General features: G+C 39.9%; 5 protein-coding genes across 15 annotated transcripts; 3 read left to right on the plus strand and 2 right to left on the minus strand.

The window, feature by feature from the left end:
* Positions 1 to 3,667: 3,667 nt before the first annotated feature.
* LOC129763455 (nuclear pore complex protein Nup153) lies at positions 3,668 to 58,316 on the minus strand. Of its 4 annotated transcripts, XM_055762530.1 has the most exons (9): positions 57,682 to 58,316; positions 45,885 to 46,214; positions 43,996 to 45,820; positions 24,491 to 26,272; positions 23,506 to 24,428; positions 19,598 to 19,717; positions 19,189 to 19,305; positions 18,018 to 18,088; positions 10,187 to 10,424 (listed from the first exon to the last, which is right to left on the minus strand). In XM_055762530.1, exons 1-9 carry the CDS (start codon positions 57,835 to 57,837, stop codon positions 10,337 to 10,339), a joined length of 5,412 nt encoding a protein of 1,803 aa, XP_055618505.1. In that variant the 5' UTR covers positions 57,838 to 58,316; the 3' UTR covers positions 10,187 to 10,336. The 4 variants fall into 4 exon arrangements, with proteins under 4 accessions (XP_055618502.1, XP_055618504.1, XP_055618505.1 ...); XM_055762527.1 differs by lacking the exon at positions 18,018 to 18,088 and having other exon boundaries at positions 3,668 to 10,424; XM_055762531.1 differs by lacking the exon at positions 19,189 to 19,305.
* A 17,385-nt stretch (positions 58,317 to 75,701) lies between these two features.
* Positions 75,702 to 77,630, plus strand: LOC129777765 (uncharacterized). Its single transcript, XM_055784242.1, has 2 exons — positions 75,702 to 75,790; positions 75,858 to 77,630. Exon 2 carries the CDS (start codon positions 75,867 to 75,869, stop codon positions 77,460 to 77,462), a length of 1,596 nt encoding a protein of 531 aa, XP_055640217.1. The 5' UTR covers positions 75,702 to 75,790; positions 75,858 to 75,866; the 3' UTR covers positions 77,463 to 77,630.
* Positions 77,631 to 81,830: 4,200 nt separating this feature from the next.
* On the plus strand, positions 81,831 to 85,764 carry LOC129774656 (uncharacterized). The gene is made up of 3 exons (XM_055778476.1): positions 81,831 to 81,981; positions 82,032 to 82,424; positions 85,222 to 85,764. Exons 2-3 carry the CDS (start codon positions 82,068 to 82,070, stop codon positions 85,744 to 85,746), a joined length of 882 nt encoding a protein of 293 aa, XP_055634451.1. The 5' UTR covers positions 81,831 to 81,981; positions 82,032 to 82,067; the 3' UTR covers positions 85,747 to 85,764.
* Positions 85,765 to 86,884: 1,120 nt separating this feature from the next.
* On the minus strand, positions 86,885 to 112,880 carry LOC129774634 (forkhead box protein K1-like). Of its 6 annotated transcripts, XR_008742745.1 has the most exons (6): positions 105,353 to 105,508; positions 94,899 to 96,102; positions 91,035 to 91,739; positions 90,650 to 90,972; positions 90,447 to 90,556; positions 87,664 to 87,802 (listed from the first exon to the last, which is right to left on the minus strand). XR_008742745.1 is itself a non-coding variant. In XM_055778436.1 (5 exons), the coding sequence occupies exons 2-5, from the start codon at positions 95,990 to 95,992 to the stop codon at positions 87,669 to 87,671; spliced, it is 2,256 nt and encodes a 751-aa protein (XP_055634411.1). In that variant the 5' UTR covers positions 95,993 to 96,102; positions 112,474 to 112,880; the 3' UTR covers positions 86,885 to 87,668. The 6 variants fall into 6 exon arrangements, 5 of the variants coding, with proteins under 5 accessions (XP_055634411.1, XP_055634400.1, XP_055634422.1 ...); XM_055778436.1 differs by lacking the exons at positions 90,447 to 90,556; positions 105,353 to 105,508 and adding an exon at positions 112,474 to 112,880 and having other exon boundaries at positions 86,885 to 87,802; XM_055778425.1 differs by lacking the exon at positions 90,447 to 90,556 and having other exon boundaries at positions 86,885 to 87,802; positions 105,353 to 105,509.
* A 12,067-nt stretch (positions 112,881 to 124,947) lies between these two features.
* Positions 124,948 to 134,312, plus strand: LOC129763135 (proton-coupled amino acid transporter-like protein pathetic). 3 transcript variants are annotated; one of them, XM_055761932.1, is made up of 5 exons: positions 124,948 to 125,172; positions 132,514 to 133,196; positions 133,253 to 133,704; positions 133,761 to 133,933; positions 133,994 to 134,310. In XM_055761932.1, exons 2-5 carry the CDS (start codon positions 132,576 to 132,578, stop codon positions 134,236 to 134,238), a joined length of 1,491 nt encoding a protein of 496 aa, XP_055617907.1. In that variant the 5' UTR covers positions 124,948 to 125,172; positions 132,514 to 132,575; the 3' UTR covers positions 134,239 to 134,310. The 3 variants fall into 3 exon arrangements, with proteins under 3 accessions (XP_055617907.1, XP_055617906.1, XP_055617905.1); XM_055761931.1 differs by having other exon boundaries at positions 124,951 to 125,172; positions 132,576 to 133,196; positions 133,994 to 134,309; XM_055761930.1 differs by lacking the exon at positions 124,948 to 125,172 and adding an exon at positions 125,203 to 125,910 and having other exon boundaries at positions 132,576 to 133,196; positions 133,994 to 134,312.
* The last annotated feature ends 4,990 nt before the right edge of the window (positions 134,313 to 139,302 follow it).

Genomic DNA, 139,302 nt, shown 5'->3' on the forward strand with positions numbered 1-139,302 from the left:
TTCAAAAACAATCGTTCATGTATCTATCTTCTTCATCTTTTTATCGCCGATACAAAAAATATTCAATGTGCAGATTCGGATTTTAAGCACTCGGTTGTTACTTCGGACGCCACTTTTCACCGACGCTCGGAACGTACGAAGTAACAAAGCAGTCAAAACACGAAGTCGTACTTCGGTCGTTTTGAGTTTTTGTTTCTTACAGACATTGTTAGCGATTTCAGTGCAATTCAACGAGTGATAACAACAATAACCTGTCTTTAGAACGAAATGCTGATATTTGGATTACTGTTTAATAGTTAGTTTCAGATTCTCATCGTGCAACGTAATATGTCCAATGTGCAAACACGGCAGTCAAAACGTCCAATGTAACATTTTTCGTTCCTAGGCTTCAAATTTAAGCTCAAATCACGGAACAACAGTAACGATTGGTTTTTCAGAGTTATTCTACTAGTAGTGGTGAAAGTAGTGATAGAGATCGATACCTTTCAAGACAATTCGCGGATTAATGTTCGAGTCTTCAACTTCGTTTTTCTCGAGTTGACGAAAATGTTACATTGGACCTTTTCAAAAGTTACGCGCGAATTGTCTTCGAATTCATTGTCTTGGTTTGTCTAATTTAGGGTGTTTTCACGCAACTAGTAAATTACAAATCGATTTTTCTACATGAAAATCACATGTAATCAAGACGAGTTTGGATTTGTTGGAAAGCCCTAAGTCTCTAGTTTCTAATTATACCGTAAGGCGTTGAAATTATTCGAATTTTTATGTTTTTTAACGATTTTCCCAAAGAGAAATTATGATCATGGCTTGTTCACCTCAGATCATGGTTTGTCCGAAAAATGATCATGGTTTTTCCAGTTTTAGAAATCATTATTTTTGAATGAAAAAAATCGAATTTAAAAGTAGATCATACTTTCGACTGGACAAACCAAAATCATTTACCTTACTGTGATAATGATTCGATGTATTCATATTTTGATTTTTTATTATTCGATACAAAATTACTCGATTAAAATTGCAGATATTCGATTATTTGAATTAATCGAACGATTAACCGACGTCTCTATACAGGGTGACGCAAAAGTAACGAAGGAGTGAAATGGGTGAAGTTCAGAACAGGTCTTAGCTAGTGATCTCCGATTCTTGAAAATTAATCGTTCATCAGCTAATAGAATACTTTTCAGCAGTTTGTTACTCGATACGATTAATCGCCCCAAATAATCGATTAAACGATTAATCGTTGCACTGAGAGAAATAATTAGTTAGACTAATATTTCTCATTTGCTGGAAAGCCATCTGGAATCAAAAAAGTGTTCATTCCGTCTGAAAATCAATTATAATTTTTTACGCTCCCCTAAAACTCGTAAACGAAGTTCAATGCCGTCAATGCGAATTAGGGGAGCGTAAAAAATAATAATTGATTTTCAAGCGGAATGAACACTTTTTTGATTTGGAATGAAAAATAATGATTGAATTTTAGGATAAAACTGCAGCGTCCGTACGTTTTTTTTTCTCTGGGATCGATTAATCGACGTAAATTATTCGTTCGCTTCGATTATTGGTTGCGCAGTATTCGTACGAATAATAATCGATTTCTGTAGGAAATATTCGATTGATCTATTAATCGAACGATTATCGGGGATCACTAGTCTTGGCCTTCATGAAGCGTCATAATCCGCCTTATTCTACGCGGCGAATGACGTGAGATGGCTCAAGTGACTGCATTCCCGTAGGCGAATGGCGTGACTATAGTTCGTCATTAGGTGAGATTTGAAGTCGAGTCCTCATTTGTTTTCGACTCAAGCGTCGAATTGGTTAATTGGCTAAAAAGTAAAGTGGCTTTCAGAATAAAGTAGGAAACTTTGCAATCTCACGTCGCAAGGCCAATGTCTTTCTCAAACTCGTGACTGTTTAAGCCCAAATTAAAGTTGTAGTTTTCTACTACATAAAACTGGATTCCCTGCCTTAAGCTGTGATATTCGCTACGGCTTGTGTACCATACCTTGACGCTATAATTTTTATATACTTTATTATTCTTTTTTGTCAATTGTTTTATTTTTACTAAACAAAATCTGCTCCTGTTTCATATCTTATTTTTCTTCTCATGTTCTCACACAGTAGTTGTTTTTTGTTTGCTTTATTTTTTTCTTCATTTATCCTTCTCATTTTCTGCTTAATTTATCATAAGGTCATTAAAATAACAATAAACATCTTTCTTATTATTTCTGCTCTCTCCAGGTTTAATTTCCTTCTTCTTCTTTCTTCTTTCTCGCGCCTATCCATTACCATTACTTTCGATCCAATGATTTGAATCACCACCCGCCCGTTTTTCGGGGCTTCTTCATATGTAGAAAGTAATGTCGAAAAAAAACTAGTTTACATTTGCCGTGTGCCGTGGAAATCGAACGCAGAACATTTGCAGCATCATTGTATTGTGATCGCGCGGGGAGGGAGGGAAAAGGAACGTGTGTGAAGTTGCTTCGAAAATGTTGTCCCGCAATTATGTTCGATTCCCAACGACGCTTGGCTGGGTTAAATTAGATTTTAAAAAATATTTTCTAACAAAAGTTCAATAAATATACATCTCTCTCAAGTTGTCAAGTCTTAAATCAAATTCAAGAGACCCACAACACAACTGAGTGTGATAACGAATTTGTTAACAAATACCACCAAAGCCTAGTGTGGGTGGACAAAGAAAAATGGTGGGCCTGATTACGAACGTCACTTCACGGTGAAAAGGGAATAAAATGCATACGAATTGCACACAATTCATTTCGTTTTCATCGTGAAGTGACGTTCGTGATCAGGCCCGGTGTATCAATTGTGGACAGGAGGCAGCGAACTCTCAGACCTTCAGAACAGGAGTATTGTGTTTGTTGATGATGTGTGAAGCAGCGCAAATGGTTTAGGTCTCATCGCACGATTCACGCCTTAACTGCTTTATATATTAATTACTCGACGTTAGCTTTAGCTGCGGGCTTTGATCAATGTATTGTTGTTTGTTTGTTGTTGTGTTGATGTTGTTATATTATAGATAGCATTGAGGTGTCTTTAATTCATTGTATTTCTCTCTGTCTATTATCATGAACTATAATAGAATTTCAATTTCTCAGCGCGCGATGCGTGCTCGCGTAGGCAGAAAGGAGAATTGAACTGCACTTCTCGGGGTTTCTTCGCCTGCGATAATGTTCCTTCAACCGTTTTTTTTATTCTAAATAAACTAGTACTATCTTTATACACAATAATTCCTCAATTGTACAACTTCTTTTTTGTTCTCTACAAGGGGAACCACCCATTGCTCTTCCCATCCACTACCACCCCGGTGGCTATAGGCGCCGAAAAGTGAAAATAGTTTTTTTTGGATTCGTCCAATGGTATGTGTATATGTATATGCTTGTGTGTGTTTGAGTATGTGCTGGTATGTGTTAGTACAAAAATTGCTGTGCATAAAAATTAACAATGAATGTGTGTGTGTTTGTTCGCTTCATTCGATAGCTAGGCTTAGTGTGTGCGGGATATCCCTTAAGTTCCCGTGACTGCGCACTTGGGGTGTGGTGATGGGAAGTTTCGATAACCAGTATAAGATTTAGTTCCATTACCCATTTTTCTCTTTTAAGTGTCAATTCTCCTTTCGTGGATAACCCTGTCCCGCGCACATGATTAGATATTGATTTTTTTTGTTTGCTTTGTTTACTTTTATCTTTTTACTATAAAGAGTAGTAGTTTATCTTAATAGTTAACTTCCCTAAAGAAAACGCGCGCCTAGGGGAAGGACCGGAACGGTGAGCGGTTTGTGTGCTTTTGTGGGAATATGCGCAATGATCAAAAAATTGAATGGCAACAAACACTTGTGCCCAGTGAAGTTTGCCAGGGGGAGTCACGAGATCACTAATTTAACGAGTAACTTATTAAATTTGAACAGTGGTTTTTCACACTCAATAATCTGTGGAGCTAGTTTAACAACTTAACTTCTATTGTGGTTAATTTTCTTCGTGAGCGCAGTGTTTCCACGAAGCTGGCTGTGGTTTCTAGTCCAAATTGATTTCGCGTGATGAAAACATCTCAATTCACTAAGCCAGTGGTGGCTAGGTATAGACATTGTGCGGTCCGCATTAGAATTTTCATTATAGCCACGGAACGCAATGATTTTTTCTCACTACTTTTCAGAATGAATTGTTAAATATACAGGAACTTTTTTTTATTCACTTTTTATTTTAACATAGAAAGCATCCAGTTCTGTAAAATTTATAACTCGAGAACAAAATGAGCTTGAGCTTGAGCTTGGGTAGACTGTACAATTCGTAGTTGCTCTCCGTGATTGACCTGAACCAACCAAATTGCACAAAGAACACACAGAATGACGCTTGGGACTAGCAAATCATTCTCGTTGTGCAATTTTCGGTGATTCGAGCTTTAAATGGTCAATAACGACGCCGGCCACGTCCTTACAGTCACCAGGGGAAGGGAAGGAATGTATGATATTCGCCGCCCGAAGGCCAGAAGGGTCGCCTCTATAGCGTGGTTCCCTAGCGCTTATCATGGAAGGGATAGTTGTTAGTGGGAATGGTTAAAAAAATCAGGATTCACTGCGGTAAGTGATGTGATTATCTAAGCGCAAACTCTTGATCACTCGACGAAATGGAATTCCGAAAATCATCCATTAGTTTTGAGTTATCCAACGCGTGCATTCACTATATAAATCCAATCGCGACAAAGGAGAGCTATCCTTGAGCAATCTGAGAAGGTCCGAGAGGGCTTGTCTAAAATTAATCGGAGCAACGGTATCTTATTCAACGCGTGTACCCCTTATATAACTTCAATCACGGCGAAAGAGGTCTATCTTTAGGCAACCTGAGAAGGTCACAGGGAGAACTCTTCTAAAATTGGTCGGATTTCAACGCGCGTACTCCTTATATGAATACAATTGTGACGACAGACAGTCATCTCCGGGAAATCTGAAAGTCACCGAGAACCCGTCCCAAAAAAACAGGAGCGGCGACCCATCTGCCATTCAACGCGCACTCCCCGCACACATCCAATCGTGGGGAAGATGGACCATCCCTGGGTAATCAAAGAAGGACAGACACACTAAATTTAAAAATTGAATATCCAAAGCATCGACAAATTGAAGAATGAAAGGACCCAACAACAGAAGAATCAAAAATTGAAGAACTAAGGAACCAAGAAACCAAAGCCACTCAAATCCAACTACCCTCCCAAATACAACAGACAACCAAGACAAACACGGAAACAGAACCGCACCCCCCAAAACACGACAGTGAAAGACATCACTAGACAACCAAAAGGACCAAAAGCCCCCCGATCTCCCGGAAATGCACAAGGGCACACAACAAACCAACGGACAGTCTCCGGGCCACACCCAACCCCCGCACCGCACGGACTTAACAGTTAAGTTCTTTATTTCCACAATCCGCGCAACACGAAAACCGAGTGCAATCCAAAAACCATCCGTTGGCCCACTGTACATCTGTATGCACCCCCAAAAGACCGAAAAACCACCAATCCCTCCGGCCATACAGCGACATCCCTCACAATCGTGCCCTGAAAAACACCGCTCCACCTCCATGACCATCCCAACCATCCGCTGCACTTGAGAAAATAACCGCGTGTGTATACACTAGTACTAGATCAAGCCCTCAACTAGACCTGAGCAGTGTCGGCTCTCCAACTCCCCAACTCCCACTCAACCCCCACTCTTCAACCCATTAACTCTCCAACCACTCAACCCCTAAACACCACATATCATCGGTCCCTCCCAAAACACCCAAAGACAGTCCTCCCCTCCCTCGACCAGACACATTCAAAGAGCACGCACTAAGCAACAGAAAAACCATCGCCTCTACCTATAGAAGACGAGTTCCCTCGGCGGCCCCCAGGCCCCCCAAAGACAACCACCCGTTGTCACAATTGGATTAGTTAAAGTTATTAATACATTCAAGAATTAAAGAACTAATTTATCAAAGGATTAAAGAAGGAAGCATTAAAAATTTAAATAATTAAAGAAACACGACGTACATTACAATGACACACAAAATACCTGATCATAATCGAGTGAACATTGTCTTGTTTTGTTGCAGTGTGCACAAGATAACGCGGCGCGAAGATGAAACGTAAACGACATGCTCTCTTTCTTCTTTATAACGCCCGTCACTCACTCAGAGAACTGTGCAGCAACAAGCACATACACACTGATGTATCTACGAGTGTCCCGAAACAGGAGCAAACATGAAACGCGCGGAATGGAAAAAAATTTAGCACACCTGTCTTCAATTTCAAACAACTTCAGTTGCTCCCCAGAGAGATAATATATGAGAAAGAAGAAAGAGAGAACTTAGCTTGCACTGCTTTTCACTCAGCCATGCCGACGGTCCTACTATGGTGATACACACACTACGACATAGAAACTTCGAACTCGATATGAAGAAAAAAAACACACACTCACACCCATTCACGAAACATCGATTGAATAAAAATTTCGCTTTTACACGCGAAGATAAAAATGGCTTCGCTCGATTTATGGATTTATTTCCAATTTCACAACTTATCCATATTTCAGTGGAATGTAGTTCGGTCAGAACACTGGGTAATATAACACAAGACGTTATTATCATACACACTTGCACTAGAAACACCAGATGAAAAAAAGCTCAACGCAATCGTCGCAACACAATCGACGCGGCCACGCTTTTATATTTCAAAACAAATTTTCTCAGCCAAACACTCTTTTAAACCACAATTGTGCGTAACTTATTCAAGGAAAATCCACTGTATTCATCTTTTCGAAGCTTGAAAGCATAGTTTCCAATCGATACACCAAATACACCGACAAAACTTGAAGACGAAGACAGAGCACAAACAAGCACGTCTTGTTCGCACCGTCGTTCAACCCGAACTCTCTTCATAACTCGAGAACAAAATGAGATAAAAACCCAAAACGTTTAATGGAAGGTAAGGCAAATGATTTTGGTTTGTCCAGTCGAAAATATGATCATGGTTTGTCCACTTTTTTGAATGCACTAATTCAGCGCACCTGTGTCATATTAGGTATTCCAATGTAAATCATATAAATAAAATTGTCTTTTTCATGATTTACAGTAGTTTTATAGTATATTTTTGAGCCATCAGATGCCACCACCTCATTTGAGCCACCAGATGATTATTTGACACGTATTCAGACCTTTTCTGGATTATAACACTTACAAATATTGTAAACATCATGCTTGCACACCATTTGTATCAGATTTACATAGCTAAACCATGTAAATAACGCATATCGAAAGACCTCAATTCTGATTATGAGTTGTCCGATTCACTAATGTTTGTTTTGGTTTCTATGGCAACCGCCTAGCGCGCTGCAGTTTATTTATTGTGTCCTTCGCGCATAGCAAAAACAAAGTTTCTCTGTATTGAGTGTGAACAATTTTAAAATACCCAAGAAAAGGCAACATTCTGAAGAAAGCCTGAATTTAAAATGGATCAATATGATGACAGTAAATTCAAGCAATTATAAATGAAATATCTACTTGAAAATTCGAATTTTTCATTCTTAAATTGTGATTTTTAAAACCGTACAACCATGATCAGTTTTTGGACAAACCATGATCAGAGCTGGATAAACAATAATCATAATTTCTCTTTGAGGATATCTTTCTGCTGAGAGCAGTCGCGATTTCACTGACAGAATGATGGCTGATAATGTGAATACGGTATCACGATTTAATTGGACGTTCTTTAAATCATTTTTTGTTTGTTTCAATATAGAAACTCCTTAAATACAAACATACTCCAATACCGTTTCGATTTCACTCTAATTACTTTTCCTGAGCCATTTTATCTAAATCAGCTTGAATGTGAGAGATAGCGATGCGAAGCGTGTGTTCCAGTCACTGTCAGTGATTTTGTAACTTGACTTTGATTTCACTTCTTTCATAACTGAAACAATTGCTCACAAATATTTGGGGATTCGAACAAAGAAGTAATAGAATGAGTATGTTTTATTAGTTCTGGAAATCGCGCTTCTGGAACAAATCTGGAGTAGAAATCCAAGACATCATGGTTTTTAAATTGTCACGCAAGTCTGAGCCACACTGCGTTTCAATGAGTTCTATCTGCATGTTTTCAGTGGCAAGTACATCATCGAAACCTAATGAGGTATAGAAAATTGGAGAATTCATTCATATGCTTTGAAGTACTAAAATCTGCGAGGAAAATCAACATTTATCGACTGGGGTGCATCAACATTTTTCCTAGTTGTCGACACTGTTTGAACTTGGGTTTGTTTACGAGTGAAAAAAAAGAAAAAAGAAAAGCAGAAAAAAAACTTGGAACTCACGATGATCCAATGCGTGCGAGTTGATTGATGATTTGGACGATATCCTTCAAGACATCCTCGAATCACACATTCATAAGTAAAAGTCAATCTATCTCATCTCATCTATCACCACTGAATAAAATACATAGTCGATAGCTCGTTTTTCCAAAGTTTCAAACAAACAATTTTCGCTCCTAACTCCGCCAATTTTCCATCACAGGATGTGGCAACAAACTTGTCCATTTTTGACGCATGTTTCGACTCATATTTTCATTTCAGATTAAACCTTTACAACAGCAGCAGCTTCATTACAAATCAAATAAACCATTTTCAGATTTATGCACGTAAAAAGTATATTTCAGACAATTTTCTCTGGAATATAATTCTTTCGTCAGTCACTTTTCTTTTTTCCTAGTGCAGGCTTCCAATTTGCTTTAATTTACACAATACATGGCACAGCGATAAAAAAAAATGATTGCCAATAGACACTGAAATGGTGAATTAAAACTCGACTGCCCTCCAACAGCAAGAGCACAGAAAAATCGAATGCTTTTTTCCCAAATGTTCTCTCTCTTATGAACTCACGCGTACATACATCCCGTTCTCTCCCATAAAATTCATAAAACCACTGCACTAAGCGATACGATGTCGCTTACCCACGCTGCACTGTCAAGGTTGGGTTTCCCATTAATCATTTGCTCTGGTCTTCCAAACTTATGCACTGGGAGCAAGCCACTAACCAAATCATTCTCTCAACGCACATAAGGATCATAAGTTAATTGCTTTGTTTCACCACGTTCTCTGTCCTTCCCCTTTTTTCAGCGGCATATCTGATAATGTCTATACATTGGAGGATGCCTGAACAATATCTTGGGTATCATAAACGTTACCTCTCTCGCCAGTTTTATTCGTCATCAATTCCCGTCCGTACGTCTCGGGTCTGGTGTCGCGTCCATCTTCTTCCTGAATGCGCTAGCCGGAACAAAAAATGTACACACTACGCATTTGAAAATAATGAATAGAAAAAAAATCAAACAAAACCTTTATTCCATTTCTAGCTTGCTTGGATGAAGGGAGCATCCTTCACTTTAAAAACAGTGAAAAAGAAATGAACGAAAAAAATCTCAATCCTACTATCCCACACGCGAAATGCAGCAGAATCCATCTCTCTCTCAATGTATCTCACATTGATACTGTGTTTCTGTTCGTTTTGTGTCCATGGTCCAATGTGTGTTCGTGAATGTTTTCTGATTTGTATCATTAAAGCATCCTACAATCGTAGTATTTCATTGAAGCTTACATAGAATTTTGTTTGATAATTACAGCAATCCTTCTTCCCCGCGTATTTGTTTTTTTTTTCGTTCCATCTGCTCTCGAGCTGACCGCCATCCGATTTAGGAAGCGAAGAAAAGAAGTACAATTTCCTCAATCTACTCACTGTACAAAAAATAACACCTTTACTTTCCCTTCTTTTCCAGTAGATTCAACCCATACTGTGAATCAAACAAAAAAATCCATTCTCCCTCCCCTAGATGTGTTCCCCGTCCCCGTCCGAGGGCTTCTTCTGAGAACCGAGGATAGTAGTAGTAGTAGGGAACAACTGGTTCCCGTTCCCCACCTGCTGCTGCTGATGTTTGCGCTTCAACTCCGGTGAGACGTATCGGTAGCGGGATTTGTCATAGATGGGCGGTGGCGGCAACGACGTTGATGCCGTTGATTCGGTACCTGTCAGAGTCATTGTTCCTGTCCGATGATGTCCGCTTCTATTGTGGTTGGTTGTTCGGTTGTTGTCGTTGGTGATAGCGATAGTAGTAGTAATAGTACTAGTACTGTTGTGACTATTGTTGCCTTTAATGATGCTGCGGCTGTTGCTGCTGCCATTGCTACTATTGCTACTGCTATTCTGGCCGTTCTTTGTCCATACTAGGTTAGTGTGATTGGTACGAGTAGGTGGTCTTGCTGCAGTAGCAGAAGCTGCTGCTGTACGATAGCTTCGTCGCCCTTCTACCGTGGCGTTATACGTCTTGTGGCGCGGATTTTCCTGCGTTGGGGCTGCTGCTGTTGCTGGGCCTGGCCAAACGAGCTTGTGGCGCTGTTTTTGTTCGGATGAAAGAAAAGGAAACATAGAAAATAAAATTTGCTGACAAAGTTAATCGCGACAATCATATCTTAAAAGTCAAACGTTAAATAGTTAAGGGGTTCACTGAGTGAGTAGGAAACATGAACATTTTAAAAATCTATTCATGAGATATACTATACTTTGTAACCAACATTGGAATAAGCTTTCTGGATCAGAGACCAACAGAATCCTGGCACAAATGAATTGATTCCATTTTCATGAAATACACAAAAAAAATTGGAACAGACTTTTTAATGTGACATAGAGCAATTCTATTCGAAATCAGCCGAAAAAGAGCAAACTTCGACGCGAACCTTTTCGATTTGGTTGAAACTTAGTACACATGATGGAATCTACTTAAAATCACAGTTTTCATTATCATAGGGCTCGGCATAGTCATAGTCAACCGAGGATAGTCAGCTGACTATCTGACTGACTATATTCGTATTCAGTCGGAAATGACTTTTGGCTTCTTCACGCAGTTTCTCCGTCAAAACGACTAAACATTCAGTAGGGCGTTTAGTCACTTTCCTCCTCTACGACTCGACTATCTCATTTCATTCTTCCCAGTCAAATTGTCTTCATTACATTTTGAAGTGACTTCCCCCGAAACGAATTCGTTCCTCTCTCTCATGTACCACGTATGCATGTATCGATGTTTGAGTTCATCGTGGTTTGACATATACGTAAATTACTCACACGTATAAAATAGCGTGCAGTGTGTGTGCGCTATTTTGCACGTTGTTTACTAATACTAACGCGAGGAACTTTATAGCATACTATATTGCACGTTGTTTACTAATACTAACGCGAGGAACTTTATAGCATACTTGATAAATGTCTAAGTTCGATGGTTTGAGTTCACGATGAGTAGAGTATAACCATCCATTGATTGGGGTAACCAATTTTTTGCATCAGAAGTTTTCGTTCCTCTTTATATGGACGTAAAAATAAGATTGCGTACGCGGGTAACAATTTCGTTCCTAGGTGGGGTACAAATGTTGATTGAAGTCAGTTGAATGAAGAGGGAGATTTGTATTCATTGGTCGCGTCAATTAGAATAACCACTGACTGGACTAGTTCATCAGTAATCCTCGTTAGTCAACGCTAGTCAGTTCATTTTCTAGTCAATTCATTTTTGTGTTAACGGCGACTGTCGAAGCAGTTCTAGTCGAGGCGAAACTACTGTGAGTAAAGTCGGTCTTCATTTTTCACCTTCGAAGATTTCGGGCCCTAACCATATGACCAATTTGAATTACGACTGATTTTTAAAAAGGGCGTATTCAAAATAATTAATCTTTCGTTCAAAAAATCGTAACTCAAAATCCAGATGTCTGATTAAAATATGATGTTTGACAAAGTTGGAAAATAAATGAATTATTTATTAAAAAAAATAACATTTTAAGTGTGCTGCTGAAAAATCTTACTCAAAAATTGAATCGGTCGTAGTTTGTTGGACCCTAATGATTTGCTGAGTTTCATAGAAGGCGCGACTTCCGCCTTTGAATTTCACAAAGTTATTGTTGTCAGATGTTATCAACGAGCCAAGGTTGACAAATTTCTCTACCACCTCGAGCTCGTCGTCGTCGATCACAACACTACTACCATGAAGAATTCTGTTACGTTCAGTCCCTCCTGCTAGCATGTATTTAGTCTTAGCCGCATTGACTCCAAGCCCAATCAACCTGGCTTCGTGTTTCAGTCGGGTATTCAAATCCGCTACAGTCACATGTGTTCTTCCGATTACGTCCACGTCATCGGCGAAGCAGATAAACTCTCCGCATAACACCTTCCAGCGCCACGCTGAAGATCAGGCTGGAGAGTCAATCGCCTTGACGAAATCCCTGTGAGTCTCAAAGGCTTTCGACAGATCGCCTGAGATCCGTACACTGCACCACACACTGTTCATTGTTGTCTGAATCAGTCTAGTCAGCTCCATGGCTGTCGTCGGTCGATCGTATCATGACGCATAGGGACCTGATACTCGTATACTCACGTATACTCACGAATAAATACTCATTTCATTGACATACAAGACGTCCGCGAGTTTGCTTATTTGACCAGGCAAAACTGATTTGACTGACAATGGAGAAACGCTTAATTACGATGCATTAAAGCTCTAGGTAACATTTGAATAATGTTGAATATCGGTGGCCCGTAATCATGCCATTTCATCGTTGAATGTTCTGGAATATAAAGAAAATCCGGCAATTCTACCCCGACATTTTACTACGCTCGTGGTTTGATTTTCGTGAGCAAATTTACATTCTTTTGCTCGCCTTGCTTGTGATTTGAATTTTGCAAACAACCTTGCATGCGCTACCAGGGCTCGGCATATTCATAGTCAACCTTCGAAGATTTCGGGCCCTTTGTGCTACTATGAACTAAATTTTGACGTAGGACTGTCTTTCATTTCTATACCGGGGCGCAAGTGAAAAGTTTCGAAGACGAATGCGTTACGTCGGAGGTGCAAGGTTTTGACCGTTATTACTTGTTTGTCGGCGTGGTATGATAATCACTCAACATTCGTCTGTCTCAAATCTCTAAGAGTGATTACCCAACCAGCTTAGAAGTCTTGTTGCCGCAGTTTGCCGCGGTTGTGACTATTTTCAAAATTTAGGTAAAAATATAAGCTTTCAATTAAACACTGTCCGACGCTGCGAAAAACTGCGTGAATTGTCGTTTTAGTGAGAAAAGCGATAGCAAGTTTTTTTCACTATATTTTTTAATGTTCAAATTTTATCTAGGATCTAATTAAATCGAAATCATAACGAAAATTGACGAAAATTCTCGTATCACAGTAATCTGTGGAGGATGAAATATAAATTTGGGTGGCATTACAAAATTTATCATTGAAAAGTTATAAAAAAAGTGTGTGATTGAAAAAGGAATAGAAGTAGGGTAGAGTAGAAAAATATTTATGAAATCGAATTCATGAAGTTACAGTATGTCAAAAATCACTTAATATTTCCGGCTTTGCACTCTATCCCTCTATTTTTTTGTCGAATGTAGATACCAGCTATATTTAGAAAATCAAATTCAAAATAATTTCGTTGATTTTTATTATGGAGCCTTCAACCTCAGCGGTACCACACAATTCAACGCCGTGTAAGTTGTTTGTTCATGGTTTGATACATGTATTTTAATATTCTCTTTTAACCAAACCGGAAGACAAAAAAAAATGAAACAATAAAATATTGAAAATCACAAGAGAGCTAGAGAGATTTTTCATGCTGATAAGTAAAATGAATTCCAAATTTCACTCATGAAAATAGTCGAGAAAATACTAATCATGGTATAGTCAATCATCTTTTCATCTCCACAGATCCAACACATATTTTTAACAGGAGAGAAGTAGTTGTAAAAAACTTCTAGATGAAGTAATATTTCTATTAAAGGACACGGTTGAAGAATCAGGAAAAGATGATTATAAATCTGATGACAGTTCTGAAGGAGAAGCAAAAGATTATTTTTCCCATTAACTGTATGGTATTAATTTGTAATCTACAAAAGTATTTTATATCTTTAGCAGAATTTTTTTGATTTGAGGGATCGTCCATGAGCTACGTGATCTTTTTCAATGCCCTGTGAGTTTGCTTGTGCTCGAAGATCATAAAATTATATAGAAAAGTATGAAAAAAATACTGCTTAGAAGAGGGTTCCATAAAATCCCAAAAAATTGGATAACGTGCTTTATTATGGACGGCCCCAAATAAAAATAAAAAAATAAAAAAATTAAATGTTCGATTTCGTGTTCAGAATCCCGAAATTATGTGAATACCATGTTTTTTTCGCATTTAACGACACTTTTTTGCTTAGCCAGCCTTTGTATGGAGTCGCTCCACTGTGCATTGGTTTGTGACGGAGTTCAATATGGAACAGTTAGCTTTGTAAAAGGATGCACCGAAAAGAATATTCCTGGTTCGTCCACCAACGTTACCGAACACTTCGAGTGGATCCGTGCGGGAGCTCTTATGGGTGCTGAAATTTTGAAAAGACAACTCTTTTTTGCTTGTTCCTTTGGCCCCTTTGTCCCTTTGGTAGCCAATTATTCTTCTTTGAGAAACCAACACAATGCGGTGAGATTTCATCAAGAGGTCATTTTGGACGTTAATATTAGGCTGTCAAAAAAGTCCTGCGGTATTTTTTTTGAATTTTCATTTGTTCATAAAATTAGTTACAATCATCTGTTTTAAGTCAAATATGCGCCGTTTTGTTCGATGACTTGTTCCAACGAGATGCCAACTTCATAATACCCCTGTTATAGAAGCTCGCTTCCTTATTGGCAAAAAACTCGGATAGCCAATTTTCACAGGCCTCTTTTGTGGCTAACTTCTGACTACCTACCAAAAACAGGTGGTAGTCACTTGGTGCAAGGTCCGGACTATACGGCGGATGCAAAAGAACCTCCCTTCCGAGCTCCCGGAGCTTCTGGCGCGTCACCAAAGAAGTGTGTGGCGTGGCGTTGTCCTGATGGAAGACAATGCGGCCTCTGTTTATCAAAGATGGCCTATTCTTCATGAGTGCTACCTTCAAGCGGTCCAGTTGTTGGCAGTACAGGTCCGAATTGAGCGTTTGGCCATAGGGAAGCAGCTCATAATAGATTATTCCTTGACAATCCCACCAAACACACAGCAGAACCTTCCTGGCCGTTAATGAGGGCTTGGCCACCGTCTGAGCCGCTTCAGCGGGCTTCGACCGCGACCGTTTGCGCTTCACGTTGTCGTAAGTGACCCACTTTTCATCGCCAGTCACCATCCGCTTCAGAAACGGGTCGATTTCGTTGCGATTCAGCAGCGATTCACATGCGTCGATACGGTCAAAGATGTTTTTTTGCGTCAACGTGTGTGGCACCCATACATCGAGCTTCTTTGTGAATCCAAGCTTCTTCAAATGGTTAATAACGATTTGATGACTTATCCCCAGCTCTTGGCCGATGCTACGGCTGCTACTATGCCGGTCTTTCTCGGCTAATTCAGCGATTTTGTCACAATTTTCGACGACAGGCCTTCCGGAGCTTGGCGCATCTTCGACGACCTCTACACCAGAACGAAAACGTTGAAACCATCGTTGTGCGGTGGAAATGGAAACTGTATCGGGTCCATAAACTGCACAAATTTTATTGGCAGCTTGAGATGCATTTTTGCCTTTCTCATAGTAGTACTGTAAAATATGTCGGATTTTCTTTTTATTTTGCTCCATATTTGCGACACTATAACTCACGAACGACTTAACCAAACAAAACACTGTCAAGGCGCGCAAAAATACCTTTCCAACAAGCTAGAGTATGACTCGATACAATGAATACAACTAGAACTACGCGCTTACAACGACACCTCGCGGAAATACCGCAGGACTTTTTTGACAGCCTAATATCTATTTGGTGGCTGAACGAAGTGGTATGACAAACAATTCATTCGGAAGATAAAAACTATAAAAGTAATGTTTGTCACTTATTGACCCAAGGGTTCGTTTGAACAGATAAAAATTGTTCTTTAATCTAAATAAAAATTATGTACCAAAATGAAAATTCACTCAATCATCATTGTTGGATGGGGCAATTTTGCCTGCTCTGGTCAATCCCTTTTTTATTTTGCTACCACTCCAGTTTTCCGAATGGCCTTTCTCAAGACTGAGAATTTAGTTCAATTTTCCAATTTGACCTTTCTCAAATCTAGTGGCGAATGAATTAAGAAATTTCAAAGCCTCTATAATTCAAAGCATGATTATCATTATTCTAAGAGACGAATGAACTCTCAGAGTTTAAAGTCTCTCTAATTCAATACCTTCCTTCCTTCCATTATTCAAGTGACAGTTTCGCTCCAACTAGCGGACAGCTGTTTTTCTCGATACACCGCGTCGATTTTCATGCCGTCTGGAGAGTGCTTCTGTTTTTTGCACCACATCATTATTTTTTCATCATTTAAAATTTCGAAAACGAGAGCATTACGTTTGGAGTGTAAGGATTTAAACGTTGAAGAAGAGAAAAGATACTTCCATCAGCGAAAAGGGGATTTCGAAGCCGCTCTTCTTCCGTTGCCTCCTTCATCCATAAATATTATCCGGACGAAAATGTGATCTTTTGGCCGGACCTAACTTCCGCCATTACGCAAAGAAGTCGTTGGAGGTGATGAGCCGCTTGAAGATAGACGTTGTTTCGAAGTTCGTCAACCTTCCGAACGGCCGTCAACTGCGTCTGATAAAGATTTTTTGGGCATACGTGGAGCGGAGGCTCTACTCCAACAATTTCGTGGCGAAAACGGAGGAGGAACTAATAAATTAATCTAAGAACTGGAAAACATGCCAATGTTTTCTACAGCAATGGCGAAAGTTTCGGCCAACTGCCGGAATGCTGCCTGAAACGCGCTTTATCATCTTGGCTCAGGAAACACACCTCCTTCGGTCCCAGAATTGAAGCTAGCTGCTGAAGCATATAGAGGCGCGTAAATTTATTTAAAAATAAAAATGGAATTTGGTTACGTAACGATTACGACCACCCTTCTCTCCCCTGTCACATTAAGTAACGCCACCTCGACCTCTCTCCCCCTTTCTTCCTTTCTCGCGTTACGTAATTTGTGCACGACGCCTTGTGTTTCAATATGTCCAAATTTATCCCGAATAAAGATCATTCATGGACAGCATTGAAATTTGGCGTAAGTAATGCAAGGAGCAACTAATGGAAAGCCTCACATATCGCACATGAGTTATAATGAAACAAATAAGTATCAAATATACACCATAGGAAATGATTTACAGCTTTTTTATAGTTTTGGGAATATAACCCAAACACTTCCTCCGTAAAGTACCAGGTTGTGTAGCCAGAAACAATGATTCTTCATAATCCTTTGTTTTGTATAAATATTCGAATTACTTATCAATCTTGTGATTTCTTTTGGGTTTAGATGTATCAACATTTTTGGTTGGCCAAACCTGTTTTAAGGTGCCATATGAAAAGAACATATCTGCTTTTTACGTTTCTTTCCTTCTAATAAATATCCTTTGAAGGGTACATTTATTTTAGTAATGTACACACAAGAACAAATGATATTGCTCGATAGGCCCAACGAACCATAGAGGCGAATGAACTTCAAATGTTAAAGCCTCTTAAAAACAAAGAAAGAAAGAAAGAAACGAACCATTCTCAAAGCAGAACTGACATGTCCTAACGGCAGCACGTGTGCGTTGTAGTTTTACGGTTAAGTGCGAATCGAATGGATGTATGACACTGCACACTGCGAGCAAGCTTCGGAATGTTGTAATTATAATGGTAATGAAACACTATGAACTGGTGGTAACTTTATACACCTCGGAGGAACAGTACATTCGGAAAGGAATCCTGGATGTGCAGGTGTATTTAGTGTGTCAAAGGGTGCACTGGTGTTCCTAAACTAATCTCGGTTGATCTATATACACATTCAAATGAACTCACAAACACACACAACAACACGAAAAGTGTACGATATGTTAGTTAGTTTCACTCCTATGACATGACACTGAGGGTATGTGAGAAAACAGAGAAAAACAATCATAAAATAAAATAAAATAAAAATACAAGACAATACTTACGCGAACGGATTCTGCTGTGGCATGGTGGCGGCACCGAACTGGAACGAGGGCGCGGCGGCGGGTGCGGCGGCCTGTGGTCGTAACGAAACCACCCAGAGCAATACAGACAAGCGGTAGAAGAGAAGAACGGAAAAAATACGAAATCGAATTCGCATCGTTTAGTCGAATTGATTATGAGAGTGTTCGAGAGGGGGATAGGAAAACCTTTAAACTAGGAAGGATTGCTAGTCACTAATGAGAGTGGAGTAAACTACAAGCGAATATTGATGGTTTGATGTAACCGAACCGATAATTTGGAATGAAATGAAGATGCTGCTGTTGCTTTGGCGTAACCCGATGTTATCTTGCGATCAATTGATGATGATATGAAGCCGCACAATGAAGATGATAAAAGCCAAAAACATGTTTTACAAGCGACAAACAAAGATGTGCAAAACTACTTACTCACGCGGAGGACATGAGTGGTGGCATCATATGTATGAGTTTCGTAAACGCTGCCGATTATGGGGCACCTTGCTTGTGAGTTTCCGTTCAACACGAGCAAGTCAGTCAAAAGAAAAACCTCACGTCAATTAGACGGTAATTAGAAAATATTTACATCAAAATTGTTCGTGCAAAGAAGTCGCCCAATTTTCTCTCCCAATATTTCAGCGTGTTATTCGTCAATCGAGCGCTTAACGGTCCACTTAGAATGAAATTTTTATCGGAAAAATATGGCCCCACACTATTGCGCGCGATCCCGTGATTTGATGCAATCCTTGAAACCATGCATTACCATAATTTCTCCATCCAGGCGGGTTCTTCCGAGATCCTTACGTGCACAATGTGTGCTACTTCTGAAGTACTTGCGACGGGGTTAGAATCAAGAACAAGGCTACTCTGTCAGTGAACATACACACGCAGGTTAGTATTTCAATTCCGATCCATGCAAATGAGGGCTGTTTCGTGTAGGCAAATGAGTGACCGTAGGTCACGCGTACTGCACTGTCGCATGGCGACAATGGGGTGGAATCAATTCATGAATCACTTCTACACACAAGGTTAATCGGCAACGTTCACACTTTCTTGAGAAGCAGAACCAAAACAAAAACCAAAAAAAAATCAACAACAGAAAAAATAACAAACAACGAAGGAATTACGAACATAATTCAAAAGAGTACCAGTTACGTACATCACTCATTGCTCCGAATCCGGTGACTGCTGGGGATGCTGTGCCGCCTCCAAAATTGAACACCCCACCAACGGTGGAGGCGCCGCCCTGGTTAATTCCGAACGTAAATGGAGCCGACTGAAGCGGTCGACCGATCATCGCCAGAGAGAGCGGTAAATTTTTGATCGAAAGTGCCACAATATTTGCGAGTGATGTGGGTGTGGGGCGGGATAAGATAAGAAAAAGTATATTCAGTTAACATAAGTTATCCAACCAACCGACAATTCGTTTCATTCGTTTCGAATGCTGTTATCAGAACTAATTTTAGTATGCAATATAACCTACTGAAAACTAGAGGATTCTGCGTTACACTACGGGTAAGTGTTTTTTTCCGGCTAGGATGCGCGGGAGAGAAAAAAAATATACTCACCGTTTGTCCCGCATTCGATCCAGCGGAAAAGTTGAAGTTGGGTGCCGAATGCGCAGAGAACGAAAACGGCTTTGCGTTGCTGTCATTGTTGTTGCCGCCGCCGGCGCCAAATTGGAATGGCTGAAAAATAGAAAGCAAACAAGTCTGTTATTTTATTGATGTTTTTTTGTAATAATATAGCGTGTAGTAAAAAGATAGTATATAACTACGCTGCCCATGTTTGTATAGAAGACTTAAACGGCAAAATGAACAAAATCGACGTTTTCGCTGTTTCGCATTCTACACAATGTGATACGTTTGCTCTACATGCAAACAAACAATTTTTGTTCGAAAACATTTGAGCAATTTTGAAAAAACGTTTCCGAAAAATCACTGTTTGTCCGCATAACAGGCGTAGTTCCATACAGCTTTCACACATGGTTCGAAAATCAACAATTGTCAGTACTATGTGCTATAAGCTAAATCTACATTTGAATCACATTCTTTGTAGAGTCCAAACATGTCTGTCACGATAGTGTCTTATCACTTAGTGTTTCCTAATAGATGAATATAAGAAACCAATGAAACGCTTCTCATATAATTACTATTTTCTGTACACGATGAACAAAGAGAAGCAATTGTGTTTTTTTAATGTTATAATAACCTATTTGTCTGCATTTGAAACTTCAAGTAGATAATGAAACAATCAGATCAGTAGTAAAATTAAAATAATATTGGTTCCTCGGATTCAACATTGAAATATTCCACATACTCAGCATTTACCCATACCGCATACCATCATCTTTATGCGATTGATCGTGATATCGGTAAATCATGTTGTTAAAATTACCAACATTGCAGATTGCCTTTACAAATTCAATTAATTGAAAAACACGAACCTGCTGTTCTAATCATATCCCAGAGTATTCTTCAGAAAAAAGTACTATCATAGACTCGCAACAAATCAAGAGCACCTTTTCCAGACATTTCACTAAATTTCTTCCAAACCTTTCGACGTAGAACTACGTCTTTCATTAAGGGTGCCAAATCAGAAAACAGGTCACGTTTTTATGAAATAAAGTTAACGTTAATAACTATTTTTGCCGTGAATGGATTTTGACGATTTACATACTAAACGAATAGGAAATACCGTAAGATTTGTTTGATATGTTATACATTAGAATTCCCTGGTTTGTAAATGGTTAAAATTCATGAAAACTTTAAGCGTTTCTATTTTCCCCTGCATTTGTTCTGTCCATTTGTGTGCTTTCCCGAACAGGGCTGTCAATAACGAGCAACTTATCGACGACCAACGGAGGGGAAATCGTAGGATTTGAAGTCTCCGTGAACAGAGGAAAAGTAGAAGAATGAAGGGGAATAATTGCCTAGAGTATAAACTGTGGATCTCGCTGAGGCAAACTTTCATTCGGCATCGGTCTGTTGAGCAATCCAGTTCACTTTGCTTTCGCTGCGCTTCGATCTAAGATTGGACCCCACCAGTGGTAATACAACTTGGATATCGTCGTGTGATTTTTTCTGTTCGTTTTTCGCGTTATTCGTATCGTGTGTTTTTCTTTCCGCGTCATGAATTGGACGCTTCGCGTAGTGTGTGATGAGCAAGAAGAAGAGGAAGGCAGGCTCGAGCCCTGCAAAAAACGAACGCATTGCCAGGGGCAATAAAATTTCGAGACAAGCGTCTTCTAATGATGCACGCGATGGCGATTTCGGCGCGTCGGTCGAAAATGTAAACGCAGTTACCCAGGCAGCAACCAAAATCAAGCTCCCCCCACTGGTGGCGAAGGCGGTCGCTCTTGACAAACTCATCAGCGAATTCGCATCGATGGGTGTTACATCAGAGTACAAGCTGTGTGGCATTATTCAGTCTTTTCCAAGCGGTTAACATTGTTTGTTTTCCGTAATCATAAGGGCTTCGTTGGTGCCTTTGAGAATGCATCAATGCATTAAACTGACGTTATGGCGAGGTGTTAAGGTTGTGTGTCAAAAAAAATTATTTGGGGAATACCAAGCATCTTGAATGTCTTACTGGAATGTTATAAGTTATTTGAATTCGCGTGCTAGTCGTAAAACTGCCTTCAACTAGGATTGCATTTGCGCTACTATTGATCATAATGAAGCATTGCTGCTATTTTCGAAGTTGTTATTAACGAAAAGAGTTTATTTCGCTTGTTTAGTCACCAAGAAAGTAGATGTCGTTCTGGAATTTTGTATGTGATTAGGTTTTGCTTGCCAGTAACAAAACTTCCTCCACTAAGGGTGACAGCTGCGCTTCTCTCAAGCATGAGAAAGTAATGCAACTTTTCTCAAGGCCAGTAATATTAACAGAAGCGTTTCTTTTGAGAATAGCGCAAAATGATGAGAAGTGTTTATATTTCTGGTAGTTTCAAGCAATGTATGGCTCTGTATGCATGCTATGGCGAACGCTTGTTTGGCGCTTGGTTTACGTTGTACGAACGATGCCTAGAGGTGCGATTCCTTTGAGGCAATACTAAATAACATGTAGCATCATATTTGATACTTGCAACGGTTGTCATTGTTGAAAAGTTGTTGTTGCTTCCATGCGGTGCCAAAGATATATTGATGTAGTTATAAGAGGTGGAATAATGGTGCTGGTGCAACATGTATATAATCGACTGTAGAGTCTATGTAAATTGCGAAAAAGGCCACCGAAATAGCGTTCGAGGTAAATTTCCAATGCATTGACATGAAATAAATTGCGACATACGATCAGCTAGTGTATTGTTTTGCAAGGGCAAGAATGAATCATCAATCAATTATCATCAACTGATTCTACAATGAAAAAACCGTTCCAGAGATTATTCTACTAAGCAGTTGTTTCTAAAATTTCACAGCATTATAGAATAATATCCGAAGGTAAAAATAAGCGATTTATAAAAAATAACAGTGTAGTTCTACGTCACAATGCGGTCGTATCTTGGACACAACCTCCTATAATTTTTGATTTCATCCGATAACAACTCGAATTACCGACGGAGACGTTTGACTATTATCGGAATTGTAAATACTAACGCTACAAACAGAGCTAGCTATGCGGATAAATGTTCATTGAATCGATTGATTGTACGCATAAATAGACGCAAGCGTTTTCCAAATGGAAAAAAATTGTTATAGCTTCAACTGGACAGATCATTTCATCGGAAATTTGCATGGCTATGCTTATAGGCCAAAAAACAACAACAATGCGTTTTCCCAACACTAATGGTGTTGTCGATTACGTCTCCTATGCAATCATGGGCAGTAGAACACCTGATACAGTCAACTCTCCCTTACTTAATGTTCTGTATCTCGATATTTTCCCTAACTCGATTAATTTCATGGCACCTTTGATTGATGTATCAACCATTACTCTCTCCATTACTCGATAACTCCCTAACTCGATGGTCCCTCGGATATCGGGTTGGGGAGAGTTAACTTCATTTATATAAATTGAAAGACACCATGCGCAATGAGCGCTAACCGTATTGAATTCGGAAGTGTAAGCAGAAGATAAAATAACACTGAGTAGACTGTGTAAGAAAAGAAAGATCGATCCAAGGTAAATACACTTTGGATCGATCGAACGATAAATGTCAAAAAACCAAACTGGTCTATCCCATATCCCATGGGTTTAGGCAGGGATAATAATAAACATTCTGAATTTATTTTACAAAAAATGGGTAAAAATTGGAGCACACATATAAAAAACTGGATAAAACTGGATAATTTTCAAAAAAAAAGGAAGATGTTTAACTGTTTGACCAGTTTACTGGAACACCAGTTAACTGGAACATTGGCAGCGCTGCAAATGACGCACCACAAAGCTCTGTATTCATTCGTTGATTCAATTGGAACCATAGAAATGATCCCCCAGAAATGATTCAGAATTATGCAGATAAAATAAGCCTACTTACCGATACGGTCTGACTATTTACAGAGGAGCTCGAGGTTCCAAACTCGAAGGCTTTCTTCGCCTGTGGTTCATCGCCGGAGGGGGACGCGGGGCCCCCGAAAGGATTACCCACAGCCGTAGCTGCAGGTGCAGCTCCGAAGGTAGCTGGTGCGGAACCGAAGGTACTTCCACTTGGCGCCTGCTGTGCACCGAACACTGACACCGACGATTGACCGAACATTCCCGATCCCGTATTGGTGGGTGCAGAAGAACCCGCTCCTCCAAACGTGGCACTTGCGCCGAAAGCTGGTGCATTGTTCGCACTGAAGTCGCCAAACATAGGCGTATTAGCGGCTGCGCCGCTGCCAAATATGGAGTTTGAGGCAGGGGCAGACGTAGAAGGAGTGCCAAATGAGGGGGTGGTGCTCATCGCCATCGGTGACGCATCGGTTTTTCCCGCACCACCGAAAGTAAACGCCGCCGTTGTGAACTCGGATGGCTTAGCTGGCGCAGCAGCAGCGGATGTTGCCGAGTTGCCAAATCCGAACCCAGAGCTGCCAGTAGCGTTAACCGAGGCACCAAAGAGTGAGTTTCCAGTTGGAGCAGGAGCGGCAGCGGATGCCCCAAAAGTGCCGAAAGTTGGCTTCTCAGTGGATGCGGCGGTTGATGAAGCGCCGGCACCAAAAGAGGGCACAACTTTGTTCGCCTGTTGACTGCTTTGTTGACCGAAGACGAAAGTGGGCGCCGCAGCTACAGGCGCGTTAGTAGCGGCAACAGTGGTGCTGGCATTAGCTGGAACTTCCGCTGGCTTTGCAGCAGATGCTCCGAAATTGAACGCTGGCGCTGATACAGCGGCGGGTTTGCTCGAGGAGGTCGATGAATTGTTAGCTGCTGCCCCAAAGCTGAAACTTGGGGTGACTGAAGGAACTGTCGGTTTTTGAGCCCCTGTAACAAAACACAGAATGTAAGATCATTTAGAATTCAGTGGATAACCGATTGACACTTACCTCCAAAGACGGCTACCGTTGGTGCAGCGGTAGATTCGTTTTTCTCTGATGGTGTCCCCGCTAGTGGTGTGGACACCGTAGTTTTGGGCGAACCGAACGAGAAAACACCCGTTCCGGCTGGTGGTTTACTTTCAGCGGAAACTGTGTTGCTCCCTGCTGAGCCAAAGCTCGATGATGCCGTTGACTTGGCGGCCGAAGATGCTAGCGACCCAAACGTAATGGGTGCAGCCGCTGGCTTACTGCTGTTATCCGAAGCACTAGGAGCTGCAGTAGTGGAAACGATCGACGACGATTCCGCAGGCTTTCCGAATGAAAACCCACCAACGGTGGGGCTGTCCGTTGTTGACTTAGATCCAAAGCTGAATCCACCGGTGGACGTTGCAGAAGTAACAGCTTCCGCCTTCTTCACTTCATTTGTGGTTGGCTTTGCACCGAAAGAAAATCCTCCCGAGCCAAATACTGGAGTCGGTTTGGATTCCTCCTTTTTCTCGTTAGCTTTACAGCTGTCCGTAGTGTCGCCTGACGCCGGCACAGCTGGCTTTACACCGAAACTAAAACCGCCCCCGACAGCAGCTGGCGCGGGAGACGTCGTCGCACTTGAACCGAAGGTTACGCTGGTGGAAGCTGAAGAACCTGTCGGTACCCCGAAAGTGAAGCCTGATTTAGGAGTATCTTTGCTGCTGCTACTGCTGTCAGCGCTCTGAGGTACTCCGAAGCTGAATTTCGCCGTTCCGCCGCTCGAGTTTTCAGCGGATTTGCTACCAAAAGAAAATGAGGGCACATCGACTGGGCTTGATCCGGGTTTGGCTTGCTCGCAACAAACACACTTTGACCGGGCGGCTTCGTTTCGTGTCATACACGTACTGCATTCCCACTTATTGGCGGCTTGTTGTGCGACCAATGTTTTGAATCCCTGATCGGAGGATGCCTTGGTGGCTGGCATGACCGCGATGCTGGTATTAGGCATCGAAAACATCGATTTGATAGCGGCTGGTACCTCCGCTTTCGGGGCCGGTGTCACGGCTGATCCAGGTTTGGGTTTCTCGCAACACATGCATTTCAATTTGTTCAAGTCATTCCGGGTCATACAGTCCGAGCACTCCCACTTGGACGATTGCTGGGCGATTAATGCCTTGAATCCAGCGTCGGAACCAGCCGGAACAGAATTACTTGCGCTAACCGGTGTGGGTGCTGCTGCTGCTCCAAACGAGAAGCTGCTTTTCGGTGGCACTGGAGCCGAACCCTTGACACCTGGCTTAGGCGATTCACACGCCATGCATTTCGTTTTGTCCGGATCGTTCCGTACCATACAGGCATCGCATTCCCACTTGTTAGATCCCGCCAGCTTGAAGGAATCTCCAAATCCCGGCAAACTGCTGGATGGCGCTGAAGCTGGTTTTGTTGCCGAAAGCGCCTCCAGACAGCTACCGGTTTTTAGCTCCGGGATCACCGCGGGACCCTTTAGTGCGTCCAAACAGCTACCACTTTTCAGTGGTAGCGGCGCACTCGCAGCAGGCACAATGGATGACGATGTCACTGCAACCGCTGCTTTCGGTTTCGCTGTTTCCGGGTTGAACTGGAAGCTACCCAGCTTGGGGGGATTGCTCTTGGGGGCCTCAATCGGTTCCGGGTTGCTGAATTTGAAGCTCTTTTGCGGCGGTTCCTTGTCGTCTAACGTCACCGCCAGGGATGAGTTTAGTTTTGTGGGAGCGGGGAATTTATACACGCTGTCAGTGGTAGACGCTGACAAACTACTTGGCATTGCATTGGACTTGGAGGAATCTGAAAAAAATAGAACAGTTATCGTGAGTACTACGAATAGTGCGCGTGTACCATTGGTACGGCACGAGCCATGCCATGATCGAATTTCGTACCATTTAGTACACCACAGAGTTGTACCATTGGCACAATTGGAACAATTGGTACGATTGGTACAGTTGATTGACAGATACAGGCAAACCTTTTTTTGTGCGGAGGATAGGGCCCGCATAAAAAAAAATCGAGCAAAACTTCACCAGTAACTTTGAAAAATCGTGTTCGGTACACATTTTGAAAACTACTTTTTTTGTGCGGTAGACCGCATAAAAAAAGTTTCCCCTAAGAAAATAACTCAAATCCACGCCGTTCACTGCGATGGGACAGTTTGTCTTTTCGGTTGAGCATGGCTGTTGGGCTTTTAGTTGCATGTCGCAACGTGTTGCTGTTAGAAATCATGTCATGCAAAAACTTAGAGCATTTGATGGGAGGAGGGGAATGATTTCAGAAGTGGATAATTGAGACGCAAATATGCTTTTTTCGCACTGAAATCTTTGTCAAATATGCTTCTTTTCATATACCGCACAAAAAAAATCGCACATAAAAATCGCACGAAAAAAAACTGCACAAGAACAGAAAATCGCACAAAAAAATTGGCCAAAAAAAAACAGCACAACAACAGGTTTTACTGTACACTTGGCACGGATGTTCCGTTTTGGTACACATAATCAAATCCTTGTTTTAACGTAGAATTACATCTTCCATTTCTATACTGACGTGTAAGTTCAAAGTTTCGAAAACGAGATCGTTACGCCGGAACAACAAGATTTTGAATGCTTGTTACTTATTGATCCAAGAACTTGTTGCGATAGCTTAAAAATTGCTTGAAGCTACAGCCACCTAGAAGAAACCGAAAAATGTCGTCGCTGCTGGAAAATAATCGGTCGCTGTTACCGGGGAGAAGAAAGCAACTCTACTAACTCTACTAGTGCGAAGAAGGTGAGCAACAAGAAGAAAGCTCCCGCTACTGTCGGTACATACGTAACAAAGCAAAAGCCAACTAAATCATCGAAAACCGTTGCACAGAAGCCAAAAACACCGAAGCCAAAGGAAGCTGCAGAGCGGTTCTGAAAAAAGTTACAATCGTCACACATCGCGCACAACACGAGGGATTTTGTTTTCAGAAAATCAATTCCAGTTCTTTCTAGAACAAAATATCACTTGGAAGCGAAAGTATTTACAAAATACTACGTGCGATCAAATACATACTTTTTGCAATTTCTTCGATCTAGTGCGATCAACGTAATATTACGTCTTTCCGCAACTTATTATGGGTACAACGATTCTTGAGAAAGACAATTCATTCCCGCTCAACGCTTATCGACACACGATTGTTTACTCAACAATTTCTCAAACTGGAAGTGGATGTTGTGAGGAAGGAAGAGCGAGTGCAACATTCATGTATACTGATTGGAAGCGACAGATATGTTGTTGTTTGTCAATGATATAGAAACTTCAAACAAATGATCACTGAACCAACGGTAGTCCTACGTCAACTTTGCGGTTATACCACAGATATAACCCTTCCCCAGTTTAAAAAAACAAATTTGCACAGAACAAAAACGATGTTGATTATTCGATAAAATATAAATTCAAAGTTTCTGTGTGTTATTGATTGCAGCTTACTTATAGATTCATGAATCTAAAATTTAACAGATCGTATCCGATACACACCTATATAATGCTATTTAAATATTGATGATGATTTGATGAATATTTACAGGATACCGGAGAAGGACTTAAGGTGAAGGTGGAAGCTAGCCACAATGGCGCTCATTTCTTTCATCTCCCTCCATCACCCCTCGCTCGAAAATCAATAATTTTGCGAAACAGTGTGAAGAAAATGATCGTTTTCGCACACTTCCCATCAAGTAATATCAACCAAACTCTAATTGATTACTCACAAGATATTAAATTATCATCTGCCGTCGCAATGCATAATGAAAAACGTCGGCAAACTCGAGCTAGTGCTCTGAAAGTTAAATTTTAATTTTTCAATCTTCGGCAATGGTTTTATTTGTATTGGTGAAAGCATCGTTATTTTTTCGACACTGATGCCAGACAACATCATCGAAACAGCTATCAAAACCACTCAATAAAATGTTATTCCTGAGTCATAGCGTTTCATGTCATGAAAATCAATAGAATAAAATTGTGTTGATATCAATACAATCATTATTTTTACGTTTAATGGGTCTATAATGTGAGCTTTAGCAACTTTAACATTGGGTAAGAAAATTGTATTGCAGAGCTCGGAACACTGCCACGGCTGCCTATGCATTCAAAAACAGTAAACGGAAAAGTATTACATTCAATCAAAATGTCTCGGCCAACGAAGAGAAGGGTTAAGGCTCTCCAACGTGAATATGTGAAAACAATACGACCAACGAAGGAGAATATTAAGGAATGATCAGCATCGTGTTACTATGCGGAAGAACTTGTTAATATCAAAAGAGCTCCAATTCGCATGTGTTATAAATTTGCTCATGTTACGCTCGTGTATAATCAAAATTTTACTTCATATGCAAATGCACCTTCTATATATATTTATGTTTGCAATTGTTCATCGGAACATATCGTTCATTCATTTAACTTCAGTATTGAATTGTTATTTTTTTTTTCAAATGTATGCAAAGACTCCTGTCAATGAAGCGCCACACAGTCTGATAAGTGAATTGATCTATTTACATATGCTTTGATCTTCTCTCACAAACACTATTACCCTATTTTTACACGTGGGTTTACCTATATTACTACAATGGCTAGCTTCCACCTTCACCTTAACGATAAACAGTTTGGACAAACACCGAGTTAGGTACTAAAAATTTTAGATGCGATCAGTATTCCAGTAAAGAAGATTCTCGGGAATGGTATGGCGATTCATTTTTATGAAAAGTTTCAATTGATCCTTCAGTTTCAAAGCAATTGGTTGTGTCGATTCTGGTTCCGAAATGAGAACTTGGACAGTAATCATTCTATGAATGTCATTCATTTTATACTTTGTTCAAGTACAGATTACCCTATAATTTGGAATCAAATAGAATGTAATTAAAAAAAACTTTAAAAATGTCGGGTACATCATCATTATTTCAGAATGAAGTTTTTTTGAATCGCAAACTATACTTCACCTAAGTTTGCTTCAGTCTCATTCGAAAATTTCAAAAGCGCCTCTCAGTTGTTATGAAACCCATTGCACAATGGTCCAGGAGATGCATTTAAGTGGAAATTAGCATTTAGAGCTCGACAGTTATTCTCTAGACAAAAACTGTAAGAAATCGAAAGAATTTAGCAATTTAATTTCAATATCGTAAACGATCGAAAGAAGGACAGAAGAAAAACACTATACGATAAGAGCGAACCGTGTGTAAGATCCTAAAATAACAATCCTATCGGGAGCGGGTGCAATAAAACCTGGTGCAATAAAACCTAGTAGAAAGGAAAGGAACCGAAAACAATCGCACACATTTCTTATCGCGTTAGGCTCCGTTGCTCTTAGAATGCAGTTATGGATATCGTATGTTTTGAAATACAGATAGCGATAGGTAAAGGACTTGTATGAAAAGAAGCAAGGACGTTTATAGTCTTCTCTTTCTTTCGCACGTTAGACTTAAATTTAGGGTAGATTTAGGATAAACTAAAATTGTATAAAAACCCAAGGTTCTCTGAATAAAGCAAGTAGTCTTTGGAATCGTGTCTTACGATTAAGTAGTCCGAAACCACCTCCATTGAATCGACTGACGAGAGTTCTTCAGATTCAAGTCTTCCAACGTTCGCAGCAATAGTTGTATAATTTGCGCTCGGAGTTCGTGAAGATCTTGTACTCGTTGATCCTCCCGCTTAGTTGATGTTCGATATTTTGATCAGCTCCCGTTCGTTGCTCGTTCCGTACGGAATTAGTGCGAAGGCAGTCAGTTCAATTTATTGAAAGGAATAAGTCTGATTAGCTTCCGTTCGTGGCTCGTTCCGTAGGGAATTAGTGCGAAGGCAGACAATTCAGTTTATTCCAGGAATAGGTTATTTCTCGTGACGCTTTTCTTCTACTTCAACTTTGTAAATTGCCAATCCAGACTCAGAAAGGTTGATTCCTTCGCTCAACCGAGTTTGCGTATTGGGCAACTTTTACATTTGGTGGCTCCAGAGAGGAGGAGCCTTTCATTACCAACGAACTCATAAGTGCGTGCTCATCGCCATAAGAATGAGCAAAGGGCCAGTTGGATAGAGAACCCAACAGGATTAAAAGCTTAATAGAAGCTTATGCGCGTGCTCAACGCCATAAGAGTGAGCAAGTTGGATAAACAAATCCAACAGGACTAAAAGTTTAAAAGGCCTTGTGAAAGTGCAAATCACCTTGAAGTGAATAAGTTGGATAAAGAATTCCAACAGGACTAAAAGTTTAAAAAGCTTTCTGAAAGTGTGCTAACCTGAAAGCGAGAAAATAAATCTCTCAAGCTTAAGAAAGCTTAAAAAGGCTCAACGCCTTGAAAAGTGAGCAAAGTGTAATTACAAACAACTGGAAACGGATCCTGAGAATTATACATTATTTCAACGGCTGAGTATCTTGAAAGCAACACCATGATACGTTTCGTGGAAAATCAAAACGGAAATTGCCGTTTGTGCTCGGAACCAGACCATGAACAGGATATGGTTGAATGCGACGATTGTGACCGATGGTTCCACATCGGTTGTGTTAACTTAACGGTCGCGCCGAAAGCGGAAGAAAAATGGATCTGCCCGAAATGCGTGCAGATCCAACAAAGATTAGCATCATTGGAAATATCTGCTCGGAAGAAAGATGAGCAGATAAAACAACAACTGGATGCAATGGACAAATTAATGGCGACTATGAAAGGCCAATGCTCAACGTCATCCTCGGGCCAAGTAACAAATCAGCCCACGGATCGATCATTTACCCAAACAGTGAGTATGTCTAGTGACTGGACTATATATTTAAAGAGGCAATCATTGACGACCCTACCCAGATTTTCTGGCGCATCAAAGGATTGGCCAAAATTTAAGAAAACATTCCATGATACAACGGCAGAGGGAGGTTTCTCAAATTTAGAGAACCTCAACCGCCTGGAACAAGTTCTGAAAGGGGACGCGTATAAAACCGTCCAACAATTGATGATTAACTCAGAGAATGTTCCGAAAATAATCGAAAAGCTGGAAGAATGCTTTGGAAGGAAGGATCTTGTATATAAAGAACTTCTGAACGACCTGAGACGTATCAAAAAGGACAGCCGAACCGTAGTTCCGGATATATCAGACGCACTAGATAACATGGTGGTGAATATGGAGGCGCTGGGCCAAAAGGAATATCTACGTGATCATCGTTTAATAGAGGAAATCATAGAGAAGCTGCCATACACGATACAAGTGAAATGGGTTGAAGTGATCCAAAGCAACACTTCGATCCCAACACTCAACGATTTGAATAAGTGGTTATTGCCACATTCAAGAATAGCCCGTATGATGCAAAAGTCTAATAACAGTGTGTCGACTACGGAAAGGAAACCTCGAGTTAATGTTCATCAAACTATGAAATGTGCACTTTGTTCAGCCAGTCATAGGCTATTCCAATGTAAGAATTTCAAACAAATGAAAACATTGGAACGTAGAGAGTTTTTGGCTAAAAAAGGAATTTGTTTCAAGTGCCTAAACTCCAATGACCACATTATGAGAAATTGTAGCATGAAAGGAATATGTGGAATCGATGGGTGCAACAAGGAGCACAATCGCTTACTTCATCAAAGATCGGAGTATAAAAGAAATCAGGATACGGCTGCTGACGTACGACGAGGTCCCGAAGAAACCACGAATATTCATCGACAACGCAAGGAACACCTTTACTATCAAATAGTTCCTATAACAGTCCAAAACGGCGAAAGAATGATAGACACCTACGCCTTCCTGGACACAGGATCATCAGTAACACTATTGGACGAGAGAATGGCTAACATGTTAGAGTTGGAAGGAAAAGTTGACCCGCTTACATTAAAATGGACACAGGATTGTTTAAAATCCTGCTCAAGCAAGAGGGTAAAATTCTGGATAAAGGGCATAGGAAAACCAGTGATGGCCCGGACTATGCATGATCTAAATCTTCCTATCCAAACAGTTGACATGGAACAAATTGCCAAGAATTATCCCTACTTGAAGGACATTCCGCTTCAAGATTATAAGGAAGCTCAGCCTACATTGTTAATTGGATTGGACAACAGCGAATTACTGAGTGCCATCAAAACGGTAAAAGGAAATGGTCCTATGGCAGTAAAAACGCGACTCGGATGGGTGATATACGGAAAGGAGTATAACATAAACCGTCAAGATTATACAATGGTCATCCAGGAAGAACAGGAGATGAGCAAAATGATGCAGCGATACTTCTCAATCGACGATTTTGGAGTGAAATTAGTGGAAAAACTGCCAAGATCACCAGAGGAAGAAAGAGCACAACAGATTCTCGACAACACCATCAAGCTAAAAGACAACCGTTACGAGGTCGGTCTGCTATGGAAAACCAAAGATGTACAATTTCCGGACAGCTATCATACAGCCTTACGGAGATTGGTGATTATGGAGAATAAATTGAAACAAGATGAAAAATTGAAGGATTGGGCTATCAATACCTTCGCTGATTATGTGAAAAAGGGATATGCTAGAAAACTAGCACATTCAGAGCTAATTAACGCGGTTCCGAGAACATACTATCTCCCGCATTTTATAGTTCACAACCAGAATAAAATACCTCCAAAACCAAGATTGGTATTTGATGCAGCTTCAAAAATAAATGGCGTATCGTTTAACTCTAATCTTTTGTCTGGACCTGATGCTACTACATCACTCGTTGGAGTATTGCTGCGATTCAGAGAGGGACGTATTGCAGTTTGTGGAGATATTCAAGAGATGTTCCACCAAGTCAAAATAAAACCGGAGGATCAGCATGCTCAACGATTTTTATGGCGAGATTGTGAAAACAATCGAGAACCTGATGTATACATTATGGAGGTAATGATTTTTGGATCGACATGTTCACCATCATGCGCGCAAGCAGTGAAAAATAAAAACGCTGCAGCATTTATGGAATCGAAACCGAAAGCAGCCCTGGCAATTGAAAAACAACACTATGTGGATGACTATCTGGATAGTTTTACAAACATTCGAGAGGCAACCGCTATTACCAAAGACGTCATCGATATACACCAACATGGCGGATTCTTCATTCGAAACTTTATATCGAACAGTAAGGAATTACTGAGCAATTTATCCAGCGATCGGATCCAATCTACCGACATTAAGGTAATAGAGGATAAGGATTCATGTGCTGAAAAAGTTCTTGGTGTCTATTGGAACACGAAACTGGATTTGATCGGGTATCGATTATCGTTGAAGAAGCTGAGCAATGAAGTAAGACAAACGCTACGATTACCCACGAAAAGAGAGGTGTTAGCATTTGTTATGAGTTTGTATGATCCATTAGGATTGATATCAAATTATACGATAATGGGAAAGATTTTGCTTCAAGAGCTGCACAAAGACGAGTTAGACTGGGATGATGAAGTACCCAAACATTTGAGCAAACAGTGGCAAAATTGGCTTGCGAAAATTCAACAAGCCTCTAACGTAAAAATACCCAGGTGTATAATACCGGATGGAGCAGGAAAATTGGAGCTACATACATTCGTAGATGCATCTGAACGAGCATACGCTGCAGTTATATACTTACGTTGTATTGCAAACGGCTCGGTTTATATACGATTATTGGCAGCAAAGGCAAAAGTCGGACCTATTCATCAGTTGTCTATTCCAAAAATGGAACTACAAGCAGCCTTACTAGGAACCAGATTGACAAATACCATTCAGAACGAGCAACGAATTAAAATAGATAGTATTACCTACTGGACAGACTCGGAAAATGTTTTGTCATGGTTACAACCGAAGAATAGAAGATATAAAATATTCGTCACTCATCGAGTTGCTGAGGTTTTAGATACAACCAATATACAGCAATGGCGTTATATACCGTCTGAATTAAATCCCGCCGACGAAGCTACAAAAGATTTCAAAGGGCAATCTATATGGACAAAAGGACCTCAATTCCTTAAGAAGCCAGTGATCGAATATCCTAACAGGAAGATTAAGGAGTCAACGGAAGAGTTGAGACAAGTAGTGGGATTGCACCAAACAAGTTCTATATTCATCGGAATCAAACGATACTCCAGTTGGAATGTGTTGATACACCATGTATGTGTTGTGAAAAAATATGTTGATTGGCTGCAATACAAGAAAAACCAACGATTGAATATACAATCTAATTTTAATCGCAATATAACATATGAGGATCGAAAAATTGCAGAAAGAGTTGTGTTTCGTAAAATACAAATGACACATTTCGCTAAGGAAATTCATGACATTGAATTAAACGGTTATGTTGATATTAGAAATAAACAGTTATCAGCGGTTACTCCAATACTAGATGAATATAACGTAATGAGAGTTGGAGGTCGTCTCGAAAATGCAACTAAATTGCAAATGAATACAATACATCCTGTGATTTTACCTGCTGAAGACCATGGAACACGTTTGATCGTTGCTGAATATCATCAAAAATACTTTCATCGTTCGGATAACGTAGTACTTGGAGCATTACAATTACGGTATTATATACCACACATGCGTACAGTTCTCAACAAAATAAAAACGGACTGCTCTAAATGCATTATAATGAAAGCTAAACCTTTGCCACCTCAAATGGCACCATTACCGGCAGCTAGAGTAGATTTGTATGCTCATCCATTCACGAATACTGGAGTGGACTACTTCGGTCCTTTTGAAGTATTGGTAAGACGATCAATAGAGAAAAGATGGGGCGTGCTCTTTACATGCATGACTACGAGAGCCGTGCATATTGAAATGGCTGAGAAGTTAGATACAGATCACTTCCTAATGTGTTTTAAAAACTTTCAAAACCGCCGTGGAAAGATCAAACATGTATACAGCGATAATGGCACAAATTTTGTTGGAGCTGAAAAACAACTAAACAAACTAATCCACGAAATCGACGAAAGGATGTCGAAATCTGAAGCTGTAAAACTGAAGATAGAATGGACCTTTAACCCACCAGCATCACCGCACTTTGGAGGAGTTTGGGAGCGACTCATCAGAACTATTAAAGACAATTTATATTATATGATAGGTTGTAGTCGGACACCTTATCCTGAAACGTTACGAGCAGCTCTAATACAAGTAGAGTTTATCTTAAACTGTCGCCCACTAACACACATACCGTGCAATAATGATGTGGAAGAGGCTCTAACACCGTTCCATTTCCTAATTGGACGGGCAGGTGAATACGTTCCACCTCAAAATTTGGACAGCAACAACCTCACTCGAGTTCAATGGGAACTAGTGAACCACTACAGTCAACAGTTTTGGGATCGATTCAAGAAACAATATATACCAACATTAATATCGCGACAAAAATGGACGCATAAAGTTCAGCCCATTGAAATAGACGACATAGTATTGATAACAGACAGTACTATACGTTGGGGCCTATGGTTGAGAGGACGAGTAACTGGAGTTATAAAAGGAAAAGACGGCCAAGTACGTACAGCGTTCGTTAAAACACCCAAAGGGACCTTTAAACGAGCAGCACATAAGCTAGCAGTATTGAATATACGCAAGGATGCCGCTCTGAAAGACATAACGTCTAAAGAAGTAAACAAAATGAACACCTCATTTACCGCACTCCATCAAGTTATTGAAAGAAACAGCAGTGTGAATTGTGAGAAATTTGAGCCGAAGAAAAAGAAACGACGAATCAATCCTTGTACTACAACTGTATTAACAGCGGAAACTTCAAAAGTTTTGGTACAATCGGATTACTCTCAAAAAGGCGAATCTAGAAGGAAAATAAGATGGAAATCAGATACAGTTAACCGGTTAACGCTCATGCAACTGTTGATTGCTGCAATGTTATTCGTGGGATGCAGTGTACTAGGCTCAACATCTCATGGATTGATCGCATACGACTGTGCCAATGCAGATGTAAATATGACTTCATATTCTTTGTTGGATGTGGCATCTTGCTTACCGCCAACAACTAACCTGACAACAACGGAACTTCGGATACAAATGTTACAAAGAAATTCGAAAATTCAAACAAAGGTATTTCAATGTAAAGTCATCATCAAGAGGTCGATTCGACACTGTGGTATGCACTCCCACACTTCTGATTATCAACACGGCTTTGCCTACATCGTGAAGGAGTTTTCATCCGAGGAATGTCGAAAAGCTCACTATAGTGGAGCAGTTACACTAGCCGATAACACTGTTATTCAGGAATTGAATCTCAACAGCACAAATAGAGGTCAAGTATTGGTGGTAGGATCAATAACTGGCAGTTCCTGCAGTGGAGGAGTGTACAAAACGCCGTTATACACGTGGACAAACGCCTTAGTATATTATGAATATACGATTACACTTCAAGATTATGTCGCCTCTGTAGACATTGAAAGTAGCCAGATAATGTTGAAAGGAGGTTTAACGTGTACATACACACATGGACGTTGTTTGGACGCTGAAGAAGGCTATCTAACTTGGGACATCGACATGAACCGTAGATGTGAAGAAAGCGAGTTTGAAGTTATTTTTGAAGGAGTTGTCAACAAAACAACGAATAACCAAATGAAAACCATTGGAGAGGTTGTAGTGTACAGCACAATATCGGAACGACATTTATTTTCGATAAAAACTACAGCAAGGACATATATATGTGGACACGTTGGGTTTAAAACAGACCATCCCAGAATATTAGTTTTGGAGTTATCCAACATGAGATCGCCATTTGTTAGAAAACCTACGTCAGGTTCAAATAATGATCTATTTACTTACTTCAATTCGAAAATAACATTCGTCGAAAACTACATTGGTCAGAAATTAGACGACGTATACAATTCGGTTATGACAGAGATGTGCAAACTAGATAAGGCTCTACTGGAAACTAAATTGACATTAGCAAGAATCAATCCAACGGAGTTTGTATCGAGCATAATGAAGAGGTCAGGATATACAGCAGTTGTTGCTGGGGAAGTGCTTCATGTTATTGAATGCAAACCAGTATTTGTTACGCCAAGATCCGAAGCGCGATGCTTCCAAGAAATTCCAGTTGAATTTAACAACAGGTCGATGTTTTTGGCACCTGTGACAAGAATACTCCAGAACCGCGGGATTGAAATAGATTGCACACCTTTAATACCAGCAAAATTCATGTTCGGAGGAAAATGGTATACAACTGATGGACGATTACGTGAAACAACTCCACCAGAGAAATTAGTGTCGGACATAGTTACAACATGGTCCTACACACCTCTTCCAAATCTAATGCAAAGTGGTGTCTATGATGCAGACAATCTTAAAAAGATGAGGGATATGATTTATGAACAAGGAGATCGTAGAGTGGCAACGTATGTAATACACAAGGTGCTGATTGGACAACGACCCAATGATCAAGGATTCAACTTCGGAGCCTTAGTATCTGGAGATGTAATCGACGATGCAATAACAAGGTATTGGATGCGGCTTATGTCTTGGTCTACATGGCTCGGAAACATCACATCAACGGCGATTGGTCTATATATGATGGGCAGGATGATAAAGTTTATCGTCGATACAATCATGCACGGCAGAATTCTATACGACATATATGGATTCGGCTGGCAATTGATGGCATCTTGCTGGGATTCACTCACAACGTTTCTTTCTCACCGGAATGCAGTACGACATTTACGTGAAACATCAATCAATTCAAGGAAGACTGAACCATCTGATGACATCAATATTGCTACGACTAGGGAGACGGCAATACCTATGGAAGATACGACAACACAACCCATTTGTGGACGAATTTTACCAAGAGTATAAATAATGTGAATTAGTGAATTAAAATAATTAAAAGTGAATTAGATAATAGCTAACAAAAATTTATAAAAAAAAAAACAACTGAATACTTATACAATTGCTAATTCTTTGAAGTGTAAATTCGAGCAGGTAGATTTACGGAAGGGGAAATGTAAGAAATCGAAAGAATTTAGCAATTTAATTTCAATATCGTAAACGATCGAAAGAAGGACAGAAGAAAAACACTATACGATAAGAGCGAACCGTGTGTAAGATCCTAAAATAACAATCCTATCGGGAGCGGGTGCAATAAAACCTGGTGCAATAAAACCTAGTAGAAAGGAAAGGAACCGAAAACAATCGCACACATTTCTTATCGCGTTAGGCTCCGTTGCTCTTAGAATGCAGTTATGGATATCGTATGTTTTGAAATACAGATAGCGATAGGTAAAGGACTTGTATGAAAAGAAGCAAGGACGTTTATAGTCTTCTCTTTCTTTCGCACGTTAGACTTAAATTTAGGGTAGATTTAGGATAAACTAAAATTGTATAAAAACCCAAGGTTCTCTGAATAAAGCAAGTAGTCTTTGGAATCGTGTCTTACGATTAAGTAGTCCGAAACCACCTCCATTGAATCGACTGACGAGAGTTCTTCAGATTCAAGTCTTCCAACGTTCGCAGCAATAGTTGTATAATTTGCGCTCGGAGTTCGTGAAGATCTTGTACTCGTTGATCCTCCCGCTTAGTTGATGTTCGATATTTTGATCAGCTCCCGTTCGTTGCTCGTTCCGTACGGAATTAGTGCGAAGGCAGTCAGTTCAATTTATTGAAAGGAATAAGTCTGATTAGCTTCCGTTCGTGGCTCGTTCCGTAGGGAATTAGTGCGAAGGCAGACAATTCAGTTTATTCCAGGAATAGGTTATTTCTCGTGACGCTTTTCTTCTACTTCAACTTTGTAAATTGCCAATCCAGACTCAGAAAGGTTGATTCCTTCGCTCAACCGAGTTTGCGTATTGGGCAACTTTTACAAAAACTGTCTTAGACAAAGTTGTTACTCATGATAGAGCGCTCGTTTTTATGTTGTCAAAAATAGGGTGACCAAATTTCTCGATGAAACAAAAAATCTAACTTTCTTATCTTTATAGATAGAGGTAAACATAGTTCGACAATGTTGTAGCTCCAATTTTTTGAGACATCTTTGTAGAACAAAGTTTTTTTCTATACCGATATAGCGCCTTTTTTATGAGTTACGTTAGGGTCACCATGAAAAAAACTGTTTTTTGCTCTAACTTTTATATTTTAAATTTTACATGTAAACTGTTTCCGAAAGACTTTTAGAGCTTACTAATACAAACATTTTTCGATGCAGAACTTGTCGATATCTCAACTTTACTCAATGTTATTGATATGTCTTCATGCTCTTTTAATTTGTTTGTCATTCTTTTGGGGGCAAACGTAAACAAAGTTCATTGACGACATTTGAAAGAGCATATTTCACTCTACATGATGTGTGATTTTCAAAACTATGTTATTTTTTATGTTTGAGTAAATTAAAATTGAAATCATGAGTTTTCGGGTAAAAAACCATCAATAACTTCGAGTAGGATTAAGATATAGACAAGCATCGCAAAATTTTGATATCGATAAGCTCTAAAAGACGTACGAAGATAGTTTTGATGTAGAATTTTAAGTATAAAAGTTGAAGCAGAAAAAACACCTTTTTTCATGGTCACACTAATGCAACTTAGAAAAAAGAGTTAAATCGATTAGTTTAAAAGATAGAAAAAAGCTTTGTTCTACGAAGTTGTTTAAAATAACTGGGGCTACAACATTGTTTAACCATGTTTATCTCTATCTATAAAGATAAGAAAGTTAGATTTTTCATTTCATCGACAATTTTGGTCACCCTATTTTTGATAACACAAAAACGAGCGCTCTATCATGAGTAACAACTTTGTCTAAGACAGTTTTTGTCTAGAGAATAACTGTCAAGCTCTAAATGCTAATTTCCACTTAAATGCATCTCCTGGACCATTGTGCGTTGTAAGTACATTACATTAGTACTATCTTCAAATTTTAGTTTTTTCATAATCTCGATTAAAACTGTTGGAATCATCGAACCAACCTTTCTTAAAGATAATCCTCCTCGCGGGTCGAGGGGCAATTTTGAGCGGTGCCGTGGATTCTCTACAAGGTTGGTTTGTTGCTTCGATGAGGAAAAGTTGTTTGAGATTTTTAGATCGATTTTGGATAAGTCCGGGTTTTTGTGGTGTTTAGGAAAATTTTCTGTAGTTTTGTAAGTGTTGCAGTGAGTTTTTTTAGCGTGGTGTATCTTAAAACCGTGGACGTTTCCTATTGATACGTTTGGCCATTTTTTTGAGCGATCGATCGGAGTTTTGAGTTTATCGCGAGTTGTCCCAAAGGTGCTGTGCGTGCTCCCTTAGTGAGCGATTCGGGCTATCGTTTTCACGAGTTTATGGATAGGGAGATGTGTATATGTGAGAATGTTTACGTATATGTGTAGCTATCTTCACTCCTCGAAATCCTTATGACATAAAAGCGTGTGGGCAAGGATTGCGAATCGTTCATTGCATAGCGTTTTGTACTTCTGGTGCAGTTTGCGAACGATTGCTCTTCTAATTTATTCGGGACTCGTTCGATCGGTTGGGTAAGTGGCAATATGAAACGTTCGCAGAGGTTTTGGTGATATATTGAACTATTTTTTTTCTAACATTGGAACATCGGTATTTGCAGGGTTGCGAAGAATTTTTTGGAACACTACAGAAAGTCTGAACACAACTAAAAGTTTGTTTAAAGTTTTTTTTCGCCAAGGTAGCCTTGTAGAGAGTTTGTTGGAGTTTTCAGGTCTGCTTTCGGTGCACGGTGCCTTCGTTGTTTATTGAACTATTCATAGGCTAACCAAATAATTCAGGGGACACGTAAGCAAAAACACAAAATGCAATTTTGTTGTAGAATTTCCTTAATAAGTGAATGAAACCGGAAATAAAGCCAAACAATCGAATATTCTTAGATTTGCCTATTTTATTTTCTAGGAATATTTTCATAGAAATGGTCATAAACCAGATCGAAGTTTTGTCCAACATGGAGTCGCAACTTTTTCGTTGCCCACATAATGTTCATCGTAAAAAAAATCTTTCAACTGGTCCGGCACTACCAAGTATACACAAAATATAATTAATAAGCTTCACGAATTTCTTACATTCTAGTAATTTGTTTTCCATTTCTCAAAATATTTGCACACAACTAATTACAACTAGCACAGAATTTCTGTTCCTACACCCAAAATAATTTTTAACACATGTTTTGTCCCGATTTATTACATTAAATGAGTCTAAAAAGAACAGAAAATGTCATGACTCTCAAATACTGATAAGCATTTGTATAATATATATGGTGTAGCAATATCAGATCAATATGAGCGAGCGAAACAAGAGACACACTGCAAATAAGCATTCTTTGCCACATCCATGGCCCAGACCGCGATGGACTTAAATCTTACTCTTGGAAAACACTTTCCAACTTCATTTTATAACGAGGTGTAATATTATTACGCTTTTACGCAACAGCACTAGTAGCTATGTGGATAGCGTGGTCGTGTAAAACAGCCTTGCATTGTAGTCGGTCTTGGTTCGATCCCCGTTGACATCGTTTGGACTTTTTTTGGGTGCAATCCCAAAGAAGATGAAAAAAGGAAAAAAGTGATGTCTGCTCCCATACATGCGAACACTTTAAAGCTTTTGAGATAGACGATTTTCTTTCTTTCTTTCTTTGTTTTTAAGAGGCTTTAAACTTTGCAGTTCATTCGCCTCTAAGACGATTTTTGTTTGCTCATTCTGTCGTAGATGAAACGGTACGTTTGGTCACCCTAGTTGTTCATCATCAGGGAAAAGGGATCGATTTTTTGCGTTTTCTCAATATTTTTGTCCACTGCGTCTGCACACGGCAAGATGGAACTTTGTTCGTAGAGTGTTTCGGGACATGAATTTTTTGAAGCTTTAAAATGATGAAAATAATGCCAAACGCATCTTCAAGCGTTAATTTTTGCGAGGTTGTAGCTTTTAAAAGTCATTTAGAGGTTTGGCTTCGCAATCTGTTCCTCACATTTTTTGTCGAGTGTATGTCCATTATCCAACCCATCTTAATATTTTATTCCACCAAAAAACAGAATGAGAAAAAAATACCATCAACTTTAAAACCTTCAGCGCCCAAGGGAGTATTATCTCACAATGGATGACGTTTCTGCCAATCGAACTCAGCACGTATAATATACAACTCAAAGTAATCACATGGGTATGATCGTTGCTAAATTCTACCTTCGAATTCATTATAACCACAGGCGAGTCTGTTAAATCGCCTTAACTCTATTAAATAATGGTCCTAATATCTTCTGATAAGTTCATGTTTGTTGCAACATTTATGACACCAATGTAATATCAACCACTAGCACCACGGTAATATCAATATTCAAATAACCTATATAACATTGTCTACCATCAATGAATATTGTTCTAAGACTCATACTTCTTCACTTGGAAGGAACCCCTCTTTCTATGCGGCTTTCCCTATAAAGTGCCAAACTTGTACTGATTGTGTCGGTTCTCTCTGAGATACCTTTGAATTTGAACATTACCTAAATGCATTTTTCTATTGTCTGTGGGCTTCAATATTAAAGATATTCGGATGTTCTTTCGACATGACTTTAATAGAACATTTCTCGCGTAACTTTTGAAAACGTCCTAAGTAACAAATGTAAACAAATCGAGTTAATGGATGCACACTATTAGTTATCAATCATGTAATGCATTGAGAAAACAATCGTTCAAGTATCTATCCTTTTCACCTTTTTATCGCCGATACAAAAAATGACCAATGTACAGATTCGAATTTTAAGCACTCGACTGTTACTTCGGACACCACTTTCCTCTGACGCTCGATACATCCGAAGTAACAAAGCAACCAATACAACACGAAATCGCACTTCGGTCATTTTGAGTTTTTGTTATTTTCGGGTGTTGATATCGTTTTTAGTTCAATTCAACGAGTTATAACAATAATGATCTGCTTTTAGCAAGTATTTGGATCGTTGTTTAGTAGTTATTTTCAGATTCTCATCGTGCAACGTTATTTGTCCAATGTACAAAGCGGGCAGTCAAAACGTCCAATGTAACATTTTTCGCTCGAAGGCTTTTAACTAAAATCACATGACAACAGTTACGATTGGTTTTTCAGAGTTATTATTGACTGCTAGTGGTAAAAGTAGTGATAAAGATCGATTCCTTTTGAAACAATTCGCGGAACAATATTCCGATCTTCAACTCCGTTTTTCTCGAGTTGATGTGAATGTGACATAGGACCTTTTCAAAAGTTACGCGAGATTTAATCCCTTCGCATACAACATCAAGTCTCACTCGTGGTGTACTTGCATAACATATGGCGCTAGAATGCTCAGCAAAGTAGTGAAATCACTTGATGTGTGACGAATTAAAGAATACGCTATGGGATTAATACTCGCATTTACACATGAATATCAACGATTCTCACATGCAATGACTCCCGAAAGAACACGACGCCGCCACAAAGAATTTTACATTAATGACAATTCTTTGGAGGGAAAATGTCATACAAAATTTTGTTACACGTCAAATTCCACTGTGACATGACATGCTATATTTGTGATTTTGTGCCATATTTGTTCAGCACGACCCGGCCAGTGGCAAATCGCACGCACTCTAGTTACGAAACATTAAAATACACTGAAATCAACGCACCTTTACTGCTGCTTTTCGTGCCGAGCACGGAAGTCTTCTCGCCTGTGGCCGTTGTGATTCTCCACTTGGACGACCCGTTAGGACCACCCGTGTTATTGCTGCTGGCAACTGCCGCCGGTAGCATGTCGAACTTAGGAACTGATTTCAATCCGGCCAGCTGCACCTCCGGCAGATTCAGCTGGGGCATAGGTGTGCTGTTGCTTCGATCCGAGTGCAATTCCTCCCGCACCCGGTGCAACTTGTTGCGCATCTTGCTCGTGTGTTTCACATTATTGTTGGTGTCGTCCGATTCCGTGGGTAGCTTGTATTCGCTCGGTTCGTTGAGAACCGTGCTGGCCGTACCTTGGGTAGCGACACGTCGCACCGATTCCGTGTTCGTTTGTAGGCGCTTCATGTGCAACAACTGGGACATCGAAGGGATCTGCAGTTCCGCAATCGGAGGTTTATTGACCGAGGAGGCGCTATTGCCGGTGGCACTCTGTGGCCGACTGTACGGCGTTCTAGGACTAGACATTCGTATGCTGCGACTGGTGTTGAGATCCTCCTCGTTGAACCGCTTGCGTGCCTGCACCAATCCGGGTACCTTGGGCGATGCAAGAGTGCTGTTTAGGCTGAGACTACTGCCAAGCTTACGGGCCTCATTAAGTGGACCCGAGCATTGATTCATGATTTCCAGAATGCGTTTAGCCGTGTTCGAGAGTGCCGATGTATCGGACGCGATACTCGCATTGGAAGATGAAAAATTAGACAACGAGGAAGACGGTCGGATTTGCACCGGCACTCGGAGTGCCTTTTGGCGTTTTTCGCGGCGGGCATTATACGCCGAGGCACCGCCGTACATAGTTCTCCCGTTGTAAAACGGAGAGCTAGCGAATAAACTACTATTGGTACTGCCCAGAGAGAAACTGCTACCATAAAGGGAGGCATTGAATGTGGGTTTCCCAGCTCTACCGGCATTTTTGGCCGAAAACAGACTCTTTTCCGTTTCCAGATGCGATGAAAAACACAGATCACCAGTTGAACCGCCCACGCGGTGCCGCTTACTTCGATTGTTTCCCATGAATCCGGACATTCGTCGACTTTCCGCCTGCAGCAGCTGTTGCTGCTGGTGCTGCTCCGATTGACTCAGGTTAAGGTTGGAAACGCTGCTACTCTCCGATGCAGACTCGTTCATATTACCGTTAGAGAGGGTTTTATATCGTGCGTTGTCTTCCTGGCTGCTGGGGTTTGTGGCTTCCGGTTGCTGCTGCTGCTGCTGCCGGTTTTCCTGATCCTGTTCTTCTTCAATAAGATTATCGCTACTGGAACCTTGGGACAACACGTGCGCAGAAACCGTTGCTCCGAAAATCCGTAACGGGGGCTCTGAAATCGATCGATCCACGCTACTTATCGGTTGGATGTTTAACCTCTTCCGGTTGCTAACATCCCGGATGCCCCTACGACGTCTAATTGATGCCGACACACTCTCATTAAGATCTTCTTCTTGCTCCTCCGGTTCCGGTTCTTCACCGATTGGTGTTGTCTTGATGGAGGATGCGGCGCTTGTAGTTTCCCCTCCGAAATTGAACGGGGCCGTGGTCCGATTACCGTATCCAATCAGACTGGTCCTCTGCTGTATGCTGTGAAGCGGTCTGTCACCGAGAACAACACCACCCTGCTGCGGTGATGTGGCAGGAGTTGACGCGGAGAAGGTATTCCGGATGGCTCTTCTCTGGAGGTGCATTCCCGCGGGAAGGGAACTGCGACGATCGATGGCGGAAATGTTGAGACCGCTGGGTCCTGCCTGAATACCCATATCGTCGTTAAAATCTGTCAGGGAATTGTTCTGCAAGAAAAAAAGAGATGGAGATGTATCTTTGCTAGTTATGAGTGACACCACAATAACTTACGAAACTCTCCTCAAGTCGCTTCTTTTTTCTCGTTGGCGGAGCATGTTCTTCATCCTCGTCCTCCTCGTCCTCTTCCTGCTGGTGGTATTGCCGCCTCCCACCGCTCTCCGACGGATTCTCGTCGGCATCGCTGGAAGTGGAGTGCCGGCGGTGATTCCTCGTTAGGTTTCCATTGCGTCCCGCCGGCGCTGTTTCACCACCGCCACCGCCGTAGCCAATCTGTCTGCTGTCGCTATCTCGTGGTCGCTTGACGGCGGCCGGTGAGAACCATTTGGAAAGTGCGTCCGGTAAAATGCTGGATACGCGCGAGCGCACCTTTCCGATGATGGACTGCGGATGGAGAGAATATGAATAGATTAGTACAGAGAGAAGGAACGCTTTTAATACGTTTCGGCGATGTTCAGTATTTCGGCTTCCACAGAATAAACAGGGAGATGACAAAATGATTGAGACCATTCAAAATCTGTTAATGTTCGATTAATTATGACGCCTGACTTAGCCGGGTTTTTTTCTCTGCATTGCGGGGGGCGTACGAAGCAGGATTTTATATCGCTTGTATTTTCCCTAACTTGAGATTTTATTTATGTGTTTATTATTCACAGAAACAAGAACACAACCATAGACCATTTACAGTAATCATTCGATAACTGAACCTGATTAAACTAGACTGCTTTTTAACTGGACGAACGTTAACTGGTCCTTGGACCAGAATTTTCACTCAAAGTACTCCGATTTTTATAAAAGTATGCTCACCACTTGTGCTTATGCTTGCATTCAGGTATCTGGATACAGTCCTCATGTGGGTCCCCGGACATAGTGGCATAGCCGGCAATGAAGCGGCCGACCGTTTTGCTGGAATCGGTCACCTTGGACAACTTTTGACGCGCAAAGTACCGCTAGACAACATCAGACTATGGATCGCCAACACATTCAAAACTTTTTGGGCGGAAAAATGGTCCGTTGAAGCGACGCTGTTCCTCCGGAGAATCAAAGGATCCATCACCAGATTCGAAGACGTCAAAACGATGAGAGAGCAACGAATCTTATCCAGGTTAAGAACCGGCCACTGCAACATGTCACACAAATTCAACAGAGGACCCTTTCATCCCCTCTGTGACTTGTGCGAGGTTCGCAATTCAGTCGAACACATCCTCTGTATTTGCCCAAAGTATGAGAACCTCCGGAACTCACACGGGATCAGCGGGAGCATTCGAGATGTGCTTGGCGACGACCCTTCACAAAATACTGCACTACTCTGTTTTTTGAAAGATGCCGATCTGTACTTTAAAATTTGAACAAAAAACTTGTGATTAAATCGAAGATCCTTGTTCCTTCCCCTTCGCGATAAGGGGAACAAGAACAGTCGGCATCTTCGAGTGGCGCGGATTCCTCATCTGTGGCCTCGTCAAACCAGGGAAAAAAAAGCTCAAATGTGTAGAAATTCTCGTGACGAAATCTGTTTTTGTTTTATTGTTAATTGCTTGTCCGTATGTGCATGTAAAATGGATAGTAAGCGCACTTTGCGGCATGGTTTCGGCCGTTTTTACTGAGACGAACCAGCCCAGGAGGCTGAAAGTCTCAAAAAAAAAAAGAATAAAAAAAAAGCTTGCATGCAGTGCAATTTTGCAGTGGTTTTCTTTAAATGATAGCAGAAAATCAATGCTAATCGAAGAATGTGCTTTCCACCACCAAAGTCGACATGTCCAAAGCTCTACAAAGCTATGGGACAGTGAAACTATTTTCATTTTAAATTGAAATACTTCGCTAGATGTCAAAACTAGACAATATTTATTACCTATTTTTGACAGTTAGATATAACATTGACAGTAAAAAGCATTTGTTGACAAATTCAAGTTCCATATTTATATACGCAATCTCTTCTTCCGAACGAAAAGAAGGTCTTCCAGTAACCAGTACAACCATTTTAATAAAAATTTCCAAGTCATACTGGACGTGTTGGTCCCTCGTTTTTTTCCAAAGTTTTTATAAATCTCAATTACCGTCGAAGCACTGACACAGGTCTCTTCCTTCGATCTGAGTTTTTTAGTCCTGTACATAACGAAGATTTTTGCCATTTCTCGTTGCTCGTTGAGTCAAAGTGAACCAACACCGATAATCCCTCCGCGCGAATGCGCAAACTCTTCAGTCGGATCTGTCACATACTTCTCAAATCGATCCTTATCAGAGTAAATATTCGCTTATTTATGAAAGACATAATCTCCGATTAGACAAGATTGGACAATCTTTGATAGTTGAGAATTAAGGAAAAATACTGGGTGCGTTACCGAGCAACGCCAGTATCTTACCTCCAAGGAATTTTTGGCGTACTTCATCAATCTTTTCCAAGATACACGAGTTTGATTACTGATTGGCTCCGCTCTTCGTCATACTTAGGCAACCGTTATGGTTTAGTGAAGCTAAATTCATCGCAATCACAAAATTCAGCAGTATGCCCTTGAAGGAGCATACTATTGGGTTGCCCGAAAAGTAATTGCCATTTTTTTCATTACGAATAAAAAACCATTTTTGTACAGAAAATGAGCGCGTAAAGATGGGATGTACAGAAAATGAGCACGTAAAGATGGGATGTACATAATATTAGAGCTTTTTCTTAAATGGCACTAATGTTCCTAGAGGAACTTCGCAGTCTCAAGTTAGTATTGCTTGCGTTATTTTCACTAGTACTTAGTTGAGATTTCTATGCCGGATAACACGCCTTGAATGTATTCTGAGTGACAAGCTCTAGAATACGCGTGGCCACAGTGGAAGACGGAGAAAATTTCTTTGACGAAAAATTCCCCTGTCCAGAACGGGAATCGATCCCGAACCACCGGCATGTTAGGTGTGACACTAACGACTCGGCCACAGCAGCACATCATTTTAGAGCTCAAACTCTCAAATTTTGGAATATTTTACGAACATTTTTTTTGTTTTATGTGTGTAGATTAGGATTGGGCAATCTCGGATAGATCTTTAAAGGATCGTTAATTTTTTCATTTCGGACTCCGATTTTTTGTATCGATTCTTTGTACTCGGAATAATCGCGAAAATCGATATTTTTGTTTCGATTTTTTCGACCTTAGAAAAGCTATTTGTAAATTTGTTTTTCAGTGTACATCGACTTAATGTCAACATTTGGATTGCTTCATTGCTTGAGCTTGAGCTTGAGCTTGGGTAGACTGTACAATTTGTAGTTGCTCTCAGTGATTGACCTGAACCAACCAAATTGCACAAAGAACACACAGAATGACGCTCGGGACTAGCAAATCATTCTCGTTGTGCAATTTTCGGTGATTCGAGCTTTAAATGGTCAATAACGACGCCGGCCACGTCCTTAGGGGCTGTCCACATACCACGTGGACAGAAAAAGCACGATTTTAAACTCCCCCCTCCCCCTCCGTGGACAAGCGTGGACATTTTCATACCCCTCCCCCTGTTGACCACGTGGACATTTTTCTTGATTTTATTAGAATAATTCGGGAAATAACTGAATTGCGCATGAATTAAATTTTAATTCCATTTAAGTTTATTTTGTTTCAAATTTTACTTGCTGAACCCTGCCACGTTTGCCGTGGCTCATTGGTTTTTTATGACAGAAAAATGAGTAGTAAAACAAAGCAAATATTCCATATGAGTTTAATTTTGAAATACTTGTATGTTTTTTGTTCATTGTTTTTGAAAGGCTTTAAACTTTGCAGTTCATTCGTCTCTAATTAAAATACTTGTAATACTTTGTTTTTCTATTATCTTAAAGGCAATCTGCCATCTGGTTTGTCAACACGGAAACGCACAATATCCAGTTGTGTTACTGTCACATAGAATACATATTCAGTACTAGAAAGTTAATTTACCTACACAGATTTATTTCAGAAGTGTGCTTATTTCATCTGGAAATCTTGAAGCTTCTTGAGGCGTTGGCAGTAGCAACAACAATTTTTGAAATGGCTCGTATCTTGTGTTATAATATGAGCTCCATCAGAGCTCGAGTTTTTGAAGCGCACAAAAACGAACAGAACGATTTTATATACATATACTCTTTTTCTATCATTTAAAAAGAATTTCAAAAAAAAGAAAAGATAAAGTAGGAAGCATGTACTGATATCTATAGATCCTCACTTGACAAAGGATGAGGAGTAAAAGGTCGAAATTTTTCAGAGATTTCGGAACGCCTGAATCTTCGATATAAATGATGACATTAAGATAAAAAATACAGCATTTTCAAGCTACAAATTTCTAGTGTGTGATGTGTATATGTGTTGTAGATAAAATACTTTGCAAGAAAAGATAACGCGTTTATAGTTTGTTTTCAAAGTTTCTCTAGATTTTGAGAATATATGCTTAAAAGCAATCCAATCAACATGATTATTTCGCGTCCATTTTATTCATAGAGAGTTTCAGTAGAACTATTTACTACAGAAGTATTCTCTATCGAATGAAAAATTATCCCTTGATTTCGAATTAAGAATATTTCATGAAATAATGAACGCACAGCAAATCGATGGTCAAATCTACTTATCGCAATCTTGGAAATATTTAATACATGGTCCAGTTGATGCTTTGACGAACGCATTATTTTATAACAGAGTTATAGCGTTTCAAAGATCACTCAAAACATTTTCGACATTTCGCCACAGGAAATGTCGGTTCATTCACACAATCAATTCACTTTTAGTCATCAGCGCAATAGAAACCTTTTCCGCAATAGTTTCAAAGGGTACTAATACCTTATTAAAAATATTTTCAATATCTATATATATTTTTTTATTTTTCAACTGCTTATTGACCATCCTGCATTGCGTGTCTAGATAGCTTCCAAAATGCTCGTGGGGAAAAAAAATCAAAAAACTCACGACTCAATAATTTTTTACTAATCTTGCACGATAAGTTATTTGTATTGCTCTTTAGTTTTCCTCCACTTAAATCCTTATTAAAACGTCACAGTTTACCAGAGAGCAATTCAACGCCAAATTAATCCTCCGCTGCCCCGATCCTCCCCATTTTATTGAAATTTCGTTCATTTTTTTCCAAAAATGGCCCTGAAGCCTGTTGCCCGATTGAAACTTTTTTTTTTTGAGAAATTCATTAACCTTCTATTATTTTTTTTTTATAAATGTTCAAACTATTGAGAAAACTTTCTCATAAATTGAATAAAATATCGAAAACTATTATATCTGTTTAAAATAATATTATTATATATAGGTTATTAGGTAGCTGATCCGAAAAATTTGGAGAGATAGGGGATCATAAAAAATCTTCCACGCTGATGATCAAATCTTAACTACAAAAGAATTATTGAACTTTTCCTTGAGACCGGTTTTTTGCCTTAAAATGACTGAACTGAAAAGTCAAAAAGTGCGCACGATGCTTTCATTTGAGGAAAACTTGCATAAAAATTATGTTGTGAACACATTTAAATTAGTGGAAGATAACAAGAAGGATAATAGTGTGGTGGCAAAGGAAGGAACTGTAGAGTGGTTGGAGAGCTTCAATTTGGCTGATAGAAACAATCCAGTTTATCATGCATTTTTGGAAAATTAATTAAAAACACAAAATTTGAAGTTGGTTCCTTACATTTAAAAGTTGATCCTGGGTTCTATTAATTTTACAATTGCATTCTATGCAAAATTTTCTTATCTTTCAAATGAACAGTATAATTATTCTAAGGAGCGTACTTTCTAAATTAGAGTCAGTTCAAGACATAAAATTAGACTTAACAAAAATTCAACAATGTCCTAGTTGAGAATTGACTACATGCGTAGGATTTTTTCATCAAATATGATCCTCTATCACCTCCTGAAATATTCTATAATTTATCAGAACACTGGCTCAACGACTAGTGATGCATAGACAATCTCCTGCAAATGTAAATATTTATTCCTAGAAATTAATGGAATGAAAATACTTTGGAAAAATGATTTTACACGCAATTCTGTATGAAAAACTATACAGACGTTATTATCATATATTGTTCTCGAGATATAACAAAACGTATAGAAAATTATAATTGATAAAAATCATTTACGCATATCATGGAATCTCAACCATTATGGAATCGTTTAATTTTTATAGTTTTGGCTATGAGGGCTATGCATACCCCGTAACTATAAAAGTTCGATCATAGGAAATAAAGGGTGTGTCACATCAAATTGCATCACGGAAAAAATGCTGTAGAAATTCGCCCAGTAGACCGATCCTTTTGAAAATTTTAGACAGTAAAAAAAACTATTAAACAACTTTTGGCATTTTCTTTTTATTCATACTTCGAGCCCAAGCCCGTATGCTCGCACCTTCCTCTTTACCCCGTCCATAAGGTTATGTACAACGTCAGGTTGTAGATTTTTTTGAACAGAAATCCATTTTCTCTTGAAGTCCGATTTGACAACTTTTGGGTTCTTCCGGGGGGCCTGCTTCATAATCGCCCAATATTTCTCTATTGGGCGAAGCTCCGGCGCGTTGGGCGGGTTCATTTCCTTTGGCACGAAGGTGACCCCGTTGGCTTCGTACCACTCCAACACGTTCTTTGAATAGTGGCACGAAGCGAGATCCGGCCAGAAGATGGTCGGGCCCTCGTGCTGCTTCAATAGTGGTAGTAAGCGCTTCTGTAGGCACTCCTTAAGGTAAGCCTGCCCGTTTACCGTGCCGGTCATCACGAAGGGGGCGCTCCGCTTTCCGCAAGAGCAGATCGCTTGCCACACCATGTACATTTTGGCAAACTTGGATAGTTTCTGCTTGCGAAGCTCCTCCGGAACGCTGAATTTGTCCTCTGCGGAGAAGAACAACAGGCCCGGCAGCTGACGAAAGTCCGCTTTGACGTAGGTTTCGTCGTCCATTACCAGGCAATGCGGCTTCGTCAGCATTTCGGTGTACAGCTTCCGGGCTCGCGTCTTCCCCACCATGTTTTGCCATTCGTCGCGGTTAGGAGCCTTCTGAACCTTGTATGTACGCAGGCCCTCCCGCTGCTTGGTCCGCTGGATGAATGAACTTGACAAATTCAGCTTATTGGCGACATCCCGGACCGAACTTCTCGGATCACGTCTAAACTGCTTAACTACGCGCTTGTGATCTTTTTCACTGACGGAGCATCCATTTTTGCCGTTCTTCACCTTCCGGTCGATGGTTAGGTTCTCGAAGTATCGTTTTAGTACTCTGCTGACCGTGGATTGGACGATTCCCAGCATCTTACCGATGTCCCGATGTGACAACTCCAGATTCTCGAAATGAGTGCACAGGATTAATTCACGACGCTCTTTTTCGTTCGACGACATTTTTCCAAATTTACAAAAAATTGACAGTGAAGCATGGCCAACGTGATCTATACACTCTTATCTGAATATAAGCGAAAGCTGAAGATATAATTCCTAAAAATTAAATTTCTACAGCGTTTTTTCCGTGATGCAATTTGATGTGACACACCCTTTAGTTGGTCATTCACAATTTACGTGAGATATTTTTATAATACAGATTTCACTGAAGAAGATCCATGATATGAGAGAAAATATATGAACGTTTGCCTGGGCAGCACTCTCAGGCTTCTCAATCCGTTTATTGATAAATACGGAGAGAAAATTCTTCCTGTCCACGTGGACTCAGTCTATACCCCCTCTCCCCTCTCCGTGGACAAGAGTGGACATTTTCTTACCCCCTACCCTCCCTAAAGTTGTCCACGTGGTATGTGGACAGCCCCTTACTGTCACCAGGGAAAGGGAAGGAGTGTAAGTATGATATTCGCCGCCCGAAGGCCAGAAGGGTCGCCTCTATAGCGTGGCTCCCTAGCGTTTATCATGGAAGGGATAATTGTTAGTGGGAATGGTTAAGAAGAATCAGGATTCACCGCGGTATGTGATGTGATTCTAAGACATGAACTCTCAACTATTCAGCGAAATGAGATTTGAAAAAAATTATATCGCGGATCATCGCGAGTTTTCTTTATTGAACTCCAGTTGCGATGGCGGAGAGTTATATTTGGAAAACCTGAGAAGGTAACCGAGAGAACTCCCCCAAATGATTCGTACTGGCGATATATTCCGTTAGCGACGGCGGGACGGAATTGATGAATTGAAAATTAAAGGAATGAAGAATTAAAGTATTTAAGAATGAAGAGTTGATCAGGAAGTAATAAACACATTAAAGAAAAAAAATATTTACGGGATTAAGAAATTAAATTGGAGAATTGAAGAATTAAAAGATTAAACAATTATACAACAAAAGAATTTATATAATGTATGTATACGAAAGAAATAAAACTTAGCTGACGAACATTTGGATTGCTTCATTGCTGACAAAATCAGTATGATTCTTCTACAATTTCCTCCTGTGCATTTCCAATTAATTTATTTAACTAAATGATTTCATAACGGCTCTCGAAAATGCTTTTTTCTGAACTATAGTTTTTTACGGGCTTCGTGCAGAGAAACAAAACATAATGCAACGCCGTTAAGAAAATTAATCGATTTTTATAAAGATCGCGCAATCCTAGTGTAGATGTAGTGGAAAAACAAATGAAACACAAATTTCTGCACAACTCAAAATTTGGCAAATGGAGGTTTTAGGGGACAAGATATGCTTCTATGGTGATTCGATGCACCTGTCGGCCACTCTACGGAGTGGCTGCCATACAAAAGAAACACAAATTTCTGCATAACTCGAGAACTAATCAAGCAATGGGAACCAAATTTGGCATATGGAGGTTTCAGAAGTGTTTTTTATTTATTTATTATTTTATATTATAATGAGTTTTGGTAGACGTACTAGGAAATTTATAAATTTATAGTAAAAGGAAATTGTAAAGGGGCAATTATAAGATCAATCAATGAATAGTTATGCGATCGTATTCGTGAACATTCGTTAGTAGAAAAACGTGATTTTTTTGAAAATATTGATAACAAAAAACCCATTTTGGGCGGGACGGGTTTACCGGGTCAGCTAGTAGAGAATAAAAAAGATCAATTTTGGTAAATACCTGGCCATGCTGGCACTGAAGGAAACGTGATCCAAGGAACTTTGACCCCCTTTATCATCCAATATCAGCCATGAATACATGCGGGTTGGACAAGAATTCCATAAGAGAACGTTAGGATCAGCAAACGTGTCTCACGAAACATTAAACTCCGCCAGGTAAAATGCACCACCAACCAGGGATCAACACCAAGAACTCGCTGGAAGAACAGATCCTTCTGAGTGCGAATGCTGCTGTAGCGTTCGTGTGACGGTCGACTGCAGGAAATACCAAAATGCTCGAATAAAATTCAACATTGACTCTTTATGTCTTCGAGCACTTCTCGGAACAATACTAAAGAAAAAAAACAAAATTCATTTCTTAAGGAATCCAATCTGAATAGCAAATTATAATATGTGGATAGAGATACGAATTCACAGTTTTGTTGTAAAGTGTCACTAAAAAACGCGCGAGTTAGCCCTTCCTTGAAATTCAACGAATACTATGGAATCGTCGAAGAGGATATATTTGATGCTTCTTGTTTTGAAATTTACGATATAGAAAATCATCACTTCAGAACTAAGTTACTAAACGGGAGGAATGCTACGTATGGTAATTTTTGAGTTGAGTTGAGAGGGGAATACTGCCGTTCTATGCATAGTTGTCCCCTGTTACTTTTTGATAATTTTTTCTTCATAAAACGATGTTTTTATGCTTAATCTTCTGTAAAACACGAAAAAACTTATTGTTTGTTTCCAGTATTTAAAAAAACAACATCAAGTTTAATTGTCCCATGTTGATATTCTAGGCATAACTGTCCCCCATGAGTTTTTGAGCCTGTAACCAAGATTGATCGGTTCAAGTGAGGAAATCTTCTCACATTTCAATAAACATTAGTTTACTGCTTATGAAGAAACCCACTGTTTTGCTACACTGAAATGCTTAAAGCTTCTGTTAGACAAATATGTTAGAAAACCTTGAATGCGTTTTCCCGGTTGTTGTACATGGGACAACTAAGCGCAGAGCGGCAGAATAGCGGAAGACGAAAAATGAAAACGTTGATAACCATAGATATATTTTCTAATAATAGGACTAAAAATAATGAAAAAAAAAACTTATTCCAGAGCGTTCTTTTCAGCAAGAACTTTGCCTTCTTACTTCCTGATATCGAACAATGATAGGGAATCCAGTAATGTTAACTGAACCTATATTTTCAGCAATTCGATGAATATAGACTAGACTTCAGTACATCTGAAGAGTATAAAAAAATCGGGTAGCAAGGTCTGAGTGTGTTATAATGCAGTGTTTATTGCAGCCAATTCCGCAACCACCACCGTAAATGATAAACTAAGTCTTAGGAAAGTGATGAAACTGCTATTGAATACGCCAAAGCTTGTGGATCCGTTAGGACTAACAATGATTTGGAATGTCACACACAGGACCTTTCATGAACAGGTCTGTTGGGACAGGTGTACAATTTTCGGACCCCTTTTCAGCAAACCGGTTCTAGTGGCGTAGCTTAAAAGATTTTGGTCTTCTGATAAATATTAAATATTCTGAATATAGTTTATAGTTTCTATAGTTTTGTATGACAATAACTTGCGGGAAAGGGAAACGTCAATCATAACGTGTGGCCTGTAGGAAAGTGCACTTTGTTGTGCTTTGAGAAGCGAAATGCTGGCAGTGACGTAGTGCCCCAAATAGTACAGGAGAAACAAAATTAAAGGAACGGCCTGGAAATTAGATGATGCAGAAGGAACCCATAATATAGGACCATTTATGTAGTTTGAGCGCCCGGGTCTAGCTATGTTTGCTTAAATGAGTTAAATATTTAATCGCGTATTGAAAACCGTAATGATTGCTCGAAAAAGAATTTGAAGTGCTTCATTCCAGTTCACATTTTCCACCTCTTGTAATAACATTTGTTCGAAGCACGCGATGCTCAGGCTTTTGTAGACTTTACAGTATTTTCATTACATTCCACATTGATGACTGATCAACTAAAACCAATCTGAATGCCATCATCATATAGGCACTCTCATATTCCAAAAGTAATATCTAATATATCAATGGAAATAGGAGCGATCAAATTTAATCGGGAAAATCATACACGGACCGTTACTCGGCCACATGTTAAGGAATACATTATCGGCATGTGCGATTGTTTTTTTTTTTTTAATAATCTACAAGATAGTCAATAGTACTGAATTATGGGTACAAAGTAGAATTGGATCTATAAAACGCTTCTGAGGGCCTTTTCGCGAAATTCCATTATCCTAGCTGTCAAGTACAATTATGACCTTCAGGTGCTAGGGATAAATAAAATTTCCCTACGACACAACAGTCGTTGAATTGGAAACAACATTTGAAACTTGATAAGTTTATCATTCAAAAGGATAATTTAGCATGGAATTCGCAAACGAAACCTGCAAATGATTTCCTTCAAGGAAAATATCGCAACTCCCTGGCAACTCTGCCACTCGTCTTCGATCTTACAACCGAAAAGAGTGCCGCGCATCTGTGTGAGTGTGAGCCTCTCGTAAGGCTAGCTTTATGAAAGAAGCACAAATGTGTACGGAGGAGAGTAGAACGAACGTACGGCCATTCGTCCGTGTATGAGATTGCCAACAATAAGACGACGATGACGAAGAAGAGGAAGCAAAGTGTGGAGGGAAGAAAACGCTGGTTAGCTGACCATGGAGCAGAACTGCCAGCATAAAAAAATATATGTATCTCCAAGGACTCCTCCGAACGAGCAATTCCTTTCGCCTCATTTTTTCGTGTCACTTCCCGTGGGGTTACGACGTGGATTACTACTCTTGCACGGAGCACGGAAATGTGCTTTCAAGGGGGAATACTCACACTGTTGGGGTCATCGTCTAAATTGCTGCCAGTGCTGGTATTGAGCGCAGCGCTACTCGCTGCTGCTGCTGCAGCAGCAGCCATTGGCGATGATTGGGAAGGTGACGGACTATCCTCGCTACTCCTGCTGCTGGGTCTGGATCGTGCTTGGAACATATTACACTATGCTTAGATACAGAGTGGTTATCTTGCTGCTAGTTGAACTCATAAACACAATCGTTAACACTTTTTAACTACCGACATTTTTTTTCTTCGATCCAATCGAATTTTCTGACTTCCAAAATACACACTCTCTTCTCGGACGCGGGCCACACGCGAATTCGAAACCGAAACTACTGCCTCTGCTGCTGCTCCTATTCCTCTCTGTTCAGCATTCACGGGATTTGCCCTCGGTAATGCTCCACTGTCCGGCCACTGCTGAAATCGCTCACTCAGTTACGATAACGTTCCGCAAAGTTTCTTTATTTTGCTGCAAATGTACAGTGGGTTAGGATTTTGCTCCCGAATGGTTGCTTCGAAATTTCAGAAGTTAATTTTCTTTTCCACACACGCACACGCGACGAAACTTAGAGAGGCTGTCAAAAGCGTTTGCACGACGTTTTTTTTGCTCTCGAAGCGCATACTGTAGTGGTAGCAGTAAACATGGCGGCTCACTTTTTCACGGATGCGAGAAGCGAGAGGGAGCGCGAATGATACCGTCGAGCCAGTGGGCAGAAAAGGAAAGGCTGCTTTCGAAATGGGTAATAATTTTCGAACATTACTCTGCGCTCTCTGCCTGGGGGTGCCAGATCGCGGGCGGCGGGATTTAGCGACTACCTACAGAGAAAAAATATCATACCAGCATATTTATATACCAAGGTAATGTAAAAGATGGGATCTTTATACATATACTTCCTTTCCATGCCATCCCGATATAGTGGTTTTTAGATTTTCGTTAAAATTGGTAGTTTTGATCGTTATCGCTTTTTTTTTTGTTTATTTTCATTAGAGTGCCCATTTCCATTTTAGGGTGGCCCAAAAATATTTTGTTCCCTTTTTATTCCAAAAATAATTTCTAAATTCATTATTTTCGAACACCTGAACCAATTTAGATGATCAATATATCAAGCTGAAGCCAATGAGCTAGTATTCTTTGAAAAAATATTAGGCAAATGGGTTTTGTTTTAGTAATTATTGATTGTATTTGTTTTTTTATGGTTTACATGCCTACATTCCGTTTTACGTGCCAAGATTGACTCGCATATAATGTCAACTATCAACCCCAAATAGTGCCACCTTGCAATCGTTTCATCAATCTTCTGTATGTATATGATGGACAATTTGACGCCACTTTTTGAATTTTTTTTTTGATGTGCAAAACATCGACCTACTAGCAGCGGTGCTCGATCTATAATAGCGATATTTGTAATGTTTTTTAATTGAACAGAAACTGAAAAGAAACTGAAAAGAAACACCGTTGTTCACAAACAATTCTTTTATTTGAAATTGATTAATTTATACCAAAAAAAGCAATTCGATTACCCAAATCCTAGGAGATTGAGTGTCATTACTGCTGCTGATCCTGTTCTGAGAAAAGTATTTTTTCCAGCAGCATCTATATGCGTAAATATCCATCTATATGCGCTCCTTTTTTTGGGTGGCACCTTTTTCTGGTGGCATCGACAGTCGGGATGAAACAGCTCTTGAGCTCTGATGTCATACAATTGAATAGGTTTCTGTAATGGAATGGAGAAAATTTATTCTAGATTTTATACTTATCTTATAAATGGAATTTTAAATACTCACAGAATTTTGTTCGCGATCCGTTCTCCAACTGCTGTTATGATGCGGTTTTACTAAGTACATGCAGCATTTATAGCGTTCGGTCCATGATAGGTCGATATCTCGTTCATCGATTTTGTTGTGGGTGGTTTCGGGACCATGGGTACAATATTATATTGTTCTGTTTTTCTTGAAAGCTGAGGTTTTTTTACACAACACTTCTGTTCAAGTGATAAGCGTTTCTTATTGCTTTTGAGATTTTTTCAAAGTTAAGCGATTATCCGAAAAATCATTTTCTTCTTTTTTGCAAACATGACTTTTTTCAAAAGTTTCAATCTTTCGAACTACTGGACCGATTCAGGTGATGGACACATCAAATTGAAGCCAATGAACTTAAAAATATTGCACTGTAAAAAACTAGAATCTAGTCACAACGATTTAGTCTATTCGTATAGGAATATTGAACGAAGATTGAAAACATGTTAACTTTGAAAAATCATAACGCAAAAACGAATAAAAAAACACCTCTTTCGGCTTTCTCAAAATTTCTCAATAGCTAATTGGCTTCAATTTGATATGTCGATTATTCAAATCGGGCCAGATGTTCAAAAGTTATGAACCTTTGAAAAAAGTCATTTTTGGAAAAAAAAAACTCTGATTTTGATTTTTCTGATTTTGTGAATATCTTTTGTGCAAGTTTCTATAACATGCATTTTTAGGAGTGTTTTCAACCATTTTCTGGATGCCATTTTTCTACTGGACGGTCTTCGATCGGGCTTGCTATTAGTTTTGCTGAGAATTCTGCATCGAAGGCTACGAAAGTTGAGTTCATTTTACTAGATAATGTACACTCGACAAAAAAAAAATAGAGGAACAGAGAGCGAAGTCGGAAGTTTTAAGTGATTTTCGACATGCGGTAACTTCGTGAAAAATCAACGCCTATCGATGGGAATGTGCATCGAACTCATTAAGACGAAAGTTACGAATCGTTCATTCTAAGAGTCGCGTATGATTTTATACTTCTGGTACGATTTGCGATTAAATGCTTCTCTAATTTACTCCAAACTTTGAAAAATAGGATAGAAAAAACGGCTGAACATATCAATATGAAACGTTCACGGATGTTTAGGAAATACACTAAACAAAAAAATTGCCTGCAAACATTAGAAATTACTGCGGTATTTGCAGAATTACAGTAGATTTTGTAAAGCACTATATAAATCCTGTTTTTGGCACTTTTTTGAAATCAATGCAAAAAATTTAAATATTTTTTTTCGTCAAAGTAACAAATTACCCTTGTGCAGAATTTATTGGAGTTTTCAAAAATGCCTTTCGATTTGCGGTGTGATGGTTGTTTATTGAATTATTCTTCATCAAAGACGAAGGGGTAATTTTTCATTCAAACTAAAATATCTCTGTGTGGGGAGGTCCTACAGGAACGCTCTTGGAACCAAATAAAAGCTGATTGATATGGTTATTTGGATTGGCTGTAGAGTTGGTTAGCAAAAAATTGTGTTAGTCCAAAAAATTCTTAAAAAAAACCTTCTGTATGTATATGATGGACAATTTGACGCCACTTTTTGAACTTTTTTTTGATGTGCAAAACATCGACCTACTAGCAGCGGTGCTCGATCTATAATAGCGATATTTGTAATGTTTTTTAATTGAACAGAAACTGAAAACAAACACCGTTGTTCACAAACAATTCTTTTATTTGAAATTGATTAATTTATACCAAAAAAAGCAATTCGATTACCCAAATCCTAGGAGATTGAGTGTCATTACTGCTGCTGATCCTGTTCTGAGAAAAGTATTTTTTCCAGCAGCATCTATATGCGTAAATATAGCTGGATGCGCTCCTTTTTTTGGGTGGCACCTTTTTCTGGTGGCATCGACAGTCGGGATGAAACAGCTCTTGAGCTCTGATGTCATACAATTGAATAGGTTTCTGTAATGAAATGGAGAAAATTTATTCTAGATTTTATACTTATCTTATAAATGGAATTTTAAATACTCACAGAATTTTGTTCGCGATCCGTTCTCCAACTGCTGTTATGATGCGGTTTTACTAAGTACATGCAGCATTTATAGCGTTCGGTCCATGATAGGTCGATATCTCGTTCATCGATTTTATTGTGGGTGGTTTCGGGACCATGGGTACAATATTATATTGTTCTGTTTTTCTTGAAAGCTAAGGTTTTTTTACACAACACTTCTGTTCAAGTGATAAGCGTTTCTTATTGCTTTTGTCGCAGGTCGCAGGATCGCCATGTGGACACCCAGTAGTTTCTTTCGGTTATATGAAAAGACTTTCACGTACGCGTTCATACTGAGTGCGCCCAACTGGGTCAGACTCCCTTTTATTCAATTCGTTTATTTCTTACAACTAGCTACAACCTAAATTCTATTATTATGCGTGGTCAGGCGAATTGTAGTAAAACACATAACACATGTGTCCGAAAAGATGTCAACCGGAATCGAAAGCATAAATAGGAAACGTTTGCGCATTTGCGCAAGCATGTGTTTGTCATTAAATTCACGCTAGCGAAGCTAGCGAAGAAGTGCAAAAGTAAACAAAGGAAGTTAATGGTCAGCGCGTCATATTATGCAATAAATAACCATCGGAACCTTGGCCTGAATTTACGACATGGTTCGCATGTTTATTTTGGTTGCACAGCGTGACGCACTTGCTAGAATTTTGTTGCCATAAGGGCATGTGTATCGGGTTGTAGGTGGTCCAGTGATCCTGTTACACCTTCCCTCTTTTTGAGAATGATGTAATCTAATGGAATCATTCGTGTTCAGTAAATTTCGCCTAGAATTCGTCTGACCTTACAATTATTCTGGTTTTTGTATGTATAAACATGTTTGTTTAATATTTGGAATATGTACATTTTTTTTTTGTATTCGAGTTAATTAACTAACTAATTACTAACTTGGTAAACTGTTGTAGTATACAATACAACATAGGTATTTGAATAGGTAATATTATAAACTCGTGATCGTCTGGGAATTTAATTTAGTTATGCATTCCCTTCCCCCTAATGGAGATGGGTTGCTCATCAGTTGCATTTTATTATGCGATTTTTATGTATAGTCTGTTTGTTTTTAGTTTTAATGTCTACAATTGTGACATTGGGATGCTCAATTGATATTATTTGGAATGGTCCAAGGTATATTTTATCTAGTTTTCTTCTGTTCTCATTCGTTAACAGGACTGAATCTCCTATTTTTATTTGTATTGGTTTGGCAAGTTCACTTTGTTTATCTGTACGCTTCTTTTTTATTTTATCAATTAACTCTTTAGTAGTCTTTGCTGTAACTTTTAGTTTGAACTGTAGCTCTTTGTGGTAGTCTTCGAGATTGTATATTGGTTCTATATGTGTAGGATTTTGGATATTGAAGGGTAGTATGGCGTTTCTGCCAAAAACGAGTTCGAAAGGTGTGTAGGAAAAGTCTGTGTGAGGAGTCGTGTTGTAACAGAATGTGTAGTAAGGCAGCCAGTCATCCCAATCACTTTGTGTAGGGTTGACAAATTGTCTTACGTATTCATTCAGACAACGGTGATTCCTTTCTAGTCCTCCTATGGATTGGGGGTGATAGGGTGTCGAAAAATTTTGTTTTATCTGTAATAGTCTAGATATGTTCTCGAATAATTCATTCTTGTATTCGGTTCCTTGATCTGTTTGGATAACAGAAGGAGTGCCGTAAACAAGGATGCAGTTTTCGACGAAAGCTCTTGCTATTGTAGATGCTTGTTTGTCGGAGGTTGGTTTTATTATTACATATTTGGAAAGGTTACATTGGATAGTTAGGGCGTATCTGTTTCCGGAATTTGATTTATTGAAGGGGCCAATCGTGTCCATGGATATATGGTCGAAGGGTTTTTGAGGGGTTTTGGTTTGTATATAATTTTCGTTAGATGTCGTTAAGTATTTGTTCTGTTTGCACTGTATGCAATTTCTGACGTAATCATAAATTTCTTGTTTCATTTTTGTCCACGAATAGAGTCTACTGAGTTTTTTGTATAGTCGGCTGGCACCAACGTGTCCGCCTATTGGTGTGTTGTGAAAATTTTTTAGGATACTTAGTTTTTCTTCACTGCTTTCTATCACACGCTTGGGTGTGTAGAGCACTATTTGCAAGTCTTTTAGTGAGTCGTTACAAGTCTTCTTGAAGAGTTGAACGCTGCATAATTGGAATATTGCGCTCGATAACGCTAGAGCTATCACGCTTATTCTCAGTTTCTTGGTCATATTTTCAATTTTTTGTAATAAGTTTCCTAGGGATTTTTCGTCATTGCTTGCAATTTCAGTGTATGTCGACATTTTTTTTCTATATCCTGTTTTGTTTGTTATTGCGCATTTTATTATTTCAGTTTCATTTTCACAAGTGATTTCATTACTTTCAAATGCGCGTCCGCATTGAAGTTTGGGTAGACTCTCCCATTCTCTAGGTTCGACTGCCTCGTACACTTTAAGTTGATCAGACTCGGTGTTGTCGAGTGCAGTGAAATTCGCTTTTTCGGGGTTATTTTCAATTCTTTGTGTTTTCCTAGTCATGGCTCTAGTTTGCATGGCCATCACTGTTTTCAGTGTTTCAGAGTCAATTTTTATTCTTGATAGGGCATCAGCCGTTACATTTAGTTTTCCTTGTAAGTATTCTACGTCGAAATTAAATTCCTCTAGATCCAGCCTCATTCTAGTGAGTTTTGATGAGGGGTCTTTCATAGAAAATAGGTAAACTAAAGGTCTATGATCTGTCTTCACAGTGAATTTTCTACCATAAAGATAGGGTCTAAAATACGTTATTGCCCAGTGAATTGCAGTCAATTCCTGTTCAATCGTTGATTTATTTGCCTCACCTTTCGTGAAGGCTTTGCTCGCATAGGCTATTGGAAGTTCTATTCCGTCTTGTTCTTGGGTTAATACTGCGCCACATGCCACTTGCGAGGCGTCAGTTATTAGTTTGAATTCTCGTGTAAAATCAGGAAATTGAAGTAACGTTGGTGAAATGAGTTCATTCTTTAATTTATTAAATGCTATTTGACATTCGGGGGTCCAGTCAAATTTTACGTTTTTTCTTAGCAGTTTGTTCAATGGGTGTGCTATTTCTGCGAAATTCGGTATAAACCTTCGATAATAATTACAGAAGGCTACAAAACGCCTGACTTCATCGGGAGTCGAAGGTGTGGGGTAATTTAATATTGCTGAAAATTTTGTTTGGTCGGGCTGTATGCCGACAGCTGAAATATTGTGTCCTAGGTATGTCACGTCGGGTCTAAAAAATAAGCACTTTTGGGGATTTAATTTTAGGTTATACTTTTGTAGTTGTTGAAATACATTTTCTAAATTGTTGAGGTGATGAGTTACAGAACATCCAACAACGATTATGTCGTCAATATAAAGAAATGCACATTGGGGAGGTAGTCCGCTGAGAGCTATGGACATCATTCTCTGGAAACTGTTTGGGGATATATTAAGGCCGAAAGGTAACCTAGTGAATTCGTAGTGGCCGTTAGACGTTGAAAATGCTGTGTATTTTTTTGATTTGTCGTCAAGTTCTATTTGGTGAAAACCTGACATTAAATCTAATGTGGAAAAGTATTTTGCTCTACCTAAATTATCAAGGATTTCGTCTATTCTTGGAAGTGGAAATTTATCTGGTGTAATTTTTTTGTTTAGTTGGCGGAAATCAACCACCAATCGCCATTTCTTATCTTGGTTGTTAGATTTTTTGGGAACCAGTAATATTGGTGAGTTATATGGTGAGATGGAATGTTGAATTATTTTATTATCGAGCATGTGATTAATTTGTTTATTTATTTCTGTTGTTTGGGCTTCAGGTGTTCTGTAATTTTTTATATATACTGGAGTTTTGTCTTCTAAACATATTTTTTGCTTGTAGAAATTGTTTGTTGTTAATGTATCTTTTTCCAAAGCGAAAATGTCGTTATAAGTTGTACAAAGTTTGATAAGTTTAGTTTTCGCATTGTCTGGTGTGTTTTCCAGTTTTAATTCTTTGAGTAGTTGTGTAATTCTATTCGGAGAATCCTGATTTATTGTTGTGTTAAGTTGATTAATGGAGTATTCGCTTAAAGGTATTGCTAGTGGTTTGAAATCTGTTGGTATTGTTGTTTCACTTGTATTAGTGTTTATGAGATTAATATATGATGAATTTTTAGAGATTATTGAGTTTGCGCAGAATAGGCCTGGTTTAATTTCTTGTGCTATTATGACGGTATCCTCTTCTATGTTCGGTAAGAAAAATTGTTTTATTAACTGACATCTTGGTGGGATAACGTAATTATTATCCCAATTATCTTGAATTGGTATCTCTATCTGCGTATTATCATAAAAGAATGTCATTAGCCATGTTTTCAGACATAGGTTACATTCAAATTTGGTTAGAAAGTCTCTACCTAAGATGCCATCAGCTTTTATTGGAAATTTATTGCTGACGATTTGGAATTGATGTGGAATTTCTATGTCATTGAATATAATGTTTGTGCATGTGCTTGCAATTGTTTCTATTTTTCCTTCTGTAACTCCGTTAATAATGCATTTATTGTTGGTGTCTATTATTTGCTTTCCGTTAATTGGGTCTTCTTTGATTATAGAGATGTCCGCACCTGTGTCGATTATTAATGTGCATGGTCTTTTAGTCATTTGCATTTTTAGGGTGACGAACATTGAACAAGTTACGTCACATTTGTAAATGTTTAACATCGGTTTCCTAACTGTTGGTTTCCCTCCAATGACATAACCGGCTCGGACTGGAGGTCGTCCGTCGGAATTTCTTCGTTTCCCGTCAATCGGATGTATTGTACCGGACGGTTAAAATTAGCATTGTGTTGGTTGTTGTGATATCGCTGCGTGTTATTATTTGTAAATTGACCTCGAACTTGGTTCTGTCGGCCCTGGTTGTTATTATTTCTTTGAGGAAAAGTTGAGTTGTTGAAAAATTGTGCGTTTCTGCGTTGTTGATTATTAAAGCTGTGTTGGTTTCTACCTCTGTTGGTAGAATTAAATGGATAACGCTGATAATTGCCCCTGTTAGCAGGGTGGTTGAAATTGTTATTGTATCGATTTGTGTTTCTGTTAATTTGCGAATAGGAGAGAATGTTAACGTTCGAACTTGTGGAATCTTCTTCCAGTGCTTTTGTTGTTGCATCTGAAAATGAGTTGAAAGTACCCGCTCTGATGATTAGAGAGGTTTTTTCGTTTTTCAGTCCGTTAGCTAGGCTTTTTATTCCTTCCTTTGTTGCCAATGATTTAGCAACCTGTGTTGGAACTTCAATTCCGATGTACGCATTTTCTAATTTGTTGACCAGTATTTCGAGATCTTGGCAAAAATTTTCTATATTACCATTTTGTCTCAGACCGGTCATTTTTGCTATTATTTGAGCGGGGGGTGTGGATTTAATTGTCGATTTAAGGGTTTGAATGATTTCTTCCAAAGAAGATGGTGTGTCGGGGAAGGCATTTCTAGCTCTTCCTTCGAGTTTTGTTAAAATAACTGTTATGATAGTCGTTTTATTGTCATTTGTTTCTAGTGTTTTTACTAGGTTCAGTGCGTCCAAAAATGATTTTAGTTTGTCGATTGTTCCGTCAAATTGAGGGACTATGGAGGAAGTGAGTTTAATAGTTTCTGGAAGGTTTGCCATTTTTGATTTTATTTTGTTCAATCCTACTGTAAATAAAACCGCTAGTCCAATCTCTTTTAGGCTACGTCTTTTATACTGTTTATTACTAGTTATAGTTTCTCTAATATTTTGGATAGCTTCTTTAGCTGTTGATATGTAGTGGGTGCAGTCCGATCCCTTAATAGTATTTATATTTAGTTTTAAAATTCGTTTTACTTCGGCATATAATTGCTCTGCTTCTTGTAGTTTAGCCCTCAATGTAGTTTTTCTAAGATTTTTTACTATTTCTTGTTGGATCGTCTTGTTGATTGTTTGTAGTTTTTGGACGTTTTTATGTAACTTAGCTGTAGTTTGATCCATCTGGTTTTATACTAGGTCGGACGCCGCTTGCATTTTACGTGCCGCCTCCACAGCTTGAGCTGTTACCCATGTTTTGTAGGCTTTAAAAAGTTTCATGAGCGTTGTTATGATAATTACGCCTAGAAGAATACAAAGGATTGTTCCTTGGTATTCGTGCATTTGACCATGATTTTCTAAGTGGTTCAATATTTGGACCTGAGGGTCTCCTGTATTTGCTACAGTTTTAGAGCTAAAAAGACCCATGCTGGTCTCAAAACACATTGGGCAACAACTATCTATGTATTTATTTCGTTTTTTTTTTTTTTTTTTTTTTTTTTGGCAGACTTATCTCACTTCTTAACTAGGCGAACCTAGCCAGAATTTTCACCTGCCCCCGGGCTTCTGAATGCCAAAGGGGGACTAGGCTCTGCGGAATGCACGTATCTGCATGCTCGTGCTGTTTTAGTCCTGACCGAGGAATTGTCGGACAATCGCGCAGGTGCTAAGGATGACCGACTTTTGGATGCCGGCCAATTCCTTCTCGATGTTCAACACCTTTAGCGCTTCCAGAAGTGTCTTCGGGATAATTCCAGTTCCAGAGAGAACGACTGGAACAATTCTTGGGACCTCCCTTAGCCCCCACAGTTCCTTGAGCTCCACGGCCAATGGTCGGTACTTGCAGATTTTGCGACCGTGGGTCTCCTCCAGATTCTGGTTCAGTGGAATAGCGACATCGATGATGGTGACTTTGCGGTCGCTCTTGTCGTAAACCATTATATCTGGGCGGTTGTGGTGGATCGAGAGGTCGGTCAGAACAGTGCGATCCCAGTACAGCTTGAAACGGTCATTTTCCAGGACAGGTGCAGGCAGGTACCGGTAGTTTGGTACGTTGTCTTCCAGTAGAGCACATTGGAGCGCCAGTTGTCGATGAACAATACGGGCCACGTTGTTGTGGCGCTCGGTGTAGGCTGCGTTGGCCAAAACGGGACAGCCTCCCATAATGTGCTCTATGTTTTCACCTGGTTGATGGCACATCCGGCAAATGTCATCAACGTCTTGATGCCAGACGTATCGCCTGCAGTTTCTCGTCGGCATTATCCTGTCCTGGATGGCTATCATGTCGGCTTCTACTACTGAAGAGAGTTCACCACGCGTTAGCCACAGATTAGATGCGGCCTTGTCGACGTGTGGCCGGTCCAGTTGATGGGGGTGGGCACCATGCACTGCCTTCTGCTTCCAAGCTGCAATCTTCTCCTCCACTGTCTGCAGATTGCAGTTGAGTTGGTACTCCGCTTGCGCCAAGTGCAGAGCGCTGTATCCTCTGTCGGCGGCGCAGACAGCCCGGTATAGCGCGTTTTGGTTGGCGCGTTCTGCGAAGTACTCGCGCAGTTGTCGTACCTGGGCAACACACAGTGCAGAAATGTCGACGATTCCAAGTCCCCCTTCTTTGCGTGGTAGTGAAACTCTCTCCAGTGCCGATTGAGGATGGTGCATTCCGGCCTCTTTGAATGCTTTCCTCATCCTCCTCTCAAGGTCCTCTAGGTTAGTTTTGCTCCATTTGACTACACCAAAACTGAAGGTCAGCAGGGGAACCGCGAATGTGTTGATCGCGCGTACCTTGTTCCCCGCGTTGAGGAAAGTCCTCAGGACACAGTTCACTCGACTCAAGAACTTGTCTCGCAGCTCCGTCTTGATGTCGGAGTGGCGAATCCCGGTGAGCTGTCGGAATCCAAGATATTTATAGGATTCGCCACGAACCATGTCTCTTATAAACTCGCCGTCATAGACCTCGTAGCCTCCGGATTCGGTAAGTTGTCCTTTCAGCAGGTGGACACAGCGACACTTGTCGAGGCCGAACTCCATACAGATATCCCTGCTTATGTCTTCGACAACCCGGATAGCTACACCTAGACGCTGACGTGAATCAGCGTAGACCTTGAGATCGTCCATGTAAAAGGTATGGGTCACTTCTTCGTGGGCGCCGTCGCCATACCTTATTTTATAGCCATGACCGTTTCTATTGAGCGTCCTACTGAGGGGGTTCAGTGCCAGACAAAACCAAAGCGGGCTGAAAGAGTCGCCTTGGAATATCCCCCTCTTTATCTGCAGCGTTCTAGACTGCAACACATTTTCCCCATCACTGAGGTGCAGAGACGTACTCCACTGCCTCATCGCATGCTGCAGGAACCTAACGACGACGGGATCAATTTTGTAGAGCTCCAATACCCGGACGAGAAACGAGTGAGGTATGGAGTCATAAGCCTTCCTGTAATCGATGTAGGCCATACTTAGGTTCCGCTGGTTATATACCGCCTGGCCGACTATGGCTGCGTCGATGATGGCCTGGTCTTTGCAGCCATGCGTATTTTTCCTGCATCCTTTCTGCTCTTCTGCGATGATGTGATGCTGTTCGCAGTGAGCAGAAACTTTGGCGGTAATTATGCTGCTCAGTATTTTGTACAGACTCGATAGGCACGTTATCGGTCTGTACTTTGATGGGTTCAATGTGTTGCTGTCTTTCGGGAGGAGGAAGGTGACGCCACGGGTGGCGAATTCAGGAAGGTTGTGTGGGTCACGTAGCACCTTGTTGAAGCACTCAGCTATCTTTGGATGTGCGACGGTCAGCTTCTTGTGCCAAAAGTTCTGGACACCATCGGGGCCCGGTGCTGCCCAGTTCCTCAGGTACCGCGAGGCTTCGCGGACATCGTTCTCTCCGACGATGATAGCTGGCATCTCTCCAATTTCACCACAACTCTCCTCCTCCCGTCTTAACCACATTTGCCCGTCGCGATGTTCTACTGGGGTCTCCCAAATACCAGCCCAGAAGTTCGTCACATCGCTAATATCTGGCAAACCTTCGCGGTAGTCGGGCTTCTCGTCGCTAATGTGGTCGTAGAACGCTTTTTCGTTATCTCTGAACATCCGATTTTGTTCCTGGCGCTTTGCAGAGTCAGAGTAACGTTTCAGCCGTTTAGTTAGGACGCTCAATTGCTGTACCAGTGTGTCGAGTTTTTCCGTCAGCTGGTGAGCTCCCAGCTGGCGAAGTTCAGTAGGCCGCACGATCACAGCAACTTGGCGACATAATTTCGCCGATCTGCTGCCTCTTTTGTACGCCATCAGTCTTCCAATTGCGGCGCGCTTGTTTAGGATCCGTTGCTCCAATCTCCTTCGCCATGGAGGCTCACGCCTTTCACGGAGATGTTGGAGCAGTCCGCCTCTTGGCCTAATACGGTATCCTAAACTTTTGGCGGTCGCCACAGCAGCACAGTAAACTTTCAGTTGCAGCTCCTCCATGTTCTCAGCATCAACCAAGTGCAGCGGAAGAACGTGCTCGTTCATGAGCTTTACTGCACTTGTCAGCCTGCGGGAATGCTGCAACTTCGGGATCCTGGGGCGCGACAAAGGGTCCGTGTCGCGGAACTGTGAGATCGCCTCGTCGTAATGGAAGACCAGATCGCGTAGTAGTTGTTGATCTGGCTGTGGATCTTCCGGCTCAGGGGGTTGTTGTACTGTGGCCTCCACTGGTGCTGATTCGCGTGCCCCACTCGCGAATGAATTGCTCAGCCGTACTGAACTTCGTCTCGACACATCGCTTGCTCTGCTTGTTCTGGAGCTTAGTTCTCTCTGCACCTGCTGCTTGATCTCGTCGACTTGCGTTTGGGAGAGCATATTGTTGCGTACAATCGCTCTACGCCTCGCGTTCATCGCGTTTTGGTCAAGCCTCCCGACGAACTCTGGATACGCTTCCTCGAACATTGCGAGTATTCGAGGGCGACCGCTCATGTCCGTCTCCAAAGCAGTGCAGATGTAATAGGCGCGGATCACGAATTCATTCATTTCATGTGTCCACATGATCCGTCGCCTAGTAGTACCCACAAGTGTGGACGACTGTCGTCTGACAGTCGCAACACGCCTCGTAGGCGCAGCGTTTCGTTGGTGATGTCGATGGCTGCTGTTTCCGTGTGGCGGTAGCTCTTCGGGTTGAACCCGGCTGGTGGCCCGCTCTTGCACATCGCCCTCCAGCCGCTGGCCGCTCGCTCTTACGCCCGTTCCAGGACCAGCTCCAGTTCGGGGACCCTCCTCGGGCGATCGCATTCTGAGTATTCTTCGTGAACGTAGCTCCATTTTCTGGGTGTATCTCCTTTGCCCGGGAGACAGCGGGTTGGCAAGGCCTCCATGACCCGGGAGGCCTTCCCCGGGAGAGATATAGCGCTCTGACTCGCTCGCACCCCCTCACTTAGCCACTTTCGACACCCGTTCTCGGAGCCAAGACCAGGTGTGTGTTTCCAGTTCACGCCCGATCTAAAAATGTCGTCATATGATCTTCGTGGAGGCGTGAGATAGGAACATTTGAGACCAACAGGTAGGCTCCTACCCTAGTGTTGATCCCCATTTGAGAACCTTTTTTTTTTTTTTTTTTTTTTTTTTTTATTAAGAACTGCTTATATATATAATGATTTCAGGAGCTCACCCGCCTTGCTTTTCCATCCGGCACCTCTGCATGTGATGGCTGCTTCCTGTCTGACTTAGTTGATTTCCTTCTATGTTGACGAGGGGGTAACACTTAGCGATGCTGTGGTGAAGTAACGCTACTGCTGCAGGTGGTACCAGTACGATTGCAAGTACCAACGGAATCACTGTATTGCGGGAACGCCTCTTTAAATGGGAATGCCTTGCTGACCGTTGAGGCTACCCAGTGGTGTGTTTTAGCGTCATGCCCTCGCGCACCTGTTTTGCTGCTTTCAATATCGATTCGCTGATTCTGTCATGCGTCTCATTTATCAGCACTCACAAATCACAAATCACTCTCTTTGTTTTTTCACCAGCACCAGCTAAAATAATTTTTTTGTCTTTTTGTCTCGCGCTGGGCCCCGACGGCTCGGTGGTTCTGATGTAAGGATAGGTTTGTTCAGTTAATGACTCTTTAAGGATTAGAGCACTTGCAGTTCAACGTAAACATCGATCGTGAATCAAACTTCTCAGCAGACAACGATGGCACAAACAAATGAGCTTCTCCAACCGACTCCGTGCAGGAATCATTTTCCTTCAACATGCTTTCCACTTTGCTGTATATGCTCGACAGCATGTCTTTATTGTTCAATCAATCCGGAACAAGCGATTCATTGTCGGAATTTTCTTCTTCTTTCACTACAATCTTTGACCAACGTCTATCACTCACTTTATTCTTTCGAGAGAAATAAATTTGTAGATCACTGTTTGCACCTTAATTTGCTTAATTGGTTTCTGTTCAGTCGCACAACAACACTTTCCGGCTCACCCTTAGTACCGCACAGATCACACTAGTCCTGTCACGGTCGCCATGTCGCAGGTCGCAGGATCGCCATGTGGACACCCAGTAGTTTCTTTCGGTTATATGAAAAGACTTTCACGTACGCGTTCATACTGAGTGCGCCCAACTGGGTCAGACTCCCTTTTATTCAATTCGTTTATTTCTTACAACTAGCTACAACCTAAATTCTATTATTATGCGTGGTCAGGCGAATTGTAGTAAAACACATAACACATGTGTCCGAAAAGATGTCAACCGGAATCGAAAGCATAAATAGGAAACGTTTGCGCATTTGCGCAAGCATGTGTTTGTCATTAAATTCACGCTAGCGAAGCTAGCGAAGAAGTGCAAAAGTAAACAAAGGAAGTTAATGGTCAGCGCGTCATATTATGCAATAAATAACCATCGGAACCTTGGCCTGAATTTACGACATGGTTCGCATGTTTATTTTGGTTGCACAGCGTGACGCACTTGCTAGAATTTTGTTGCCATAAGGGCATGTGTATCGGGTTGTAGGTGGTCCAGTGATCCTGTTACACTTTTGAGATTTTTTCAAAGTTAAGCGATTATCCGAAAAATCATTTTCTTCTTTTTTCCAAACATGACTTTTTTCAAAAGTTTCAATCTTTCGAACTACTGGACCGATTCAGGTGATGGACACATCAAATTGAAGCCAATGAACTTAAAAATAGTGCACTGTAAAAAACTAGAATCTAGTCACAACGATTTAGTCTATTCGTATAGGAATATTGAACAAAGATTGAAAACATGTTAACTGTGAAAAATCATAACGCGAAAACGAAGAAAAAAACACCTCTTACGGCTTTCTCAAAATTTCCCAATAGCTAATTGGCTTCAATTTGATATGTCGATTATTCAAATCGGGCCAGATGTTCAAAAGTTATGAACCTATGAAAAAAGTCATTTTTGGAAAAAAAAACTCTGATTTTGATTTCTCTGATTTTTGTGAATATCTTTTGTGCAAGTTTCTATAACATGCATTTTTAGGAGTGTTTTCAACCATTTTCTGGATGCCATTTTTGTACTGGACGGTCTTCGATCGGGCTTGCTATTAGTTTTGCTGAGAATTCTGCATCGAAGGCTACGAAAGTTGAGTTCATTTTACTAGATAATGTACACTCGACAAAAAAAAAATAGAGGAACAGAGAGCGAAGTCGGAAGTTTTAAGTGATTTTCGACATGCGGTAACTTCGTGAAAAATCAACGCCTATCGATGGGAATGTGCATCGAACTCATTAAGACGAAAGTTACGAATCGTTCATTCTAAGAGTCGCGTATGATTTTATACTTCTGGTACGATTTGCGATTAAATGCTTCTGTAATTTACTCCAAACTTTGAAAAATAGGATAGAAAAAACGGCTGAACATATCAATATGAAACGTTCACGGATGTTTAGGAAATACACTAAACAAAAAAATTGCCTGCAAACATTAGAAATTACTGCGGTATTTGCAGAATTACAGTAGATTTTGTAAAGCACTATATAAATCCTGTTTTTGGCACTTTTTTGAAATCAATGCAAAAAATTTAAATATTTTTTTTCGTCAAAGTAACAAATTACCCTTGTGCAGAATTTATTGGAGTTTTCAAAAATGCCTTTCGATTTGCGGTGTGATGGTTGTTTATTGAATTATTCTTCATCAAAGACGAAGGGGTAATTTTTCATTCAAACTAAAATATCTCTGTGTGGGGAGGTCCTACAGGAACGCACTTGGAACCAAATAAAAGCTGATTGATATGGTTATTTGGATTGGCTGTAGAGTTGGTTAGCAAAAAATTGTGTTAGTCCAAAAAATTCTTAAAAAAAACAAAGAAAAATCGATTTTTCATTTCTTCCCGATATTGTTGCCCACTACACTTACACACACCAATATAAAAATATGTACGTATAATATATGGGGTATCTGCCATAAAAATGAAACACAAATTTCTACATTACTCGAGAATTATTCAAGCAAACGGAACCAAATTTGGCATGTACAGATTTTAGGATGCAATAAATGTTTTTACGGGGGTTAGATACTCCTCCCCTTTCTCTTAGGGGGGGCTGCCATACACATGACACACAAATTTCTACATTACTCGAGAATTAATCAAGCAAATGAAACCAAAATAGGCATATGGAGATTTTAGGGTACAATAAATGTTTCTATGGTGATTAGACACTCCACCCCTTCTCTAAGGGGAGGCTGCCATACAAATGAAACACAAATTTCTACATTACTCGAGAATTGATTAAGCAAATGCAACCAAATTAGGCATATGGAGGTTTAAGGGTACAAAAAATGTTTCTATGGTGGTTAGATACTCCTCCCCCTTCTCTTAGGGGGGGCTGCCATACAAATGAAAAACAAATTTGTGCATAACTCGAAAACTAATCAAGCAAATGGAGCCAAATTTGGCATGTGAAGATTTTAGGGGGCACGAATCGTTTCTATGGGGAATGGACACTCCGTCCTCTTCTCTAAGGGAAGAAGAGGGGAGGGGTGTGTCTTTATTCTATCATATTTTCTGTATCAAACATTTATTCCATGTAACGGAGAAACATGTTATTTGCAAGTGGTTGAAAAATCTTAAACGAGAATTGTGTCTGAAAGTAATCTGATATTATAATGATGAGTTTTGGTAGAAGTACTAGGAATTTTTTTTAAGTAAAAGTTAAATTCAACAGGGTCGATTAGAGGATCAATCAAAAAACAGTTCTGCGATTGGACTCATGATCTTGCGCTTAGTTAGAAAACGTGAATGTGTGAAGGTATTGATAACGAAAAACAAATTTTGGGCGAGACGAAGTTTGCCGGGTCAGCTAGTGAAATATAGAAAAACAGATAGGTGACGGTCACTTCTCCGTTTTTTGTCCGCCTGCAATGCCACAGTGCGAGCGCGTCCCCTTTTCAAACAGGAATAAACGCTGGAGCATCGCGCAAGCAAAAACGCTATGTGGTGAAATAGCCTTCATTGCATGGGATTCAAAAGTTGAAACATTACCACCACATGCTGTGGTTTGTTATGCTTCCTACGCAAAACATATGAAGCAGCGTATTTCTAGCAGGTAAATATTTTATGTACCTAAACGAGCTATCATATTTAACCTTTTTCCTGCAATCATTTCATAAAAGTGTTCCGAGATGGACTGGAGTCAACTCACACCTGATCTGCTGTTTCTTGTGTTGAAATTGCTGAAACCGAGGGAGAGGCTGACTTGCTCGCTGGTGTGTCGCACCTGGTACGATGCGATTTCTATGTATCCGATCCTGCTGAATGACTACGTGGTGAAGATAAACCCCAGAAGCGCAAGGGAAGTGCAGCGTCTTATAGGCGCGAGTAAACGCCAATTCAGACAGCTTTACGTTGAGCTGGAAGCAAACGATTACAGTGTGGGGGAGTGTGTAACGGAAGCGGTTCACCGAGTCGACATCCAATTCCTGTGGCTGATTGGAGAACCAGAACACGTGAAGTTTTTCATGGAATCACAAACCACCATGTTCGCTTCGCTGACCGAACTGAGGCTGGAGTTCTCGGCGAATACCTCCTGGGAGGTGTACGCGTCGCTTAATGTGTTCCTGGAGAATCTGAAAGAATTTCACTACCTGCAGATTTATGGCCCCAACCCGGAGCAGGTGATATTTAATTTGATTGCCCCCAAGTTAGAGAAAGCTTACATACTGCTGGATTCGTTGGCGAACGAGGAGATCGCTTACTGGGAGGATCCCCTAATTGAGCTTCGGGAATGCACACAACTAAAATCGCTGTATGTGGATTTGAAAGGATCCATGTGGGATAACTTTTTCGACGTTGAGCGAGTTCACCTGGAACGATTGGTGCTCCGAAGAGCTATCGATGAGATTGACACTCGGGACTGGAACCGACTGTTCATTAACATGCCAAATCTTCGCTATGTTGAGTTTATTTGCTCCACCAATGCCATGCTGACCAGTTTGAGGCGCTACTGTAACAAAATACAGTCGCTACAAATAACGGGATTCAACTTTTACGACGGAAACTTTGCAAGCTGCTTGAGTATGCCCACACTCGAACAAGTTCACTTGGATGGATGGATGAACGGTGGAATTTTTACCGGGGAAACTATGCTCCAGTTGAACAACCTGAAGGAACTGACGTGGAAGTACGCGGAATTAACCGCTGCTATGGGAAGCTTTCGACTGGTAACACCGGCTCTCAAAAGCGTCACGCTTCGCGGTTGCGATTACCGGAAGTTCCTGTTGCACGTAGAGGGTAACCGCTTGGAGTCAATCGATTTGGATTGCTATGACGACCAGTGGCAAGAAATACCCAGCTTTTTCGCCTGCTTAGACAACCTCCAGCAGCTGACTCTGAACACAAACACCAAGGCACTGAGGCTGGTGCAAACGATCGGACCACTTGCACAGCTCAAACGTTTGGAGGTGTTTTGCTATACGGAACGAAACGAAAACGAATGCAACGCTCTGTTCGCGGGCTTGTGCGCCATCTGTCCCCAACTCGAGTGGTTCTCGCTGGTGAAGGAGAACCTGGGTGAGCTCATCCTGAGCTGTGAATGTTTGCTGGAATTGAAGCAAATGAGGGCGCTGAAATATCTGACGCTGCGATATATAACCATTCGTGACGCCAAACATGAGATTCGTATAGATAATTTGATCCACCTAGAGGTGTCGAGTTGTGTGCTGTCTGGTAGTGGAGAATCATTCCCCATCGTGTCGGCGAATGTAGGAAATGTTTTGTAACGGAAATTGCGGTCGGAGACGTGATTGAATGTTAATTGAACAGGCGCCGCAGTACAAAGAAAAGTTTTAGAATGCAAAATAACTTGATTTCGTTTCATATATTTTTTCATCACATAGCGTTAGTTTTTTTTATATTTATATGAAATAAATTATGTGATATTTAATAAACTGTCCAATGCGTTGTTATTGACTCTATTTCCAACAATTCCAGACACGTAATGTAATGAACCTGCAGTAAAAAATGGATATCTCAAACCCTTGAAAGCCCAAGTATCCTATACCGGAAGCTAATAGTCTTATGATGACGATGACATAGTTTCGTAGCGATTTTTTGAATATCTCAAATTCCAACAGTTCAATGAGATGCATTCTGACAAATACAGTCAGTCCCAAAATTGAATATACACATGCTACATGACGATACTCCATTTATTTGGTACAACATATTTTGAATACATTTCTTTTTTTGATGCATACTAATAACACACACTTATAACTAAGTATGTGCAAGAAAATTTCGCGAATAGTTTTTTGCTAATTGTTTTTTTTCACAAAATTGAAAACAAGCTCTATTCTAAGCATCGCAATATTGAGTGTACACCTTAAATTTCTCCAAACAAATTAACCATTTTAGTAAGAATTAAGTGCGATTCACATACGACATCAACGTCACGTACCGTAACGAAAATTATTCTCCCATGCCATTCTTGTGAAAACATTCAAATACACCGGCGTCGTCACGATCAGTCAACCAACGTTTATCGGTGACGACCAGCAACAGTCGTTGGAAAGAATAGTTGACGGTGTTGTTGAGAGACAATTTTGTGTTGATTTGGTGGCTGTCATTAGATTTCGAAGTCCGTTTTTTCGTTTTCAAACGAACATTTGCTCATGTATTTTGATTATTTCTAGTCTATCGTCTGAGTTATTTTTTTTTATGTAATTTTATGACGAGATATTAAGCGTGAGTATTTGGAACTAAATGGATAATTTTATCCCTGCATTTATCGAAAAAAACGCTGAATCCGAAACGTTTTTGCTATAACTCAACAAGTCTTGTTCAAAAACTTGAGTTGAGTTGAGTTGAGTTAAGTCGTTGCTATTTACCGGCACAATGCGTTCGTCACAGAAGAAAATTTGCCAGTTGCTAAAATGAATCCTAATATCGTGCATTCTCTCAGCAAGTATTTCCGCATTTGAAACATCTGAATACCATAAGACACGACCGCTTTGGACGTACGCAATCCTTTTTTTTTAATTTGTTGGTTTATCACTTCGGATATTTTTTGCGAATATGTCAAAATTTCGTAAATAACTCTTTAGTAAAAAGTTCCGGGGTTTAAAGGGTGTGTCACATCAAATTGCAACACGGAAAAAACGCTGTAGAAATTCGCCCAGTAGACCGATCCTTTTGAAAATTTTAGACAGTAAAATAAAAACTATTAAACAACTTTTGGCATTTTCTTTTTATTCATACTTCGAGCCCAAGCCCGTATGCTCGCACCTTCCTCTTTACCCCGTCCATAAGTTTCTGTACAACGTCTGGTTGTAGTTTTTTTTGAACAGAAATCCATTTTCTCTTGAAGTCCGCCTCCGATTTGACAACTTTTGGGTTCTTCCGGAGGGCCTGCTTCACAATCGCCCAATATTTCTCTATTGGGCGAAGCTCCGGCGCGTTGGGCGGGTTAATTTTCTTTGGCACGAAGGTAACCCCGTTGGCTTCGTACTACTCCAACACGTCCTTTGAATAGTGGCACGAAGCGAGATCCGGCCAGAAGATGGTCGGGCCCTCGTGCTGCTTCAATAGTGGTAGTAAGCGCTTCTGTAGGCACTCCTTAAGGTAAACCTGCCCGTTTACCGTGCCGGTCATCACGAAGGGGGCGCTCCGCTTTCCGCAAGAGCAGATCGCTTGCCACACCATGTACTTTTTGGCAAACTTGTACAGTTTCTGCTTGCGAATCTCCTCCGGAACGCTGAATTTGTCCTCTGCGGAGAAGAACCACAGGCCCGGCAGCTGACGAAAGTCCGCTTTGACGTAGGTTTCGTCGTCCATTACCAGGCAATGCGGCTTCGTCAGCATTTCGGTGTACAGCTTCCGGGCTCGCGTCTTCTCCACCATGTTTTGCCTTTCGTCGCGGTTAGGAGTATGTACGCAGGCCCTCCCGCTGCTTGGTCCGCTGGACGAATGATCTTGACAAATTCAGCTTATTGGCGACATCCCGGACCGAACTTCTCGGATCACGTCTAAACTGCTTAACTACGCGCTTGTGATCTTTTTCACTGACGGAGCATCCATTTTTGCCGTTCTTCTCCTTCCGGTCGATGGTTAGGTTCTCGAAGTATCGTTTTAGTACTCTGCTGACCGTGGATTGGACGATTCCCAGCATCTTACCGATGTCTCGATGTGACAACTCCGGATTCTCGAAATAAGTGCACAGGATTAATTCACGACGCTCTTTTTCGTTCGACGACATTTTTCCAAATTTACAAAAAAATTACAGTAAAGCATGGCCAACGTGATCTATACACTCTTATCTGATTATAAGCGAAAGCTGAAGATATAATTCCTAAAAATTAAATTTCTACAGCGTTTTTTCCGTGATGCAATTTGATGTGACACACCCTTTAATGGCTTGTGTGGTTTCGTAGAATCATTTCGAGAAGCAACGATTCTTTCTTGGTCATGTGTCACAATTTGTTTCTTTATATAAATGCACGCATTACACTGAGTATTTAACGAAAGGCATCTTCCGTGCATCGCCGTTCAACTAGTATCAAACACGCGTCCAGCAGATGCATTTCGCGAATCACTCTTTTCTATGTCGCTTTTTATTCGCTTCCTCGTCCAAGAGCAAAACAATAATAACTAATTGTGTCCTAGAATATTTCGGCATCTTAAAAAAAGGTTATTCCACATGTATCACTAAATAAAATTTCCTAGATTCTTCTGCTAAGTCGCCATACCTTTGGAGGAGTCTCGTAACACACCAATGATGAATGAATGATGCATTTTGATCCGTCTAATGGACGGGACTCTCAAGATAATCAGTTTGCAACGTAGGAACACTAGGAAGGTTAAATCATAGGATCATTGAACATGGTTTTGGCGTTTATGCTTACTCCCAGCTGGCAGTTTATTTAAGCGTGTTCAGTTAACAGGTAAAATAACTGTCCACCGGCAACTGCTTGGCAACGCTACGATGATTTCCTTCGGGGCTGCAACCATGCCGGAACCTCCTTGCTCACCTTCAGAAACCAGCACAAGAAAATGTGCAGCTCTGCTGATTATCGCCCGGTTCGTAGCCGAATCAAAGAATCTATACGCCTTCCGCTCTTCTGAGTAGCCCATGAAGATTAACTCTCTAGCTTTGTAGTTAAGCTTCCGCCGTTTCTCCATCCCCACTTGTCGAATGGAATTTTGTGAAACCTGCTGCAAATATGTTTTTCCCATCGGCCAGGCTTGTTGTCGGACTTACTTCCTTCAGAATCGATGTGTTGTTGGTTTTGTGTGCCATAATCGAAGACCGCCCGAAGCCGAGCGTGACTACCTTTTGATAAGATGGCGGACTATGTGCCGAATGCCTAGCCCACGCTACACATACAGCGTCGCCGTCACCGTCCCGTCAACTATTCTATTGGGCTTATTTTGCTGACGTCAAAGTTGCCGGTGATTGTGTATGTGAATGCTACCATACGATTTCCATGGGAGAATAATTGACATTTCATTCCTTTACGTTGACTTCACGGTGCCGTTGTATCTGTAGCGCGCTTATACCGTCCGCTTTTACGCCGATGAGCCCATATAACATTTTGGGAGCAATCTAATATAACCGCATAAGAAGACACTAACTTTAATGTTTTTGTTCCTCTTAAAATGTTACTTAATCCCAATTATTTCAATATTTAACATCTGTATTCAGCATCAAATTTTTTCAACTTCCGAAATGAGTCAATCTAAATAGCATATTATATGAAATAAAATCATTTCGGGACAAACAAAGCCCAAAAAAAGTCGCTTCAATTACTTTGTCATAGCTGAGATTTGACCATATGCGAAGAGATTTATTTTCATCAAACATGCTCCTCTATCATCTCCTGACAGTGTTTGGACCAGCTATTCAACACCCTGTATAGGGACGAGTAAATTGATAAAGCGGAAAAGCACCTGCAAGTGATGTAAAAGGTGGCGATTTAAAATAATATCATTCAAAAACGCTGCATTAACTTCCACACATCAAAAAAGGGGAAACTATTCAAAACAAACAACCGAGGCACTCATAAACAGGGGTAGTAATTTCTATCAGTGTATGAACAGCTGAAGCGATTTATGTCTGATGCTCGACATATATTCTCGAAGAAAAATGACAGCAAATGTAAACATCGTTTATAGAGACGTCCGACAGAAATCGTAAAAATTGATTATTCGCCTTTCTGTTATGAGAACAAAATAGAAAGGAAGTGATTTAAACCAGCGCAAATAATGATTGTGTCTCTTGAATCCTCGGAAATCTAGCTCTGGGTAAACACGGATTAGTTGAAGTATTCACAAATTTAAAATTACCTCCTCAGATATCGCAGAAGATTGGCGAGAAGTATCACATCAATATGGCCGACAGACTCGATAAAAAAGAGTGGATGAGGGCCGAAATTGAAAAACTGATACGTATGTACAAAGCCACGCCCGAACTGTGGGATTGTACAAGTAAATACTATAAGGACAGAACGAGGCGAACCAATGCCCTGAGGGAGATGGCACACGAACTCAGAACCAATGTAGATGAGGTTCAGAGGAAAATTCACAATCTGAGAAATCAATTTAACACTGAATTTAAGAAAACCGGAACCGCAAAATCCGGTCCAAATAGCGATGAACGGTATGTATCGAGATGGCCGTATTATAATTCGCTGAGGTTTCTCCAGATCAAACCCATCAGCAAACCGGCGAGAGAGAATTCATCCGTGGTAAGTGATAAAACTGGTTTATTTTTTCATATATATCTCTCCAATTCAAATTGTTTTGTGTCAATATAATTAGTCGGTAGTAGCGAGGAATATTTCCTGAAATAAATTTGCAGAGATTGCAAATTTCGTTCAAAGAATTCCCCACATTTTCATTGAGAGGCATCTGCGATGGGAAGTTATTGCTCTTAAGCTTAGAATTTACGGAATTAAATTATTTCTTCGGACATGATTTCACTTCAGTTTCAACCTTTCTATTATACTCTTCGTGTGCACTTTTGATGGCAAAATTTAATAGGAGTACCGGTATGTTTCTTCGTTTTTTTTTTTAAATTAATGCTTTAATCTGCAAAAATGGTTACAAACTAAATATTCAAAGTATTGCCCATCCAGTGGCGTTGGCTGGGGGCGGGGGGCGGACCGGCCCGGGTGCACGATTTTAGGGGGTGCAGAATGAACAGAATTTATATGAAGAAATTGGAAAAATATGATTTTTGACGGGGGGGTGGGGGCGCAAATCGATTCTTCCGCCCCGGATGCAACGCAGACTTTTCACTGGGTGCAAATGTTCCTACTTTTCTGGCGGAAGGGAGGTGCAAATCAACTCTTCCGCCCCGGCTGCAAAAGCTTCATTCGACGCCACTGTGCCCATTGCTAGTCACAGCTTTTTCCCATCTTTCTGGCAATTCACGGATCCCTTTGCGGAAATAATCGACCGGTTTGTCGGTTAACCACAAATCGATCCAATTTTTGACTTCATCAAAATTGGAGAAGTGCTGGAGTTACATTGCGCATTTCGAAGCGAGTGATTTTTGTCCGTTTCGACCACTTTGAGACTTAGCTTTGTTTACGAACCCAAAAATTTTACATTTCTCTACGAGACAAATTTTGCTCTGAACCTAGTACACTGAAAATATTAACTTGAAAAAAAATACATAATACTAAAATCAATTCGATTAGAGTTCGAATTTTCTCGAAACGAGATACTCGTTTCGAAATGCGCAATGCCACCCTTAGTCAACCAGGCCATGTTGCATCGATCAAAAAAAGGTAGTAATCGGACAGAGTAATGTCTGGAGCACACGACGGGTTAGATATGACCTCCCATTTCAGCGTTTCCAAGTATGTTTTAACCGGTTTCGCGATATGCGGCCGAGCATTGTCGTGCTGCAAAATAACTTCATCGTGTCTTGGCTCGTATTGTGGCAGTTTTTCCTTCAGTGCACGGCTCAAACGCATCAATTGTCGGTAGAGGTCCTCCGTAATGGTTTCATTCGGTTTTAGCAGCACATAGTACACCACACTCAGCTGGTCCCACTAAATAGGAAGCATAACCCTCTGGCCGTGAATATTCTGCGCGGCCGTCGATGTTGATGCATGGCCGGAGTATCCATACGTTGTCCGACGTTTAGGATTTTCGTAATGGACCCACTTTTCATCGCCAGTAACAATTCAATGCAAAAACCCCTTTTTTCCGTTGGAGCAGTTGTGCATAAAAAAACGGAGTTCGACGTTTCGTGGCTTCAATTCATATGGCACTCAATGTCCTTTATTTCGGATCATTCCCATTGCTTTTAATCGATCGGATATGGTTTGCTGAGCTACTCCAAGTGTATCTGCAAGTTCTTGTGACGGATCTTGATCGAGTGAAGCCTCCAATTCTTCATCTTCTAATTTTTTTGGCGGTCCGGAACGTTCTTCGTCTTTCAAGTCAAAATTACCACTTTTAAACCGTGCAAACCACGTCTGACACGTCCGCTCAGTTGGATCATGGTCACACTCTCGTTGGTACGAAATTCGACATATACGATGTGGCAATTTCACTTCTTGTTCTAGTCTTTCTGTTATTCGATTTGCCGCCTGAAAAAAAATATTCACACGTCTTTTTATATGCATGTTCAGGTGAGAAATACACAGAAGAAAAAAAAAGTGGATGAATTTCTTCGATATTTGCTGGGCTTTTCTCGCGATTGAAGTTTTAACAATATATCAAGATTTCAGTCGCAATCTGTTGAAAAGGTTCGCGAAGACTAATTCTACTTACTTTACTATTTTGAATTTTTTGACTGCTAATTCACTCTAATGGACGCATCAGTGCCGTTGAAGATTTTGCGAACTATACAATTTTGATGCTGCTTCCCTGTGCGTTCATATTGGACAGGAATGATCGACGTGATTTGAAGCCAAGGCATCAATGCGTGAAATTCTCAGTTCTTCTTGTACTTCCAGGAAAATTTCACGCAAACGGTTTGTGTCTGTTGGTAGACCTTCAGCTGCGAGCATTGCAGATGCGCTAGTTCTCGTGATTCCACGAAAACAAACAGCAGTTGTTTGGTCGTGAAAGAAGGAAAGACATTTCTTCACTGCGTCCTTTGTTTGAAAGTCCGGTAGACGTGCCTTCAAAAAGCGCCTGTCGCCGGCTGCAGATTACTCCGTAAGTCTTACTATAGGAGGGCGCATTGGGTCCAGGAAAGGAGAGCCTTCTTCATGTGCCGAATTCGGTTCCACAAGTGTTGGCGGAATGAAATTTGCATTTGACGTTGATTGAATACTGTTGTTACGTATCTGGTTTTCTGCTCGGTACCCAGAGGCCAACAATTGGATGTCCGGTGTTTGATGCTGGACCAGCAAACTGTACTTTTGCTGAGGCCAGCAGATCCTCATCCGATTTCCCGGCGCGTCTGTGTTGGTTTTTGTTATTCGCCTTGTTGCGAATGTGCTGTGATGTGTTACATTCAAAAATGACATTAGCTTCGTACACCTATCTGTTAAATTAACAAATTTTCACCTATTTTTGCAGGATGGCGAAATCGAGAATGACGACTCTGCACACTCAGGTACGCAACTATCGCCTGCAAAACCTAGGGCCCATATTAGTGCTTTCACAACAAGGCCTCCGAAACGGTTCAAAAAACAAAATCCACTAACAAAGCAGAATGAGCTGTTGACGCTGGGTTGCAATTTTCTGTCGAATCTGAAAAACGAAAGCAAACACGAAGACGACTATTACCTGAACATGGCGAAGGTATGGGCTAGGAAACTGAAGGAAATAGAACCTACCCAGCGGCTTTACGCTGAGAAGGCAATCAACGATATGTTGTTCGATGCCCAGATAAGGACACTGCAGGCAGGCTCGGAAAGGACGGCTCCCGATGATTCGAGTCCGGTTAGCCCGTATGATAATTTTGATCACACACAAAATGAAGACACCCACCACGGGCATGATGATGAACCGGTAAGAGAAGCAGAACTGGAGGAAGCGGAAACAGATATCAAACCTATCATGATTAATTCCGACGATGCTGATAATTCGGTAGATTTGTAGCGAACATGCTAGGATACGGGTTAGAAATGAGTTATCAAGATCGAACGAAAAATAGATCAAAATACAATTCATAAGCTTTAAAATTATGTAATACTCTGCGATGTAGCTTTAGTTTTAAGTTTTATTCTGTAGCGGGAAGTGCAAATAAAGAAATATTGTTTCAACTAGACTGAAATCTTAATTCATCATTAACATGCATCAAAATTATGCTGGTCAAATTTGATTGTTCCACCCTTTACTCACCGGAATAGACTCCTCTCGATTACTATCTGTTTTTATCGATGGAACATACTTTTGGTTTGATTTGTTTCTATAAATGAACAGTTTTTTGGTGTGGTATTCGCAAATAGCTTAAATGGGAAAAATATGACTAGCGATTCATGGCTGCAGTTATCCAATTCACGACCGCAGCGATTCTTGCCAAATCCTGCTCCACCTGGTCCAACCATCTAGCTCGCTGGACTCCTCTTCTTCTTGTTCCTACAGATTCGGTGCGAACACCATCTTTGTAGGGCTGCTGTCCTGCAATCTTGCAACATGCCCTGTCCTTCGCACTTGTCCAGCCTTGGCGACTTTCTGGATTCTAGGTTCACCGTAGAGTTGCGTCAGTTCGTGGTTCATTCTCCTTCTTCATACTTCGTTTTCCTTTCCACCGTAGATATATCTGAGCACTCGGCGTTCAAAACACCAAGTGCTTGTGAGTCCTCTTCAAGCATCGTGCTTCGCGCCCATAAAGGACAACCGGTCGAATTAGGGATTTGTACATGGTATATTTCGTACGGGGTCGGAGTTTGTTGAATCTTACGGATTTGCGGAGCCCACAGTAGGCGCGACTTCCGTTGGCTATGCGTCTTCGAATTTCACGGTTGTTGTTGTTGTCAGTTGTTATCAACGAGCCAAGGTAGACAAATTCCTCTACCACCTCGAGCTCGTCGCCGTCGAACATGTATTTTGTCTTAGATTTATTGATCACAAGCCCAATCAGCCCTGCTTCGTGTTTCAGTCGGGTGTACAAGTCGGCTACAGTCGCATGTGTTCTGGTATTTGTCGCGAATTGAACAATTTACCTTCAGTTAGAGATTCAGAATATAAACATAGGTATTTCGGCCGGCTTTCGGAACGGTCTTGCGCAAATAACTTCAAACGAAGCCCCTTTTCGGACTCTCAACATTTTAATAAACAATCAACAGTTCATCGGATGCATGTATCATTGTTTGTTTTGTGTGAGTTTTCTCTGTGTTTCTTCCTCTCCCTGCAGGCTCGCGCATCTCCCAACTGCTGCAAGCCCGTTTCACCCACTTTTTGCTTGAAAACAATTTGTTCGATAGCTTATGTTTTATTTGTGTTTGGTGGTGTGAGTTCAGAGCTTTCTGCGCGCTCACATTTCCTCGTGTTGTGTTTTATTCGATCTTTCGTTCCTAGAGATTTGGTTTTCTTGATTACAGCTAGAAATAATTTACAAATTTGGACAAATTTTACAACACCATCATCAATCACCCAATATTGGTTTGACCCTGAATTAAAAATTTCTGTCGATGTTTCCGGATCCCGTCTTGTCTTCTTCGAATTCATATGCCTGATCCTAGGTAAAAATAGATTCTCTTACTTCTTGTTTGAACTCCGCGTCTTCTATTAGTTTATTAGCGCATGCATTGTGTGTGTAAAGTTTTGTATGTTTGTTTTGTTCGATCCAAGTTTATTTGTTTACTAACAGCATCCCGTATTTGATACTGTTAGTAAACAGATACACTTGAATCGAACAAAACGAACACATGAAACAAAAAATTTTCGATTCAAATTTATTTGTTTACTAACAGTAACAGATACGTAATATTGGGGTTTGTTTGCACTATGATTATCTAGAATCTACAATAATTGCCGAACTGGACGCTGTCGCGGAATCCAACGTAGATCGGTGGTGGTTACTGAGGTGGAGATGCAATCGCTAGGTGGTGGAGCAATGGTTTGTTACCCTTGGTGCTGCTGTTCGCTTCCGAGTCAATTCGCTTGCTTGTGGTGGTGGTGGTGATGGTGGCCATCGGTTTCAAGACCAGATCTGCAATCGAGCGAGATGATTTCGAGATTGAGAACAAAATGGAACTCTAACAGATAGTCATGTGTTTTTCGTCTTTTTGACGTAGGACTACGTCTTTGATTTTCATACTATTCATATTTTTATAAGTAACTTTACGAAATTGGACATGAGTAATGTCATGAGGATCCAAACATAAAATGCAGAATCGTTTTTGCGATATATGCTATACAATATATCATTAGACGGAAATTTATCCAGAAGTTTGTGCCATGAAACCAAAAAATTAAATCTCCAATTTCACTGGAAAATCGTCACTCACAACGGAAAATCATCTGATCAGTGGAGAATGCGAGTTTTCTGTGTTTTGAGAAACCGTCAGGTTGGAAAAAACAATTCTCGCTGACTGACTGGATAATGAGTTGTGAGAAAGGCTTCACTAGCCGTGTCTCATTTACAACATGCAGGGTTTGTCCGGGAAGAAATTAGTCTTATTTTTTGTGATTACACAATACAACGAGGCGGAAAATCAGCTAGTTCATCGACCAGTTCACAAAAACGATGTAACCACTTTCTAAGAACTCGGAAGCAATTGGTAAGGGTATCGCAGGAAATCTGAAAGTATCCCTCATCCTTCCCAACTGGTTGTTGTAACTATAGCATACCTTCCGACGAACGTAAGACCATCACGCGCAAACTCTTCATGAAGTATATGGGATATTTGGAATTTTGATGTAAGCAGGTTTATTTTAGAGCATTGTCTACCAATGTCGTTCTAAAAGAAACGTCAGTTGTATTTATTTTTATTTATCCTTTAGAAGTGCGAATTGAATAAACGAGGAATCGCACTGTCACCCAAACGAGAGCATGAAGTGTCAACCAGAATAACATCGATGGATGGAATACAGCAGTATTCATGGTGTATTCATAATCAATTCTATGAATTCTACCAAATGATTTTGCGTGTAAACCGGAATAAGGTTGTACTCACTTCACATTGTTTTCACGTGTAATGTATTCGGGAATAAGGCCCACCATAATATCTAAACGGTTGTGATGGATCGAGAGAACGGTCAGAACGGTACGATCCCAATACAATTTGAAATTTGAAACCGGGGGAATTTTCGTCAGAGAAATTTCCTTCGACTTGCACTGTGGTCACGCGTATTCTAGAGTTTGCCCCTCGGAATACATTCAAGGCGTGTTATTTGGCTTAAGAAATCTCGACTAAATATTAATATTTATTTAATAATGACGCTAAATTAATGCTAGTTAATATGTTGAGACGGCAAAAGTTCCACAGGGAACGTTAACGCCATTCAAGAAGAAGAAGATTCGCCACGAACCATTTCTTTTATCAATTCGCTATCGTATATCTCCCTCGTAGCCTCCGAATTCGTTGAGTTGTCCTGTCACGCAACGACACTTGTCGAGGCCGAACTCCATGCAGATGCTCTCGCTTATGTCTTCGACAACCCGAATAGTCTTATAGAAATGACCATTTCTCTTGGCCAAAACTGACTGAAAGAATCGCCTCGGTATATCCCCCTTTTTATCTGCTGCCTTGTAGACTGCAACACATTTTCCCCATCATAAGGTGTAGAGACGTGCTCCACTGCCTCGTCGCATGTTGCAGGAACCTCACGACTAGCTCACGCCTAGTGAGCAAGAACTTTGAAGTTGCTTAGCATTCTGTACAGACTCAATAGGCACGTCGGTCTGTACTTTGATGGGTTCAATTTGTAGTTGTCTTTCGAGGGGACGAAGGTGACGCCACGGGTGGCAGATTCAGAGAGGTTAAATGGATCACGACGTAGCACCTAGTTGAAGAACTCAGCTATCTTTGAATGTACTACGGTCAGAGATGTGACTTTTGTCGTTTTTATGTTATGATTTTTAAAATATTAAATATTACGCATTTTGCAGGTGTAACCGGTCTAATATTTTGCGATGACAAACAAAAATACTGTATTTCACGGAAATCTGAGAACTACTATATCGGTTTCGCATGGAACGGCTGTATATACAGATTTGTATGATTTCAATAACCTATTCTCAAAACAATTTTTAAGCTATTGAAATAAGTTTTTGGATCAACAAGTAACAAGCATATAACGCGTAGACATTTTATCATTCGAATGAAGTGATTTTTATACCATTATTACTTAGTTGTTTAAACATAAAATCTTGTTGGTCCGGCGTAACGCTCTCGTTCTCGAAACATTGAACTTACACCCCAGTTTTAGAAATGAAAGTAGTCCTACGTCAAAAAGTAACACTAGATGAACCAATCTCGGAAGCCCGGTGGACCGCAGATTGAGTATAGGTGTTCTAGGAAAAAAAACTTTGCGATGAATATTAAGTTGCGATACATTGCGACATATGCCTAGCTCGTGTAGTGTTCACGCCTCCCCTCGCGTGGACCATGAATCAACCCGGTTTAGTGGGTTCTATAAATCCGCTCATATCATTAATCTTTTTTGAAACCACCAAAATTTTCTACTGAAGAGTAAACTTTTAAATTTTGATGTATTCTAAAATAATATTCAATGTGATAAACAAGTGTTAAGTTAAATAAAATAATTTCGTTGTCCTACGTCAACAATCAGGTCGTATCCTGGACAAAACTCCCTATAATTAATAATGAAGGAAATCAAACGAAACAAACCTCGGATCGAAGATGGATGATGTGTAAATAAATGCTATTTAGGGTCTCTAGAAACGGCGTATACAACAGAACAAAAAGGCAAACTCAAACCGTCGAATAGTCGTTGTGCTCTAAAACAAGAAAAAAAACAAAAGAAAATATTACATATTTATATAGAAATTATAAAGAAATTTTTCCAGTTTTTTTGAGATTTCCGGACCTACCTTCGTGGCCGGGATGACCGGGCACACTGGTGCCCGAACTGCTGTGCACGTAAGCATTCGCCGCCACCTGACCCGGTGAACCGGGCGCCGATTGCATCAGCATTTCATTCATCGGCGAACCGTCTCGACTTTCCGAATCCATCGGGGTGGGTGAGACCGGTGCCGATTTGGTGCCCACAAACGGTGGTCGGAAACATGGGGCACCCCGCTGCCGCCGCTTTCGGTAGCTTTGGTCTATCAACTTCAACTCGCTGTTGGGATCGATGCGCCAGAAGCTACCCTTGCCTGGTTCGTCCTGCAAGCGGGGCACCTTTATGAAGTACCTATGGGAATACAAAAAAAATCTTCTGACTAGAAATACACACTCATATGAACATCTTCGTACCGATTCAAGCTTAAATTGTGACGGATCGAATTCTGCCATCCCTTGTTGACCCCGTTCCGGTAGTACGGATAGTTCTTCGAAATAAACGAATAGATTCCTGACAGCGTGAGTTGCTTCTCCGGCGAGGCGGAAATCGATTGCACAATCAGCTGGGCATAGCTGTACGGAGGTTTCTCGTTCTCCAGCGACTGGGAGGTTGCGGGTGGTTGGAAATCATTGAAGGCAGCACTATTGCTCGATGTAAGCGCACCACTATCTGCCATTCCGTCACCGTGCGCGCCAATGCCACCATCGCCCGGACCATTGTTACCCACAGCGTATGCCTTGAAATCATGGCATCCCTGGCGCGGACTCGTTGGACAACTGTTGGCGGCGCTCATCGTTCCCGTCGGAGACGGGTACGGACTTTTGCCGTTGTTCCGACAGCGACCGCTAACGTCCATGTGTTCCATCGATGAGCTGGCCGGTTCCGGTGGGATGGAGATTTTGAGCGGAGCGAACACACCGGTGCTGTTGGTTGACCCGTTCGGCGACATATGGACAGTACTGACGCTGGCATTCACCGCCCCGTTTTCGGCACTACTGCTAGTGGCGAGGAACGGTTGCGTGGTCGTATCCAATAGATCGCGCGGAGCCTCGCCATTTCGGAGGAATAAGTTCTCGAACTGAATCTTGATATTTGTACTGGGGAAGCGTATGGTGCAACTGTAAACGAGAGACAAGCAAACAATAAAACATCGAAACGAACACGCACCCAAACAGGTCTTAACGGATTTCGCGCCAACTTGTCTATGGGATTGGCATGACCCTCTCAGAACTTAATGAAACTTTCTGGGCGTGAAGACCTTACCTAATTGAGCATCTTGGCTTACTTAGTTTTCCGAAAATTTATCTAGACCAACATATGGAAAAGGCTAAATATTTTTGATCAATTTTTTTTTTAAACTTTTTTTACTCGAAAATTGTAAGTTTTACAAAAAAGTGATCTCTGGAAGTTTTAGGAAAATAATTGAATTTTTAGAAAAAAATACTGAAAAATTTTTTTTTTAAATTCTACACTGAAAAAAATCGATTTCAAAAACTTAAAGCCGATTTTCTCAAAATGGTCATCTCAGGCTTTCATGAAATGGTAGATAAATTGTAGATAAATATGTACCCTACAACTCTTTCATACATCGCCATTTGTGCATATTTAAGGCAAAAAAGTTTTTCTAGTCAAATTTTTTTCTTGAAAATTTTCTTTTTTTTTTGTACAGCTATGAAAAAAAAATCGATAACAGGTAGAAATAGATTTATGGTGACCCTTGGGTGCTAAAGACCATTTGATGGAGCTTGTGAAACTTCAATATTTTGGTTAGTTTTATCCTCATCTATACGTCGGTTTTTCTTTGGAACACACCTATTGTTCTAAATCGTTGCCAAACAAGTTTCACAAATTCGGATTGTATCATCCGGATGGGTATATCGCGGTAAACGTATTTTCTCTATTACTGTTGATGTTAACCGACGTAGTTTATTACGGTTACACTTGGGGTTGCTAACCCTTTCCCGTACAACATCATCGAGTCTCACTCGTAGTGTACTTGCATAACATAGGGTGCTAGAACGCTCAGCAGTGTAGTGAAATTACTTGATGTGTGACGTATTAAATAATACGGGAGGGGGTTAATACCAGCACTGCATTTGTAATCCTTGCAAATCCTGGAGTCACGGTTTGACTCATGTTGCTAAAAAATGTCAATGTTCTTTGTTGAATTCTGATGATTACGCAGAAACGAAATAATAATATATCTTTTCTGCCACTTTACATTTGCTGCCGGTCACGACTGGTAATTTTCAAACAACTGCAGAGACATTTTATTCATCCGTTAGGTATCTCTACATATCCATTTATTATTATCATATCTACAGTGTTTTACAGTAACTCTTAATAATAGGAGTACTGGTAAGTTTCTACGTTTCTTTTAAAAAATAATGCTTTATTATGCAAAAATGGTTACAAATTTTAGATTCAAAGTATTGCCCATCGCTAGTCCCAACTTTTTCCCATCTTTCTGGCGATTCACGGATCCCTTTGCGAAAATAATCGGCAGGTTTGTCTGCTAACCACAAATCGATTCAATTTTACACTTCATCAAAATTGGAGAAGTGCTGGTCAACCAGGCCATGTTGCATCGATCGAAAAAGGTAGTAATCGGATGGAGCAATGTCTGGAGCGGGTGAGATAGAAACTCCCATTTCAGCATTTCCAAGTTGGCCGGTTTTGCAACATGCGGCCGAGCATTGTCGTACTGCAAAATAACTTTATCGTGTTTTTGCTCGTATTGTGGCCGTTTTTCCTTCAGTGCAAGGCTCAAACACATCAATTGCCGTCGGTAGAGGATCCCCGTAATGGTATCATTTGATTTTAGCAACTCATAGTACACCCACACCCAGCTGGTCCCACCAAATAGACAGCATAACCTTCTGGCCGTGAATATTCCGCGCGCCCGTCGATGTTGATATCGGGGTATCCATACGTTGCCCGACGTTTAGGATTGTCGTAATGGACCCACTTTTTATCGCCAGTAACGATTCGATGCGTCGGAGCAGTTATTCGCACGTGGAAAAACGACGTTCGACGTCTCGTCACTTAAATCACGGCACTCAAAGTCCTATCTTTCGGATCATTCCCGTTGCTTTTGAACAATCGGATATGGTTTGCTGAGCTACTCCAAGTGTATCTGCAAGTTCTTGTTGCGTTTGTGATGGATCTTGATCGAGTAAAGCCTCCAATTCTTCATCTTCAAACTTTTTTGGTGATCCGGAACGTTCTTCATTTTCCAAGTCAAAGTTACCACTTTAAACCCGTGCACACCACGTCACGTTCGTTCGCTCAGTTAGAGCATGGCCACCATAAACTTCCACCAAAATGCGATGACTTTCCACAGTTTTTTCTTCATATTGAAGCTAGAAGTAACACTCCCGCAAAAACACTCGTTGGTACGAAATTCGACATATTCGATGTGGCAAAAAACTATGTTGTTTACGCTTCAACTTATTGACATCTACTGAAAAAGACGCGTAATGACAGTAGCTTTCCAACCAATGTCTGGAAATTTGATTCACTGGAATAATAATCAAGTTTTGCCATCTTTTGTAAAACCGAAGAATCTTATCGGTACACCTAATAGATACCTAAATCTACAACAACTATTCGATACCTGACCGACCGATCAAGAGATTTTTGGCAGATGGCTATTGTTTGAGAGCTGTCGTTGCTCTCTGAATAGAAACATATTGTATTTGACTACAAAAACAAGCTGGAAACTGTACTTTAGCATCCAAGGATCACCATAAATCCATTTCTATCTGTTATTGATTTTTTCTATAGCTGTACAAAAAAGAAAGAAAAGAAAATTAAAAAAAAAATCTTGAAAACAGTTTTTGTTAGGAAAACTTTTTTGTCTTAAATATGCACAAGTTGCGATGTATGCAAGGGTTTTAGGGCAAATATTTAACTACGATTTCATCAAAATTTTAGATACCATGTTGAGAAAATCGAATTTAGTTTTTGAATTCGATTTTTCAGTGTAGAATTTCAAAAAATATTTTCTTAGTATTTTTTTCTGAAAATTCAATTATTTTCCTAAAACTTTTCCATGGACCACTTTTATGTAGGACTAACAATTTTCGAGCAAAACAAAATTATAAAAAATTATCAAAAATATTTAGCCTTTTCCATATGTTAGCCTAGATAAATTTTCGGAAAACTAAGTATGCGGAAATTAGGTAAGGTCTTCACACCCAGAGAGTTTCATTGAGTTCTGAGAGGATGATGCCAACATCTGGTCGAGTTGCCGCGAAATCCGTCTCTTTTCTTACACTCTGGGTAGCAGGAACGGATCTGCCCCTTTCCGATGGAACAAATTATCGATAAACACTCCGTTTTTGCTCAGACAGGAAAGATAAAACTCGCCATCGTTGTGGTCGTGGTGCAATATCAGATGTTTCCGTGACACGAAGCTGTTTCTTCCGACGTGAAAGTCCACCTGAGCCCGCGAGGAATTGCGTCCGATCTCGATCAAGTCTTCCGATATGAGCAAAATGTTATCTTTGCTGATCAATCGAGCAATAAAGTTGCTCTGGTTGATGTTGGCGAAGGTAATCCCATGTGGGATGTGTTGCTGCTGCTGTTGCGGTGGCTGGTGCTGGACGACAGAATGATGAGACTGATGGGGCGCCGCTCGAGAATTTGGCGAATCAGTCGTTCCTGACACAGTCGGTGATTGGGAGGGGGAGATCGGTCGGGATGGTGGTGTGGGCGAATGCCTCTGGTAGGTCACTTGATGATTGCTCTCATTCTGCTGGTGAGTGATCTGTTTTCGCAGCTGGTTCTGTTGTTGTTGATGGTAAAGCGCTTCGATAATACTTTGTTCTTGCTCTTCGATGGACACGTGATGGGACTTCCTCCGGAGTTCATCGCTGTCATCACCTTCACTCGGGAAATCGGAACCATTCTCCAGTCGCAATCGTTTGCCTCGTACATCATGGTGCTGTTGCTGCTCATGATGTATCCGGTTTTGCTGCGCTTGCTGACTGAGTGCCTCTATCACGCTCTGTTCCTGCTGCTCGATGGTCGGATGTGTTTCGACGATCTGCTGGTGCTCGATCACAACGTTCACCGAATCGCCCGTCGGATCGTATTCGATAATCTGAGGCGGGTGCAGTTGGTGATGATGCGCGGTGCTGTAATCTATTCCGGATGAAGTGGTATCGAGGATGGAGCCAACGGATTCGACCACTTTGAGTGGCGCATTTGACTGCATTTGACTGGAGACAACATTCGCCACCGGTGACTGATGGGAATAGTATACCTGGTACTGATGCTGCTGCTGCGAGGGCGATGACGAAGATGAATCGATCGTTTCATGTTTGATCACGTGCTGCGGGATGTGGAAGTTACCGTTGTCGGCCATTGCTACTGCTCACTCTACTGGCTGGTGGACAGAGTGCTGCTGCCGGGCATCTATAAACGCAAAGGATGTCGCTAACTGACAGTGTGCTGGTGGTAACTGTCCAGCAAACGCTGAAGATGAACAAAAAAAAAAGATTATCAGAAAAAGTAAAGTATAGTTTGCGTAAAAAAATCAATTAGATCCGTTGTAGACCATAAGCCATTCAATGAATAAAAGACAAATAGGCACAAAATGTGTAATCAAAGCTGTTTTGTTTACGGAGAAGCTGGTGGAGCTTGGTGAAATTTCGTCTGAACGCGCTGGCACTGCACATTAGCCCTGGTTTTGATCGATTATGAACTCAATTTAATGGTGATGATTCAAGCCTCAGTTTCATGCTGAGTTCTCTAGCTTTTCAACGCTTAAACCTGAATAAAAGTGAGAGCTTATTGATCTGATAAAAATGCTTAGAAAATTGTTATAGTCCTACGATCAAATTATTAAAAAAATCAAAATGGTACGCCACTACTGGTGAAAAAGTGGTTATTACCAACTCCAGCGCTTAACAACAAAACGAAGATCGTAATAGAGTATTCTTGCTGATCCCATCAAATGCATTACCTCCAGATTTTATTTGTTTTCTCATAGCTATTGAGTGTAAAAATATCCAGTACAAATTAATTGGTTTTTACATTTCGCAATATATTTTCTTCTTTTTGTTTTGAAGAGGTTTCAAACTTTGCAGTTCATTCGGTACCTCGCAATACACGTAGAATGACTCGATTCGACCCATTTTTGGCACAGTTAGTTTATGTTGCTTAGTGAAAGATTAAATCCAGAATTCTTTTGTTATTTATTCTTTGTGCAATAACATCGTTTATAAATGATACCATTGTACACTCTCGTCGAGACTCATTGGAAGGAAGAAGAAGAGTCTCCCAGAAAAACCGCTAATAAAGCATAAAAAAAGTAACAGGAAGGTTTTTTTCTGAGACAAGACGGCATAATTGACGCAGCTCCTACAGTTCCTTGAATTCCACGGCCAATGGTCTTGGTTCAGCGTAATAGCGACATCGATGATGGATACTTGTCGGTCGCTCTTGTCCTATACCATAATATCTGGGCGGTTGTGGTGGATCGAGAGCTTGGTCAGAACAGTGCGATCCCAGTACAGCTTCAAACGATCATTTTCCAGGACATGTGCAGGCAGGTATCGGTAGTTTGGTACGTTGTCTTCCAACAGATCACATTGGAACGCCAGTTGTCTATAAACCATCCGATCAGACTGAACGAGTAGCCGAATATTATCGTCCCAGGGTGAGGAATGCAGTGTTACCATCGACGGAGCGAAAAAAAAAACTTTATAAGGAGCTATTCGTTTTTTTTCGTGAGCGTTTAATCTGAAAGACCGTGTATACAGGAGAAATATGGTATATCACGTTTCTCAACAAATCTATATAAATCGAGTCATTGTTCAATTACTATTCATAAAGGGTCACTTGAGCCGCTCTGGTAGGAATAGGTATACAAGAAACATCGGTAGGTTTAGTGTTAGGGATATTAGCACGGAAAAACGAGTCTCGGTTGATCAATTTTAGAAATGTTTGTTGTTTTTAAACGGTTTTATATAGCTTACCCTGTAATATTTTTGTATATTTGTAACATGTTTGTCTGTAGCGCTGACCCAAATTAATAGAAATTTGACCCCCTTTCTGTTGACCGATTGATCTGAAATTTGCAACACTGCAACACACCTTTATCTCTGGTGACATTATAAAACTGCGTATTTCATTATCTTGAAAATTCAAGATGGCGGCCGCTACAAAATGGCGGATCACATATTTTCTCAAAACCTCATCAATATGGATTTTCCTAAACCCCATCAATATGAGTATGGGACTTGGAGAACACACTATGTATTTTTTTGCAATCCACTCAATATCGATCTAAAATGAATTAATTTGACTAATAGAATACAGTATAATGGTTTTAGTGCAGAGAAAGTGTACCAAAATAGATAATGTACCAAAAATTAGGAAATAAATTAGGTAAAAGTTAAACTTTTTAAGTTAAACGGTTTCACTGTGATTAAACATAATAATGTACTAAAAGCTAGAAAATAATTAGGCAAGTAGCAGTTAGCAGTTATCACACCTTTTCTTCGTTAATCTAGGACATTGATAAAACTAAAACTAAATCGTGGGGCATGTTGGACTTCCATTATTCACAATTAGCGACTTCATCATATGTCCCACGATTTGAAGGACGAAGGGAATAATTTTCTGATGGGTAGAAATCCAACATTGCATTTGAAATTTCTTATATTTTCTGATTGTCAGAAAACGTGTCTTCTCTCTAATCGCTATTTTTTTTGTCCGTATTATAGTGACTTTCAACACTTTTGGCTGGTTCGTCACTTTTTACTTCCACTTTTTGGAAGAATGTCGGGAGTGAGAATTGAGCTAGTGATCTTCAGCGTGAGAGGTATGAATGTTGTTACCTTCTCAGTAGTCAAATAAATTATGAGAGCTTGAGGATTTCATGTCTTTATTAGTTGGAAGGTGAAACTAGAATAAGCACAAATCTAAAAGCATGTCACTCCTGCTTCTGGTATGGCTACTGTGATCTATCAACAGTCATGGTAGCCAAGGTAGCATCTCCCCCTCTAATTTGGTAGCTGTGATAATCTTGAAACTTGATTGGTGGCCGGGTTGATCGCACGGGACGTTGCAAAGGTGTCGATGTCAGAATCGGCTGGGGAACATCCATTGACAGTAGAGTTTCATCTCCTTCACTCGACAACGTATCTTGAAGATCAAGAACCTCGGCTGACTCAACGTGCTCCTCATCAGATGTTGGTTGATCCAAGTTCAGGACTTCATTAGGTGTTGGTTGATCGTTCTGGATCGAAGATTGGGTTCTGTCCAGCTGAGGTGTTGGTTCAGCTGGAGTAAGTCCAAAGTCGTCAATCAAGATGGATAATGGTGCTGGTGCAGGAGCAACTTCTTCCATTCCCGTTCGGAGTTGATCAATGTGCGAACGTAGCACTTTGCGTCGACCAACTTGGCAGTCCAATAATATGTTGTAGTTGACGTTGCCAATAGCTTCGAGCACAACACCGGGCATCCACTTCCACTTATCGTTTGCAGAGTAGACTTTGGCATAAACTAGAGCACCAGCTAGGAAACTTCGCTTGACTGGTTGATGTTGCGGGTGAAATTCTGGTTTGGGTGACGGTCGTAACAGGTCCAAAGTTGTCCTCATCTTGCGTCCAAGCATTACCTCGGCTGGAGATTGTCCACTCAGAACTGCTGATGGAGTGGATCTGTAGACGTACAGGAACGTTTGAAGCGCAGTAAGGGTTGACCTCTCTCCTCCGTCGACAATTTTCTTCAGCGATCTCTTCAAGGTGTCCACAAACCTCTCCGCTTGCCCGTTTGATTGTGGATGATACGGAGCTGTACGGAAATGGACGATCCCAAATTCTTCGCAGAAATCACGGAATTCAGCACTGGTGAACTGGCTTCCATTGTCCGACACAATGACTGTAGGAATTCCAAATCTTGCGAAGCATTCTCGAAGAAATGTGGTCGTTGTGGAAGTAGTCGGGTAACGTGTTTGCAGTATTTCCGGCCACTTTGAGAAAGAATCCACCACAACTAAATAGTATTCTCCATCCACAGGTCCAGCAAAATCGATGTGGAGTCGTTGCCAGGGTCCTTCAGCTCGAGGCCACGGTTGTGGTTGAGCATGTGGTGGAGATTTTGCAGCATTCGCACAGCTTGGGCATCTACGAACGTAGTTGGTGATGTCTTCATCTATTGTCGGCCAGAAAACGATTCCACGAGCGATAGCTTTTGCCCGTTCGATGCCAGGATGTCCTTGGTGAACTTGCTTGAGGATACTTTTCTGCAGGCTTTTGGGAACTACAATTCGATCCGCCATCATGATACAGTCGTCAATTACGGAGTAGGAATCTCGACGGCTGAAGAAAGATCGAACTTCTACATCTTCGATACCTTCGCACCGTGATGGCCAGGAACCTTGTGTGTAAGAAATAACCTTCTGGAGCACGGCATCCTTCTTAGTGGCGATCTTCAGGCTCTTGTGGGTGACTGGAAGATCTTGAATAGAGTCATGGAAACAGGAACTAACGTCATCTTCGACTCGAACCATAGCGATGACTGCTTCTTCGTCGGGTTTCGGATGGTTGCTGATAAGCCGGGAAAGTACGTCAGCGTAACCGAAATCTTGAGTTGATACGTATTCGATGTTGAAATCGTATCCCAAAAGTGTCAGGGCCCATCGTTGGAGCCGATTTGCGGTATGTACAGGAATGCCCTTTTTGGATCCGAAAATTTTCAGCAATGGTTGATGGTCCGTTTGAAGCGTGAACCGGCGACCCCACAGCAAACGATGGAACTTCGTGCAAGCAAAAACCAATGCCAACGCTTCTTTTTCGATTTGGCTATAGTTCTGCTCTGCTACAGTGAGCGATCTCGATGCATGTGACACAGCCTTGATGATGCCGTTCGGAAAACGATGAAGAATAACTGCACCAATGCCAGTTTTTGACGCATCTCCTGCCACGATAATCTCTTGCTCTGGATTGTAGTGGGTGAGCAACATACCAGATTGTAGCACTTTTTTGATGTTTTGGAAAGCGTGCTGACACTGCTTACTCCAATCGAACTTCGTGTCCTTTTTCAGAAGGTTGTCTAACGGATGGCGTAGTTGGTGCATCTCGCGGACGAATTTGCCGTAAAAGTTGACTGCACCCAAGAACGAGCGCAAGGTGGGAACGTCGGTTGGTGCGGGCATTTCCGAAATGGCTGCAATCTTGGCTGGATCGGGTTGGATACCTTTAGCAGAAACGATATGTCCAAGGTACTTGATTTGATCCTGGTGGAATCGGCACTTCTCCACACGTAGACGGAATCCATAGTCACGCAGACGGTTGAAAAGCATGTGGATGATTCGGTTATGATCCACGAGAGTCTTGCTGTGCACCAGAATATCGTCGAGGAAAACTTCCACACCACGTAGACCCGAAACCATTTTCGCCATTAGCTGCTGGAATGCACCGGGTGCTGACTTGACCCCTGGAGCCAATCGGTTGAAACGGAATAACCCACGGTGGGTGTTAATCGTCAACAGCTTCTTGGATTCGTCATCAACCTCCACCTGAAGGTAGGCATCCGACAGGTCGATGATGCTGAAGACTTGACTGCCGGATAGCTTGCTGAAGATCTCCTCCGGGGTAGGAAGAGGGTGGTTGTTGGTCTCCAGTGCTGCGTTGAGTCCAGTCGAGTAATCGGCACCGGGCAAGTGAATTCGCCAACCAATTCGAGTGGTTCCCTTGATGCCTTTGATGCTTCTACGCTAGTCACCGTTGATGACGGTGAGCCAATCATTTTCCACGTGTGTGTGCTGATAACGGTGATGTCGGAACCACAGTCCAATTGGAGCTCGGCCGATTTTCCGTTGAAATTGACGGTGATGAACCTTCTACGGCTATGGACCTGCTTCACGATTTGAATAACCTTCGTGTTGAAAGGCTTCTTCTTCTTGGAACCAGCTTTCGACTCCGTAGTTGATGACTTGGAAAAACAACCACAGTAGCCGTCTTTGTGTCCTTCACAAAATGCATTGCGCCGCATTGCCAACATGGTGATGGAGGTGTCTTGATGTCTGCTGATGACTTCATCTGATTCTTTGACTGCCGAACTGCCTGGACCGCTGAAGATGTCGGTTTCTTCTCGACCAACGCCGTGTCGTGTTTAAGATTCGACAGTCGTTGGCACTCGGTGACCAGTCCTGCCAGGTTGATGGTTTCAGCTTGATCGGACTCGAGCTTCGACAGAAGTCGGGTCCTGACGTCGGTGTCCTTCGATGACTTGAAACCGCAGATGAACACCAGGCTCTTGAACTGATCCACGGTGAGCTTCTGAAGTTCAAAATCCTCACATTGACGGTTGACGATTCCAGCATACGTTACGAAATCGTCGGCTTCGTTCTTCTCAATATTGAGGCAGTCGTAGCGCTTGCTGAACAGAGATTTATGCTGACCAAAAATCTGCTTCATCTCGTCTACAACTTCGTCGAAGGTGAAATCGCGTGGGTGGGACGGCAGCAGGTAGTTGAGGAATTTCTCGTGCACCGGAACACTGAGACTCCGCAGCAAAAGTCTAACCTTCGCGGCATCGTCCAAGCTTCTGCCATCCTGCCTGAATAGATCCTCGTACTTAGAAAACCAGCGATCGAAAGTCAACACGTTTTCCGGATCGAAGTGAAACTCCTTAAGGTTGGTCGCAAGGGATTCGAGAATTTTCTCTGGAGCGTTTTGCTGTGTTGACGTTGCTTGGTTACCGGTGAACTGTTCCAGTAACTTCATCAAACGGCTGTTTTGCTCGGCCATTTGCTGCATCACAACGGACAACGGAATTTCTCCTCCACTTGCTCCAGCTTCGGATCCGGCTTGAGTTCCATATTCGGTGGTCATCTCGGAAGAATCTTCAGGCTTCAATCTCGTCGCCAAAAATGTTACCTTCTCAGTAGTCAAATAAATTATGAGAGCTTGAGGATTTCATGTCTTTATTAGTTGGAAGGTAAAACTAGAATAAGCACAAATCTAAAAGCATGTCACTCCTGCTTCTGGTATGGCTACTGTGATCTATCAACAGTCATGGTAGCCAAGGTAGCAGATGTTACCACTACGCCAGATCGCCTCCTCTAATCGCTATGGTCGTATGCACTTAGTCTACTCTGATTGCATACTTTTACCAGTTTTGGCTGATCAGCCAAAATAAATTCATGCCATAAACCTGGATTTTTGCAACATTGGTGTTATCTGATAAAAGTAGAATATTGGCTGAAAAATTCTTGATTGTTTACTTCTATTAACTTTTTTTAAAATTTGGGCACTTAGTCCGGTCCGACTTAACACCGACTAGATCAGTGGTTTTCAACTTTTTTTTGCTCCATTCCCCCCTTTACGAAAATTAATCCCAGTGCTTCCCTCTATCAGTATTTTGTGAGAAAGTCTGCAGCATATCAGTAAAATCATGAAAGAGTACAAACTGTTTTCGAGCTATATTCGCAACAAATTCGATTTTATACTTGTATCTGATTACAAAAAAGGTATACCAAGTTTGGTAAGTCAGTATGGCACCTGCACCTGAACTATTTCCACCAAATTCGAATTCTTGAGAACATTGTCGAAAGACACACCTCATGTCATCTTCGATATCCTCTCTGTTACAGTGTTTTATTTCCGTCAGCAGCATTGTAGGAAATCAAGATTCACATAAAAAAGACAACAACACTCGTAACGATTATTTCGCATATCAGGATAAGAATCGATCGTTTGTAGTTCGATGAATTTGTTCTGAAATTGATCCGAGAATTTCGTTACTGCCAGTCGGAAGGCATTTCAAACCATGTCCTAATTTTGTTTTTTGATATAAGGAAAGTTTGTTTCAAGTTTAACTTGTTGTAAAAAGCTTTGACAAATGCTGTACAATTTCGTCTGTTCCGTCATCATTCACTGACGAAAGTCTTTCAAACATTGCGAAGTTGTTAAATTGAACATTACATTTCGAAATTTGGAAATGTTTGCCGAGGATTGCAAATTTTAGCGTATCCAATAAAGCTTACCATAGGGTGCAAAACCGAACGAAACGTTAGAATATGGTCCGTAAATTGGAGGGTATAATATGTAGATCTCAGGATAATGAAAATTTCTTCATCCGACTCAAAACATCATTTAAATTCCAAACTGTTCAACATGTTCACATGCATACGTGCTCTTGAATCATTTGTGCATTGATCATTCTGTAAATTGAGTAAAGTCCATCCATTAGGTATTCCGTGTTTCATTTTGTGCAATTTTCCGGCAATTTGGGAAACTTGTTTAAGTGTTTTCTTTTACCTAAAAACTATGAAAAAACATATCTTATCAACAAATAATTGCGTACCTGTGCCGAAATTGACAGCGAATATCGTATTGCTTCTAGCAAATAATTGTTGAAGTCTTTAGAGGTATACTGATGATACGAAATTACTCAGCCTACTATGCACGACCAAAGTCTGCTATTCATTGGTGTTCTCACAATTAATCAGTCACAGAGAAATGGTAGCAAACTAACAAGCGATAGCGCAAGCTGTTAATAACCATACGCTACGATTAATTGTAAGCGTAAAAAATACGATTACTACAATCACAGAACCCCAAAATCAACAAATCCTGGCTAGACCGCGTGAACAGTTTGTTATCGTTCTTCCACGATTCTTCTTGGTTACATTTACAAAAACAATAATGAAAACAATAACAACACACCGGGAAGCTTTCCCTAAATAAAAGGAATATTCCGAGCATGAATCCAGTATTGTTAGGCATTGTATATGGCGCATAGCAATATATTGTTCAAACTTTGTTCTGTACTATTCTGAAAACTATTCCAGTTTGTAATATTGATACATATACAGTTAATTACCGCTAGATCCAATGGAGATTTTCCAACGAACGGTTTTTATCGTTAACTAATTAAAATAATGAGCCTCGTCAATGTTGTCTAAAAGAGTTTGCTGGCGTCACACACATAATCGGTGAACTTTTGCGGTTTCTTTCATCAATCCCATCCACTTCTCACTATCGATACAGAATGTGAAGCTGGGTATGAAATCAGAAAATGGATACACCGACACTCAACCTGAACACATGTTATATTTCAGACTACTTTCTGTGAACTGAACAATCTTTAGTGCCTTTCTGCACAAATCGATAAAACACCACCAATCGCTGGCTGAGATCTTCGGAAAACTGTTAACCTCATGACTTTGTTTACATTTTGCATTCGCAAAGGTCACTTTGACAGTCACGGCTGTCGTTCGGTGCTCCGGATGGAAATTGTGAGATTTGTAACCAGTGGAAGGCACTAGAATTACCTTTCGCTTTGGACCCGAAACTGAATTGTTACACAACCGAAAACTCCAATCCAAACTTCGATCACAATCGATAAAACTTTTCACCACTGGCGTACACACGAAGAAAACCACGTTTTGTTCCACTTCAAAACAATACACTTCTCGGTAGAAATTTTGCACAAGCAGAGGGAGTGAGTCGCGGAAAAAAGGTTAGGGAATGGAAAGCACACAACACACAGTAGTTGCTTCGCAAACAAAAACACGCCACCACCGATCGAACATATGCTTTGTTTACAATCGTCCGAACGGAGCAAAGCGGTTATTCCATGTGTGTGCCGCCCTAGCAACCGCCAGCCAATACATCACCTTCTGTTGGCGGAGGCAGTATAATAAATCAATCAGCGCCACCGACCGGAAGCAGATCTCTACTTTTGGGGCACACACGAGAACACTCACCGGATCCGATGATGCGCGTTGGATGCTGGTCCTCCTTCGAGAGAACCCAAGCGCCTTCCCTCGAGGCGGATGGATGCCTGAGAAGTAAAGCCACAAACACACTGCAGCTGAAACCAGAGGCTAGCGAGAATAGACTGAGACGGGGAGAAAGAAAATAAAACAGCACCTACGCAACAGAGAACCACTGACTTTTGTTTTGGGGGCGATTTTCGCTGACTGACAGCTGTTTGCCGGTTCGAATATTCGCTTACAGTGGTGCCAGCTCAGTGATGTAGTGAAGTATTTTAATTAAATGTCGATGGTCATGATTCTCATGAATACGTTTTTTGTCAGATAGCTGAGATCATGAAAATCAACGTAAATAAAATAACAGATATATCACTCCCCACTTTATTGATGTAAGAAAAAAGCAAAAAATTATTTTGAGAACATCGAATTTAAATGCATTCAGTAAATTTGAACAGTTTTTTTTAGCATTGTAATACAAAAAAATGTTCCTCAATATGGTTCGAATTGATGAAATAACAGTTACATACTTATTTTAAAGTTTTAAGCACTTTAATTATCTTGTATCTTTGTTTTTAAACAAGTAATAACGCACATTATTTAAAAACTTCACAATGTCGAAGACCGATATTTTTTTTCCAAAAATAGGTTCTCTGTATCAAAAAATGTGTGCGTCAATGTAATACCATTTTATTTACGTTGCATGGAATTCACTACAAACAACTACAGTTGAGCCCGTTTTAATGACTTCTTTTTCGATTTCCTTCGATGTAATTATAAACGGTATCTACCACAATTGTCAGACTACTAAGGAGTTCTTAAAATGTAACAGCCCGACAGAAAATCATATTGGAGTACTTTTTAGGACTTTTGGGATTGTTTCAATGAAGTGGCGAATGAAAATGAGGGGCTCAGAATGCAAGGGGTGTAAGTGACTTGATCGATTTCTCTTCATCAACTTTTTATTTAGTTTTATTTAGTTAATAACTAATAACAACTACAGAAACGCTCCAATTTAAGTTTGCTATAGAATCCGATAGATGAGGTTCTGACCTATCTTCCACATTGTCAAATACAGCTGGGAATGTATTTGTAGCTAAGGTATGACCAAAAGAGAGAGTCAATGTAGAGAAATCGATCAAATTACTTATACACCCCTTTCATTCTAAGCCCCTCAAATAATAGTCAACGGAATAAAACCCCATTGCTATCATTGCTATACCATGAAATTGACTGTTATGTCAAAACATGAAACGATCGCAAACACGATCCTAGTATTTAGCGGTCATTAAACTCTAAGCAGTACCCCAAATGGCAAGGTTTGTTAAAGTTTATCTTTCAGCTCCTTGCACTAGTGTTTACAGCAAAAGTCTGGCTGGACTTGTGTATGAGGCAATGCGTAATCGATTCTTACCATCAACTGCTGAAAATTGATCATTTATTCATCCGGTATCCGCTCGGATAGTTACCGGATATTCGTTTCATATCTAATCAACATACCAAATTGAGGCCAATCTTTTTTGAAAAAATATCATACTTGCGAAAAAATTGGTTTCTAGTCTAATCGCATAAGAATACTGAATGAAGACTGAAAACATGTGAAGTTTGAAAAATCATAACACAAAAACAAAAAAAATATATTTTAAATTTCTGAAAAATGCATTTTTGGAAAAAAGGGGGAAAAATGATTTTTCGGATCACTCTTAAAATGGAAATGGATACCCTACTGTAAAAAAACATACGGGCTAATATTTTGCGATAAGGAGCAAAATTACCAATTTTAACGAAAAATCCGAGGGCCACTATATCGGTTTAGCACGGAATAGCTGCATATTGAACTTTTGTGTTTTAACAATTAGAAACTATAGGAATCTAAACGCCACGCTTGATTTTTTCCCCGTATTTTTTTTTCAGAAAATTATAACTATTGAACTACTGGATCTAATCAGATTGCAAAAAAAGTTTCTTATAGTATGCATAGTCTTGGGACCTAGGGGTTTTTTTAAGTTGACTTTTCTTACACAACATACACAAATCAGAGTTGTTTTTTTTCATTTTTGACTTATGATTTTTAAAAGTTAACATGTTTTTAGTCTTCGTTCAATGTTCCTATGCGACTACATTTATTTATAGCGACTGTAACATAATTACATTATCAATACTCATTATGATTTCTAATTCTAGACTATCATGTTATACGTAGACTGCCTATGTTTGCATAGGAGACGAAATCACCAGATTGCTCTGTATGTAGCGTTAGTATTTACATTTCCGATAATAGTCAAAGCGTCTCCGTCGGTAGTTTCAGTTGTTTTCGGATAAAATCAAAAAGGTTTGGAAGAAATTTGGTGAAATGTCTGGAAAAGGTGCTCTGGAATTGTTGCGAGTCTATGATAGTACTTTTTTTCCTGAATACTCTGGGATATGATAAGAACAGCAGGTTCGTGTTTTTTCAATTAATTGAACTTGGCAAGCTGCAATGTTGGTAATTTTAGCAACATGATTTACCGATATCACGATCAATCGCATGAAGATGGTGGAGTGACTTACACCAACGGAATGAGTAAACGCTTACTCAGCATGGAATAATTCGATGTCGAATCCGAGGAGTTATAATGCTAAGAACCAATATTATTTTAATTTTACAACTGATCTGATTATTTCATATGCATAAATTTAGGTAATTATAACATTGAAAAACACAATTGCTTCTTTTTGTTCATCGCAGTACTGTCTTTGTCTGTTTTTGTTGTGTACAGAAAATATTAATTATATGAGCAGCGTTTCAATGAATATAACATTGTTCTATGTGTTCTATTAGGAAACACTAAGTAATAAGATACTATCGTGACAGGCATGTTTGGACTCGACAAAGAATGTGATTCAAATGTAGGTTTAGCTTTAAGCACATAATATTACGTCTGTTATGCGGACAAACAGTGATTTTTCGGAAACGTTTTATCAAAATAGCTCAAATGTTTTCGCACAAAAAATTTTTGTTAGCATGTTGAGCAAACGTATTACATTGCGTAGAATGCATAATGGCGAAAAAGTCGATTTTGTTCATTTTGTCGCTTACGTCTCCTATACAAACATGGGCAGTAGAGACTTGAATCAATTTCAATTTTGATATAACACTCTCTATCTAATTGGCTTTAATTGGCCTCTAAAATTATCTAACTGGCTTTAATTTGATATGTCGGTCATCTGAATCAGTCCAGATCAGTTTTTGAAAAATTATTATTGAAAAAAAAGAAAAAAAAGATTTTTCGTGAACTAATGAACTAATACAAAGCGTTGCCAATGTATTAGTTTAAACGAGATTCTTCCAGTTTTTTTTCCTAGATTCAGTCAAACAGGTAAATCCTAGAATTTTCCAGTTTTTCAAACAATTATTCAGATTTATCAAGTTTTTTCTATATGTATGCTTCAGTTCTACCCATTTTATGTAGAACCCTTCTCTCACCCTCCCTATTCATTGACCAATTTTGTTTTTTAGACATTTATCGTTCCATCGATCTAAGGTGTGTTTACCTTGGATCGATCTTTCTTTTCTCACACACTCAACTCTGTGTTATTTTTCTCTTGCTTATACTTCCAAATTCAGTACGGTTTGCGCACAGTGTATGCCTATCCATGCAGCAACGTGCTATACTGTCTTTGAATTTATATAAATATCAGATGTTCTAGCTCCTCACATTCTGAAATTTCAATTGATCTACCATTTCAACCACGGCTGGTGCAATGTTCATAGCAAGAAATCTTACCCAAAATGGTTCATAGAGCCCACGTTCTATGCTGGCTTTGAGTTAATACAAACGTAAGATGTTATAGGTCCTCCAAATCATTCTAAAGATTCGAAGATCGCAGAAACAATGAGTTCCAATGGCTTTGATTGGTATGAATATGAATCCGAAATAACCTTGCTTCCATTTACATCAATGGGATACTAGTTTCTCATGGTCATTTAAGGGAATTTTATTTCTAAATGGCATTAATCGAGCAGGAGGAATTATTTAAGGACTTATTCATACATATACTTATTTTGATTTTCATACTAAAATTTGATTTGGACATGCCTGATCTAGGGTGGTCTCCGTAGCCACATTGATTGGGCAATCGCTTAGTAAGCGATCGATCGTGAGTTCAAAACTCAGGGCCTTCATTGACCATCTTTGTGTTGTTACAGAATAACTACTTCCACGGAACAATCATCAGCGATGGAGGTTGATCCACGGTCGAAATAAGATCGATTCATCCATACAACTGCTCTGCTCTGCAAGACACATCGGGTTGCTGTTCTATTAATATCAGATCAGAAAGAATACTCTTACGCCTAAATGGCTACTGTGTAATGTGCTAATCATAGATATGATAAACATGTGACATGTACACGATTAAAATTCGGCTCTGTTACAGCTAAAATGCTAATGAGCCTAAAATAAACAAATGGGACGAAAAAAAGCCTGATTTAAGAAGTAAAATATCAAAGAATAATACCAAAAATGGAGAGAAATAGCTTTTCAGTAATACTTGGGCAGTGTAGTTTTGGTATTGAATGTGCTTATTTTAGTATTGGAATAATATCGTGGGAAGGTTTTTACGGTATTTTCTTTTAGTATTTTACCTCGTATCTCATGCTAATTCATACTATTTTGAGGTGTCGAAATATTCGATCCTGCTCGGGTTGCCTAAATACTCGCTTTTGAATAAAACGGACAGAAGATTGCGGTTTGGTTCGATGCAGTGATCTATAACTAAAAACAGTGTCCCTATTCTCCTCAATTAATCACATTATCGAGCAGTCAGCGACGGTCATCTATCAACGATTTTGTGGACATAAAGCAATAAATATGAGATTTTTCGATTTTTATCCAAAAAATCGTATTTTCTAGAGGTTCTAGAAGAAAAAATCCTCAAAATTGTTTTACAGTTATGTTCCAGTGGTGCGCATCGAAAATTCTTCCCTTTGACCTTCAGTTAACACGGGAAGGTAACTCGTATTAAAACGCAATATATATATGCTTTTCAGACAATTCATAGCTATAGAAAATTCGATCGAATATTTTATTTTATCTTATCAGAACAGAGTGGACCAAGTGGCAGAGAGTGAAAAGTTGTACTTACAATTTTTTTCATGGTCGGTTTCAAATTCAATTGTGGTATTTCATTGACTGCAGGTACTCTTTTTCTAAATCTCGCTAACCCATTTGTTGTTGAAACGTATTTTTATGAAAATCAAGACTTGTAATTGAAAATGCATACTAATCGATTATTTTTGGTAAGTAAACTACTGTTTCAAGCCATAAAACCGCTTTATTTTATTTCATAGGTTTAGTGGGAAACATTCTACTGAATAAATGATATACTTTTATCATATTACAGTTCATTTATAGTGGACCAAGTCTCTGAATAATGTTTTTGTTCGGTCAGAGTGGACCAAGTAGCCAGTCGTAAAACTTTCTTGATTGACTTCAAAATGGTTCTCTTTTGTCATAATACCATTATACAACCTTGCTAAAGAGTAACTAAGAGCTGTAGAAAAACAACTGGAAGGAATAATTGGAAGCTACACAGCTTCAAACTTTGAGTTCGATTTACTCGAAAACATAACTTTGTTACGTTACGTTAGGATTCTCAAGCATTGGAATGGGTAAACAAATTATTTTAGATAAATCAAAGCGACTCATATTAAAATAAAGCGATTTTGCAGAATCCAGTTTTCTTCTAGTTTTTTTAAGAGCAATCTTCCAGTTATTTGAAAAATATTATTGGCAATCGACAACAAAACAATTTTTCTTTCGTCCATCGTCCATCCTCTGTTTACAGGGACTGATCTGGATTTTTTATGTCATACAAAATAGATAAAGTGAATAAACATAGGCCACAATTCTTTCGTGATATCAAAAGATCTGAGTGACTAAAAAACATTGACGGGAAAAAATATCGATAAAACAAAAATACACATAAAACTTGTGCCTTTTGCTATAATTTTATAAATTTTACCCTGAGAAAAAATCTCGATAAATTAATTTTAAAAATGTTTGTTTTGGCCCCCTTGTTCATATCTACAAAAAATGACAGATGTCTTCCCAGTCTTGGAAATATGTATGTATTATTTAAAGAAACATTTAAATGATGCTTGTCTTCAGGGATAAGTGAGAATTGAACTCGTGACCTTTAGCGTGAGAGGCATGGATGTTACCACAACGCCAGATCGCCTCCTCAAAAGGCAACTGTAAAAGTAGACCGGCTTTCAAAGCTTTCGATAATCGATCAGGGAGTATTTTGCTTAACTTTCTCAAGTGGTTTTGAATACTTGTTTCATTTACCAGTTTTACGTCTCATGATTTACCTAGATACATTAATTGAAAAAATACTATTATTTCGATTTAAAATGCTGTGATGAACCACCGAGTAGTGTAGTGTGTTGAAATGATTCTTTTAAAATAAAAAAGTAATAAAAAGACAAAACTGGTGAAGCAAAGATTTCGTTCTTCTGTTTTCATCTAGGTATTCTACATTCAACAAACAGTTGAAATTCACATATTCCAAGCGTATCCTATTAGAACTAGAACGTCTATCCCAAGCATGGGATTAGCTCAAAGGTCAATAAACTCACACAGTTCTAAGCAAAAAACCGTCCATTCATAACAAGCCGTCAGCCCGCCTTTGAGTGTGGAGGAAGCATTCTTGACTTAAAATGCCGAACATATTAGGAGCTAGAACATCAATCCAGAAAAAAATTATTAAACTTTTGTTTGAATCTTGGTTAGGTTTGCGTCAAAATCGTTCGACACATGTTTCAAATTATTGTTTATTATGATGAATTTATTAGTCTTATCCAGAATGCACTTAGTTATTCTCGCTCATATTTATGAAATATATTAATTAACAAGAAACACCAATTCAGTTTTACGCTATTGATAAAAAAGTATACAATGAGTGCACTCGATGGTTTACATAACCCTTCCATTGCACTGCAATCTAGCCATCTAGTAGGCTAGCAACCCGTATGGATACAGAATATTTAGCAAATCAATCAACTCAACCTCCTCACCCCAAAACAAAGATTAGACCAAACTAATCAATTACTAATGATTGCAAACACTTACATCACTTTTTTATTTTCGTATCCTCCCTCCGGCGACGACGCTCACACGGGATGGTAGCAGCAGCGCTAGATTTGTAAACAAAACGAAGCTCCACTCTTCTGTTTACGATCGGCCAAGGTTTCGGAAAAATTCCAACTGAAAGCACATGCACTTACGTCTGCGGCCGTTCTGCGCTGAATTGTTTCGGACAATTTTTGCTTTGAAAAAGTACGGCCAAGCGATCGAAGACTACTTGGATGAACACAGAAAAAAATGAATTTCCCAACTTCTATCTTAGATGTGAAAAATGAAAACAACGATTTTGATTTGAGAAGTGATTTTGGCTAGCCTAAATTTTCCGAATTCTATTCGCTGCAAAGATGTCGTAAAATGTAAACACATACACGCTTCGTTGTTGTTATTTTTGACTGATGCGCGCTTTCGTTCCGTTTCTCTACACGTTCTGGGTAATCACGCACTCACCTTATTCACCACCTGGGATATGTCAAACCGTCGAGGTGTTTAGTAGAATCCCCGTGAAAAATATATGAGCAGAAGATGGGAGATGGATTCTGGTTGAGCTTTAAAGTGGTTCTGGACAATTCAAAAATTAAAATTCAAATTTCACTATTTCGGGTAGATTTGGACATCAGATTTGTATTCGTATCCAGCAGTAGTAGTATCCAAAAACATAAATAACTTATTTGTAAATAATTTGGTACATTCATTTGACGAATTGACGCAATAATGTCTCAAAAAATCACAATAGCAATATTACATACACGCGCAGTCTGTGACGCCGCGCGCGTCTATACGAGCGATGATTTTGCGTGCGAGTTCTGGAGGGCCAAAAGCAAGATTCGGTCGTAATTTTTCATTTGATTTCCATTCAAATTCATTCTAACCATTTTAATAGAGAGAATGTTTGATGTGACGATTTTTGCCACGAAACTTAAAAAAAATTGGTTTGCTGTTTTTTGAATCTTGAAAAACCGCTACGCTACACTGCAAAATATATTTTTGCGTTTTCTTCTTCTTCAACGCTAACGTTTCTAGAGGAAAATCATCGTTTCAACATACACTCTGTCCAGCTTCTATAAGACCACCTTGATTCTATTCCGTTGCAACACAAACAGTTAGAATTTCAACAAGATACATTCATACATTATTGAATGCTTGGAATAAAGTATATTTAACGTCAATTTCGTTCAAAAGAGTTGTTCGTTTATTCATTGTGCTTGAATATGATAATTTCAGCTGTCTAGTTTCTAGACCACTTCCAAAGTCATAAGTATTATCAATAAAAAATTCAAAACGATTGGCTGATTTACATGTCAATAATTGGCAACCTTGCCATTTCGGCTAATAACCTGGAAAATTCGTGTTGGAATACTACTTACCAAATTCTGCTGAACGGATTTCTCGATATTTTTCCATGTTATCGGGAATTGCGACCTTGAGGTCTTCAATCGTGGTGTACTGTTTTCCCTCAGTGTAGATTCTGCGTACTAGGATCCTCCTAAGATTTTCAATAGGATTCAAGTCTAGAGAGCGAGCCGGCCAGCCCAAAAAAATAAGTTTTGGGTCCTTAACCTATTGCTTAGTTTCTTTTCTGGTATGAATAGTAGCTGGAATGTGAATTTTTTATGACGATATCCTCTCAAAAACGGTAGGAGAGAGGATTCCAGTACATGTATGTAATCCTTGAATGATGTGAAAACTATCTTGAGCTTTCCGTTTGCACAGAATGCCGCCCAAACCATGCACGAACCTCCACCAAAATTCCTACTGCTACTATTCCTACGATACTGCCCAGCAAACATTAAATCGCATAACAAGCATATATATATAACATCATATGCCCTAAAATTTGGTTGCTATATAATGCGCCTAACTGGCATATGCATGCAAAAGTGGAGGCCATATACATACATGGCAAATGCTTACCGAATTTGTTTGGATGAATATGCAACTTTGACCGGCTATAATAGCGACTTTTGCCATACTCATATACGATTTATTACAGACATAGAAAAAAAACAAATGGCGCAAAATATTTTCGTGAAATGTTTATTATAGCCTCACGAATCGCCATTTTTATATATGAGTATTTATGTTTGTAGAAATAATAATTGTTTGATTGACTTGTGTTGGGAGTGGAATATGAATGTTTAAAATGACACAGATTGATGTTTGGTGAAAACTGATCCGATATGGGTTCGAACTCCGGTCTTCTGGATTATCATCCACCAGCTATCTCGCGCGGCTATCTGCAATTTAATTCAACAGCGGTTAAAACTTTCGAGTGCATCAGCATTTCATTGACATTTCAATATGATGTAATATGTCCTTTATTAGGATCTAATATGATTTACTGTTTCATGATTTTCTTCAGCATGCAACACGACCACGACCAGGACCATCCAAATGGAACCTTGTTCTTCGTCAGTGAAGATAACATCACTTGAAGAGCTATTCGTTATGTTATAAATGTATTCTTTTGGAAACATTCTTTGTCACAACATACCATGTCCCACAATCGGTTCATGTGAGCTTTGGCAAAACTCAGATGTCTTCCGATGTGAGATGGTGTAAGATAAGAAGCCTTAACCTTTTAAGCCCTTTTTATGTGAGGACTTTTTACCAAAACATGACGAATTGTCACCCGGGAACATTTAAATTCAAATATTGCTTTATTTGCATAGGCGATTTTGAGGCATTTGAAGTTGTTCTAAATATTTCCCGCTTATCCCGGTTAGAGAGCTACGATCTACGTAGAGCTCTCTCCTTCTTACCGTATCTTTGAGGATTCGTCGTGTCAGCGAAGCAAATGAAACACAAATTTCTGCAATACTCGAGAATTTATGAAGCAAATGAAATCAAATTTGATCTGTGACTATTGTAGGGTGCAATAAATGTTACTCCTCTCCCCTCTCTAAGGGGCGGGGGCATACATATGAAACACAAACTTCTACATAACTCGAGAACTAATCAAGTAAATGGGGCCAAATTTGGGATGTGAGGGTTTTTGGATACAAGAGGATCCCGTAAAAATAATACATATTTCAACCAAACATATTCCAATCAAACATAACAATTGAATATTTTCGGAAAACTCTGAAGCAAAATGGTAAAACTCAAAAAATTCAATTCGTCCATTAGTTAGTCCATTTGATGTTTGCGCTAATGAAATTGATCTACAATCGAAAGTGGAAATGGATTTTAATGTGATAAAACGCACTCCTATATCTTCTTCTATCTATATAAATAAAAATGGATCGCCAAATGTGTTGATATGAACAAAACTCGAGAAAGGAATTGTCCGATTTATTCAATAATATTTTCTGTAAACACATTTATTCCATGTAACGGACAAATCCTGCACGAGAATTGTGTCTCAAAATAATCTGATATTATAATGTCTAGTTTTGGTAGAAGTATTGAAATTTTATATTAAAAAATAATTTTAAAGGGTAGATTAGAAGATCAATCAATGAACAGTTCTGCGATTGGACCCATGAACGTGCGCTTAGTAAGAAAACGAGGATGTGACAACGAAAAATAAATTTTGGGATGGACGAACTTTGCCGGGTCAGCTAGTAATAGTAATAAAAATGTTGATTGAGTGCAAGCAAACCATTTGTCATGCGAAAATGCGAAAACAGAATAGAAACTGAGAGAGGTTGGTTCTCATACGGTATGACTCATACGGTATGAGGCATGATGTCGACGCCAACCTCTCTCAGTTTCTATTCTGTTTTCGCATTTTCGCATGACAAATGGTTTGCTCGATTGAGTGTTCTAGAGGTCTTTATTTCAAATGAAATGTAATAAAACTTATGGCATTTTTGTATGCTGCTGCGCTGCTGCTCCATCGGACATGAAAGTTATTTTAGTAAAATCGATTATTTTTCTCTATGCTCTATGGGTCGATTGGTTTTGAAATCGTTTCCAAATTACAACGGTCTGTGGTCAGCCATTGTTGAAAAACGATTTTTCTTTTTTTCTGTTTCCTCTAATAGAAGAGTTGTTTCTTCATGAACTGATGTTTTGAAAACACAATCCTTACAAGCCCGAAGATGGCAATCTGTCGTCCGTTTTGGAACCCTACATAGCATTTTTTCCATAACTTCTATATGCGAAATCGTTCTTAAGCTGTTTTCTATTAATTTTACATTTTCATGAATGTGCATGCACAAACATTGCGGAATCCTGTACTATCAAGTAATATACAGTGCTTTGGTCTCAACTGCGTAAACAGTGTGAGCCCAACATTTATGTTGCAACTTTCTTAAAAAATCATGAACGTCTCTTTGAGAAACATCCTCAAAAGGAACTCGCTAACTTTGAGTTTATCTGTTTCACCAATTCCATGTCCACTTCGCCCACTAGAATACCCAGATCTTGCACTGGTTTTTTTCATTTGCTTAACCATGTTCAATGGTGCATTGAATTATTACGCGATTTAGTATGACGACCATGAATTAGGAAGCAACGATAAAATTTTCAGCTGGTCGTTTCTATCAGAAATCGGTGAATTGAACTTATCTTTCAACAGTGACATTATTTCGTCAAAAACGTCTGCCTTGCTAATTTCTGAAGCCTCCAAACCGAAGATATTTTTCAGCACTGCTTGTGTGACCTCCGCTGAACTCGATAGCCTTCGACCTTCTCATATTCCTTGATGATATCGGAAATACATTCAACGTTGAAGCAATATTGTTAACTTTACGCAGAAACAAAATAATGCTATTTTTTTTTCCGCCACTTTACATTTGTTGCCGATTACTACTGGTAATTTTCAAATAACTGCAGAGCCATTTTATTCATCCTTTAGGTGTCTATACAATCCATTTCATATTATCATATCTACAGTGATTATTAATAGATACCCAAATCTACAACTGTTCGATACCTGACCGACCAATCAAAAGATTTTTGGCAGATGGCTATTATTTGAGAGCTGCTGCTGCTCTCTGAATTGAAACATATTGTATTTGACTTCAAAAACAAGCTGAAAGCTGTTCCTTAGCACCCAAGTGTCACTATAAATCCATTTCTACCTGTTATTGATATTTCTATAACTGTACACAAAAAAATGAATATTTTGAAAAAAAATCTTGAAAACGTTTTTGTTAGAAATAAATATGCACAAGTTGCAATGTATGGAAGAGTTGTAGGGCACATATTTATCTACCATTTCATCAAAATCTGAGATTACCATTTTGACAAAATCGACTTTTAGGTTTTAGTGCAGGATTGAAAAAAAATTTTTTAGTATTTTTCCGAAAATTCAATTATTTTCCTAAAACTCTTTTATATATCACTTTTTTTTTGTAGGACTTACCATTTTCGATTAAAAAAAATTATAAAAAAATGGTCAAAAATATTTGGCCATTCCCATATGTTAGACTAAATAAATTTCCAGAAAACTAAGTATGCCAAGTTGCTTAATTAGGTAAGGTCTTCACGCCCATAAAGTTTCATTAAGTTCTGAGAGGGTCATGGCAATCCCATAGACGAGTTGACGCAAAATCTGTCTATTGCTATTTTTCGAAAATAAAAAAAGAGTATTTATTTTTTTTTCTTTGTGTATATTTTTTTCACGTTTAAACATCAATGCTTTTTATCTAACTCTTTCTAAGATATTATTTGGGTAATACTCATAGTTTTTGAGCCATAAATTATCAAAGTTTTCTCTTACTAAAATCGATACGCCCTATTGAAAAGTTACGCTTTAGTCAACAAATTCTCAATGGCTGTGAATAACTCATATTTCATTCAACTTAAACGGAATACAAATCAAAAATCAAAAATACATGTTTTTAAAATTAGCATTTTTAGGACGATTTTATTTGGAATTGCTCCATGCAAAGCGTTTTTTTTTTCATATACTAGCTGACCCGTGAAGCTCTCTAATTAGGGATTTCCTTTCTCAGGGTCGTTTAACCTGCTTCCGGTCCTCCAGCAAAAAGGAGCAGTGTCGGTTTTATCTTTCTCCACAAGACCTACGCATTCCTTTGAAGCCACCAACTACTCCCACAATCAACTATCTCTCAAAGGTTGAGCAATGCTAGCCAACTCCGCCGACCAATCGAGGACGAGGGCTGGCGACTCCTTTCGAGTCCGAAAAAACGGGAATTTCCAAAACCGCAATAGAGGAGATAAATGTAATTTTCTTACAATTTTCTTTTTTAATTCCTTCCTTTTAAATCTACTCTTTAATTTTCTTCTGACCCTATCCTATTTTTCCTCCCTTTTTCTTCTTTCCTATTCGTGACGTAACAAAATTTTATGCTTTTATACTTGCAGTACTTTTCGTGTATTTTTTTCTCTTCTTTCTCCGTCGTTTAACCAGATAAAATCCCCGCTGTAACCTCCAAGCGTGAATAGGGCTCTTCTGGTTTAGGTATCCTTACTCGACGTCGACTATCAATGGCGGAGATTGCAGTCGAACGTCCTTTATCTCAATGGCGGGTACCACACGTCTCGGCGGAGAAAAAGATGAAATATAAAAAAAAGGCCCGCTGAAAGGACCTTTTTTTTCTCTCTTCCGGTTCTCTTCTTCTTTTTAGCTCTTATCTTTTCTCTTATAATTATTTTTAATTCTTATAACAATCTTTTTCTATCTTCTCTATTTGCTCTTGATGCACTCTGGCACTATTAAAATTCACTTGTTCCGGCGCGCACTTCCTACTTGCTTGATGGTGGAAAGTCGTTCGCCGGCACTACTCTTTACCGAGCTTTTCTTTTCTTTTTTTTTCTTTTGTGTGAGTTCATTTATGTTTTGCCTAGTTGGCAGCTCTGTTGAATGACAGATGGTCCCATGAAGCGTATTTCGCGGTGGGCATCTTTACCCAGGGCTCACACCGTTCACTATTGGGCCAACTGTTCACAAGCAACAGGCGGTGGGTATTTATGGCGATTTTATTGAAACATTATGTTGGGATTTATTATTTGGGTAGAGCCCAAATTAATGCTTGGAACCAACGGTTGCACCCGGCAAACTCCGTCTAGCCCAAAATTTATTTTTCGTTATCACATTCACGTTTTTTACTAAGCGCACGTTAATGGGTCCAATCGCAGAGTTGTTCATTGATTGATCTTCTAATCTACCCTTTGAATCCTTTTGCTATAAAATTACTAGTACTTCTACAAAACTCGTCATTATAATATTATTATTAGGAGATTATTTTCAGACACAATTCTCGTTCAAGATTTTCCAACCGCTTGCATATGACATGTTTCTCCGTTACATGGAATAAATGTTTGATACAGAAAATATGACAGAATAGAGACAGCCCCAAATCGGACAATTTCTTCCTCGAGTTTTGCTCTTGTCAACACATTCGGCGATCCATTTTTATTTATATAGATAGAAGAAGCTATAGGAGTGAGTTTTATCACATTAAAATCAATCTCCACTTTCGAACAAAAGACAAAGGTTTCATTAGCGCAAACATCAAATGGACTAACAATGCTGAAATATGTTTGATTAAAATATGTGTTTTAATTTTTTGGAACCACCCTTCATTCCAGAGGAGGGAGGGGTGTCATACCATCATAGAAACATTTCTCGTACCCAAATACCCTCACATCCCAAATTTGGTTCCGTTTGCGTGATTGATTCTCGCGTAATGCTCGATTGATTAGTTCCCGAGTTTTGCAGAAATTTGTGTTTCATTTGTATGGCAGCACACCCTTAGAGAAGGGGGAGGAGTGTCTAACCACCATAGAAACATTTATTGCACCCCAAAACCTCCACATGCCAACAACCAACATGCATCCACATGCTAAAACCTTCACATGCCAAATTTGACTGCATTTGAGCTTGAGCTTGAGCTTGGGTAGACTGTACAATTCGTAGTTGCTCTCCGTGATTGACCTGAACCAACCAAATTGCACAAAGAACACACAGAATGACGCTTGGGACTAGCAAATCATTCTCGTAGTGCAATTTTCGGTGATTCGAGCTTTAAATGGTCAATAACGACGCCGGCCACGTCCTTACAGTCACCAGGGGAGGGGAAGGAATGTTAGTATGATATTCGCCGCCCGAAAGCCAGAAGGGTCGCCTCTATAGCGTGGTTCCCTAGCGTTTATCATGGGAGGGATAGTTGTTAGTGGGGAAGGTAAGGATTCACTGTGGTAAGTGATGTGATTATGTTAACGCGGACTTTAAATGTAGTACTCTATTGCAATCTTTGATCGTGACGCAGGAGATTTTCATTCAGTTGCCTAACAAGGTAACCGAAAGATCTTCTAGAATAAATCGCATCGGTCATACATACTTTGACTTTTCACGTCAAGTACTCTATTTTAATGTCAAATCACGACGCCGGCGGTTATGAAATTGCTACCTGAGAAGGTAACCAAACAGACTCCGAGAGACAGTTCGAATCGGGTATAAATTGTGGGACTTTTCACACGTAATACTCTATTGAATACTCAAATCACTACCTAAGAAGGTAACTGAAAGAACTTCTCTATTATGATTCGAATCGGAGACTTGTTCTGTGCCTAACGCCAATACTGTATCGTATTTTTATTCGCGACGCCGAAGATTATTAATGATACATAAATCCAATTGAATTGTCATAGAAATAATGAGGGTAATAAAATAGCTAAATAAAAGGGAACTTCTCCGTACACTATACGCTTTTAAACCAAATTACTTGTTGTAAGTGTGTTGTAAAATAATAAATTATAAGTTCGATTTTTAGAGAATGAAAAGAAAAGTAAACATAGCAAAATATTTTGGTTTATCTATTAGGCTGGTACACAATTACGATACACCTAATCATGGTGATAAAATCACTGCAATAATAAAATATTGAATTTCTGGCAGCCACTGGATCTTCTTCTTGCATCACTTTGGTTATATTATTTCATCGATAAATCACAAACACTGAAACTTGAAGCACGGCAGCATTTTTTTATTTCCCACATACACAAACACAGCCACGTAGAGAAAGTCCACTCTACTATAACAAAGCGGATGGAGAGAAAACATGTCTTTGCGTGTTAAGCGTTTCGCGAAAATCAAACGGGCTCCGCCAAGTGGATGGGCTAATTAATCACTTCATTCGTACAGAGAATTACATTACATTGCACTAACACTTCGTTTCAAATTTCAAATTGTTTTCCCGATAGACTAAACACTTTTTTAAACGTATTAAAATTGTGAAGAAATGCTCAGAGCGCAAACGCGCGCGTCTGTCTTCCATCGCTGTTCAACCCGAACTCAATGCCAAATTCGACTGCATTTGCTTGATTAATTCTCGAATAATGCAGAAATTTGTGTTTCATTTGTATGGCAGCCCCCCCTTAGAGAGGAGGGAGGAGTCTCGAACTAACATAAGTCTCAAAAAGTCGACTTTCGGCCAATTTTTTTTTCGAGATAACACCAGATCTCGACGTTTTATGAGTTTTTAAGTCATTTGGCATCGAAAAAAAATTCGATTTTCTAAATTTCCTTTATTCCCCCCTTGGAAGATTTTCGAGGATCAAAAAATCTAACTTTTAAGCGCTTCGAGGCATCCCTAAATCATGTCCGATTGAGCTGAAATTTTGCACAGGTAATTTTTTGGACCAATAAACAAAATGTACATGGTCAGTTCTTTGAATTCGATAATTTTTTTTCCATACCTTCATTGCCTCTCAGGCTAAGTCCCAAAAGGTCGATTTTCGGCCAAAAATTTTTTTTCGAGATGACACCAGATCTCGACGTTTCATGCATTTTAAAATCATTTGGCATAAAAAAAATTCGATTTTCCAAATTTCCTTCACTCCCTCCTTGGAAGATTTTCGAGGATCTAAAAATTAAAACTTCGAGCGCTTTGAGGCACCCCTAAATCATGTCCGATTGAGCTGAAATTTTGCACAGATCATTTTTTGGACCCATAAACATGTACATGGTCGGTTTTTGAAATTTGACATGACCATTTTCGCTGCCACCCTAATATAGATATACCAAAAATGGCAATAATTTGGTCATAATTGTAGCTGTGACAGATATCCTGATTTTTAACTCCGACCAGATGGTATCCCTAAGTATAAATCCAATTTTGTTGTGCTCTGCTCTAAGAGCCACCGCAGACTGCAGACATTTCATCGGACGATAGTTTTGTACGGTTTGAGTAGTGCAAACACCGACCAAACTGAATCGATCCATTGTAGCACGTAAGGATATCTGTAGGCTGTGGGGTGGACAACACTCCGACGGCCAAGCACGAAACAACCAGGGACTTTTCGGATACCGCGTGATACAGGCGAATGAACTGCTAAGTTTAAAGCCTCTCACTGGATGCAGAAAATTGGTCGTACGAATTGTATGCAATAGTGAAAGTAAACAACCACATTGAGTTGTATAGGTGTGGTTACATTGCTTCTCCCTTGCTTCGTTCGAATTCGTCAGCTTCTATCGAACAAAATTGTTTGTTTCTATTCGTACGATCAAATTTTCGTGCGTACTCCTATCCATAGTAACCTTAGCCTTATATTTCTACGGTACGGTGGATAACTAAAATACATGGGAACAAAGTTCATATTATACACAGGTGTACGTTTATACTCTTTTCGTCTCGCTACACTTTCGCCTCTCGCCACGACACAGACTCGAGGGAAAGATATCGCACTTCAACAATATCTCTCCGTACTGATCAAGAAGTCTGCGAACTGCGGGGATTTCAAGGTCATTGTTCCGCGAATATCATCAGCAACGACCACCGAGTTTTCATCAAAGGGAGAACCGTAACCCATCGCTTTGGTGTAATCGATTCAACACACCAGTGGCTGCATTCAGTTTGTCGAAAAAAGTGCATCGGCAAAATGAGGACAAAAATTTCGGCATCGAGAGATTAAAAATTAATTGATGCTTTCAGGGCCACCATAACTTTCACAAAAAAACTATTGAAAGTTATTCACAATATGATGGATTCTAAAGTGATATCCGAATAATAAACTAAATATATACAAACTGATTTTTGTTTGCTTGGAGAGAGCCTGTGTAAATAATAATTTGTGAATTATTTGTTTGGGGATGATATTTTTGGGAGATCCGAGAAAACTTGTAGAGTGTATGCACCGGTTGATAGTCAGGATCTGGGACACAGAACAGCTACCGGAGGAGTGGAAGGACGGGGTAATCTGCCCCATCTATAAAAAAGGCGACAAGTTGGATTGTGGGAACTATCGTGCCATCACAATCCTGAATGGTGCCTACAAAATTTTGTCTCAGATCCTCTTCCGCCGCCTATCGCCAATAGTAAGTAGATTTGTGGGAAGTTATCAGGCCGGATTCATGCCCGGTTGCTCAACGACGGACCAGATTTTTACACTGCGGCAGATCCTCCAAAAGTGCCGCGAGTATCAGGTCCCTACACACCACATCTTCGTCGACTTCAAGGCCGCATATGATACAATCGTTCAAGGCCGCAGTTTATCTGCTTCGCCGACGACGTGGACATAATCGGAAGAACACATGCGACGGTAGCCGACTTGTATACCCGACTGAAACACGAAGCAGGGCTGATTGGGCTTAGGATCAATGCGTCTAAGTGCTAGCTGGAGGGACTGATCGCAACAGAGTTCTTCTTGGTAGTAGTGTTGTGATCGACGGCGACGAGCTCGAGGTGGTAGAGGAATTTGTCTACCTTGGCTCGTTGATAACAACTGACAACAACAACAGCCGTGAAATTCGAAGACGCATTGTCAATGGAAGTCGTGCCTACTATGGGCTCCGCAAATCCTTGAGGTCCAACAAACTCCGACCCCGTACGAAGTGTACCATGTACAAATCCCTAATTCGACCGGTTGTTCTCTATGAGCACGAAGCATGGACGATGCTTGAAGAGGACTCACAAGCGCTTGGAGTTTTCGAACGCCGAGTGCTCAGAACAATATACGGTGGTGTACAGGAAAGCGGAGTATGGAGAAGGAGAATGAACCACGAACTGGCGCAACTCTACGGCGAACCCAGCATTCAGAAAGTCACCAAGGCTGGACGAGTGCGATGGGCAGGGCATGTTGCAAGATTGCCGGACAGCAGCCCTGCAAAGATGGTGTTCGCATCGAATCTGGTAGGAACAAGAAGGAGAGGAGCCCAGCGAGCGAGGTGGTTGGACCAGGTGGAGCAGGACTTGGCAAGAATCGGTGCAGCCGGGAGTTGGAGAACTGCAGCCATGGATCGGGACTATTGGCGAAAAATTGTGAAGAAGATCTAATCTCTCAATGGGATGTAGTATCATTATAAATAAATAAAAAATGATATTTTTGGGAGACTTAGAGATGTAATTTTGCTGATAGGTACAGGAAAACTTGTGATGCACTTTCAAAAAGTGACCGTTGCTGATGGCATCCATTCCTTTATCCCCTCCAACCGTTCATTGATCAAGTAACCAGCATTAATCAACTTTCAAACAGTGATCAGTAGAATGTCGAGGCTGGGAAACTCTCTCATGTTCCCCCGCCAAAGACACAGCTGACGGTACACTTTTTGAGAGATAGAACGAAACACGCGAGAACGCTCGTGAGCATTGAACTTGACCATTGGCCGCCACAAAGCCACCATTCGCATCGGCTCAGTGCTAATCCAAAGCTGATCGTGATCGGTGAGTGCGAAATTTTTCACGTGCCACAAAACAACGCGCCACTGACTGTCGAGCGGGAATTCACGTTCGCCTTGTGCTCTAACTTCCATACAGAAACGGCTATTAAAAGGTAATTACACCGAGTGTCGATTGTTGTCATTGTCGTGCGAGGAAACGTGTAACAAAAAATACAAAACAGTTATAATTATGGAAATGCACAGTGGCGAACCTTCCTTGATTCCGTTACCGTGGATTCTGAATTCGGCAATCGGAATGCGGTTTCTTCATATGTTCCCTACGTCAAAGACCAAACCAACAGATAAAACTCTCGCACACAAAAATTATGGTTGATACACGACAAAAATAGAACCCCGTGAACCCCGCCGAATCGGAAGAAGTGTGATGGGACCATCTCCGTGATATATGGTGCACAATAATATCATCATCGTTGGACGGTAATCATCTGCCTGAGCAGCAGGATCAGAGAGACATCAACATGATCGGTGTTGGCATAGCAGCCATAAACAAACGCAAAAGTGCAAGTCCCGGTTGTGAGAGGTGTGAAGCTGCGAAAGAAGAAAGTTTTGACACAAAAATATGCTTGCAGGCCGATTGTCCGAGTTTGTTTACAGAATGTAATTAGCAAAATAGTTAGGAATGGTTCCAAGCAACTGTTGTTGAACAACTTGTTTGATTAGATGTAGTTGACATTAGATCTGCGATCATGCCATTAGTTCTGGTATTGCGGGTTTATCAACATTCTGCTGCCCAGTTGTGGCGCGGAAATAAAAGTGATCGTTTATATCCTAAATCGCACGTTTTTTGTCGAGTGTTCTATATATTTCGCTTTCGTAAGGCCAAGTTCAGGGTAATGAATTCGGATATGATATGATTGTTGTTAGTAAGCAAAACATTTAGCATCTGACACGAGTGAGTGGGAGTAAGCAATTGTTCTATTCTATGATAGAGTACACCTTGAACGATCACGAGATGGAGAAAAAAAAACGAGCTAACATCTACCCAAGTTTTCTGCATTTAATTGTGCCAATCACGATGAGCTACCGTTTGAAGGCAATTTTCCGGATTCGTGGTATTCTCTATTACATTTGTCCCACTAAATCAGAGAGATTATTAGAAAGAATGAGACCTCTTTCTGATGTACATCAACGATCTAATACCATGGACAGACATACAGCTGTACTTGCGTTGTAAGAGTACAGCTTTGTATAGGTACTATCGTACCATGACAGACATACTTTGGTTGTACATTGTACCGTATGTCAAACTGACAATCAGAATTTTTCCAATTTTCACCACATATTTCAATGAAAAAGGTTTTTATTTAGCGTCTTAACTATCAAACACAACAAGCAAATTTCCACTCTGAGTTATTAACTCAAAATAAAGTCAGTGAAAAGACTGTTTGCCATGTGTTTTGATACGATTTGTTCATGCTACCCAACACTAACCGTCTATGGCGCTGCACACAGTACAACTATAGCCATGTACAGCGGTAAAATAGGTCGGTATAGGTACAGCGATTGTACCGAGTTGCTTGCATGGTTCTAGCGCTGTACATGGTGACAGACATACAATTTTCGAAGTACAACGCTAGTACAGTTGTATGTCTGTCATAAGTATAAAAACTTGTATAATTACCCATCGGAAATACCGACCTACACTGATGGGCGCAAAAAATATCAACCCCTATTTTCTCAAAATTTTCGATATTCCAGTAAAAGAAGGTAATTAGTAGACTATTTTACCATTCCAGTATCGGTCATTTATTTTTTATATAAACAAAAAAAGCGTTTATTTCCTATATGGGTACGTTTAGGATATCTCATAGCAGAATCCATTTCATGGTATATTTGAGAAAAAAATAACAACTCAAAACAAATAATTAATAGTCAATATGACCCCATTTGTCCTCGATAACCAACTAACAACACTTTGGCATACTCTCCACGAGTTTCCATTGGTGTTGGGTCCAGCTCGTCCCGTGCTTCCTTCAAGGCAGCAACATAGTTTTGCTTGTTCGTAACGTCAGCTTTGTCTCCCTTGTTGTCCAAAAACACTCATAAATTCTCGTTAGGATTCGAGTCGGGGCTTTGGGGTTTGATACGGACCAATCGGGTCGATCAGACTTACGTTTCGGTCCTCAGACTTATGTTGAGATTTGCTTTCCATTCATTTTCCAGAAGCTTCCTCAACGCCATAACCACGCCACTACGCATTAAAAGTTGGCTAAACAGCTACAAAAATTATGTTGGTGTCAGATGTAAACAACCAGCTGTAAATCGAGGGGTGCATTGATAGAGAAAACACGGTAAAACAAATTTACACAAGTGGATTTATTGATGTCATACCCTAAAAGTACCCATTTAGGAACAAAAGTCATGTTTTGTTTTTCTAAAAAATAATTCAAGGATACTGAAATGGCAAAATGGTCTGCTGATTACCTAATTTTACGTACTTAGTATTGATTGGAATACCGGAAAATGGGGGTGTATTTTTCCTGTGCCCATCAGTGTACAGTAGAACCCCGATTATCCGCGAAATAGTCGGGCCAGGTCATCGCGTATAACGAAAATCGCGGATAACACAATACAGGGCTAAAAATGAGGACAAACACGGAAAAAAGATATTTTAGCATGAAAATTATGTTTCATCAATACAGAAATTATTGAACTATCAATCTGTAAGGTCGTGTACATCAGTGATCAGATAATGTGAAACCCTGAACCAACCAAATTGCACAAAGAACACACAGAATGACGCTTGGGACTAGCAAATCATTCTCGTTGTGCAGTTTTCGGTGATTCGAGCTTTAAATGGTCAATAACGACGCTGGCCACGTCCTTACAGTCACCAGGGGAAGGGAAGGAATGTTAGTATGATATTCGCCGCCCGAAGGCCAGAAGGGTCACCTCTATAGCGTGGTTCCCTAGCGTTTATCATGGAAGGGATAGTTGTTAGTGGGAAAGGTTAAGGTTAAGAAAGGTTTGTGATTTCCTAAATGCGGAGTCTCAGTCATATGACGGAAACCTGAAAAGGTAATTCACAGCTCCTATAATTTCACTATCTTGAAAACATTTGTATAATCAGATATCTCATGAATGTGTGTAGGAAACATCTTTCGATGACCTAACACGGTCATCTAGAGAAATCCTGTATTTCTGTAAAATCTAATCATTTATGAATTTTCCTGGAAACAAACACACAATATATAATACTGAATTAACACTAGAACTACCGACGTTTGATGTATACCTATTCCTACCGCATCCATCAAATTGACGGATTTCTGATAAGCGCTTTTGTTGTATTTTTTGACTTAGTTTATGTTAATAAAAGAATGTGATTTGACAAAAACAACATTTAATATAACGCTTTATATGTTTATAATGAAAAAAAAAAAACAAAAACGGTTTATATTCATTCATTTATATGTCTACAACAACATGTTATTCTGGATGAACACTTGCCACAAGCGTATTTGTTGCGTGTATTGCAAGTATACATCTCTCTGTTTTTGTTGCACAATTGTATTTGGCAAGATTTTCGTTCTTGAGGTCTTATAGTTGAATTTTCTGTAGTACAATCCATTGCTTTGTTTGGTTGTTTTTTGGAGGAAGCTTGTGCTCTGTAGCACTTATATTCACTGGAAAGTTCTTCTGCCAATTGAAACAAGAAATGATTCCTGGTAATGTTCCCATCACAAGTCTCTTTGCATAAAATTCACGAATTGATTGCTTCCAAGTCCAAAATATTGTAGAACACTTGCAATGGCCATCTACGAGACCTTGCCTTTACGCTATATTAGTGTGCCATCTGGTCAACTGCATCTTCTCCAAACTATGTTTGATTGTAAAACAATAAAATTTCAGGTATTTGTTTTCTATTGGAATCTATTTTTACCGATCTATGCTTAGAGCTAAGAAGCAGTACTTTTTTGCGAGGTTTACTTTTATAAATTGTCAGAATAATATTATCTGATTTGTATTGTTTTGTAGAGAAAAGAGCCATGTTATCTTTCACCACTTTAGCTGTTCCTGGCAATTATATTCTATTTGATCACACAGTTCCAACAAGACTTGTTTTTTTTTGGCACGTGTTTTTTTTGCGAGTTCCATATTTGTAAAAAAATTGATTTGATTCCGAAGTTGTTCGATTTATTTTCCATATACTGCAGAAATCTGCATCTTGCCTTTGTAGGAAACAGTTGTTCGTCTATTGTTTTATTTTGATCAGGTTTGTAACAAGCTTGGCTGTTCTCAATGAATGATTTCCACGTTTCAGAAACTAATCCAAATTTATCAGTTTGTAATCGAGCATTCCGTTCGCTTTTTTGTCGAAGCGAATGAATCTCATGATTTCTGAAAATCGATTTCTGCACATTATTTCGTGAAAAAAGAAGGTCCCCATTTTTTGGACACAAAAATACACGTTATAACAATGGAATAAAATTCTCATTTTTTAAATCTCTTGGTTTTGCAAACTCGAAGAGAAAAGAGTCTGTCTTTTACTCTCAGTTAGACTCCTATTCAATACCATTCTGCGGAGAAACATTATTTACCCATTTATAACAATTTTGTTATCATAGGGTGATCAAACTTTCTCTATTGTTTACAGTCTAAACTTCCTAATTACTCCGAACTCCAAACATATCGGACAACTATTGTGCGTATACTGCACGAACTTGCATGTCTAATTGAATGTAAACACGTATTGATGTCCACCATTCCATGGATGATGCATATATTGTTATAAACTTTGAGATTGCCAGATCCGTCAATTTGACGGGTCTCGGTAGAAATAGGTATAGGTAGTACTGATTATGGAAGTTGAAGCCGATAAACAGAAATTGAATATGAATAAAAAACTATTCTTACATCTCATGAAAAGTCATCATAAAATTTTAGAACAATACATAAAAATTATATAAAATTCGTGACCATGAAATTTGAAATCCGTCAAATTGACGGTTTCGGTAGTTCTAGTGTTAATTTAAGTATGATAAGCCCTGTTTGAGAAACCGAAAGAACAAGTAGAAAGCTTTTCAGAGTACAGAGGATAAAAACGTTTGTTTTTCTTATCTTCCCTCGGATACTTACCGTTTAATCCACAGACAACCCCAGGGAGTGACCCCATAAAAAGACATGCATTGCATGCACCAATTTTTAGTGAATATCTCCAATCAATAATCGGTTTACGTTAGACGGGAGATAAATGAAGATCAAAGTCTTTCTTTTACATTTTGTCGAATATATAGCGGGATCTTCCCGCTGCACATTTTTCATTTTTTTTTTCATGTCGATACAACTGTCAGTGATCTGAATGTCAATGTTGAGCGCGATGTGTCATTTAGTTTGTTTACAACGTCATTAAGAACAAGTTGACTTTTTTTTTGCTTGGCGATTCATTATATGGATAATTCGATTGGGTAAAGATATTATGTGTAACCAATTAAGTCAATTTTCTTCAAAAATTTCATCGCAATCAAGTGACTGAGAACATACTTGAACGATCAAATTCAGATCTCACGTTTATCCAACGCATAATTACTGGCGACTAGACATGGGTGTACTAGAATGACATGCGATCGGGTCTACCATCATCAGCATGAAATTGCAAACGCGTCGAAACGGAGAACTCACCACAGAGTCGATCAAAAGTGAAGGTAATGGGCCCTATTATAGAAATCGAGTGGATAAGAATTTTGCTTGTTAGCTCTATTGTACTAATTTAGATACCGAGCAAGTCGATAGCATCGATCGAGTGAAAGCTATCGATACAACTATCAGAATTTTCGAGTTGTTTGGTTTGCTTATAGTTTTGATTTGCATCATTGATATTTTCAGAGACGCTTAAATATATGCAATTTGCAACACATGAAGTTCGAGCACGGTAGGAAATTATCTCTATTGACAAAATACGAAATTTTACTCGGTCGATACAATCACTATCATGTCGACTTCTAGATTCGATTTACGTAATAGGGCCCAATGCTGACTGTCATCTTCGATATTCATGCTGTTGTCCATTCGGAATTCCTCCCGGAAGACCAAGCGGTTAATAAATTAAGTGTTTTTGGCGTTATGAGGCTTTTTAGAGAGAAAATTCGTCGCGAACGGCCAGATTTGTGGAAGAATAACATTTGGATTTTACGCCACGATAATGCACCAGCTCATCAATCGATCATTGTGAACGAATTTTTTATCAAAATATGGCACGAATGTGATTGAACAACCACAGTACTCTTCAGATATTGCAACGTGTAGCGTTTTCTAATTTCCGAAAATCAAATAAAAAATTCGGATTTTTAGGTGGTTGTTGCATTTCTTATTGATGGAGTTTACTGTCGGCATTCGTAAGCTTTCTTCAGAATATTGTCTTTTTATGTGGCATTTTAAAGGTGAGCAGCATTCAACACAGAGAAACATTATTCCTACTACGCGTGAAGACACCATAAACAAACTGCAGCGCACCAAGCGGCTGCCATAGTACCAACAAACCAACATCAGTGCATCGGACAAACAATGATCAGAATTGAGATCATCGAGATGCATTATTTACATGATTTAGATATATAATTCTGATACAAATGGTGTACAAGCATGATGTTTATAATATTTGTAAGTGTTATAATCCAGAAAAGACCAAGAATCATCTGCTAGTTGATTAAAAGATAGATAGGGGCGTGTTAACACCAATAGAAGGTGAACTTTATAAATGTTTAAATCATTCGAATTCGTAGAAATATCCTATAGAACTACTGTAAATCGTGAAAAAGACATTTTTATTTCTATGTTTGAAAACATTAGGACACCAAATTTGACACAGGTGCACTGAACTAGAGCAATCGAAAAAGTGGACAAACCAAGATCAGTTTTTCGACTGAACAAATCAACATCGTTTACCCTACTAACTAATACAAACATATTATTTCTCTCAAGTGTTTTCAGCCAAAAAAAGCTTTTTCCTTGTACTTCGAGATTCAGAATTGTTTAGCTTAGATAAAATATATATTTTCTAATCCTATCCCTATCCCTAACCTATCCCTCACAACAAAACAAGAATCTTATTTGGATGTCATTATTTTTTTCATCTTGTTAAATTATTATAAAAATACAACAACTAAACAATCCGGAAAAAGTAATCCATTTTTAAATACAGTATTCAAGAACACATTCATACCGGTTGACGCTATGTATCTAATCACAATCATTACACAACAATTCCCTCTCAATTACTATTTCCCTGTACGGCCGATGAAATCGAGGAAGTTTAAATTCCATACAAATCCAGTATTTGCATACGAGCTCACATGTTGGATGCGACTCAAAACGTGTATCGAACATCAGCTCCACGAGGCGTGTTTATACGATCATTTGTGGTAAAAACCACCGGAAGCTCGTATCTGTAGATCGAGAAAAAAAATAGAGCAGTTATTACACTTTCCTCACAGATGCTGTTGTAAATCAACCTGTCACTGATAGCACCTTAAAACGTCCGACTAACACTCTCCAGATGACGGTTGCCATCCCATTGGACGAGCGCCCACGGAATGAATCGCACATCCCGTCCGCGGAAGGTGTCGTCAACAATGGCTACGTACAGGATACCACGAATGGCAAAAAGCACACTGATCATGAGTCCGTCCACCACCATCACGGCCACGATCACCACTATCACCTGCGGCATCACCATGTGCGGGAGAAACCCGGCCATGATTACACGGAGGACGTAATCACAACCCATGGCATCCAGGCCCACCACAAGACGAGCTACCTCGAGACGATGACGCATATGCTCAAGGGTAACATTGGAACCGGCTGCTACGCGATGGGAGATGCGTTCAAAAATGGCGGTTTGGTGTTGGCGCCCATACTGACCGTATTCTTGGGCTTCATTTGTGTCCACTGTCAACACGTCCTGCTGAACTGTGCCAGCAAGGTTCATCTCGATCAGCAGAACAAAGGCCGGCCGCCGGATTTCGCGGAAACCGTTGGATTGGTCTTCGAAACGGGACCACCCAAAGTACAGCGGTGGGCTAGCACAATGAAACTTGCGGTGAACATTTTCATATGCGTGACGCAATTAGGATTCTGCTGTATCTATTTTGTATTTATAGGCTCTAATTTCAAGCAGGTTTGTTCAATATATAAACAAAATTCAGTTTCATTATTCCTTGCATCTATCCTCAGATATTCGATCGCTACGATATGAAGTTGGACGTCCACTACCACATGGCACTTTTGCTGATCCCGATTATCCTAACCGCAATAATCACGAAACTGAAATTCCTCTCGTACTGCTCGATGCTGGCCAACATCTTCATGTCGCTTGGCATTGGAATCACATTCTACTACGCTTCCCAAGATCTACCGTCGCCATCGGAACGTAACTACGTTGCCAGCTGGAATCAACTTCCGCTGTTCTTCGGGACGGCCATTTTCGCCTTCGAAGGCATCGCTCTGGTGCTTCCGCTGCAGAATGAAATGAAGAAACCGGAGGATTTCAGCAAAACTTTCGGAGTGCTGAACCTCGGGATGGTATTCATCGTAACGCTTTTCACTGCATTCGGATTCGTTGGCTATCTCAAGTGGGGCGAAGCAGTTGAGGGTAGCATGACGCTGAATTTGCCCGAAGATGAAATGTAGGTTTCCCCCACGAACAGATGACCTTTTTAACCTTAATTTTCCTGTACACTAGGCTAGCGGAGAGTGTCAAGGTGATGATCTCTCTCGGAGTGCTACTCGGATTTGCGTTACAGTTTTTCGTAGCCATCATCATCATGTGGCCGACGGTCGAGTGCCAATTGAACATCACCAAACACAAGGTTCTGGCAGAAATGGGCTTCCGTGTTGTGATGGTTCTGGTTACCTGTGAGTGATTCGCTAGAATATCCGGGAGTTCACCACTTGGTAATGATCATTCTCTTGCAGTCGCCATCGCGGAATGTGTGCCTAAGCTCAGCCTGTTCATCTCCCTGATTGGTGCGCTATGTTCGACGGCATTGGCCCTGGTGTTTCCGCCAATAATCGAACTGATAGTGGCGTTCAACGATGCCGAACAAAAACCGGGTCTATTTTTGATAGCTAAGAATGTGTTCATTCTTATGCTGGCTGTTATTGGATTCACCACCGGTAGCTACGAAAGTATAAGCAAAATTGTTCAAGAATTGTTATGAGTGTCACGTTGGTTAGTGCACCCAAGTTCCAGTGATACATACATATTGTTGTTGATATATAATGTTATATATTTATTGAAAAAAAATCTGTTGGTTATTTTCTAGTAATGAGGAGTACTTTGATATGTGGTTGAAGGATTAACTTCATTCCGATGACTAAATGGTGTGTCACATCAAATTGCATCACGGAAAAAACGCTGTAGAAATTTAATTTTTAGGAATTATATCTTCAGCTTTCGCTTATAATCAGATAAGAGTGTATAGATCACGTTGGCCATGCTTCACTGTCAATTTTTCGTAAATTTGGAAAAATGTCGTCGAACGAAAAAGAGCGTCGTGAATTAATCCTGTGCACTCATTTCGAGAATCCGGAGTTGTCACATCGGGACATCGGTAAGATGCTGGGAATCGTCCAATCCACGGTCAGCAGAGTACTGAAACGATACTTCGAGAACCTAACCATCGACCGGAAGGTGAATAACGGCAAAAATTGATGCTCCGTGAGTGAAAAAGATCACAAGCGCGTAGTTAAGCAGTTTAGACGTGATCCGAGAAGTTCGGTCCGGGATGTCGCCAATAAGCTGAATTTGTCAAGTTCATTCGTCCAGCGGACCAAGCAGCGGGAGGGCCTGCATACATACAAGGTTCAGAAAGCTCCTAACCGCGACGAAAGGCAAAACATGGTGGGGAAGACGCGAGCCCGGAAGCTGTACACCGAAATGCTGACGAAGCCGCATTGCCTGGTAATGGACGACGAAACCTACGTCAAAGCGTACTTTCGTCAGCTGCCGGGCGTGTTGTTCTTCTCCGCAGAGGACAAATTCATCGTTCCGGAGGAGATTCGCAAGCAGAAACTATCCAAGTTTGCCAAAAAGTACATGGTGTGGCAAGCGATCTGCTCTTGCGGAAAGCGGAGCGCCCCCTTCGTGATGACCGGCACGGTAAACGGGCAGGTTTACCTTAAGGAGTGCCTACAAAAGCGCTTACTACCACTATTGAAGCAGCACGAGGGCCCGACCATCTACTGGCCGGATCTCGCTTCGTGCCACTATTCAAAGGACGTGTTGGAGTGGTACGAAGCCAACGGGGTCACCTTCGTGCCAAAGGAAATGAACCCGCCCAACGCGCCGGAGCTTCGTCCAATAGAGAAATATTGGGCGATTATGAAGCAGTCCCTCCGGAAGAACCCAAAGTTGTCAAATCGGAGGCGGACTTCAAGAGAAAATGGATTTCTGTTCAAAAAATACTACAACCTGACGTTGTACAGAACCTTATGGACGGGGTAAAGAGGAAGGTGCGGGCATATGGGCTTGGGCTCGAAGTATGAATAAGAAGAAAATGCGAAAAGTTGTTTAATAGTTTTTATTTTACTGTCTAAAATTTTCAAAAGGATCGGTCTACTGGGCGAATTTCTACAGCGTTTTTTCCGTGATGCTATTTGATGTGACACACCCTTTATGTAACGGTAAATGTAAGTGTGTGTGTAAGACACACAAATTTAACGCGTTTTGCTCTGTGTTTTTAATGATACAGAGGCAGTATACTCACAACGGAGACAAATGTCCGAAAAGTCCAGAATCTAAGTATAGTTTCAGGGGGAAATATGAAAAAGAAAGGGAACAAGACGAAGCTCCAATCTCTTCGAAGTTTTTGAAGCAAACATGTGGATTTTTAGAGAGAATTGCAGAATTTCTCCGTTTCTGAAGAGAAAAAATGTTTGGCAGTATGTTTGTCACTTATGTCCTAAACATACGAATTGCTATAGTTTGCGACTCGTATGAGGTAATTTCCGAGATCTCTACGACTTTACCAAGACTCTAAAGAATTTCATGCAAGTCGCATCTATCCGTCGCTCGATCGCGTTACAGGTAATTGTAGCTTTAAGACGTGGACTGAGAGGCCACGTGGCCTCACGTGTAAAAGTTCCATCACTACAAGGCTGAACACGTATGCCGACCCTAAACCAATTTCATAGAGAGTTGTGTGTGTGTGTGTCACCAAGCATCCCAAGCTAGCAGTGGCATCTTCAAATAAAGAACTCTGAGATTAAAATTTGATCGACTTAAACTTGACGCAATTATTTCAATCGTGGATAAAAAAACCTCAGCAACAATCATTTTGTTGGTGTTAGAATTGCCCGGGTTACTTTTTGTGATTTCAATAGTTCGTTTTAGAAGAATTTTTTAGGCTTTTAGAACAAAATTTTGGACCAATAAACAACGAACATTACACGTAGACCTATTGTTTCTCGAATGAAGGGATTGTTATACTACTTTATTCAGCAGATAAAGAGGCATTAACGCACTGATTTTAGCATTGATTGTTTTAGGTTTTAGCATTGATTGTTTCAATAATTATGCGCAATAATTTAATAGAAAACCAGGTGTAATTACGTTTTTCGATTAAGATATTTAATGATACCAAGAGGAAAAATCGAAGAGACATTGTTTGGAAGATTCCAGAACCTATAAGAGCTTCTGCGCTAATCCACTCGAAGTGTTCGGTGTACAAACCAGGATGATCCTTTTCTGCGCACCCCTTTCCATAGCTAACGATTCTATATTGAAACTTCGTCCCCACTCTCCACCAATTGAAATCGACGATCGATCGACAACGATCGAAATTTGTGTACATTCCATATTGACACTGTTGCTTTCATCCAACAACGCGGTTTTTTTTTTCAATATGGTGAAATATTCTCTAGAGGGATCTTCGTAGTCACATTGGTTGCGCGTTCGCTTACTAAGCGATCGATCGTGAGTTCCAAACTCAGGACCCTCAATCGACCATTTTTGTGTTGTTATAGAATAACTACGTACACGCAACAATCATTAGCGATGGAGATCGATCCACGGTCGAATTGAGATAATATTCACCCATGCAACTGCTCTGCTCTGCATGAATCATCGGGCTGTTGTGCTATAAATAACACAACAAAGATCATATCAACTGTCTCCGCTGTCCGGTGGTCTGGAAGAAATACTCCTACGCCTAAATGGCTACTGTGTAATGTACATATGCAATGGTACAGGAGAAACACTCTTACAAAATTACGTAACGCTAAAAATGTGAGTTTTTAACCCTCTCCCACCCCATTGCACAATGGTCCAGGAGATGCATTTAAGTGGAAATTAGTATTTAGAGCTCGACAATTATTCTCTAGACACAAACTGTCTAAGACAAAGTTGTTACTCGTGATAGAGCTCTCGTTCTTATGTTGTCAAAAATAAGGTGACCAAAATTGTCGATGAAATAAAAAATCTAACTTTCTTATCTTTATAAATAGAGGTAAACATAGTTCGACAATGTTGTAGCTCCAATTATTTGAGACATCTTTGTAGAACAAAGTTTTTTCTCTATCTTTTGAAATAACCGATATAGCGCCTTTTTTCTGAGTTACGTTAGGGTCACCATGAAAAAAAACGGTTTTTTGCTTTAACTTCTATATTTCAAATTTTACATGCAAACTGTCTTCGAAAGTCTTTTAGAGCTTACTAATACAAACATATCTCAACTTTACTCAATGTTATTGATATTTCTTCCCAAAAAAACATGCCATTTGTTTGTCATTCTTTCTGGGGCAAACATAAAAAATGTTTGTTGACGGAATTTGAAAGAACAGATTTCACTCTATATAATATGTGATTTTCAAAACTGTGTTATTTTTTGTGTTTGAGTAAATTAAAATTGAAATCATGAGTTTTTGGATGAAAACCCATCAATAACTTTGAGCAGTATTAAGATATTGAAATGTTCTGCACCGCAAAATGTTGGTATTGATAAGCTCTAAAAGTCGTTCGAAGACCATTTTGATGTACAATTTTAAATATAAAAGTTACAGTAAAAAAACCCGTTTTTCCTAGTTACACTCAGATAGAAGGCGCTAAAAACAACTTTGTGGGAGATATTTATTGTTTAGACAAAAACTGTCTTAGACAAACTCGTCACATATGATAGAGCGCTCATTTTTATGTTATAAAAAATAGGGTAACCAAAATTGTCGATGAAATGAAAAATCTAACTTTCTTATTTTCATAGATAGAGATAAACATAATTCAACAATGGTGTAGCCCCAGTTATTTTAAACATCTTTGTAGAACAAAGCTTTTTTCATTTTTTTTAAATAATCGATTTAACGCTTTTTTCTAAGTTGCATAAGGGCGACCTTGAAAAAACGTGTTTCGTCTGCTTTAACTTTTATATTTCAAATTCTACATCAAAACTGTCTTCGTACGACTTTTAGAGCTTATCGATACCAACATTTTGCAATGCTGAACTTGCCTATATCTTAATCCTACTCAAAGTGATTGATGGTTTTTTACCCAAAAACTCATGATTTCAATTTTAATTTATTCAAACACAAAAAATAGCATAGTTTTGAAAATCACACATTATGTAGAGTGAAATATGCTCTTTGAGTTGAGATAAGTTCTGCATCGAAAAATGTTTGTATTGGTAAGCTCTAAAAGTCTTTCGAAAACAGTTTGCATGTAAAATTTGAACATAAAAGTTAGAGCAAAAAACAGTTTTTTTCATGGTGACCCTAACGCAACTTAGAAAAAAGGCGCTATATCGGTTATTTCAAGAGATAGAGAAAAACTTTGCTCTACAAAGATGTCTCAAATAATTGGAGCTATAACATTGTCGAACTATGTTTACCTCTATCTATAAAGATAAGAAAGTTAGATTTTTTATTTCATCGAAAATTTTGGTCACGTTATTTTTGATAACATAAAAGCGAGCGCTCTATCATGAGTAACAAATTTGTCTAAGACAGTTTTTGTCTAGAGAATAACTGTCGAGCTCTAAATGCTAATTTCCACTTAAATGCATCTCCTGGTACATTGTACATTGTAACAAAAAGTAACGCAAGACAAACCTCCCCTCCCCTTTATGTCACGTGACGGTAAGCTTTACACGAAGTCAAAGTCGGTCCTTCAACATAAAAAAATAGATATCCGCCCAGGTCAGAATCAAATGTTTTTACGGAAGCTTCTTATATGCAAGTAGTAGCATCTACTCTTTGGTTCAATGCAGCAGTTCCTGTCGTTACATTTCACTACT

This window comes from Toxorhynchites rutilus, chromosome 1, assembly GCF_029784135.1.
Source record: "Toxorhynchites rutilus septentrionalis strain SRP chromosome 1, ASM2978413v1, whole genome shotgun sequence".
NCBI classification, from domain to species: domain Eukaryota; kingdom Metazoa; phylum Arthropoda; class Insecta; order Diptera; family Culicidae; genus Toxorhynchites; species Toxorhynchites rutilus.

Coding starts and splice junctions, on each gene's coding strand:
- LOC129763455 (XM_055762527.1), bottom strand. CDS start 57,837: ATGTTCCAAGCACGATCCAGACCCAGCAGCAGGAGTAGCGAGGATAGT. Junction 45,821..45,884: donor AGCGACTTGAGGAGAGTTTC/GTAAGTTATTGT, acceptor TTTTTCTTGCAG/AACAATTCCCTGACAGATTT. Junction 10,425..19,188: donor GATTCGGAGCAATGAGTGAT/GTACGTAACTGG, acceptor GAACAAAAACAG/CGCCACAAGCTCGTTTGGCC.
- LOC129777765 (XM_055784242.1), top strand. CDS start 75,867: ATGGACTGGAGTCAACTCACACCTGATCTGCTGTTTCTTGTGTTGAAA.
- LOC129774656 (XM_055778476.1), top strand. CDS start 82,068: ATGGCCGACAGACTCGATAAAAAAGAGTGGATGAGGGCCGAAATTGAA. Junction 82,425..85,221: donor CGAGAGAGAATTCATCCGTG/GTAAGTGATAAA, acceptor CTATTTTTGCAG/GATGGCGAAATCGAGAATGA.
- LOC129774634 (XM_055778436.1), bottom strand. CDS start 95,992: ATGGCCGACAACGGTAACTTCCACATCCCGCAGCACGTGATCAAACAT. Junction 90,973..91,034: donor CACAATTTAAGCTTGAATCG/GTACGAAGATGT, acceptor GTATTCCCATAG/GTACTTCATAAAGGTGCCCC. Junction 87,803..90,649: donor CGGTCATCCCGGCCACGAAG/GTAGGTCCGGAA, acceptor GCTCGATTGCAG/ATCTGGTCTTGAAACCGATG.
- LOC129763135 (XM_055761930.1), top strand. CDS start 125,767: ATGCCATTAGTTCTGGTATTGCGGGTTTATCAACATTCTGCTGCCCAG. Junction 133,705..133,760: donor AATTTGCCCGAAGATGAAAT/GTAGGTTTCCCC, acceptor CCTGTACACTAG/GCTAGCGGAGAGTGTCAAGG. Junction 133,934..133,993: donor TGTGATGGTTCTGGTTACCT/GTGAGTGATTCG, acceptor ATTCTCTTGCAG/TCGCCATCGCGGAATGTGTG.